Here is a 104816-nt window from a genome sequence, read left to right as displayed (position 1 = left end):
CATAAAATTCACTAAAACCCTCAGATCTTTTTCAGAGGAATTTTTAACTTAGTTATATCTCCTATGTTCTTTGCTTTCAAAGTTGTTTTTTGAACCAAGTAAGACTTTATAGGGTAGCTAGGTGGCACAGTGGTTAGAATGACAGGCCTGGAGTCAAGAAGACTCCTTATATTCTTGAATTCAAATATGGCCTCAGACATTTTTAGCTGTGTGACTCTGGGCAAGTCACTTAACCGTGTCTGCCACAGTTTCCTTATCTGTAGAATGAGCTGGAGAAGGAAATGGCAAACCACTCCAGTATCTTTGCCAAAAAAACCCAAAAGGGGGTCATGAAGAGTTGGACAGGACTGAAAATGAACAACAACAAAGACTTTATATGTACATATTGAGAAATGTCAAGGATCTGTCATTTTGTAGGAATTTCCAAGGTGAGAACTCCTTCCCCCAACTGAGGCAGACAGAACTGTTAAGTGTTAAGAGAGTTGTCTGAGGCTCAAAGTAACTTGTCCATGATTATACATCTAGTAAGTATCAGAGATAGAACTTGGAGCCAAGTCTTTCTGACTTTAAGGCCAGTTCTGTATATACTTGCCCACGCAGGCTCTCTGTGATATATAGATGCATTAATTCAGTATACCGATTTTAAATTCAAATCTATTACATTTCATCTTATTAGATTCAGCCCAACATTCTAGTCTGTTGAGGTAATTTTGGATTCTGGTATTAGCTATTTATTACTCCTGGCTTGGTATCATTTTCGATTCTGATAAGCATGCCATTGATTCCTTTATCCCAGCCATTGATAAAGGACCAAGGACAGATCCCTGGATTACTCCATCTTCTGGCTTGCCCCTAAGCCATTAATGACTTATTGTTCTGGAAGAGGACCATGACATTAGGGAGGTGATACCATGACATGCAAGTGAATTGGATTTAAGTGTGGGAAGGCTGTGCCAAGTTACCAGCCTCACTTTCTCCTCCGGAACCATCTGGGTCCAGTGGCAAGATATAGATCAGGACTACTCTTAAGGGCTGGTTATTCAGTCAGTTCCAAACCAGTTTGTCTAGCCAAATCTCTCCACATTTCCTGCTAAGACAACATGAAAGCATTGGTCAAATGCTTTGATGAAATCTGAGTATGGCCGTATCATTTCCCTGATTTACAAGTCTAGTAAACTTGTCAAAAAAGGAAATGAGATTAATATGACAAAACCAGGTCTTGATGAAGCCATTCTGTTTGTGATCACTTGCTTTTCAAGAGGCTCACTAATCCTTTATTAGCTTACCATGGAATTTTGCCAGGAATTAAAGTCAAAATCACTACCCTATAGTTCAAAGACTCCATGCTTTTCTCTCTTTCTGAAAAACATGATAAACTTTGCCCTTCTCCACCCTTCTAGCAGTTTTCTCATTCTTTATGACTTATCAAAGATCATATATTTGTGGTTCAACAGTCATATCTACTACCATATATGTAGGAAAGGCACTGTAAATGGACCATGAGTTAGGCCCACAATTGAAAGGGAGTTAACAGAGCAGGGGAATGGGGATGAAGGAAGAGATGCATTTGGAATATTGTGCTTTCTTACAATCCCCCGAAATTATCTCCACCAAAAAAATTTCCTACACAAATGTTTTCCTAGTAATGCAGCCTGGCATCACCTGTGGCATTGGAACATAATTTTCTTTGAAAAGTCAAATGACTCAAAGATTGAAGGAGAGATACATGATGGATGAAAGTGGTGTGTAGCATATTTCCAAGAATGATCTATGCAAGAGAAATGATGATAGGCAGAGATGTGTTAAACACATGGCCACAGTTTTCTCCTCTGTAAAATGAGCTGGAGAAGGAAATGGCAAACCACTTTGGTATTTCTGCCAAGAAAACCCCAAATGGGGTCGTGAAGAGTTGGAGACAACTGAAAATGATTGAACAACAAAGACTTTATATGTACACAATGAGAAATATCAAGGATCTGTGATACTCCTGAGTACCACCTGAACCAGATTGAACTGTAATTGGGAAATGTTTCACAAAATAAATGAAAATACAATAAAACATACATGGCCTACGGGGATCCTTATGTGTGGCTTAGTGGCCCCCATTTTTATTTGAGTTTGACACAACTGATGTAAGGAATATCATTTATGAAATACACAATTGGGAAAAGAAGTGGGATGATCATATAAAAAGGATAAAGTATAAAGGATGGAGAGCATGAGAGCTGCTTTGGTAACCAGTAAACATTTAAAAAAACATAGAGGAAGGCCTACATAGGACATTGGGGAAATTATCTATGGAGAATCCGTGAGAGAACAGGGATAAGAGTTGCATGGGGTGAAAAGACATGGATATTTTACTTTCTGTATTGGTGGAGGGAATATCTATATTGATGAGATCACAAATCCATTGAAGTACTGAACTTATATGTAGATTCCTTTATAGTGGAAAAGCCCAGTGTAGCCTATAGAACATGCTCAAAAAATTTTGGTAGATTGATTAACAAGCTATGACTGGGGTAGAATGGTGAGGATAAAGAAGAGACATTGGGGACATTTACAGATGAAAAGAATAGGAACTTGTGGTCATTTATTTATTTATTTTGGGGAAGGAGGTGCCAGGTATGGGTAGACACCTGTAATTCCTGCTGCCAGCTAATAATAATAATAATAATAGCTAACACTTACATAGTGCATGTTACATGCCAGGCTTTTGCTAAGTACCTTACAATTATTATCTCATTTGATCCTCACAACAACCCTGGGAGACAGGTGCTATTATTGTTCCTATTTTATACATGAGGGAATGGAGGCAAACAGAGTGACTTGCTAGGGTCACACAGCTAGTAAGTGTCTGAGACTCAGGTCTTCCTGACTCCAGGACCAGCAGTCTATCCATTGCTCCACTGTGAGATCTTTTGAGGCTTAGGAGCGCTTGGCTGCAGTGGGTTAAGCCCATTGGTTGTCCAAAGTAAGACTGGCAACAGTCTGGTGAGCTCCCAGGAGCGAGAGGCAGAGAGGGACTAGCTGCCTATGGAGAGGCAGGAGACCCAGGTCAGAAACAGTATTTCAAAGTGCTAATCAGTGATGGAACTGGGCCCATGAGTAGCTACTGCACCTGCAACCTGGATGAGTTAGACAGACCTACTCTTAAAAAAAAGGAAAAAGACATTAAAGGGAGGTGTAATTTTTTTTATTTAAACAATTTATTAATTTTTAGTTTTCAGCATTCACTTCCCTAAGATTTTGAGTTTTAAATTTTCTCCCCCTCTTTCCCTTCTTCACTCCCTAAGACAGTGTGCAATCTGATATAGGCTCTATTTATGCATTCATATTAAGCATATTTTCACATTAGTCATGTAAAGAAGAATTAGAATGAATGGGAGGAACCACTAGAAAGAAGAAACAAAGAGAGAGAGAGAGAGAGAGAGAGAGAGAGAGAGAGAGAGAGAGAGAGAGAGAGAGAGAGAGAGAGAGAACAAATAGTATGCTTCAATCTGCATTCAGACTCCATAGTTCTTTCTCTGGATGTGGATGGGGTTTTCCAACATGAGTCTTTTGGAGTTGTCTTAGATCCTTGCATTGCTGAGAAGAGCCAAGTCTATCAAAGTCAGTCATCACACAGTTGTGCTGTCACTGTGTGCGATGCTCTGGTTCTGCTCACTTTACTCAGCATCAGTTCATATAGGTCTTTCTAGGTTTTTCTGAAGTCTGCCTGTTCATCATTTCTTATAGCACAATAGTAGTCCATTACATTGACATACCACAACTTGTTCAGCCATTCCCTGATTGATGGGCATCCCCTCAATTTCCAATTCTTGGCCACCACAAAGAAAGCTGCTACAAATATTTTTGTACATGTGAGTTCTTTTCTCGTTTTTATGATCTCTTTGGGATATAGACCTAGAAGTGGTATTGCTGGGTCAAAGAAGGGAGGTGTAATCTTGGGGATAAATCCAAAGATCAAATATTAACATGGTGAGAGAAAGGAAATGTGAAATGGCACCCTTAAAACACAGTCAAGTGCCAGACTGAAAAGATAATTGGGCGCTATTGTTCTGAGTCAGTTTCCATATCCAGGGCCTATCATAGTGTCTATGTGTGTAATTCTCATCACAGATGAGCTGTTATGAGGGAGAGAATTTGCTCTGTCAAAAGGAACATGGACGAAGCTAGGGCTTTCTTATTTCTACCTAGCAACACGAATCCGCTGTATTACCTCAGGCAAGCCACATTCCTCTCTGAACCCTAGTTTTCTCATCTGTAGAGTGAGGGTAGTAATATGCTTCCTACCTTAAAGGACTGCCGTGAGGGAAAACACTTTATAAATCATTACAAGCTGCACAAATACGGGGACTATTATTATTTCCAAGGGAAAGGAGAAAAGGAAGGGAGGATTATTAACAGCCCTTCTCAGTTCCTTAGCTAGCTGTGTGACCTTAGGCAAGTCATTTTCCTCACTGGCCTTCAGTTTCCGTCTGTAAAATAAGGGGTTTAGCCCAGGTGGTCTCTTCCAACTCTGACATTCTGTGCTTTGGAGACCTAGTCTCCAGTTTGAGCCTTCCTCGGACCCCGTGGTTCTGAAGAAAAACGCAGAGAGAGCCCAGCTGAACTCCCCGGCTCTTCCACGATCTTGCAGCCCGGGGCTGGGGAAGCCAATCACGTGCATTAAAACGCTGAACGGTTGCCTAGTAGCAGAAGGCATGCGCGGAAGAGGATAAGGGGCGTGCCAAACCAAAAGAAAGCTTTCCGCGCACTCCAGGCCCCGCCTTTCCAGCGACCAATCGTGGACACTGGATTCGAGCAGCGGCTAGTTTTTGGAGGGAGTGTGTGTTGGGAGTAGGGGGACGGTTACCTAGCAACGACAAATCTCGCCCTGCAGTGAGGCGGGGGGAAAGGGGGTGGCGGGGCGGGAATAGAGCTTCTCTAGGCCCAATCAGGAGGGCGTCTCGCCATAGCCAATCAGCACTTTCGGGGGCTGCCTGCTTTGGCCGAACTACGCCTCCCGTGAGGCTGCGGCCGATGCCGTAAAGCTGTGCGCTGGGCACGACGCTCGCTTCAGCTTAGTACCCCCTCTGGGCCGTGGTCACTTGCCCGCCCCACCGCTAGGGTCTCGGCTGCCTGAGTCCTTGGGCCGGGCCTCCCTCCCTATCGCTCTCCGCTTCCGAGGGAGCCCATTCCCCGGCCGGACCTTAGGGCTGGGAGGGAGGAAGAGAGGGTCTTCGGGAGGGCTTTGGGGTAGGGGGTCCCGTGGAGGGGTCGGCGCAGCCCGTGGACAGCGGGGCCATGGAGTCCGGGGAGTCAGGGCAGGTAGGATGGGAAGGGGCACGGGGACCCCCCACTCCTCCTCCCGCAGCTCCCTTACATCAGAGTAGCACGCGCCGGGCTGGCGGGCTGGGTGAGCCTGCCTTGCAGGGAAGGAGGCGCCCGCACACACAGGCCCGATCTGATGTTGCTCTCTGCTGCCTCCTGGAACTGCAGCTGCTTTTCCCTTGATCTGCCGCAGCTTGCCCAGCTTCCTGACACTGAAGAGGGAGCAGGGTGGTGCTTGGCACTTTTACCCAAGCCTGCGCCCTACCTTCCTGCCTTTGATCTCCTCTAGCTTCTGGCTGAACTGGTCGGGCGAGTGACCCCCTGGGAGAGAAGGCGAGGTGATGGGAAGGAATTTCCTGTCCCACTTCCCCCAAGAGGGTTTGGAAGAACTGATCTGCTTCTCAGGGTGGTGGCAGTTAGCAGGTCAGGGTGTTATGTACATTTAACAGGATTTGTAATAAGAGGACCCTGGGTTTGAATCTAGGCAGTGTAAGTGGTTAGATTCAGCGAAGTTTAAGCACCTTGCTCTTCAGCTTTAAATCCTAGGATCATAGAGAAGAAGGCTTTTCCTGTTAGTTGTATGGTGTACTGATGGGGAGAAGGGATGATCAAGCATACTTTCCAGTATCCGAGGCTTACCTGGGTCCCACAGAAGGTAGAGACCTGTGTTCAATTTCTTCCTTCTGAACCCTTCCAAAGAAGGTCAACTTGGTCTTCCAGTGCTTTGGAGAGAGATTGTAAAGTTTGGGAAGAAAGGAGGGAGCTATTTTATTCTGGGAATGGGGATAAGGGGCAGGAGAGGATGCAATAACCTATTCATGGTCATATGGACAGACTAGGGCACAAGCAGTGAGGTTAAGTGACTTGCTCAGGGTCACACAGCTAGTATTATGCGTCTGAGGCCGGATTTGAACTCTGGCCTCCTGATTCCAGGGCTGGTGCTCTATCCACTGCGCCACCTAACTTCCCCCGAGAATATTTGTATTTTAAGGGACTCTTTCTCTCTTGAATTTCTCCCCTCCCCCCATTACTAGTATAGGTAGTTTGCTTGTATAATCCATGGTAGGGTGTTATTTGCCAAATTGTCATAGGATGTAACTTGATCAGCCTACAGGTATCATTATAATTTATTGAATAGCTAGTATGTGTTCAGCTTTTTATTAGAGATTATGAAGAAATGTTTAACACAGTTGTGTGATCCTGGCCGAATTTAACCCGTCTGGTCCTCAGTTTTTTCGTCTGTAAAATGAGGGAGTTAGATAGCCTCTGAGGCCCCTTACAGCTCTAGATTTATGGTTCTTTGAATTTAGAGATGCACAAAACAGCCCCTGCATTCAAGAAACTTGTAATTCCATCTCCGTAATTCATATCAATGACAGATTTTTAGTGCATATATGGGGGCCTGGGGTGGGGTGGAGAAGAAGATTAGAAAAAAAGTTCAATTGAGAGCTGTAAGTACTTCCTTTGTTACACTCAGACCTTCATCCGATGTCTAGCTGATTTCCGTTGCTCCAGTTCTTCAACAAATAGATCTGGAAGGAAAGAAATAAAAATGCCCTGGGTTTTAGATTGGATGTGCAGAGAATCCTTGGTTCCTTTATTAGGAACAGTTACAAATTCCAAGGGCTATAAATTTCATGTTTGATTCTAATCTTGACTCAAAGAATGACCTTGGACAAGACTCTCTTCTCAGTATCTTTTGATTTTTATCCCAGAGAATTAATTAGTGAAACTGATTGCAGAATAAAATGCCAGTGTAAGTTGCTCTGCAAATCAAGGACAGCTCCTGAGGCCCATTGGTGAATCCAATAGGTGTTCCATTCAGATGTTGAGATCTCTTAAGGATTTTCTTTCCATACACTGTTGGGGAGGCTTGCTTGAGATAATAGCTTTGTTGTTTTCAGAGTAAAAGATAATAGTTCTCCTTTGGTGTCATTTATTTATAAGCACCAGCTTTAGGGCCTGATGATGCACTAGCAGAATAGTGGAAATTGGTCAAAGATCTGGTCCTCTCTAGAAGTTGCTGTTCTCTGATAGTTGACATGAACACAGATCTTTCATCAGCATGGGCATGATGATATGAGGAAGGCTCAGATGAAAACAATTCACATCCTCTTCCTGCATATTAACTGTCAGCAGCAGCTGAGGCAACAACAGTCTTTATGTATCTTGGATGATAAGGCCTCATCCTGTACTCCATACATTGGCCTAGAAGCGGGAGTAGAAACAGAATCAGTAGTGGGTATCTAGATCCTAGGCATTGTAAAAGATACAAAAACGAGATAAGGGCCTGTTCTTTGAACAAAAAGTGGATATTTCATAGTATTTCATGTATATATTATAGGTGGTAATGTGCTTTTAACGTATTTTTATGCCATGTATAGATCAGTCAGTAGTGTGAGAAGCAATGTGGCCTAATTGGGAGAAAGCTAGTCTCAGAATCAGGAAGTCGTTGGTTTAAGTTCATACTCTGTTGATTTTGTGGCCCTAGGCAATTACTTACTCTCCAGGTTCCCCAGGAATCTCTTAAGTTGATAAGTTATAGAACAGTGGCTGATCTGCATTGGTAGGAATTTCCATACCAGGAGTCCCATGCCAGTAAAAATACAGGACTGGTTAAAAAGCAAAAGTCACGTAAGTGAGAGAGAAGATGTGGAGCCAGCTGGACTGACCCCCTAAAGGCAGCCGTGTAAGTCATGGATCAGTGTCAGCCAAAGAGCAATCTCTAGTGCAGTGCCTTAGGATTCTGCCCTGGCTTCTGGGGTTAAAATAGGTGACATAGTTATCAGATTTTTGGATGAAACAACACTGGGATCCAAAATGGTATGCACCGTGAAATGAATGAAATTTAATTGGTCTCATTGAAAGTTCCAGCCCTTGGATTCAAAATATAAATTAAGACTGAGGGAAATGTGTTTAGATGACAATTCATATGAAAAAGATGTGAGGTTTCTAATGGACTGCAAGGCCAATGGGAGGCAGCAGTGTGATGTAGCAGAAAAAATAATATGATCTTAATCTATACCAACAAAATTATAGTGATCAGAATAGAGAAGGTGATAGTTCCCCTGTACTTTACCTAGTCAGACTATAACTCGAGTATTGGATCTCATTCTGGCACCATGTTTTTAGGAAACACATTGACAAGCCAGAACAGGTCCAGAGGAGGGTGGCCAGGTGGCATGGGTACTAGAAACCATGGTTAAAGAAACCACAACTTTCATCATCATGGCTTTCAAATGTTTGAGCAATTGTCATGTGAAAAAGGGGATTATACTTATTCTTCTGGACTCAGGAACACAGCATTTGGGCTACAGGGAAGCAGGTATTGTTCAATATAAAGAAAATCTCCCTAACTAAAGTGATCCATAGTGAAATGAACTGTCACTGGAAAAGTTCCACATTACTGGAGGGCTTTACTCAGAGATTGGGTAACCAGTTGTTGGGGATATTGTCTGTTTTAGAATGCCCCTTCCAACTCTTGATATTCTGTGACTAGCTGACAGGTATTTTAAAAAAATAAATAAAATAAAATTCTACAGTAAATCCACCTTGTTATGGAGCTTTCTTGTCTTCTAGCTCTTTCTGTGACTGGGCATCAAAAAACTGAAGGTCTTGGAATGTATAAATTTCAAATGATTGTGATAGGTTGGAAGAAAATAGAGACCCAGACATAATCTGAGTTTTACTGCTCTTAGTTGACGTAATCTCACCCAAAGAGTTGAAATTAAAATATATACCAGGATTAAATAAGTTGTTTTTGTAGATGAATACATTCTAGCTTTCTGTGATTATAATGAACTACAAGATAAACTATACACATCTCTGTTGATCAGGAATGGCAAGTGGGAAGTGTTTATCCGTTTTTGAATTCATCACTACATTCATGTCTTTACCAATTGGCCATTGTTTGTTCCCCAGTGTTTTTGTAACCTTTCAAAAGTTTTAAATTTAATTATACATATGTGGTCCTGAACATAAACTGAACCTCCTGTTGTGTGTGTTTTTTTAAAGTCCAGACTTTAACAAAAACATAGCATATGGGGATCCTTTTTTAAGCCCTGGACATCGAATGGCTATGTTTTGATGCCCCTCTTGCTTTTGAGGTTGTTCAGTAATCAGTTGACACTGAAACTGTGTATAATTTAAGTGGAGCCCAAGAAAATGGCCTTCTATGTCATGTCATGTCATGACTATGATCATGTCAGGTTTTTCCTTAAGTATTTAGAGTTATGGAATTTTGTTCCTAAAAGAGAGCTTTAATGTGAAAGACACTCCCTCTTCCCCCCTCCCTCCCTTAATGGATCAGCTGGAATATTATGGGTTCTTAATATTTAAAATTCTTCTTCCTTTTTATGAGAAAATTTGGATATAGTGCCATTTTCATAATAATTATCAGTCATAAGGACCAGTTTTATGTAGTGTTTTATGATTTACCAAGTACTTTACATCCCTTTTGACAGTTGATCCTCTTAACAACCCCTCCCATGAGGTAGGTAGTTGGTACTATTATTATAATATCTATTTTAGAGTTGAGGAGACTGAGAATCTGGAAGATTGAGTGCCTTGTCTAAAATCATGTATGGGCATATAGCTTCTACTATGTGCCAAGCACTCAGTGCTTTTACAAATACTATCTCATTTGAACCCTGCTAAATAGATATTATCCCTATTTTACAGATGAGGAATCTGAGGCAAGCAGAGGTTAAGTGAATTGCCCAGGGTCCCAAAACTAGTAAAAGTCTAAGGCCAGATTTGAACTCAGGTCTTCCTAACTCCAGAGTCAGTGTTCCATCCACCATACTGCTGGCTGCCTCTGCAGTAAGGTACTGGTGAGTAGAAGAGTTTGAAGGTTTGAACTGAGGTCTCAGAACTCTATAAACCTCAACCTCTAAATAAGAATAAATTCTCCCACTCCTCCTGTTTTTCTGATGCTCTAGTATCCTACAATCCAATTTGTGGCAGTAGGGCCATCAATTCAAAGTCTTGGCAGAAAAATGTGGATAAATTCTTAATAATGGTGGAAATGTACAAAACAAGGCCTTACGCAGGAACCATGGCATAGGGTTATTACTTAAACACATAGATCAATTGCTTGCTGTTTCTTTTTTGCTGAGTTTAAAAAAGTCTTTTCTTCTTTTCTTTTCTCTGTGATAAGAATCTTGAATCCCCCCTAGCCCTTTTCAGCCTTAGATGTTTAAAAAAATTTTAATGACTTTTTCAATAGAATCAGTTTCCTTTGTGATCCTACATATTTTATCTTATGCATTTAAAAACATTACTTTGAAGAAAGGTCCACAGCTCAAAGGGATCTATGATGGACATGAAAAAGACAACCTCTCTCTGCGTGAGCATCTTTTGCAGGTAAATTTAACCTTTGTGTAATATTCACCAACAAGAGAAGACTGGGTGTCAGTTAGCTCTTGCCGATACTAGATCTTATAATCACAAGAACATACAAGTTAGAAGGAACCTTAGAGGTCAGCTAGGCTGACCTCATTTTACAGATGAGCAAACTTTGGACCAGTGAAGTAACTTACCCAGGTTTCCTGGCTAGTTAGTAGCAGAGCCAGGATTAGAATCTCCCAATTTCCAGTTAATTCATTTCCTACTATGCTTTCAGTTTCCTGCCTCATTTACCTGTCAGTCTTTTTTTTTTTTTTAAATGTTGCCAGTGGTCTGGAATGGTCTTCTGGTAGTTTAAGGGTGGTAGGGTGGAAATGGAATTGAATTAGGAATCAGAAGGCCGGGGTTTTTCTTCTGGTTGTGTTATTCCTTTGCTCTACGACCTTAGCTAAATTACTTTCTGTGACCATCAGTTTCCTCGCCTCTAAAATGAAGAGGATAGTAGTTGCCTTGCCTTTCACGCAGTGTCACCAGGATCGAATGAGATGAGATACTTTGTAAACTCGAAAGCACCATGCAGATATATTATACTGTAATTGTAGTAGCAGCAGCTGTACTTTGGTAGAAACAAGAGTGCTGAATTTGAAGTCATAGGCCCTGGGTTCAAATTTCAGCACTTGTATTTATTACCTGTGAGATTGGGGTAAGTCACTTCGCTGTGCTGGGCCTAAGTTTCTCCATCTCTAAAAATGAGTAGATGGATTGGATGACTTCTGAGATCCCCCCAAATCCCTTCTAAATCCTGTGAAATTGTGTTTTGTCTCTGATCTAGGAACCTTTCAGTAACGTCACATGGATGTGTTGTATGTGTATATGTGTATATGTGTATGCTATGTTAAGTTCATTAGGTTCTCCTGATGTGTATACACACACATATACATACACACACGTATATATGTATATATGTATGTATATACACACACACACACATACATACACATACATCATGCCCTCTGTGTGTATTTATTTACATTTATTAGGTTTTTCCTTTCTTTTGGTCATAAGATTGGTGCAAAGTAATAGGCTTTAGAGCGCAATGGACTTCAGAGATCATCTAGCTTAGAGGCAGCTGGGTGATGAAGTGGATAGAGCACCAGGCCTAGAGTCAGAAAGACCTGAGTTCAAATGCTGCCTCAGATACTAACTAGCTGGGTGAGCCTGGGCAAGTCACTCAACCTCTGTCTGCCTCAGTTTTATCACCTATAAAATGAGGATAATAATAGCACCTGCCCCACAAGGTTATTGTGAGGAGCAAATGAGGTAGCATATGGAAAGAACTTTGCTACCTCAAAGTGCTATCTAAATGCTTAACTGCTATTATTAATTTAATTTACAGATGAGGAAACTGAGGCCTTCAGAGGTCTAGGGTCCTATGGGTAGTATGCAGCAGGATTAGGTAGTTTGATATCAGATTTTCTGTGTTGTTTCCTAATGTCTGTTCCTCTGATCTTCAGAAACATGGAGAATTATTTCTTTGTTTGGCATCATCATTTTCCAACCTTAGCGTGAGATCTGTTTCTTTTTAAGCTGTCCGGTTTTCTCTCATAAATCACTGCTAGCCCCATAATGTTAATTGCTGTGGCATATACAACGCAGTTGTTTAGGCTACAAATTGGATTGTGTGGTTGCTGAAAATGTTTATGAAGAGGATTGTAAAGTCCTTGTGGCCATTAGTCCTCTTTTTTTTTTTTATGCTTCCATCCCTCACCACAATTAGCTCAGTGACTAGCACATAGTAGGAGTTCAACAAGTAGATGTTGAATAGGTCAGCATATTAGTTTGGTTGTCTTTTCTAAGTTATGCGAATTATCCCGTTACTTCACCTACAAACTCTGACATTTCAGTATTGCTGCTCTCCTGGAAGAGAATTTGCTTGCATTGGTTGCTTATATACAAATGGTGTTTTCTGCTAAACCCTTTTCCTTTCTCCACTGTTCTTTTTGTGGATTTGTCCATTTTGACTGCTTATTATAGTCCCACTTTCCATGTCCTAAGCTGTAGTTTCAGATTCTTACTGTAATCAGTGCTGTCATTCTTCCTTCCATTAAAGGTTCCTGAGCAGAAGAGCAACATGATGAAAGTGGGTACGAGATTTAGGGAGTTTGATCTGAAGATGTTATTCTGCAGGATAGAGTGGAGATGAGGAGACAATATTGCTCTTTCTGAAGACCCTGTTAAAGGGCTTGTTCTTGTGCTTTGTACATTAGTGTGGAGGGGATAGAATGGAAAAAAGACCAGTTTACTGGCCCCTGGGAGCTTGCAAAGCAAATAAACACATCTCTGATATAGCTGGATGCTCATATTCATGAAGTATGAAGTAAGCAAACTGATTTTTAATATACTTGAACTTATATATCCAAATAAATGTTACCTTCCATGATCATCCACTTGGGAAGCTATACACTTATCCTAATAATGCTTCCTTTGATCAAAATATTTTTGGAATTTCTTTTGTATATCCTTCAGAACCATATTTTATGGGCCACCCACACAAAATTGTTTTTTTCCCCTCTATAGTCACACCTTACTTATAAACAATAATGTCATTCATCAGCTTGAACACTTACTTTATTCAACAATTGTGGTACTGAATGACTGCAGACAGCTTCCAAAAATTATACCCATCCTCACAAGTCAATTTGCTGCCACTGAGAATATTTGAAAGGATGTGGCCCAGGCTAGGGCCAAGGGCAGGGGGCTAGATAGTAACTAATAGGGCATCATGGAGGGTAAGTGGGATAGAACAGAAGGGAAGGGCTTAGGGAGGTCAGAGATGCTGAAGTTCATGGTTTTTGTTCCTAGATGCTGGTGACGTTCGATGACATCACAGTGTATTTGCTTCAGGAGGAATGGATGCTATTGGGAGAGCAGCAGAGGGAGATCTGTGGTTCTGACAAGCTGGTGGCACCACTGGGTAGGAATTCGAATTTGCTTCCCTGTAGTCATATTAGGGTAACATTTCTTAACCTTTTCTCCACTATTACTAACATGGGAAGGTATAGGAATATGTGTGGGGCTGGAGATTGGGAGGGTAAGGAACGTTCCCTCCATCCCTTACTGGTCATGATGGCATCTACTGTTTTGACCATCTCTCTAGTCAACTTTACCCCTAACCCCACTGTACAAACATGGGATTTGGGAGCCAGAAGGGGCCTTAGAGACCATCTAGTCCAACTCTTCCCCCTTTTTCAGATAAGAAAAAAGAGATGCAGAAATGTTTTTCACTGTTAAAGTTTATTAGTTTATTTATTTTGACCTGTGATTTTTATCAGTATAAGGAACTCTTGGTGAGGAAACTCCCTCTCCCAATGCAGATTATCAGCTGTGTGGCAGTGTTTAGTCTTTGAGAGTTGCCTGGTTCACTAAGAGATGAAGTATCTGAACCAGGGCTGGGGAACCTGTGGCCTTGAGTACACATGTGGGCCTCTAGGTCCTCAAGTGCAGCCCTTTGACTGAATCCTATCCTCAGGGGATTTGTTCTGTGAAGTTTGGATTCAGTCCAAGAGCCACACTTGAGGACCTAGAGGGTCACTTGTGGCCTCGAGGCTGCAGCTTCCCCATCCCTGGCTCTGAGCTATGATCTCACTCAGGTCTTCCTGACTCTGAAGCCTTTTAGAACTCTGGCCACTTTGCAACAGCATTTCCTCTGGGAAGGGCACTGTACAAGGTGATGAAAATAGAAAGAGTTAGGAAGAGACATAGTCCCTGTCATCTGTCTCCTAAGGAACATTCAGTCCAGCTAAGGAGACAGGCCACCTATATGAAAAAATGTGTAACAAGCCAGCACACAATAAATCTGTACGTACAAGACATCACTGAATATATAGACATAGACACACCTACCAGCCTCTTCCACTGTGATTGCTTCTGTTTTCATTTCCTGGTAATAAATTGAAATCATATTGCACTTAAATCTCAGTAATACCTATTTTGGTCAAATTGAGCTCCTTGCACTAAGTTCTCTAGTTTACCTGGTTTATTGCCATTTCTATGTAGATGATCCTCAGATCTATACAACCAGTCCCAGTCTCTCTCCTGGCCTCCACACTCATGTATCCTTTTGCAGGGACGTCTTAGACTGGATGCCCCTTAGGTATCTCAGATTTAACATGTCAGACCTGAACTTATTATCTTTTTCTCCAAACCCTTCTGTCTTCCCATTTTCCTCTTACCATTCAGGATACCCCCATCTTTCCAGACACCTGGACTCACATACTCAGTGTGGTCCTTGACTGCTCTCTGGCACTCATCCCACATGTCCAGTCTGTTGTCACACCTTGTCATTTCTCCCTTCACTTTTCTTGTGTCTCCTTTTCTCCACTCACACAGCCGCTACCCTGGCACAAGCTCTCATCACCTCTCCACTGGAATATTGCTATTACCTTGTCGTTGGTCTCCCTGCCTCTAGGCTCTCTCCATTCCAATCTGTCCTTCACCTAGCTGCCCAAATAATTTTCCTAAGTGCAATTCTGATCATATCACCCTCCAACCGAATAAATTCCAGTGGCTCCTAGTTACTTCCAGGATCAAATATTCAACTCAATTCAATAAACATTAATTAAGCACTACTCTGTAGCAGGCACTGTGCTAAATGCCTCTGTTTGTCATCTAAAACACCCTTCACAACTTGGCCCCTTTCTTCCTTTTTTGGCTGCCTTGTACTGTGTTACCCTCACTTACTGTTCCTTGTATGAGACATTCCAGTTTGTGACTCTTTGCTTTTACACTGGCCATCCTCCGTGTCTAGAATACTCTTCCTCCTCTCCCCTGCCTCTTGGCTTCTCTGATTTCCTTTGACACAGCCACAACCTACCTTCTGATTTTCCAGTTGCTCTCTCTTCTTCCCCAGACCCCTCTGTCTTTCCTCTTGATATCTTATATCTATATAGTTATTTCTGTGTTAATTTCCCCCGTTAAAATGTGAATTCTTGGGGCAACTAGGTGATGTAGTAGATAGAGCACCGGCTGGAGTCAGGAGGACCTGAGTTCAAATCCGGCCTCAGACACTTGGCACTTATTAGCTATGTGACCCTGGGCAAATCACTTAACCCTGATTGCTTCCAAAATTTTTTTTTTTAAAGGTGAGCTGCTTGAGGGCAGGAATCATTTTTGCCTTTCTTTGTATCTTTAGTGCTTAGCACAGACTCTGGCACAAAGGAACTATATAATAAATGCTTATTATATGACAAGGGGTCCATTTGACCATCTGATTTATTTCTCATATTTGTGCATATTTCTGAGGATTTGAATTACTACTGCCTCTCTTTTTTTTTACTCTTTTAAATTATTGATCATTTCCTCTGCTGTTCTTCCTACTATGTTATATACTTCCTACTCTGTGTGGGATTTGCCTCAGTCATTGAAGAGGTCCATACATATATGCACAGTATCTTACACATAGAAGACGTTCAGCAAATCATAGAAAATTAGTGCTGTCAGGGACCTTTGAGACTCCCCCTGTGACCTTATTCCATACATATATGAGCAGGACTCTCCTTTATAACATCCCTGGCAAGAGGTAATTCATCTACCTTTTGAAGACTGTAAGTGATGGGGAACTCAGTATTTCATGAGACAGTCCATTCCGCTCTTGGATAGCTCAGCATGTATAGAAGCTTTTCTTTGTATCAGACTGAATTCTACCTTTGTATCTTCTATTTCCTTATCCTATTGAACATGAAGTCTATTAAATCTCCAATCTTTTTCACATGTCTAAGCATATGTCTCCCAAAATAGGCTTCAAAAAAAATCCCTTTTGTTTTTTTGTAGCATTCAGTGCAAACTTCATCTTGTTTTTGGGCTTTAGGCTTTCTGAGTTTATTCTTATAAGATCATGCCACACTTTACTGTTCATCCTCTATTACCTATCCCTGCTTCACTTTTCTATTTGCCTTTTAAAAATCTAAATTTGTGAATGAATTCCCTTTGTGGGCATGTTATTCATCTTAGATAATGCCTTTCCTTCCTCATTACTGTGTTTGCTTTATCAGGTTTTTTTTTTTTAATTCTCTAGAGAAGGCGTTCTTTATCTGGGATCTATAGACCCAAGGGGTCCATGAATAGATTTCAAGAGGTCTGTGAACTTGGGTGGAAAAAAATTATATCTTTATTGTCACTAAACTCCAATTCAACTTTAGCATATTATTTTATTATGAATTTTAAAAAAGATTCTGAGAAGGGGTCCATAGGTTACAGCAGATTGTCTGAGGGGTCCATGACACAAAATAAGTTAAGGATCCTTGCTCTAGTGCATCCCATAATTCTTGATTTAGTTCTCCTGTAGAATTTTAGGACATGGCATCCTACTGAGATTTTCTCAGAACTCTTGGAAAATCCCTGTTGATTCTACCTCCACAGGATCTCTCTAGTCAATTTTGCCTCGTCATTACTTATCTGGACACCACCCCAGGTCAGGACCTCATTACCTGTGTCCTGAACTATTTCAGTAGCCTCCTAATTGCTCTTCTTGCCTCGAGTCTTTCCTTTCTCCAATCCATCCTTCACACAGCTGCCAAAGTGATGTTCCTAAAATGCAATTCTGATCATATTACTCTTTTACTCAAGAAGTCCAGTGGTTTTCTGTTGTTTGTAGGATCACATGCAGATACCTTTGCTTGGCATTTAAAGCCCTTTGACGTCTAGCTCTAGGCCATTCTCTCCTCCCTTCTACCTCTTAGAATCCCTAACTTCCTTCAAAGCTCAGCTCTGGTGCCATCTCCTACATGAAGCCTTTTCTGTTCCCCTTCCTCCATGCCTCCCTTCCCCTGAAATGACCCTATATTTATATTGTTTATATTTTGTATTGACTTTTCTGTGGATATGTTGCTTCCCTTAGTAAAATGTAAATGACTTCATTTTTGTCATCGCATACCTAATGCTTGGTGTAATGCCTTATGCAAAGTAGGCACCTAATAAGTAGTTGTTCTTTGACTATTGTATATGTATATATTTGTCTGTTGTATATGTCAGATTATATCTGGCATTCTTCCTTCTTAACTATCAGGAATTTTTACGTATGAACACAGTTCTCATGTCCTTCCTGAGTAATGACAGTGCCATACTGATGATAAAGTCCAGTGCTTTATCTATATTATACCATACTATCTCAGCAATCTCTGATACTCTAGGATAGTTGACTGCCTTTATGTAAAGAGCTTCCAAATCTTCATATAATATGTGAATAAATGTGGATTGAATAGAACATCCTCTGGAGCCTCTGTTATGTGTCTTTGTGTCCACTAACTCTCATGATTCCTTACTCTTTGGAATGGTGAGTCTTCCTCCTCTTTCTCCCAACTAATCCAAAGCATCTGCTTCTTTTCTTGACCACTCACCCATGGAGAAAAGTCACTACTCATCTCCTACCTCTATTAAAAAATGGCTGTCAATTCCAAGAGGATGTCTCAAACTTCCAAGGATATTCTTTCTAGAAAACCTTCCTTTGGAACTTAGGACCTCACTGCAATTCTCTCTTCTCTGGAATAGGAACCCCCATCGCTAACCCGGAATTGTTCTGTAAGCTTGAAAGAGGGGTAGAGCCATGGCTGGGAGATGCCCCAGGTAGGAGGAAACTCTTGAGTCATCACCTAGGTAAGTTTGGACTTGCCTTTTGAAGAGGATAGTGAGCTTGAGGATTAGAAGAGGAAAGACGGGGGTCCTAGATTCCCCACTGGCCTCTAACTCTCCCTACTCCCCCTAGGGATTCTTATAGCCACCAGGTTGCATAGTCAGTCTAAAGCAGAGGCATATTCAGTATTCTTATAGCCCCTGTGTCATGTGTCAGTCTGAGGACTTGAGATACTGCCAAGTAATATAGAAAGAAGGGGCTATGCTTCTCTAGTTCTCTGATGACAGAATACTTTGTACACCACAAGTTTCGACAATTAGGACTAGCCAGAATAGTGGGGATGTGAGGAGCTGGAAGAATGGTAGAGTTAAATATGAGGAGGCAGCTCTTGACTCCTCAGACTTTAGCAACTGTACAATTCATATGTATAGATAGAGATATATAGTGTTATACGTATTAAATATCATATATATGAAAGTTCTAAAGTTGCTGAAGTCTGAGGCTGTAAAAATTGTCTATGTATGTTTGTGTATATATGTAAACACACACATACACATGTGGCTGTAGCAATGTGCTGTTTTACGTATGGTCTGGAAGAGAAGATTCATTTGGGATTTTAGGTATTATAGAGTTATCTAAAATCCATTTAATTGAGTTAAAACAGTAAATTAATTACATTAATTTTAAAGAAATGTATTTTTATAGTTAAACAATAATTAAAATGATAAAAATTCATTGTTAATGGCATTGAAACATTTAAAAATAAATGTTTTGCCTTATGAAAGTGAAACTTTAAAAAATTAATGTTTTGACATGCTTCTTTTAATTGTTTTAATTCTTGAATCAAAATTTTTATTTCCTTTGAGTCAGTTTACAAATAGAGCAACCCGTTTATAAGTCACCCCATTTCTTCATGTAAGCATCGGTAACTATATATTTTATAGATTGTAATGGGTTTGTGTGTCTGTTACTGACATCTGCTTTAATTTTTATTTTAGCTTACCGTGTCTCTACTGTTAGACTTTAAATTCCTGGAGGGCGAGGGATACATCTCTTCTATGTTTGGGACCTAGCCGTATGCTAGAATATAGTGGCTGCTTGGGAAATGATAGTGATATGGCTAAGCACGTAGGAGCAGTTGACTGCTCAGCTTCAGGGACTCTTCACTGTCTGCCTTGTTCCCTTTTGGTACCCTCCCCCTTCAGGTGCGTTTCCTGTTTAGAAATGGCACAAGGAATAGTGTTCCCCTGTATTGAGTGATTGGCCTCTGCCCTGAGAGAGAAAGGCGCTAAAGGGGAGAGCCCTAAGGAAACCCTACCAGAAGGGGTCATTATGCCGGAACCACTGTCCTCTTGGATCCCTCTCTCCAGCCCTTTTCATATCTGTCTGCAGTTGACCCAGAGAATCCTGGTACTTTTTGTTTAAGATTTAGCTTGTCTCAGGGACTAGTTTTTCCTCCTTGGCTGGACTCCCAGCTCTATTTTCATCAACTTTTCAGTAATGTCACTAGATTGTCAAGGGAGAGTATACAAGTTTGCAGACCCGTTGATGTGCTTATTGATGCATTAATAAACACTCCCTTTTCTCTCCCTCTCCTTTCCCAGTGCCAGTTAAATAATTCCTGGATGAGAGGAGGAGTGGGACTATCTAACACAGGCTTCAACAAAAGAGTAATTGAAAGAACTGGGGACATTTATTTTGGACAGGAGAAGACTAAGGAGACATACGATAGCTGTCTTCAAGAATTTCTTGTGCTGTCATATAGTGGAGAGAACAAATTTGATCTATGTTGTTCCAGAAGGCCCAATCCACCAGAAGGCTGGTGGATCAAAATTAAAAAGAAGCAGATTTGGGCTTAACATAAAGATAACTTTCTGATGAATCAAGTTGTGAAGCAATAGGATAGCCTTCCCTGGGACATGGGAAGTACCTATTTACTGAAAATAGTTAGACAGAGTTAGGATAGCCATCAGTGAGGGTTGCTGCAGAAGAGATTCACAAAGCGCATTACTTTTGTCTCTTTCTCTAAAGGAAACAAGAAGAGGAGATCCATGGGAGAAATAGACATACAGGGTCCCACTGGAGAAGTTGGGTTGTATCTGCCACCACGGAAAAAAGCCTGTGTTTCCCACCTCAGTCACTCAGAATGTGACAGCATAGAAGACGATTCCATAGGAAAAGCCAAAAAAATATTACGACCGCGTTCTATCCAGAAGTCTTGGTTTCAGCAGTTTCCGTGGTTGATCACGAATGAGGAGCAGACAGCCCTGTTTTGCTCTGCCTGCCGGGAGTACCCATCTGTTCGGGACAAGAGGTCTAGGTTAATAGAAGGTTACACGGGGCCTTTCAAGGTGGAGACGCTTAAGTATCATGCAAAGAGCAAAGCCCACAAGTTTTGTGTTAATGCTTTGGCCTCAAGGGACCCTATTTGGGCAGCCCGTTTTGAGAGCATCAGAGAAACGCCTGAGGATGTGCTGTCCAGTGCAGAGCATCTCTTCAGTGCAGATTATCCTGTGCTTTATCCACCAGGATCCCTGGGCGATTATGACAGTTTGGTTGAGCTTTTTCCAAACTCCAGATCTGAGCTTGGAGACACCACTGAAAATGGAGCAGCATCAGCTCTCTACTTGGATTGTATTTCAGATGTGAGGCAGAAGGATGCCATCAGTGACATCTGTAGCTCATCAAATGTTAATGTTTTATTTGATGACTCCACAGAGTTCTTTTGTCAGGTACTATGTTTGAATGATTTTTTTCATATCCTTAATTAGTCGACAAGCATTTATTAAACATTTACTGTGTGCCAGGCATTATCCTAAGTGCTAGGGATCAAAGAAAGGCAAAAATAATCCTTGTTCTCAAGGAACTTACATTCTAATGGAAAGAGAGTATGTGAAAAAGCATGCACGTACAAGATATATGCAGAGTAGAGGTAAGGAAATCTCAGAGAATCTCAGGCATTAGCAGCTAGAGGGACCATGGAAAACACTCTTTTAAGTCAGTCTGAACAGTAAGTGTTAGAACAGGAATAGAGGGAGTCTTTTATGGAAAGACATACCAGTGAAAAAAACTTTATTTTTGATAGGGAAATACAAAAGGTTGTACTCATTTGCTTTAAAATTAATAAATTCAATGGATAAATTTAAGAAAGATACTTTAATATTTTAATGTTGAGGTTGAGTAAGGAAAATAAGCAGAAGAATGAGTTAGGCACCCTAAGAAGCAAAATTCAGTTTAATTTGTAGCAATTTTCTTTTTCAAAACAAAACAGTGTAGGCCTCTGGTAAAAGGGCAAACACTGCCAGATTTTGTTATAAAGGTATCATATAATCCCTGCTTGGGGGTAGTAGGATGATTCTTGAAACTTTTCTCATTTTCAAAGTGAAGAATGCCATTAATTCCCAGAGTGAATCTCTTGTCTTTTTACCTTCTATAAAGTTGACATGGAGGCAGTATTATAGAAAAGTGTTTGACTCCCTTTGAAAGATTGTTCCAGTGTTCATATCGTCTAGTTCTCTTAGCTTCTTATCCTTGCTACTGTTTTAGGAAATAATGAGAAAGCCTAGCTCTTTGCATCCCCAGCTGCTTTAATGATGGATGATTCAGCCAGTGTAGAATCTGCGTTCAGTGTCTCAGCAGTGAGTGATATTACCAGGACCATTTCTTAGTCTTATCAAGTAGTGGTTGTCAGTGTGGACCAAAGTTTGCATGGAGCCTTACAGTGTGCTGGAAAGAGCACTGTCTTGGGAATCTGGAGACCTTCCTTCCCTTCTGGGGCTGATTTTGCTATGACTGGTTGTGGGACCTCAGGAAAATAATTTCCACTTCTGGGCCCAAGTCCCTTCAACTGTTTAGTTGAAGGTTTGTTGGACTCTAGTCAGAGAATTCTATGACTGTATGATCTTTTATACCTTCAGCTTTAGTTATCAATGAGCTTTCTTGGCTCAGAATTCCCACAGAAGCCATGAGGGTAGCACTGAAATGGGGAAAGGCTACTTCCAGGGGAGACATTAAAGGAAGAAGGGACCATCCCTATATTCTTCTCTGCCTTATTTTTGTGTCTAGCGTATAGTAAGATTTCTTTATGAAAAGAGAATATCTAGCACCAGGGCAGCTCTCCCTTTTCCTTCTTCCTCTGAAAGGACACCCAGAGGCTAGACAGAAGACTGGAGTTCCTAAGAGACGTTGGCCCCTGGTTAAGAACAGAGGTCATGGAGCTCTTCTGGCTGCCTCTGCTAGAGCCTTGCTCTCTTCATCCAGGCACCTGTATCTGTGCTATCCAGGTCTACCTGTTCTAAGATAGCTTTGGGGTCCATATTTCTAGTGTGCTGATTTCAAGAGAGTTGGGGAGAGGTTTAGGAAGTACTCCTGAGGGCAAGGGGAAAGTTTCATTCATAGCTAACCTTTGGAACCATTTGGTTGGGAAGGAACTTCTCAAGATTTTAGAAACAGGAGTATGTCACTGGAATGTGCTTCTATGAAGGCACACTCATGGCTGCCTTTCTTTTTTTCTGCCAAGGCTTACCTGAGGGGATTACTTTAATTATAGGCCTCAGAGTACTCTGAGGCTAAATAAACGTGTCCCTCAGGAACCCCGGGGTGTTTCTGGGACCTTGTTAGACTTTTAGGTGATGTCAGCAGATGGCTCTGAGAAGGGCTATCAGGGAGCCCTTCTGGATAAGTTCCTTCCTCTGGTTATGAAGGGTGTTTGAACGTCTAGGGGTACTGAGTACCAGATGCTCTTTGTTGCAGGATCCTTCTGAAGAGGGGCTGTTTCAGGAGGTGCCGGTGGTGTTTGAGGAGCTTCCAGTGGTGTTTGAGGACGTGGCGGTGTATTTCACCCGTGAGGAGTGGGCAATGCTAGACAAGCGGCAGAAGGAGCTATATAGAGATGTGATGCGCATGAATTACGAGCTGCTGGCTTCATTAGGTAAAGAATCCTCTGTGAGTTTTGTTCACTTCTGTTAGGCTCCAGTGGCCTAGCTCCCCCTCTCTGTTCCTGTTCTTCCATCAGCGGAGGCTCTGACTTAGCTACGCATCAGAAACTCTCAGTTTTGGGTTTCGGCATCATGTTCTTTTCCTTGTGGCTGGCTCTGAGTGGTTCAGGGCAAAAGTAGCATCTGGCTACCTGAGGACATTCTCACCACTGCTATTCAGTTATGGGAACCTGTGTCCTAAGTGTCACCAAGTTGGTCATTAGCAAATTTGTAAAGATGATGAAATGTGTCTGTGCTCTGCCTCCTCCTTTTCTTTGCTTTGGAGATCCTACTTTCATCTAATGCTCTTGGACCAGCTAGCCTCTCAGGAATATAAACAATCTTATTTATTAAAATCAACTTTAAAACTTTTCTTCCTCTCATGTGAACTAATAGAATTAGAGAACTAAAACACAGAGCAGAGATTGCTTTAATGCAGTATGTGCTGTGAACAGAGTGCTCTGCCAGGCTGTGGGAGCTAGTACGTATAAGTTGTATTGAATGTAGTCATAAGTGTCTATGAGTAAGGCTGTCTACCAGGGATAGTCTTTTTAATAGCTCATTTTATTTCATGTTGCCTTATTTACACTAATCTTTGTTGAGTTTGCGGGCTATATAGGTTACCTATCTAAAGATAGGGAGGATCATTGGATCTATATAATACATAGATATAGAGCTGAAGGGACCTTAAAATTGTTCCTCATCATTTTACAGATGAGGAAACTGAGACACAGAGAGGTTGATAAACTTACCTAGGGTCATGCAGCTAGTGCCTGAGGCGTGATTCAAATTCAAATCTTCCTCTCTAACCACTGTTCCACTTAGCTACCTCCCATGGACTAAAGTGCTTCAGGCAAAGTCAGCTCTGGAAAGATGGGAGATGCTCTGTAATGAAATTCTTAAGACACAAAGGGAAAGAATTCCAGTAAACAGGAAAAATGGGATTTGTCTGAAGAGGCTGATATAGATGCACGGAGAGTTTTAAAAAGAAATGTACAGAAGATGAAAGCAAGTCCCTGCACCAGTTGATTAATTAGTGTTAGAAGCATGATCTTGTAAAATAGTATCAAGCAGGCTCAGAAGGAATAGGACCTTTGCTTGTGGGGGCTAAGGTGGTAACAGAAGCAGAGAGAAGGGAGAGCTGCCCAGTTTTTCCTTTTGTTTCTGTTTCCTTATAAAGGAGAATGACGTCTGGACTGGAAATGGCAAAACAAAAGTGACTCAGGCAGTGGGTGCTCAAGATGCATAAGGAAAAAGTAAGAGAACACCTAGCTATTTCTTTATGAATTCAGGACAGTTGGCCCTGATGAGCTATATCCTTGGGTCCTGGAAAAAACTGGCAAATGTGATTCCTGTGGTACTGTCAGTGATGTTTGAAAGACTGGAAGATGGAAGAGATACCACAAGATTGGACAAAGGCAAGCATCCTTATTTTTAAAAAAAAAAGGGAAGGGAAAAAAAATCCTGCAAACTACAGGCTGCTGAATTTAATTTTGATTCCTGGGAAAATCCTGGAGTGGATTGTTAAAGAAATGGTTGGCACTGTTCTAGAAAGGGAAGTGGTGATTCCAAAAGGGCAGCATGGTTTCATTAGCAACAGGTCATGCCTGATTTACCTCATGCCATTTTTGGACACTAGTAGATGAGGAGGACACTGTGGATGTAGTTTGCCTCTATTTTTAGCAAAGCTTTTGATAAAGTATCTCATACTATTCTGGTGGAGAGACAGGTGGACACTAGATGATAAGACAGGTGGATTCAGAACGAGTTGGATTGCTAGACTGAAGGAATAGTTATTAATAGTTCAGCATCAGTGCAGGTCACCATGGTCACCAGTGGAAAACCCTAGATATCTATGTGCTTGACCCTGTTTAACTTTTTTGTCAGTGACTTGGATAAAGGTATAGATTGTATGCTCATCACATTTGCAGGTGACACAAAGCTAGGAAGAAGAACCAGTATGGTGGACCCAAAAGAATCTTGAGAAGCCAGAACATTAGGCTGAATCTATTTAGATGACCTTCAGTTAGGCAAAATATGAAGGCTTCCATTTAGGTACACATGAACTTTATAAGTATAAGATGGGTGAGGCAGGAAAGCTAGTGGTTCTAAAATATCTGGCAGTTTTAATAGGCTGAAAGTTTAATATGAGTCATCAGTATGATGTGGCAACCAAAAAAACTTCATGCAGTCTTGAATTGTATTAAGAAGGGCAGAGCTTCCTGATATAGGAAGGCAGTAGTCGCACTGCCTTCTGTTCTTATCACACCTCCTCTGCAGCATCATGTTTAGCTCTGGGTGCTTCAGATTGAGAAGGACATTGACAAATCGGAAAAGGCCCAGAGGAGGCCAACCAGGCTGGTAAAGGGCCTTGAGCTCATGACCTAGGAGGATTGGTTAAAGGAATTAGGCATGTTTAGCCTGGAGAAGGGAAGACTCAGGAAAGACATGATAGCTGTGGTTAGGTATGTGAAGGGCTGTCATATGGAGAAACAATCATTAGCTGTTTGGTCTGGAGGGCTGATCTGACACAGTGACCTCTTCAAAGAGGTCAGCTTGGACTGGATGTCAGAAAGTCCTCATAATGAGAGTGGGCTGCCTTGAAAGGTACTGGGCCCTTGTTCCTTACAGGTCTTAAGACAGGCTGGATGATGACTTGTTGGGGGTTTATAGTGGATATTCCTGTCATTGGTTTCATTAGCTGGATTCCATGGCTACTGAAGTTTCTTTCTGCCTCTCAAATTCTGTGATTCTATAGTCTTAGAGTATGTAGTTGGATTTTTTTTCCTCTTTCAAAATACAAAAAAAGTACTAATATTTTAAGAAATGATTATAGTATGTGAGGTGTAAAACTTTTTTTTTTAAATCTGTAGTGGCAATTTATCTTGTATCACAGCCTTCCATAATTTATCAAACTCCTTTGATTTGTAAAAATGCTTTTAATTCCATTATTTAACCATAAATAACTTTGCAGAGGTTAGGAGCAAAACAGTAAGCCTTTGCTGAACACATTTCTTAATATGTGGTAGTAGTTGAATATGTCAAGAGTTATCTGTAAATGTGAGGTTTGGAATAGATGATCTCCCTAATTGTTTTGATGTTTTAGTGATTCATTGATACTGACCCAGTGCAACTTTTAATGAAATGGATTTTCACATAGTGAAGTACTCTTTAACTAGACTTAATTATATTGGGGCCATAATCCTCCCTACCCCAACTGTTTGTGTGTGCGCGCGCACACACACACACACACCACATATATAGCCTCTTCACCAATTTGTTGAGAATTGAGGCTTATGTCAGAGAATCCATCAGATGTTTTGTACTACTGCGCAAGAGACTTAAATATGAATGCTTTAATATTCAGAGATTTGGGCCAATATGTCTAGTTTGTGATTCTTTGTGACCCTACTTGGAGTTTTCTTGGCAAAGGTACTGGAGTGGTTTGCCATTTCCTTCTCCAGCTCATTTTACAGATGAGAAAACTGAGGCAAATAGAGTGTCTGAGGCTGGATTTGAACTTGTGAAGATGAGTCTTCTTTATTCCAAGCTCAGTGTTCTATCCCTTGTGCCAGCTAGCTGCCTACCTGGATCACACTACTTTGGGAATATTGAAAATTTGTAGACCCCTAGATTGAGCTGTGAAAGCAGCAGAAGGATGTGAATGGATAGGAGCCTAGACTAGACATTCCTTTCCTCTCTGATCCCCTTCCCCCCCACAAAAAAAAGTACCCAGAGCCCAGTATTAATATCAAGTCCAAAATCAAGATGTAGGCTGGAAGAATGAGCGAACAAAGAACTCCACCATTAATAGCTACTGTGGTGACAGAAAAACTCAAGATGCCAATGCAGAAGAAGAGAATGTTTTGAAAATATCTATTAGCAAAGCCTAAAAGAAGAAATGCAGCTTGAATACAAACCCAAGAAGAATTCTCAGAAGTATTAGAGTAATTTTTAAAAGAAGAGCAGAAAATGATTTTTAAAATCAAGTGAGAGTGGTAGATGAAAAAATGAGAAAAGAAATGAGACCTATGCAAGTAAGATATAAAAAGAGAATTAACAATTTAAAGAGATATAAAACATTACTGAAGAAAATAAGAATAAACTTCTTGAAAATAGCCACATGGAATACTAGCCTTGAAAATGACCAAATGGAAGCTAAAGACTCCAAGAGACATCAAGAAATAATAAAAGTCAGAAGACTGAAAAATAAAAGAAAATGTGAACTATCGTAGGAAAAACAATGGACCTAGAAAATAGATTGAGGGGAGATAATTTGAGAATCATTGAGCTACCTTATCTGAAAATGAGCAAAAAAAAGACCCTAGACATCATATTTCAGGAAATCACAAAAGAAAACTTCTCACCTGTCTTCCAACCAGAGGGCAAAGTAGAAATGGAAAGAATCCACCAGTAACCTCCTTGAAAGAACTCCCAAAATGAAAACTCCCACGCATATTTCCAAATCCAGAACTCCCAGGTCAATGAATGTAATAGCATACTTTTTTGCTGTAAGAAATGATGTCAAATTCAAATAGAAATGATCCCTACTTCTGCATATTGACTTAGAAAACCACAAATTAACATTATCTGTGTTGTATTGGGTTTTTGTTTATTTTGTTAAACATTTCCCAGTTACATTTTAATCTGGTTGTGGCCACACTGGGGAATTTGCCAATGGCAGGAGTTTGACACCTTGATAAAAGCAGTGATTTCAGAGAAGCTTGGAAAGAGATGTATAAACTGATGCAGAGTAAAGTGAGCAGAACCAGAATAGTTTATACAATAACAGCATCTTAAGGACAGACTCTGATCAATACAATGTTCAAACGTGATTCTATTTGCTCCATTCTAATTTTTAAGGAAGTATTTTCTTCAGTGAGCTTTTGGACTTTTCCATTTGCCCAATTCTGCTTTTTAAGGCATTCTTCTCCTCATTGGCTTTTTGGACCTCTTTTGCCATTTGGGTTAGTCTATTTTTTAAGGTGTTATTTTCTTCAGTATTTTTTTGGGTCTCCTTTAGCAAGCCATTGACTTGTTTTTCATGGTTTTCATGCATCACTCTCATTTCTTTTCCCAGTTTTTCCTCTACTTTTCTTACTTGCTTCTCAGAATCCTTTTTGAGCCCTTCCATGGACTGGGACTGATTCATATTTTTCTTGGAAGCTTTGGATGTAGGAGCTTTGACTTTGTTGTCTTCTTCTGGTTGTATGTTTTGATCTTCTTTGTTACCAAAGAAAGATTCTATGGTCTGATTTTTTTGTGCAATTTGCTCATGTTCCCAGCCAATTACTTGAGTTGTAAACTCTTTGTTAAGGTAGGGGTCTGCTTCCAGTGTGGAGAATGTACTGTCCCAAGCTTCGGGGGTTTTGTGCAGCTATATTCAGAGATACTTCTAGGAACCTGTAAATTTTCAGTTCTTCCAAGGTGGTATGATCAAGGGCGAGATGTTTACTCCTTTCTTGGCCTGTGCTCTGTTCTGTGAGTGACCACAAGCACTCTTTTCTGCCTTGGAACCGTGAGGAGGGTTCTTTCTGCACCACCACTACAAGTGCCACCACACCAACGCTCCTCCTTGCCCCAGGATCACCACCTAGAACTCCATTAGAGATCTAAGCATGGGCACAGTAGCAGCAAAGAGATCCCTGCAATCCCCCTCTGATCAGCTACCCAATTCCCCCTCAGTCTGCGGGCTGAGAGCTCTGGAAGCAGCCGCTGCCCTGGGGCTGCACCAGGACTGAGGCTGGGACCGAGCTTCTCTCTCATCATAGTCACAGACCTTTCCTACTGACCTTCTGAGTTGTCTTTGGCATTTGTGGGTTGAGAAGTATGGAAACCACCACAGCTGCCTGTGATTCAGTCCCCTGAGGTCTGCTTCAGGTTCACTGAGGCCTGGTCTTTGCCTAAATACCCACACTGAGCTGCGCTCCAGTCAACCATCCAGGTTGTCTTGGGCTGGAAATTTGTTTCACTCTGTCTTTTTGTAGGTTCTGCTGCTCTAGAATTTATTTAGAGCCATTTTTTACAGGTATTTGGAGGGGTTTGGGGGAGAGCTCAAGCAAGTCACTGCTTTTACTCTGTCATCTTGGCTCCCTCAAACACTGTTCTAGATGACTTATCATGAAGTATGCTACCTCCCACCTGACAGGTGATGGACTCAGGTGCAGAGCAAAATATATATTTTTGAACATGGCCAGTTTAAGAATTTCTTTTGCTTGACTGTGAATGTTTTTTACAAGAATTTTCTTTTTCTTTTTTTCCAGTCAGGGAAGGTAGAAGCAAGGAGGTGGAAGAGAAGAAAAATTGATGTTTGATTAATATTCAGATCCTTAGGATTCAAACAGTCCTTTTACCAAAAACACATTCCAGTATTTCTTGGCAAAAGCAGTTTCAAAGAGAGTCAAAAGCAATTCAGAAGGATAAAAACAGATAAAAGTTGTTGGCAAGGTTAAAAGTAGTTAAGTTTCGAAGTGTCTTGTGAGCTCCTTTTTGAAGTCCTAAAATCTACTTTAATATTCTTTTTCCTCAAGGGACCCACCATTTGGTCTTAGATCAGTCTACTTGAGGGCAAAGTCTGGACCCCCATCTAGACACAAGATGTAGACCACAGCTTCCTTACACACATACTTGTCTTGGCTGGTGTTAATTCACACTATCCTAGTTCCACTATTAAGCATCCTGGCCCACAGCATAGATCTTTGAGTTAATCTTGCAGTTAAAATGTGAGCTCTCTGAGGGTAGAAATTTTCCCATTTCTTATATTTGTATCCCTAAGGGGCCTAACACAGTGCCTGGCATATAGTAAATAGGTGCTTACTAAATGCTCTATTGATTGTCCTCTGTCATTTTTTTAGTAATTGGATTGAGTAGTTTGTTGAATGCTCTGTCCCCATGTCCATCTTAGATTTGTGACATTGATGACATGGTTCTATTACTTTTGTTTTTTTTCTTCTTTTCTCCCTTCATCGTCTGCTTTTTCTTTTCTCTTCCTCCATTTTTTCCCTCTTCTCCTTTGTTATTGCCTTAACACGTATAGCCATGGTCTCCATGGCTAGATGAACTCATATCTGGCCTCACCACCTCATTTTTTAAAACAGAAAACTACTTAGGATCTTAGAGTGTGCAGTTTTCTTGCCCCTAGCTCCTATTCTCACCCAATTTTGTGGGTACTTAGAGGTGGAAACATGACTGTCATTGAGGTTGCTTTCAAGCCATGTTATTTCAGATATTTGGTGTGTGTGCAGAGGGTCTATAGATAGGCCACTGGATTAATCACTTGTGAGTATAATCTCGATGTGATTTTCTGTACTTGAAACAGGACCTGCTGCTGCCAAGCCAGAGCTGATCTCAAAGCTAGAGCGTAGGGCAGCCCCCTGGATCAAGGATCCCAATGGACCAAAGTGGGGGAAAGGTCGCCCCCCAGGTGAGTCTTTAACAAATGAGCCCAAAAAGGTGGTGCCTGGGGTGTCCACACCCAGGGCTTCTGTCACAACTCTTCAACTTTAGCATTACACACAGTACTGGATAAGGGGGGGCCTCAGAAACCTGTCCAGCAGAAGAGAGCAGGGAGAAATTAGGGTAGAAGACAAGGATCCTGAGGTCAGTGCACTTTTTATAAGGGGTCTTGTAGCTGATGAGAAGAGACAGGCAGGAAGCAACAAGAGGTTGTGAAAGGCCCATATGAGCTACCAGACTTTGTTAGGGCCCCCGTTCTCTATCTGCGGCAGTGTAAACCTTCTTCCCAGGATCACAAGAGAAATGATTATTTCATGGCACAATGGATACAGTGTTGGTCTTGGAGTCAGGAAGACTTCTGTTCCAATGCTTCCTTGGGCACTTAACTAACTGTGTGACCTTGGACAAGTCACTTACCCTCTCTTATCCTTAGTTTGCACATCTATAAAATAGAGAAAATAACAACCCCTACTTCATAGGGTTGTCATGAGGATCGGACAAGATAACACAGAAGAAGGGCTTTGTAAACTTTCAAGTGATCATTAAATGCTAGCTATTATTTATTATCAGTGAAGATATCTAGGCTCTGTGAGGAGGAAATGCAATCTATAGGCCTTTGTGTTCTGACAAGTACTGTCCTCCAGTGCATAAGATTCTGTGGAGGTCAAACTCCAGTTCATCTTCTCTTCTTGGTGTCCTCCCGCAGTGGGCAGTTGCTGCTAGTTCTGTTAAAGCATCCTCGGTGACTGTGATTTAGTTGCTTGTCCTTGGGTTTGGTGTCAGATGATCATTTGACCCCAGTGTAGCTGTGGGCTATGAGGGTGTCAGGCAGAAGTCTAAATGGACTGGAGAAATAACCTGTGGGGAGCTCAATGGATGTTTAGAGGTCATGGAAGGCTGATCAAAAAATCTGTGGCCATGGACATTCTTTAGGAAGGTGTCCATTTTTTCTTGGGTTCATCTTTTCTTCTCTGGCTTTGTGGCAGGTGGTACATTTCTTGGTTTGGGGTCTCTGAGCTAATAGGGGACCTTAGAGAAAAAAGGTGGGACCTCTCTGTCTTTGTACAGGTCAGGACAACAAAACTGACATTTTAATCTTTTTCTAAAGGGAAAAAGAAGACTGTTGTTTCCACCAAAGAAGTCGACATACCAGTCTCTGCTGAAGAGGCTGGATTTCCTTTGCTTCCTTTAGTAGAAGTTTGCGACTCCTACCCCAATCCTGGCAATAGTGAAACAGAAGGAGATGTGACTGGGAAAGTCAAGAAGACTTACCGACCCCGGTCAATCCAGAAATCTTGGTTTGGGCAGTTTTCTTGGTTGATAAGTGACCCTGAAGAGACCACGCTGTTTTGTTCAGCTTGCAAAGAACGCCCTTCCCTCCATGACAAATCTTCCAGATTAGTTAAAGGGTACACAGGGCCTTTCAAAGTGGAGACTTTAAAGTACCATGAGGTCAGCAAAGCCCATAAGCTTTGTGTCAGCACAGCAGAGGTCAAGGAAGATGCCCCCCGGGCTGCCCTTGTTCCAGTGGTGCCAGAAATCTCTAGTGACTTAATGGCAAATATGGAACACTTTTTTAATGCTGCCTACTCCATTGCTTACCATTCAAGGCCACTGAATGACTTTGAGAAGGTTCTGCAGCTTCTGCAGAGCACAGGGACCATGATCCTTGGCAAGTATCGAAACCGTACTGCCTGTACCCAGTTCATTAAGTACATCTCTGAGACACTGAAGAAGGATATCCTGGATGATGTCTGTCGTTCCCCTTGTGTGAGTGTGCTGTTGGACAGCTCCACAGACTCCTCAGACCAGTCTTGTGTGGGGATTTACATAAGATACTTCAAAGAGATGGAGGTGAAGGAGTCCTACATCACACTGGCCCCACTCTACAGTGAGACAGTGGATGGCTATTTTGAAACTATTATTTCTGCTCTGGATGAACTGGATATACCATTTCGGAAGCCTGGGTGGGTAGTAGGCCTGGGGACTGATGGTTCAGCCATGCTTAGCTGCAAGGGAGGTCTAGTAGAGAAGTTCCAAGAAATCATCCCTCAGCTGTTGCCTGTGCATTGTGTGGCCCACCGTCTCCACCTGGCAGTAGTAGATGCCTGTGGAAGCATTGACTTGGTAAAGAAGTGTGATCGGCACATCCGGACGGTGTTTAAGTTTTACCAGTCCTCAAACAAAAGGCTGAATGAATTACAGGTGGGTGCAGCTGCCCTTGAACAAGAAATTGTACGCCTAAAGGATTTGAATGCCATCAGGTGGGTAGCAAGCAAAAGACGGACGCTGAATGCCCTGATTGTGAGCTGGCCTGCCCTGGCCAGACACTTGCAGAGTGTGGCGGAAGCTGGGGGCCAGATCGGGCATAGGGCCAAGGGCATGCTGAAGCTGATGAAGAGCTTTCATTTCATTAAGTTCTGCCACTTCCTTCTAGACTTCCTAAGCATCTACCGGCCTGTATCTGAGGTGTGTCAGAAAGAGATTGTATTGATCACAGAGGTAAACTCCACACTAGAGAGGGCTTACGTTGCCTTGGAAACCCTTCTCCACCAGGCAGGGCCCAAAGAGGAAGAGTTCAACACCAATTTCAAGGAAGGTCGACTCCATGGCATTCCCTTAGACAGTGTGGAGATGGCTGAACAGCGGTTCCAGGCAGACAGAGAGAAGATGATTTTAACTGGGATTGGATACCTCCAAAGAAGGTTTGATGCTGACCGGTCACCCCAGCTCAAGAACATGGAGGTGTTTGACACTATGGCCTGGCCAGATGGCATCAAACTTGCTAACTTTGGGAACGATGAGATACTTAACCTAGCCAAACATTTTGAGCTATCCCTCCCACCAGGCTACAGTGAAGAAGGCCTCCTAGATGAATGGCTAGGCCTAAAGACCATTGCCAAGAACCTTCCCTTCTCCATGCTATGCAAGAATGCCCTTTCCCAGCACTCCCGCTTCCCTCTGCTGAGCAAGCTCATGGCCGTGGTGGTCTGTGTGCCCATCTCAACTTCTTGCTGTGAGCGTGGCTTCAGTGCCATGAATCGGATCAAGACAGATGAGAGGACCAAGCTCTCCAATGAGGTCATCAACATGCTAATGATGACAGCAGTGAATGGTGTGGCCGTCACTGAGTATGACCCGCAGCCTGCCATACAGCATTGGTACCTGACTTCGTCAGGCCGCCGATTCAGCCATGTCTACACTTGTGCCCAAGTGCCACCTCGCTCTGATGCAGGTAGGTAAGAGAGGATGGGGATAAGTGTGGTGGACTAGTGACAGTAGAAAAATAAAGGGATAGACAAGATCCCAGTATCGCAAACCTTCATTCTCTGAATAGTTTTGTGGGCCAACTAACCTTATCAATGGAATTCTTTCCCCATTGTTTCCAATCATCTTCTTTTTCCTCCAAGACTTTAACTGTTAGCTGTAGGACTGGGTCCCAGAGTTGATTTCTGTTCTGTAAGTAGCCTCAGAGCCCCAGCTAGAATAACTCCGAAGACTTTAGCTTGATGACCCTGGAAATGGGGAAGAAAAGCCCAGGAGTCAAAGTGTGAGGAGGAGGAATAGGAGAGACTGGATGAAGGTGGAGCTCTCTCAGAATAAGCAGGGGGAGAACTAGGCTTCAAGTAATTAGTCAATAAGCATGTATGAGTATCCACAATATATAGCCTGTATGCTTAGCTCCATGTTTAAGTGCTGTGGGAGTATGGAAGTAGAAGACACAATCTTGCCCTTCATGGAGCTTTCACTCTCAGGGGGAAACGATGTACACATGGGAAATGATGAGGAAGGAATATTGGGTGGCATGTAATAAAGATGCTAATGTTATGGGGACGACAGTAAGTGCAGCAGGAATTAGGACCTTCACAGGGTGGCCCTCCTTTTCTGGAGCAGTAAGTGGGTGTGCTTTATGTGTTCACCAGACCAGCCTTGGGGTTCCTGGGAGAAGGGGAAGGTAATTCTCTTCTTGACTTTCCCCTTCTGGCCAGTTACAGATTCTTCTTTGCCATCAGATGCTGAGCTCAGGAGTGACAACATGGGGACTCTCTCTATGGAGGAGATGGTGTCCCAGGAGCCAGCCACGCAGCCCTCTAGGAAGCCTGTCAAGATACCACAAGATTATGTCAGAGACTCAGCTAATGGACTTAGATGCCTAACAGCAGCCAAGAGACCCCAGAACTGTCCCAATGAAGAAAGGGTCTTCCAGGAGCGGGAAAGCCAGGGGCTACCTCAGAGAGCCGCCTAACGAACTTCTGGGGAAAAGGCAGGGATCATGGTGTCAGGATTTGTACAGAGAGATCATCTGAAAATTCCTTGTGGGCACTGATCAGCTGCATGCTGACCAGAGCCCTTCTCCGAGGAACTCAGGGAGATGCAGCCCTTGCAGGGCAACATCCTTCTCACTAGGCTTAGCAGTATGTCCATGGCGGGGCAAGTCTTTTGTGCATTAATGTGCAGGGAAATTTTTTATTTTAATTTCCTATTTTAAAAGCCCCAGGAACCCACCTTGTCAAGAAGGACTTGCCCTCATAACTGGTAGACCTTTAAGCACAGGAAAATCTGTCTGGGTAGAGACTGTTTGGGACCTGAGCACTTTATTCCCGGAAACCACTGGGAAATATGTCCAGGAGGCTGCCTGCTCCCTTGCATTATGGGTACTACCACATTGGTAAAGAAGGAGGGGAGAACTTGGCTCAGATGGAGGCCATAGTATGAGAGAGCAATGTCTGGTTTATGGGGCTTCCAATCTGAGTATTCTAGGCCAGGGGGCATCCTCAGTTCCAGGGTGAGCCTGAGCTTGGCCAAGGGAGAATTCTTCCCTGCTTCTGGAAGGGCTCCCTTTTAAAGGTCAATAACCCTTTAGACCTAAGCACTGGAGAAAGACCAGTCCCCTGCAGGGTGTGGGGCTAGAATGAGCTAACAGACTTGTGTAAAAGCTGCAAGTTTGAATGCAGTGGGGTCTCATCCTATCTGCTGGGTGTCCTGGCTCACCCAAGGTTATTCCCTTTCTCTCGTCTGTGCCTCAGAGCCCTCTTCTCTGTGCTATACCAGGCATAAGGCTGACTGGCCGGCTGCAGGAGATTATGGAACCATAGTCCTGTTTCTCATCTTTGACTGGTATTTCCTTCAGTTGGTAATGCTTCAAAATCCATTTTATTCCTCTCCAATCCAATTAAATTTGCCATGAACATACCCCCTGCAGTGATGTGGAAGGCCTCATGTCCTCTGAGCAAAATGAGCATTTGTATTATTCCTAGGAGCAGTTTCTTGCTTGGAAACTTAGGGTTAGAGTTGGGGTGTGGCTATTGCTGCATCTCATTTAACCCTTCCTTACCTGTGGATAGGGCCTCTCTACTTTCCCAAACTTTCCTTCCTGGGAAATAGGACTAGGGTGAAAGTGAGATGCATACATGGGCCCTGGACTCAGCTTATTTCAAATCAGGATCAGAAATAGTGCCATTTCTGATTATAAATACAGGCCAAGGGCAGAAGCCACTGGAAATATAAGAGCCTTCTGTCCACTACAACTTTTGCTGTTCATTGTAAAGTTCCTTTTACCCAGATTGACTGCCCTTTTCCTAATAGATTTATTCCATATTCCCAAAATATATGAAGTCTTTCTAAGAACATCTACCCCTTGGCACCTCGTGCCACTCGCTATGCAGACACAACTTTCATGACCTGACTGAGCCTTTTCTCAGCCATGATGGAACCTCCCGTCCCACATTTCTCTCTTGGAACCCAATCAAAATGCCTCAATCAACCAGAGGGTTTCAGGAATTTGAGATACATCTTGTCCTCCAAGCTTTGAGCTGCCTTTTCCAGTATAACTGGATTGGGAGCCCCATTCCTCCCATCTATCCATGTTGATTTAGTGAATCTGTCTTGGGAGCTTGGGAATTAGTCTCAGATGTATAAATGGGTTTCTGAGAACTGGGCATGGATTGGAGGAAGACAAAAGTGGCTGTCCCAGGTCTGTATCGTGAGTGATGGTAGTCAGAACGTGCCCAGCCCCTAGTGGCCATGAGCTAGCTCCAGGGTGACATTCCATAAAATTCCTTCCATCCTGGGGCTGGAGTCCCATTCCTGTCCTATTATCCTCTGCTCTTTTTTTCTTCACAAACACCTTGCCAACCTTGGTCTTCTGAGTGCCCTAATCAGGGCATGAGGTCAGTTTGAGCTTTAATACTGGACAAGGGGTTTCCTCTGTGAGATGAATTTGTGATCAGAGGTGGAAACCATGCTAGAGAAGCCTATGAGGGTCTTGTTGGGACCGATGTCATTGATGAATTCCTAGTTGGATGCACTTTGAAAGAGGCTGTCCATTGCTGGCTTTTTGAGCTGGTTGGCTTTCAGACAGTGGTGACTGAAAATGCTATTTATTTATAAAAAAGCAGTGATTGTAGGGGTACAATGTACAATTTATATAAGCTTCCTCTCTGTGGGGTGGGAATCACAGAAGGAAGGGGTACCTTGTCTGCTAGATATCTTATAACTCTGTAATTAACCAAGGGCAAAGGGACCTTTGATGAAGTTTTTGCTTGAATGGAAATTACAGAATAGAAAGTTCTCTGGCAGAAATGGCCCTAGGGAAAGCCTCAAGGCTAAAGTTTACTCTCAATATGACTTTCATCCTCCATATTGGAAATTGGGCCCAGGAAATTTAATTTAGTAGATATGGTTCCTCTTATGTCACAAATGGCCTGTATAGATGGGTAAGGAGGAGACCACATTTGCCCTGGGTAAGGGTTAAGGCTTGTAATCTCGTCCTTAAAGAGACCTCTGCTGTCAATATCTTTCCATGTGCATATCTCCTTCCCTATGACCGCTGTCATTCTGAGTAACCAGCATTCTAACTGGTTGCTCTAATCAACAGCCATAAGAATTGGGGCTGCGAAAGAGAGGACTTTCACCACTTCATTTCGTCTACCCATCCGTGTTCCATGAGGGGTGTGGCCACGATCTGGGTGCCAGCCATAATTCACTCTTGTCAGTCCTAGTGTGTCCTGGCAGAGAGTTCCTTGTTTTATGAGTACTTATCATCTGGATGATAGTAAGGACAGTCAAAACAACTCAACTTATGCCAGTGTCCACTCAGCCTGGAATCCACAAAATGGGGGCATTGGAGGAAGGTGACCTAGTGGTGTCTTTTCCAACTTATCCTTGTTTCAGATCTGTGCAGAATTTTGTTGTTTTTTTAAAAAACACATTTGATTCTTAATCTTTTGCTATCTGAATAAAGCAGAGTTTTATTTCAGTATCTGCTTCAGTCCTGTGTTTCACATGGGCAAAGACTCTGGGGGATATGGAAGCTGTTTGGAGTTAAAAACTATTTTTCTTCTTTTCAAGAGGTAGAAGGACCAAGAGAGAAATGGTGTGAGGATATGCATGCCTCTCAGGTCTAGCCTCATCTTTTAGGCCTTTCTCTGACTCTGTAAAGAGAGTTAATTGTTTTCTCAAGATGAGTGTAGTGGAAAGAGCCTGGGCTTGGCGTCTGGAAGCACAGGTTCCCAGTGGGGTTCCGCCACTTGGTAGTCATGTCACCCGTCTGAAGCTCAGTTTCCTCATTGTAAAATGTGAATGGTAATAATACTATCTCCCCTCTTCCCTCCCTCCCTCCCTCCCTCCCCTTGTCCCCCATACCAGGCTTGTGAGAGAAGGACTTTATAAAGAATAGAGCTCTATGGAAGCATGAACTATTATGATGAGAAGACAGAAACAGGTGTGTGCTTTAGGTTATGAGAATGCCAGTGATTAATCAGGGAGTGGTCTAGCTTCCCAGTAAAAACTCCATTTCCACCATTGATGAAGGCTGAAAAGCCAGCTTTCTACAGCCCAGGGCCCAGCCCGTTCAAGAAAAGAGTTCTTTGGTTTGCTGCACCTATGGAGGGAAAGAGCCTCCACTTATAAGGGGCAGGATTTTCTCTGGAGGAAAGAGCAAGGATCCCAAGAGGGGTGAGCTGTGGAGAGTTCTGTGGAGCTCGGTCTCTCTGTGGAGAGCAGGCCATACTGCTTGGGGCCAGCTTCTTGGTTTATATGCAGACAAAGTCTTGTTTCAGCATGTTTTCATTTTTGAGCTATGCTTTGGAGGGTTAGGGGACACACTGATTTTTCAGGATGCAGTGTCTTCATGGGCTAACTGATTTTTATAATTCACATGGCATACTTCGGTATGACGTTGCAGGTATGTGTTTTCTCAGGGTGAAATGTGACAGAAATAAAAGCCCTCCTTGGCCAACCCCCTCCTCCACTGAACTTTTAACAAGAAAGCAGAAAGGCTATACAATATACTTTAGTTAATAAAAAACCATTTCTTCTACTTCAGAGTCCCCCCAAATGGAAATTACAGTGGCCCCTAGTACATAATAAAGTAGCCCAGCTCCTTCACCAGGAGGGGCAAACCTGGCTAGTTCTGATAACCCTTTCTGTTCCTTCCTCCACCAGCCAAGGAAAGCGCTCACTGTAGGGGTGGGGAGGAGATAGAATGGAATCATAGGCAACAGAGGGTAGAGGGTAGTCAGGAGAGGCTTCTTCCTTGGGTGGCAGTGATGAGCTATGACAACGGCTAGATGCACACCCCTAACCAGAAAGAGGGTTGTTTTCTCATGAGAATACTACTTTGTGAGAACCAGGAGAATTCCCAGAAAGGGAGGCAGGAACAACTCTCCGTCCACAAGAAGGAAAAGATGGGGGTGAGTGAGATAATTCTACCACTCCCCTGACATTTCATGGGAGCAGGAGGAAGAAGAATGTTACATCAGTGCCTAGGCTGGAAGGGAGAGAGTCCTTAGAAAGAGAGTTGAAAACTTGAGTGATTCTAACATCAAAGATGTGATGAAAATGATCTGTTGAAAAACGGTTGAAAGTGGGCCCGTAGGTATGCTTGGGGTTGAAATAGGGGAAAGGAGTTCACTGAATTTCTCCCGGCCCCTCACTCCCCACCTCCATGATTCCAGTCTTTAATAAATGATTACTCCTTTCCCCACTCATATATCCACATCAGCCTCAGGGACTGTTTTGTGTACCATCTGAGTATGGCTGTATGTCTGATTTACAAAAGAGCTGAAAATACATGGATTAGCCTCAGGGACTGTAAAAATGAGGAGATTCGGTGGCAGAAGTAGAGGTCAGATGCAAGGAAAACCTTTGTGCAAAGGACTTGGCCAAAGAGGTTTGAGTGGGGTCCTACCTAGAAGAAGGGGTCAGGAATGGCTGGCCTTCCAGTTGTGGTTTATGGAATTAGAAAGCCCATCTATGGCCTCTGGTGCCCCATTATAGGTGAATTCAGCCTGGCATTGACTATAGTTCTTCCCTTTCCAGGCTCAAGAAGCTCCTCACCCAGAGTAGGTAATGGGACTTGCCTCGAGTCCCTTCTAAGGGAGTCAAAGTAACCTAGTTTGGGTCTGTCGGCAGTAGGATAGGAAGGACTGACACCTCTTTCTGTGGCACGCGGGCACTGTGATAAGCACTTTTACATCTCCCATTCGATTCCAGGCCTAGTTCGCTGGGCCACTGCAGTGTATATGCTGATGGATCAGTTCTATATGTCATACCGAAGAGCTGTTTCATTTTTATTTCCCAGTAGGAACAAGAGGATGGGAGGAGCTAGATCCTGAACTTCATTGACTGAGTACAAAGGTTACGTGTTGAGTAATGTCTGTGTTTGTTTCTGTCTATGTCTGTGGTGTGGGAGAGGGTTGAGGAGGAGGGAAAACCCAGTTTCTACCTCTTTTTAAAAATTTCGTTTTTCTATGAAGGTTTTCATTTTCTCTCCTGCCCCCAGTGTAAAAGAAAAAAGAAAACCTTGTAACAAGTATACATAGTTAAGTAAACAAATTCAGCTTTACCTTTAGTTAGAATTGATAGCCTCTTACGTGGTATGATTTGGGGGAAAATACCTCTCCAAATATTGCCAAAAAACCCCCAAAGTCATATTAGCTTGCTTCAGTGTCTGACGTTTTCTGTCTTGGAACTGTGAGGAGAATTTCCTGTCCCCAGCTACTACAAGCTCCACCACACCAGCGCTCCTCCTCACCCCAGGACCACTCCCCAGAACTGTGACCCAGATGCAAGCATGGGAAAAGCAAGAGATTCCTGCCTGAACACTGGCAAAGAGATCCCTGCAATCCCCCTCTGATCAGCCACTGGATTCCCTCTCAGTCTGTGGGCTGGAAGCTCAGGAGGCAGCCGCAGCCCCAAGCTTCTCAGGGAATGGGGCTGAGACCCTGAGCTTCTCTCACTGCAGAAACAGACTTTTCCCACTGACCTTCTAAGTTGTCTTTGGCGTTCCTGGGTTGACAACCCTAGAAACCACCACAGCTGCCTGTGATTCAGTCTTCTGAGGCCTGCTCCAGGTTCCCTGTGGCCTGCGTTCCCATGCCAAACTGCATTCCTCTCCCAGCCCGGCACGATGTACCTTTCTGATCAACCATCCAGGTTGTCTTGGGCTGGAAATTTGTTTCACTCTGTCTTTTTGTGGGTTCTGCTGCTTTAGAATTTGTTAGAGCCATTTTTTTTTTTTAACGGGTATTTGGAGGGGTTTGGTGGAGAGCTCAAGCAAGTCACTGCTTTCACTCTGCCATCTTGGCTCCTCCCCTGTGCCTGACATTTTACCATTAAAGTCAAGGACTGAAGTATTGAAAACTTTTTTTGAACTGCATCTCTTTCTTGGGAAGGTGACACATGTAGTAGACACTGTGGCAGATTTGAAAGAATTACAGTGTGGTCTAAGTAGAAAGAATGTTGGACTTGGATTCTACTTTGGCTCTCATTTTAGTTGTATGATTTTGGGCAAATCACTTAACTTCTCAGCCTCAGTTTGCTTATGTGTATAGCATGGCTTCTAAATAGCTCTGGAGCCTCCTTACTTACTCCAGGTTCATTGTGGGGTATGTTAGGTAATCATAGTTATACAAATGCTACTCAAGTCTCCTTCCATTGCATTCTTAACTGACTGATGGTAGGAATCATAAATCAAATGGCAAAATACCTAGAACAGAAGAGCAAATTAGAGAGCGAGGGAAGTTAAATAGTGAAATCATTCTCTGCCCTGGCCCCCATAAATGGAGGGATGCAATCTTCCACACATACCTATACTAGTTGGGTTTGTCAAGACAACTCATGATCTTAGGATCATGGCTTTCTACTCACTGTCTCCTAGCAACCAGTTATACCTTACTGCTGTTCCAGTATGCTTTAAAGCTACAGTTCACTGTCTCTCTTGAGTTACTGATAACTACTAATTCTTTGCTTGCAAGCTGCTGCTGCCATCTGCTGCAACTCTCAACTGTAGCTACTTCAAAGAAAGTGTTATTAATCTTCTGTGAGATGGCCCTGGGCTGAATTTTCTGGGGCTAATCCATGTATTTTCAGCTCTTTTGTAAATCAGACATACAGCCATACTCGGATGGTACACAAAATAGTCCTTGAGGCTGCTGTGGATACATGAGTGGGGAAAGGAGTAATCATTTATTTAGCACCTAATATGTGGCATGTGGGCACTTTTACATCTCCCGTTCAATTCTAGGCCTAGTTTGCTGGGACACTGCAGTATATGTGCTGATGGATCAGTTTTATATGTTGCCCATACAACTGTATTATAGTCTGGGAAACAGAAATTCTTTGTCTACTTGGTTTTTGCTAAGTGGATAGTTAAGTGAACTCATTTTGAGTGAATGTGGTTTCCTAAATCAGTTTGATAATTACTATAATGTTTGTTGACTTTTTTAAAAGGCATATGATTTAGTGCAGGGGTGGGGAAGCTGTGGCCTTTTAGGTCCTAGAGTATGGCCTTTTGACTGAGTCCAAATTTTACAGAACAAATCCTTTTATTAAGGGGATTTATTCTGTGAAGTTTGGATTCGGTCAAAGGGCCACACTTGAGGACCTAAAGGGCCACATGTGGTCTTGAGGCCAAAGGTTCCTCACCCCTGATTTAGTGGAACAAAGCCCTGCTCTGAAAAATATACACATGTTAAAAATTATACAAGAGTGACTTTGGCTTTCCCTGGAGCCCAGTTCCCTGGCCCTTCCTTTTGCTTCAGCCAGTCAACAGCTCAGGTTTCATAGAGGAACCTATGGGAAGAAAGACAGAAAGAGGTGGGAGGAGATGATGTTTACCTGGAACTCTGGCCTATCTAGAGACCACCCTACCTAGGGACTTTGGTCTACAAGGAGGTTGAGTACCTATACCTACCTTCTAGAGGCTAAATAACCTAGCTCTTTCATCAAGAGGGCAGACCTAGTTGGCTCTGGTCATCCTTTCTACACCTTTTCCCAAGAAAGGCTCCTGGCTAGGGGAGGAGACAGAATGGGAGAATGGACAACCCAGGGCAAAGGACAGTCAGATGAGTTATAGACAATGGTGTCTTAAGTGTGAGAGTAGTGCAAAAGTGTGGGGAGGTACTTTAGGCCCATAGTCCAGGGCTCTGGATGGTGCTTGTATGAGGGAACAGAATTAAGGTATTGGCCTACCAGAATGGGCATCCATGTTCCTCAGGGTCCAGGCAGATAGTTCTCTCTGCACACCTGCACTCCAAATGCTACCAGGACAGGGCTATATTTATCCAGATAGGCCAATGAGAATTTGGGCCTTAAGTATGAGGAGGGCATATTCTGGGGAGATAAGTATTGGGAGAACTGGGATTGGTACAAGCAAGAAACTGGGACATAAGTGGCCCTCTTCCTCTCTTACCAAGGGCAGGCTCCTCTCCTGCAGAGTTTACCAGCTCATTGTTCCCCCACCATGTCCAGGTAAAGCGTCTGGCCCTCATCCAGTGCTACGTATTCCACTGGGGACCTGAGTTGAAGTCTTGCCTTCAGCATTTTCTGATTGTGTAACTGTGGTTGTATAACCCTCCCTGAGCCTCACAGAATTAGAGCTGTGAGGAATCTTTGAGGCCATTTAATCTTACCACCTCATTTTGCTTTTGCGAAAACTTGGCATCAGAGGCGAGAGTTGAACCCACTTAGGTCATCTGACTCCAGAATCAATGCTCTTCAAACACTGCCTCCCCACTTTCCTCATCTGTAAAATGGAGATACTTATAGTTGAGAAAAATGTGTTGGAAACCTTAAAACCCCATGAATTAATCAATTATAGATTTAGTGTTTAAGGTGATCTGTTCCAACCCTCTCATTCTTTAGATTAGAAGTGTGAGCTGCCATTTCGCAAACCCTCAGTGAATATCCACCATGTGCATACAGGCACTGTTTAACCTGGTTCCACTCCCTTATCTCTAAACTAGATCCCTCTGGCTCTCCCATACCATCAGAAGATGATGAAGGTTACCGAGGAGCCCCCACCAACTCAAGGCAAACCAGGCTAGGGGTGACCCTGGAAGGTCATTTTGACCAGCCTCCTTCTGGGAAGAGTATTACTAGCTCACTCTTTGCAATACTGGCAGGGTCAGGTGGCCTTCAGTTACTAGAAATCTTATCCAAAATACTGTTTCCTTCTTGTGGGCTTGGCCTTTGTCCTCTCATTCTGTTCTCAGTGGGGACAAAGAGGACACTTCAGTCCTGTTTCCTTGCCTGTCCCAGATCGTGGATTCCAGGAGACCAACTGTAGAGTCATCTTGTTAACTGGGCTTAGCTTTTACACATCTCCCAGAGTTCCTCTTGCTTTTCCTGTCTTTGTATTCCTGACCCTGCCAATGGAGACAAGAGGAATTGGAGGAAGAGAATATGGATAGTTCAATGAAGCTTATCCTTGTGGTTAGATAAAAATCAAATCTTATACTTGATTAATATTTTAAAGTTTATGAAACATTTTCACAACAGTTACTTTATTTGTTCCCCACAACAATCTTAATTACCCCCTTTGAAAGATGAGAAAACTGAGACACAAACCTATGGAGTGATAGTGGATAGAATGTAAGGATAGAGGCAGGTAGGTGGTCCAGTAGTGGGCCTGGAGTCAGGAAGCCCTGAGTTCAAATGTGACTTCAGACATGTACTGTGTGACCCTGGGTGAGTCACTTAACCTCTGCCTGCTTCAGTTTTCTCAATGGTAAAATGGGGATAACAGCACTTACCTTGCAAGGCTGTTGTGAGAATCAAATAAGATTTTTGTAAAGTGCTTGGTACAGTGCCTGGCACATAGGAAATGTTATATAAATGCCTATATCCCTTCCCTGTGGTGTATACAACAGTGCATTTATTGAGAAACCAAATAAAAAATATAAAGGCATACCCCACAGAAACTCATGCTGACCAATGTAATTTTGTAGCAACATTGTTCAAATAACCAATTCCCACTGTACAAATCACAACGTAGCCATAACCTTTTTCGGCAGATCACACATTTAGAATACTGTTCCTTTGGAATGTACTACTCTATAACACTGGGTTGCATGATGGGTTTTCTCAAAACCGATTAACATGAGGTATACCTGAATGTTAGGGCTTTAAATATGTCATAGCTGCACTGTACTACGTTGCCTTTAGATGAATGAAACAGGATAGAAATAAACAATATATGAACGAAATTGGCTTCATCTGAAAGTAAAGGATGTGATGTGATTTGAGGGGTTGAGGTCCTCCCAAGCTCTAAATATTTCCTTCCCCACCTAGCTCAACACCCTAAATTCCACTAAAAGTAATCCATTTCTTTGGATTAGGTATTACTCTCTATAGGCTTCTCTTTAAAATGTAAATGTTCCTGGGAGAGAAATAAGGTTAATTTCTAATACCTTAGTATGAATACTAACAACCCCTTACTTGCTCTTTGCCATTTACAAAGTAATTTCATTTTCATATATGTTAAGTCATTTGCTGCTCACCACATATCTCCAGAAGCAGGCAGGGTTGGTGTTATTTGCATACTTCTGATAAAGAAACTTGTCTGAAAAGGCTGAAACTTGTCTAAGGTCAAACAGCTAATTAGTGGCAGATCCAGAACTGAAACTAGATGTCCTGACACCCAGTCCAGTACTTTTTTCACTGTATGAGTTTTGAGTTGATCACAGAAGGGAAGGCATCCAGATGGCATGAGAACACTGGGAGAAATAAAAAGCAAAGAAAGGGGAAATGGGGGCAGGACAGAGGGCTGGAATGGAGATCTCTGTTCCACAAAGATGCCAGCAAATGGGGCTCTTTCTCCAATACCCAGTATTGACTGTTGCTCTGCCCTCCAATGGTTGCAAATTGTGAAGGTTGGGGTTGACAGGAGAGGAGAAGAAACAAAAGGGATGGGAAGGGGAAGGATGGGAGAAGGGTGAAGAAATAGAGGGAATGAAAGAAGAGCAGAAGGGAAGAAAGAGATGGATAGAAGATCAAACGAGAAATAGGGAAAGAGGGATGGAAGACAGAAGAGAAGGACTGAGAGAAAAATGAAAGAGGGATAGGAGAAATGAATGAAAAAGCACCAACCTGCATGCTAAGTGCTAGGGATACAAAAACCAGAGACAAAAATAATCTCTATATTCAACAAACTTACATTTTAATGGGAGAGACAACACAGAAGGGAGTGGTGGCCAGGGAGGGGCACTTTGGTCCTGAAAGTGATGGGGAGGGGAAAAGATGGAGTAAAAAGGAAGAACAGGAGGGATGGAGGGAGAAAGAAGTAAAAAATAAGAAAGATGGAAGGAGGAAGTAAAGGAGGAAAGAAAGAGGGCATGAGGTGCAATTATGTAGTAGTCCCTTGAATTCCCTGGGCTAAATATTCAGCATTCAACATCAGTTTACCACCCTTTTGCTTAGCTTTTTCTAGCCAGTCCCTTCTTGGCCAACTCAAATTCGGACCCAGATGTCTGATAACAGCATGAAGTTAATTCAACTTTCCTGAATTCCACAAAAGTGTGGTATCTCAACAGCCAATCTGGCCTGGTCCATGCCCATCTGGCTTCTGGGACCACCTGTGGTTGTGAGGGCTTTGGACACCTTCTACTGACCAAAGGAGAGCAGTGAAGAGATCTAGGAGGGAGGAATCATCTAATAGAGAAGCAAAATAATTTACCCAAAGTTGTACAGCTAGTTTATGGAAGAGCTTGGATTGCACCCACCATGCCCTGTCCAAAAATCTCCTCCTTACCCTGGAAACAATATAGTAAATAGACACATCAGGGAGCTTGCAGTGAGCCCACATGGAATAGCAGACAGAGGTAGAAATGCAGGGATGGTAAAATATTATTATGGAAGAGTAAGGATCAGCCAATGTTGTGACCCTGCTTATATGTTCATAACACAGGGCTGGAATCAACCACACAAAAATCTAAGATCATAGGATCATGGATTTAAAGCTGGAAGGAGCCTGACAGGTCATCTAGTCCAGCTCCCTCATTTTACAGAAGAGGAAACTGAGGCCAAGAGTGATTAAGTGACTTGCTCCACTGGGAGCGGAGTAGACCTTAGGGCCCCTGATTCTAGATCATTAACAGTAATTTTTGCACCATACTGCTGCCCTGTAGGAAAAGAAAGATGGTGGATTTGGATTGTTAATGGTGACCAGGGAGGATCACCCTATTCCCTCCAAATGTAAGAATAAATCACAGTACTTTCAGCCTAGACCTCAGAGGACTTGGCAAGCTGAGAGCTATTTGGACCTCGTTTGAGCAGTTTTTCACGTGGTAGAGAAGAGAATGGGGGGATCTCTTTAACCTCCTTTCTAAAGGATCTTCAAGTGACAACTTCTCAAAGATGAGGAACTCATATTTCTGTTCTGTGGGTAGGGCCACATTAACGACTGCTAATCTTTGACCCAGGTGAAAGCCTTTAACACATTACCCATAAGGAGAATTTCTTCCTCTCTAGGATCCTGTCTGGTGGCCTGTGAGATAGCTAGCCATTCTCATCCTGTCTGTGAGAGAAAGTAAGAAGCTATAGGTGGTCTGGCCCCATGGTAATCTTCCCAAACGGCTCTTTGAAGCTGTCCCATTCTATGCTTCTTCCAGTGGCTGGCCATGGCAATCCATGAATAGTCGTGCTGTCGCCTCACAGAAGTGGTCCTTTCTTTCGGAATGTTACAATCCCCAATGCTGGGAAGTGTTTTGGCTCTTCATCATGGGTCTTCTGGTGGGTCAGCATAATCCTTTTGTCCCGGAAGGCCTTCCTGCACACCTTGCACTGGTAGGGTTTTTCTTCCGGGCATGATGGGAGCAGTCCTTGGCCCCCTGCCCGGTGTACCCGCAGGTGGCTTTTCAAATGCTGCTTCTGGCTACAGGCCTTCCCACATTCAGAGCACGTGTATGGCCGTTCACCTGTGTGCACCCTGCGGTGGATGGTCAGCGTCTTCTTGTCCTTAAAAGTCTTGCCACAGCTGATGCAGGTGAAGGGACGCTCACCTGTGTGGATGCGCTGGTGGCTGACCAGGTGGTGCTTCTGGCTGAAGCATCGGGAGCACAGGGGACAAGTGAAGGGCCTCTCGCCTGTGTGCACTCGGTGGTGGCTCCTGAGATGGTGCTTCTGGCTAAAGCACTTCCCACACTGCAGGCAGCTGTAGGGCCTCTCCCCGATGTGGGTCCGCTGGTGGGACACCAAGATCTGCTTGAGGCGGAAGCGCTGGCCACACTCCCCACAGACAAAGGGCCTCTCTGCCAGGTGATCATTTATGTGTTTCTTGAGGTTTCCGGCCCTTTTGAAGCCTTTCCCACACTGGAGGCAGACATGGGGCTTCCTGGGGGCAGGTCTTCTATGCTTGGGGAGGGTATGCTCTGAAGGAGCATCTTTGAGCATCTTTCCCATTCTATCATGCTTCTCTACGTGGATCTTTCCATGCCGCTTCAGGTCTCCTTTGGAAGGGAAACCTTTCCCACACTCGGGGCACTTAAAAGGCCTCTCGCCAGTATGGCTACGCTCATGGATGATCAAAGCTGTATTGCTTTTGAAGCTCTTATCACACTCAGCACAGGTTGGGGGCTTCTTTTTCCCCAGTGGCCTTTGGGGTACACTAGGCCTTCCTGAATAGGCCTGTTTTGTCCAGGACTTTTCTTTACTACTGTTTTTCAGCTTTAGGGGGACCTGAACAATACCCTCTGACTTCATCAAGAATGTAAATGTCTCTGGGTCTTCCATATTATCTCCAATATCTTTAACCTTCTCATTTCTGATCCCATTCCTAGAACCTAATGAGGAGAAAAAGAATCCAGATGTTAGCCTATGGAGAAGGCCACCATATTCCTGTCATTGAATATTAGTTCCCAGCCCCAGGGTAGTCCCCAAAAAAGGAATCCTATGCTAGTCTTCTTGCTCTGTATCTAGACAGGACCATTAATCGTGGAACACCAGCCAGGTTACAGCTGTCAGTCAGAAGGCTGGAACCTTAGGGAGCTGGGATGATAGAGCTGGGGATAATACACACATCTAGATTTGAATGAAAAGAAATATTTAAATAAAACCAAACAAACCCCAAACCCACCCTTCAGCAACATGGAACTGATATCTAGGGAAAATGAGGTTTCGGTGCCTTAAATACTGAGCCAAAGTTATCAGGCTTTGCTGCAGACTGACACATATAATAAAGACACGGACACAGGCTAGGTTGGTGGAGAATACTGACCTTACCTACTTAGTGTAGCTCTGGCTCAGATAAATTTGCAGCTAAGCCAGAGAAATTCTTGGGAGTATTAAAGAACTCTCTAACGTAGGTTAGATACTATCTGTAGAGTAAGGCCACTTAGATGTCCACTGAGGACACAGGGATCATGGAGGAAAGACCTAACTTTGGGGATACTCTGCTCAGGGTGTAAGTTTTGTTTTATTTTAGCTTATGACCAAAGAGCTGTCAGCCTGCCTTTACATCCTAGAATCACTGTATCCTAGGGCTGAGATGACTCCAGTGACCCCCCCCCCCAAGGGAGGAACCCAGAAGATGCAAAGCCCAATGTAGACCAGCAGCATCAAAACCGGGGTCACATGTTGACTTAGAAAACCACATACTAACATTATCTGTGTTATATTGTATTTTTATTTATTTTATTAATTATTTCCCAATGACATTTTAATTTGGTTCTGGCTGCCCAAGCCTCAGTGTTTACCACAACCCCAAAGCACCACTCAGCTAAGATAAGGATTAGAAGAACATTGCACAGAAACCACATCCATCCAGCTCAAGGAGTTGGGCCCGATGAGACCAGCAAAATGACGTTACCAGAAAGACAGTGGTTTGTCGTCAGAGGTGTGAGTTTTCCCTGCACACACACATTTCCCACATGTGGGCCCCTTGCGCTTTATCCTTCTTCCAGCTTTCCCTCCTTACTAATGGTATGTATGTTTGAGAAAGCATGTGCCCTAGGCTTATGAGATGGTTTTTTTTTGCAAATTTACTTCCTCCACTATTTCAATAAATGACTTTGTTTTGAGTTAATTATGTCCTTAGGCTGGCTATAAAGAAAAAGGAAACATCAGTTGGGGGTTGATGAAATATTTTGCGTGAATGTAGATGTCCAGAGTACTCTGAAACTTGAGTAGTTATTCTAGGAGTGCCCATTCCCATGGGGAAAAGGGGGAAGACATGACACCTTTCTGCCAGTACTCTGGCATTCTGGCCTACTTTTATACATTCTTTTGACTTCCTGGGCTGATACTGATAGAGGAGGGTAAAGTCGGACCCTGTACTGAGTTTTTAGACGATCAAAGAGAAGGAACAAATGGTGGCAGAGGTCTATATATACCCTGCCAAAGCCAGTGTTAAATTTGGAACCATCAGGTCCAGGACACTAAAACAATGGATGCCAGTACATCAGAAGTGCTGGCGCAGGGTGAGAATGCTCTTGTTAGAGATACACAGAAGTTATAGAAATGTTCACTTTAGATTTACACCCTAAGGAGGTTACTGGCAGTAAGAAAAGGCCTATTTGTACAAAGATCTTAGCAGCTATTAATAGCTTAGCACTATAACGGCAAAAACTGGAAACAAACCATGTGCCAAATGATAATGGAGTGTAAAAGAATATTGCATAAAAAATAATGGAAAAACTCATAACAAATGAAGCACAGTGAAGAAAACAGAGCCAGTAACTACAGTTACATGAAGACTTTATTAAATAAACAAACCAAAACCTCTGGTTAAGTATAGTAGAAGATGTTGGTACTGTCTTGTTAAAAGTTAAAGCTCACATCCTCTCTTTCTTTTAACAAAGTGTGTGGTTGAAGGCATTTTCCCCAAGTTTAGCATTGTACTCTGCACATGGTAGGAGCTTAATAAGTGTTTGTTGTAACTGCTAAAAGTAGAGCTTCCAGTACAAACTAGGAAGGCACAACTTGTGTGAAAGAAAATTTGTAGAGAAACAAATGCAGATAAGGAGAATGCAAACTGCTTAGATAGAGTTGGAAGGCTTAGAACCAGAGATCTGGGCAGCGATTGAAAGTTGGAAGACTGAAGCGAGACTTACCCCAGTGGCGATTCAGGTGTCTTCTGTGGTTCTGGGAATCCCTCATCCATGGTTCTTCCTCCTGTTCAATTTTACAAATAACCTCTGGTTTGGCAGCAGGATACCCTGGATTGAGAAAGCTGGTTGAAGGTGTGTCTCATAATTACATAGGTAGAAACAGAGAACTCAGATATTATTTATGAAATTTGACTCGAAATGCACATTTGTTATGTCTTGGGCTCACGACCTTTGCAGTGGTGTACTAAAAATGGAAAGATTTAGGTTGAGGGTTACAGCATGAGAAACATGATGTTGGACAGCAAAGAATGGGCAGTGGGAAAGGAGGCATCAAGTCAAGAGTGAAAGGCTGAGGTACTAGGGCATCAACAGGCATTTGAGGGGCTGCATAAAAGCCAGGGGGGTTACACTGACTCAGTATGCTTCCCCTTTTTATAGTGTCATAGGATTTAGAGCCGGAAGAGACCTTAGGAATCCTCCACCCCCTCACATTTTGTAGATAATGATATTGATTGAGGCCCAGAGATGTCATATGATTTGCCCATGGTTACAAAAGTAGTAAGTAGGAGAGCTTGGATTTGAACCCAGTCTTCTGAGTAGAAATCCAATGTTCTTTTCACTTTTACTCCAAATCCCACCCCACTCCCTGCCCCCAGGAGACCAACCAAGCAGAGGTCAAGGCCAGGCCCTGAACATTTTTTGAGCTGTTTGAGCCTTCAGGGATTCTGAGGAAATTTGTGGCTCTATGCTTCCTGACCCCACGCACCTGGGGATTCCTGATTGGACAGCTACCAAGCAAGTAATCAGCGCCCTCACCCAGCGAGGTCACCAACTCATAGGTCCCCCTCATCACGTCCTGGTAAAGCTCCTTCTGTTGTTGGTCCAGTATTGCCCACTCCTCCTGGGAGAAGTAGACGGCCACATCCTCAAATGTCACTGGCATCTGCAATGACAGTAATCACTCTACACTGCTGTCACACCGGACAGAATCCCTGGGGCTATAGAGAGGATAGTCAGGGACCTTCATGGGTCCAAAGCATAATCTCCAACCCCTTCATGGACCCTGGGGCTCCTATACCTTGGGAAGAATCAGGAAGATTCAGTTGAATTTTTAAGGTGGCTCTCTACAGAACTCAGCTCAGTAAACCTTTCCCCCCTTTTAACTTTCTTATTTTAAAGGCTTTCTACTTCCATAATTTTTTAGGAAATTGATGAATACAGATAACAAATAATGGTTATATCAGGTCACACTCATTGAGGACTATCACGGCAACTCTAGCAATGAACCAATCAGAAACATTCACTATGAAGGGTAATAGGTGCAACATTATCCAATGGACTTAGTGGCAATCCTATTAGTAATCGTTGCCCATCTGAAGGTGTCAAATAACAAAAGGTCCTTCACACTGAAACTGTAGCCAACAGCTTCTGCAAGCCAGGCTTCTTTTCTATCCGTCTGTCAGCTATTTTCCTCAGGCTCTTCCCAGAGCCCATTCCTCAGATCTCAGCCTCTGCTCAGGGACTACAATGGAATGATAATGATCAGATAAGCAATTTTATCAGCTGCCAACTCATTTTCCCTTCTAAGATCTTTTTCTAAGATCCCTATTCATTTAGATGGACAATTAGGCCAACAATGTGAGTTGAAGTACTATGAGAAGCTGCCCACATCACAAGCTCACTGAAGAAGGTTGTGCTCATGGGTCCTAGGAGATTAGGAACTTGGCTAGTTGATTCTGGCATTGACATTGTTCTTCCATGGATTATCTTTAGTTAGGATTTATACCTATCTTCCAAAAGAATGAGATAATATTAAAACATAATGCAAAATTAGGAAAAATGCAGCTAAAAACAGAACAGTGTCTATTTTAGTCTTTATTTTATTTGTTTTTAAGTCGCGTTTTTCCTAATTTTGCGTTCCCTAAAGGAAACAGAGGTACCATATATAATCAGGCATCTGTGATGAGCTGATTACTACAGTTAAGCAGTATATTTAATATCTCCTAAGTGTGAAGCTAAGGCAAAATGGGAAATACACAAAATGTTGGAAAAACCTACAGCTTTCATCTTCTGACATCACAGAGCATCCAAATTTACTTATAGGAACAAAGTTTCTCTTAGAACTAGAATCAGAAATTTATCCCATAGATTCTTAGCTCAGAATAATAAGATCCTAGATTTAGCTAGAAAAGAACTTGAGGGATCATCTCATCCAATCCCCTCAATTTATAGGTGAGGAAACTGAGGCCTAGAGATATGCTCAGGGTCTCAAGGGAGTAAGCAGCTTGGCTTCAGACTATCTCCTAACCCAAGCCAACTGTCCCATGAATGGATGCGGTTGGTCATAATCCTCTAGGGCCAGAATTTTGCCCTTGTCCATAAAGCCTTCCCAGAAAACTTAGGTACATGGCAGACTTTCTCTTTTCTGAACTTCTGATAAAAATAATAGAATGTATTTCCACAGCACATATTAAAATTTAAGTACTATCCTCATTCACAGCAATCTAAAACAATCTTGTGAAGTTTGGATTGAAACTATTATGATCTCCATTTTACAGATGAGGACAGAGAGCCTTAATAATACTATGAAGTCAGTAGTGTAAGCATTATTAACCCCATTTTACAGATTGGGAAACAGACTTAGAGAACCTTAATAACCTTGTGAGGTAGAATATACAATTTTGGCCTCTTTTTACGAATGAGGAAACCAAACATCAAAAAGTTTAAATGGTGTATTGTTACAACACCAAAAGTGGTTACCAACAAGTAGGTGGCAGACTCAGGCCTCAAACATCCTGGGTTCTTTCTACTATACCACGTCGCCTCTCTTTCTTACTTATTTGCTTTCATACTGATTATATGGCACTTACCTCATACTCTATAGAGTCAGAAAGAGTCTTGAACTTGAACTAGAGTTCCAGGTTTGGGACTAACTAGCTGTATAAATTCTTTTACCCCACCTAAGCCTGAATTTCCTCAAATGAAAATAGGATAATAATATTTACATCACCTGCCTCACAGAACTGTTTCAAGGAAAGCACATTGTAAAACCTACAGAAATATGCACCATTATTAACACGTCCCTGTCTGATTTCCCTTACTGGATAGTAAATTACATAAGAGTAGGTACTATGTCTTTGCATCCTTCATAGAGCTTTTCCTAACAAGAACTCTCAGTAAATATTTGTTTAATAAAGTGAATGATGGAGATCTTATAAGAGAACACAGATTGCAAAATGTGGTATAAAACATGATGGAATGTTCTTGTGGGTTAGGAAACCAGGAATGAGGAATTCAGTGAAACTCAGGAAGACTTATATGAACTGACAATATAAAGTAAGCAGAACCAGAACATGTAGTGACTACAATAATATAAATGGAAAGAGCAATAAAATGAAACTGAACATTAGATTGTTATATAAAAACTAAGCTTTGTCCAGGAAAAGAGATGGGAAAAATATACCTCCTTCCTTTTATGGACGATTTGGGGGACTACAAATATGGAATGTTTCATATACTTTCCATTCAATTCAGTAGCATTTGTTAAAAATGTAACAGATTCTGTTCTTAAGAAGCTTACATTCTACTGGTGGAGTGGGGTGGGCATGAATGAAAGATCTGTCTCTCAGAGAAATCAGTATATAGACTATAGATCTATATCTATCTATGTACTGAGAAGTAAAAACAATAAAATACAAAGTAATTGGGGGGGATGGATCACTGACAACTGAAGGAATGAGGAATTGGCATTTACTGGTTCCCCCCCACCTGGGCAGTTGGGGTTAAGTGACTTGCCCAGGGTCACACAGCTAGTAAGTGTCAAGTGTCTGAGGCTGCATTTGAACTCAGGTCCTCTTGACTCCAAGGCTGGAGCTCTATCTACTGTACCACCCAGCTGCCATGGAATTGGCACTTATGCTGAGCCTTGACAGGCATTAGGACTTCCACCGGGCAGAGGTAAAGAAGAAGAACAAGGCTGATATTGTGGTTGGTTCTGCTGAACTGTGTATTTTTCTTTTATTTTATGTCTTTGTTACAAGGGAAGACTTGATGGGTAGGGGAAAGGGATGAGCATAATGGAAAATGAATGTAATATAGAAGTGAAAGTCATCAGTAAAACTCATAAGAGCAAGACAAAATATGGATGGCTCATTTCAATCCAACCCTGTGGCTGGAAAAAAAGCTCCTAGTGCATATACTACGGGCAATGGTGTTTCTTTACTGTATGGACATTCACATTTTCCCACTGAGATTTGGAAGCAGATCCAACAACAGGAATGAGGCAATTCCTTCAGAGCTTTCTGTTACCAAGTGTTGCTGATCTCAAACCCTGGGAAGACAGCAGGCAGGTCAGTATCCTGCTTCTAAGACAATCTCCAGGGGCTCTTGAAGGGAAAGCTGCACCTACTGATTCTAACAATCTATCCTATGATTCCTAGAACACAGAGCTGGAAGAGACCTGGGAGCCATCTAATCTGACTTCCTCAGTGTATAGATTTGGGAACAGGCCCAGAGAGGGCAAAGTCATGCAGCCAGTTAATGGCAGAGACAGAACTAGAATCCAGGTCTTCTGACTCTTAGTGTAAATCCCTTCCAGCTCTAATTTTCAACTCTAACATATAATGGCAAGGGGCAGTACAGAGAAATAAATCCTTAGAGACTACTATATAAGATTGGGTCCAGCCCTAGAAAAGAGGGAATGCAATTCTCTTTAGACTCCAGACCAAGTTTTCCAGAATGTGAGCTCAGGATGTGAGGACAGCATCATTGCATGGATGTTCATCTACCCCACTGGCTTCTTATGATTTCTTGGAGTCACCTTGGGAGTAGGGTGGCCAGGAATGCCCTTTGCCCTGGTGTGGGTTACTGGTACATGCCAGAACTGTCAAGGAAACAGCCAGACCCCAAGATCCTATGAAGACAGTTCAGTGTTGCATTTCTTTCTCATCCCACAAACCCTTACTCCTTCTATTCATCCTTTCCATCATAGTCCAGTCTCGCCAGCCTGGTGCAAACTATTGAAGAGGAGGATGGATTCCAGTTCCCCGAGATCCAGAGGACAGAGCTTGTACTGTACTCCCTCCTCTTACCCTGCAGGCTCCCTGCGACCCGAATAGCGAAGAAGCCTCAACCTTAGTCCCAGGACAGGCCCCTCCCCCAAAGAGAACAGGGCCAGGCAGAGAGGTGAAGGGCTCAGTTCCCAGCTGGTCCCAGTGGCCTCTCTTTCCCAGCTGGACCTTCTCTTGGGCCCCGCACTGACCCGAGAGTTGGGCAGGAAGTCCTACCTGCAGAGAGAGCCCTTCGGACACCCGGGTTGCACTCTGGTCCCAGACCAGCCCTGGGCCCAGGCTCTCCTGCATGCGCTGCAGCTGAGGCATTGCAAGCTCCGCGTGTCAACGGAGGCAGGCTGCTAGTGCTGCAGTATGGACCCTGGCCTGTCCCGGCCCGCTGTCCCAGCTGGCTTGTGATGGTCCTGGGCCAAGCCGAGCTGGCTAGGAAACCTCCACGCACCTCAAGCACTCGGGGCGGGATGGGATGGTGATGTACAGGTTGAAGGACAAAGAAAATAGGAGGAGGGAGAGGATGAAGGAAAGAAGCCAGCAAGAGGGAAGGGTTTAGCCGGAGGAAGATAGCAGGATTGGGCCCAGGGTAGGGGTGGAGATCAAATCTGAGACCAGACTAGGAGATGCTGGAGGAGGCTGGATTTAAGAGCATCCTTGCAAGAGGTGAGGTTCATCTTCGTTATTCCTCTGGAGTGGACCAATAGGCGGTGCTTGTTGAGAGACCTGGGCGGCTCCCCTCTATTTCTACTCCCTCCTTTCAACCCCAGTGGCTTGTGGGACTTGTAGTACTTGGCCGCCACTCCTGGAGGCGCCCGCGCCCACACCCACTGGCGACCCTTCTTCGGCCTCACGGCACTCTGGGGGCCGGGGCCGGGAAAAGGGGCAGGCGTGGAATGGCTGAAAGAGGAACAAGGAGAAAATCTTTCTCTGCCTCCTCTAACTTTAGCCTAGATAAGAGGAAGGGATGTGAGGCACTGAAACCGGTGTCTCGAGCTCTGCAAAATCTGGTGGGGAGGGCTGCCGAAGGACTAGGGGAGAATCCCATGGACTACGGTGTGTTCCTGCAGCCAGGGCTGTCTAGGCACGTTGTGCCAAATAGAGAGGAGGGGGTTCGAGTGCTAGAAGCACTCATACTATCCCTCATTTTCCCCTTTGCAACACCTACCTCCCTTTTAAAGCTCAATTTAAATCTCACCTTTTCCAGAAAGCCTCCAGCCTGTTCTCCTCTCCACTCCTTGCCCCCCTCATTGGTAACAACAACAACAACAACAAAAAAAACCAAAACAACCAAAAACCAACCAAACAAACAAAAAACCAAAAACTTTCCCCCCTCCGAGCCTCCCAAGAAACTTTGTTTTGTAACTAATACTCTTATCAAACGATATTGTGAATTACAGTTAAGAGTGCTTAGGTCTTATTTCCCTCCCAGATCTGAAAGCGAGCTCTAGCGCTTTATCTAAATTCTATCTCCGCCAGAGTCTACCCTAGTACGGTGATGTGCACAAAGTAGGCGCTTAATAAATTTTTTATTCGTTTATTAATTTTGAAATGGCACCCGAATAGAGAAACTTAGCGCACTGGAGAGAGCACAAGACTGAATGGCAGAAGACCAGGCTTCAGTTGCCGAGTCTATCCCTTACCATAAAACCACGAGATCTAGTCCAACCCATTCATTCTATAAATGAAGAAACTGAAGGCCAGAGAGGTGAAATATCCTGCCCGAGATTACACAAAACAGCAGAACTGGGAGTCGAACCCAGGTTCTTCTGACTCCAAATCTGGCTCTCTTTCTACTTACGGATTGAACAACAGTAGGTAAGTCATTTTATCTCTCTGGCCTCAGTTTCCTCATCTGTAAAGTGAGGATGTCCGAGTTAATGTTTGAGGTAGCTTCCAGGTAACATTCCGTGATTTCTGTGAAGAGAAGGAAGAAAAAGTGCGATAATTTAATCATATCTGGAGAAGAAGAATCAGAATCCAGGCAGATACTCTCACTTCCTTAACACCTTGTTCCCTCCCATCCTACCCCACATTTCAAGCAATCTCCAACCCACGTTCTCCTTTGCTCCGCCCTTGCCAGGTATGCCTTGGGAAACCCGTGCATTTGCTGAAGAAGGGACCGACATCGCGAATCCCACCTGGGTCCTAAAAGCCTCCCGGTCTCTTCCCAGCCCGAGGCTGAGGGAGGCTACTGCGCATGCTTCCGCATGCTGCGCTCGCTGGTTCCTTAAATCTGTGTGCTTAATCAAAGGCAGAGAAATCGGACGCTGCGGTTGGGGTTCCTTTGCCCCGGCTCTGCGCTTGCCACCCCGGGCCCCTTCCTTCTGACCCGTCTCCGAACCTTGCATCTGGTGGTCCGAACGTTCCAGCCCGCTTCAGCCATGACAGCTCATTCCTTCGCTGTCCCCGTGATTATCTTCACTACCTTCTGGGGCCTTATCGGTATTGCCGGGCCCTGGTTCGTGCCCAAGGGGCCCAATCGCGGGTAAGAGTAGCGCCCCCCGAACCCTCGTGAGTCCCAACTTGGTACCTTGGTTCCCCTGCCTTGTCTCTGGCCCTGCAAAACGTGATTCCTGCTCTTACCCGCCAATCACCAGGTCATCTTTTCGCTTGCCCCTGGCCCTCTTCGCTGCCTTAAAGCCCACCCCCACCCACGCCTCTTTCCCCTTCATCTGCCCGCACCACTGCATTATGTCTTTACTCCAGCTACTGATTAATTCAGTCAGTAAATATTTGTTGAATTCGTGCTGTGCCTCTATCTGGCCCACGAACTGTGGGGATAGATACCAAAGAAAAAGCTGTTTTTTTTTCCCTGTAAGCTTACTGAAGGCAGGCACCATACCATCCCTTATCTAACGTTTGTAGTTAACTTCTTAGCTCCTGATATTGTGCTCTGCACCCAGTAAACGATTAATAACTGTGTATTGAGTTGAAAGACAGGATAACTTGCCCCAGAGGAGCTTATAGTTTAATTAGAAGATGCCAGACTCGGGAGAGAAAAATTTTGTTGTTGTGCTATTTCAGTCATGTCCAGACTCTTTATGACCCCGTTTCGAGTTTTCTTGGCAAAAGTATTGAAGAGGTTTGCCATTTCCTTCTCCTGCTTATTTTGCAGATGAGGAAACTGAGGCCGACAGGGTGAAGTGACGTGCCCAGGGTCACACAGCTAGTATGTTGGTTGCTAACTCCTTGATGGGGACTGTCACTACAGTAAGATTTAAGAGGGCAAGCAGTCAGGATGAGCCATGCATCTGTAAAATGACTGTTTCCTGCATAGGTGGGGATCTGGGTAAAGAGAATGACTCCAGGCTACCAGGCAAATCCACTTCTAACTTCTGGCTAGACAAGTGGAACTCTATTGAGACTCTCCTCTTAGGCAGCACAGTATAATGGAGAAGACCAAATGGCAATATATTTGCCATTTGTTTACTAGCAGTGTGACCTTGGATGAGTCATTTCAATTTGACAAACACCAATTAAATGACTGTGCAAGGCACCATATTAATCATTTGGGACAGAAAAAATGAAAAATTATATTGTGCCTTCCTTTGAAGAAGCTAACACCCTCTGGGCTTCACTTCCCTCATCTTTCACACCTACCCTCCTTTTTTTTTTCACAGGGTTGTTGGAAAAAAACTCTTTGTGAATTAATTTCCTATGAAGTGGATGATTCCCCAGTTCATTGTAACCTATGTCAGGGTCAAACTACCTCTGCCCTCTGGAATCTCTCAGTATGGTGCCTGGCACACAATAGTCACTTAATAAATGTTTATTGACTGACAGACCTGAAGTTTTTTCTCTGATGTGACTAAAATCTCTTTTGATGTGTTTTAAGAGCCTCTCTCTTCTGTTCCATGTGGACCTGAAAAGTAGCTAGTTGGGATTTTGATAAAAACAATTCATTGCATTTCATACATCTTTTCTGTTTTCACCATTTCCTTACATATCTTCTGGTCTCCTGTTGAGCCTCTTATTTCCATGACCCTTTTCCCTTTAAATTTTGAGCTCCAGAGCTGACTCTGACTTCTACAGATTTACAAATCCTATCAGCTTTAAGTCAGCAAAAAGGACATCTCTGTGCTGCTGTTTCCGGGCACCCCTCTGATTGGTGGGCTGCAGTGGGGGAAGAGGCTGGAGTCAAGGGACCCTAATGCTCTCTCCAAGTAGATCCTAGACCTGTCTGTCTTTGTGCAGCCTAACCTCTCCTCTCTCTCATTGCAGGGTAATTATCACCATGTTGGTCACCACTGCTGTCTGCTGCTATCTGTTGTAAGTAACTCTCCACAAAGTCCACACCCCCCCCCAACCAGATATTTTCCTGATCTTCCCTTCCCCACATCCCAAACTCTGCCAAACTTCCCTCTTGATTCTGTTGAGCATTTAAAACATCATATGCATTGCACTGGTACCCCTAAGGAGGTAAGGTTTGGATGACGATTTGCTAGTAGGGTGCAGGGAGTGATTCTTGCTCAGGAAAGGGTTGGACTAGGTGGCCACTGGGCTCTTCTGATACTGAAGTTCCATGGTTCTCTGAGATGAGGTGGAGTTTACAGGGGTTCCCTGCTCTGAGAAAATCCAATACATGACAATTTAACTTAAAAATAGATAAATGTGCATTATGGAAGTGTTCTTTTCATTTGTTTTGTGATACCTTTATTGTCTGTCGGTGATACATTGTAGGTATAGCATGAAACACAGGAGACATTGTACTAGTAGCAGTGACCCAAGCTGGCTGCCTTCCTTAAGTATACCGAAAGGCAGTGTGTTGCTACATTGATTATCCAACAAGGGAGTTCAATGTAAGTTATCTTTCTGGTGCTACTCTATTTGAGCCACCAGCCCAGAAAAACCAGTTGCCTTAATTCTTCTCTGACGTATGTGTACAGTCCAGCTTCCCAAAAGGCTACAGTATTTTTGCCAGCTACCATTGGGTGCTCAGCCTGCAAATGCCTAGACTGTTCCTCCTGTCCCTGTTCTCCTGCAATTACTTCTGCTACTCAGATCTGAAATTTAAACTAGGGGACATCGTGAGTTATTGCTCTAAAAGATTTAAAAGAGGAAATGTGTGAAGCTAGAGTCTCCAGCCTGTAGCTGTAATTTCTCTCTTGGTCAATGGTCCCCATGTTCACAGGGTGCAGGAACTTAACATGGTATGACGACAACAATAATAACTAATAACAACAAGGCTTAATAATAAAGGTTCTTTAAAACTTTCAAAGTGATTACATATATCATTTGGTTCTCATAACAACCTTGTGCTATTAGTATTCCCATGTTCCAGATGAAGGAACTGAGGCAAAGAGAAGCTAAGGGATTTTCCCAGGGTCATTTAGCTCGTAAATACTTGAGGCAAGATTTGAATTGTGGTCTTGTGGACTTCGAGTCTAGCACACTGCCCACTATGCCACCTGTGTGCCCATGACATGATAGATAACATTTATAAATAGCACTTTAGGATTTGCAGAGTGCTTCACATATATATATATATATGTATGTATATGTATATACATACATATATATATATATATATATACATACATATATATATATATACACACATACATATATATATGTATATATATATATACATACATATATATATATACACATACATATATATATATGTGTATATATATATATACACATACATATATATATATTTTATTTAATCCTCACAACAAATGTGTGGTATAGGTGCTGTTATTATCCCCATTTTACAGATGAGGAAACTGAGGCTGATGGAGGTTAAGTGACTTGCCTCGAGTAGAATAGCTGGTACAAGTCTGAGATAGGGTCCAACATGCTGTCGCCACTCAGGAAATCTCCTTTTCTTTGAAGAGCTCTGATGGGCTATGTGCCTCATGATGCGGTGAAAACAATAATGGACTAGTGATTAGGAAACCTGAGTTCTTGTCCAGACTTTGGCACTTCCCAGGAGCTGTGGATAAAGCATGATAATGGCTAGCATTTGTATAGCATCTACCATGTGCCAAGCTCTATGCCAAGCTCTTTACAAATATTATCTCATTGTATTCTCACAACAAACCTGGGAGGTATATGGTATTATTATTATCCCCATTTTACAGTTGAGGAAACTGAGGTAGACTTGCCCTAGTTTACATAGCTAGTTGGTGTCTGGGGTGGGATTTGAACTCAGGTCTTCTGACTCCAGGCCCAGCACTTTATCCACTTTGCCACCTAGCTTCAGTTTCCTCATCTGCAAAGTGGGGATAATAATAATAATAATATCATCTTCCTTCCCTCCCAGGGTTGATCAAAAGAAATAATAAATCTTAAAGTGTGATCTATATCCAGATGTTGTTATCGTTGTTGTTATTTTGTTATCTCAAGGAAAGCACCCTGAAATGTTGAGACAAAGGGAGGGAGTGCTGAATAGAAGTTTTTCTTGCTCTCAGTAAGGAGCAGTATGGAATGAAAAGTAAAGAGGCCTTGACATTAAAATGTAAGTGAGTGGGGAGGTGATCTGATTTACAGATATTCTGCTTTTTGAGGAAGTTTATCCGAGACGTAAGAGTTACATAAAGCAGATATGCCTATGAGAAGGAAGGAGGGTGAAGTACAGTTAATGGAGACTATTGATATCCTGTCTCATGAAGGAGATGGGAAGAAACCCATTCCTTTGTCTGATTGTTAAAGAAAACCCTGCCTTTGGGGACTGAGAGTTGATTTCACTGGGGGTAGAGGCTCTCCTGTCCATGGTTTCAAATAACCAAGCCGAGTCTGTCCATCTTACTTGGTTTTATTACCTCTCAAGCAAGGATAATTCTGACCTATTTCCTGTTAGGCAGGCATTTTGGCATAGTGGAAGAAACCTTGGACTCCAAGTCACAAGACCCATATGTATGTTTGTTCTATCCCTGCTATTTGTTAGCTATGTGACCTCGAGCAAGTCGATTGTTCTGAGGCAGGCAGGTGTTGACGTGTATAGAGCATGGGGCTTGGAGTCGAGGAAAATTTGAATTCATATCCAGCCTCAAACACTTACCAGTCATGTAACCCTAGGCAAGTCACTTAACCTCTTATAGCCTCAATGTCTCTGTCTGTAAAATGAAAATACTAATAGCCCCTACCTCCCAGGGTTGGTGTGTCAATAAAAATCAGGCAGCATTTGTAAAATACTTTGCAAACCTTAAGGCACTGTAAAAATGCTACCTATTACTATTATTATTATCATCATTATCACCTCTGAGCCTCAATTTTCCTCATTGTAAAATGGGGCTAGTAATATGCATACTACTCATCTCCTAGGGTTGTGAAGTAGTAAACTGCAAAGAGGTATTATTATTCCCTTCCTCTAGGAAGCCCAACCTGATTAAATAGGATAGGATGGAATAATGACCTCAAGCACAGATAGTGTCTCAGCCCTGATTGTGGAACTCTCCAGCACCAACCTTCTTTCTCCAAATGTACAAAAAAGAGAGAGCTATCTTTTCTCTGTCAGCTACTGATGTAGCTGACCCATCACCCCCCTGACTCAGCTGAATCCTCTATTTGTACGCCAGCTGAAGACTTATAATTACAGAGCTTTAAAGAGCATCTAGTCCAGTACCCTCATTTTACAGTTGAGGAAAGTGAGAGGTTTAACATAGGCTTCTTTCATTTTTGTCTTTGTATCTCCAGAGACTAGCATGGTGCATGGCACACAGAAGACACTTACTAAGTGTTTGGTGAATGACTGATTGTCCAGTGACGCGTGATCAGTTAGTGGCAGAGCTGAGCGTAGGGCCCGATTCAGTTAATAAGTTCAGTTTCCAGGGCTCTAGTCAGTAAATTCAGTTTTGTATTTAGATCCCAGAAGATCCTCAAGAAATATTAAGTCATTTGAGGTTATTAGGGTCATTTGGTTAATGTAAAGTCATGGGTTTGCTCTCTGTGGGCCAGCTAGCCATGCAAGGGGAACAATGATTTATGGGCATAGGTTGTCCCTATAACCCTGGCTAGCTATCACATAAGCACATGTGCTTAGTCAGAGGGCAATCGGGGGTACACAGTACTGGGTTCCATGTAATCTAGTCTCATTAGTGGAAAAAACAAAGCATAAGCCCTCATGATTGACAAGAGAGCAGCAGCATACTGTTTGCATGGAAAGATTATCATATTAAATAAACTCATTTGTCTGAGGTCCAGGGTGGGGTTCCTACTCCTTTCAAACTTATCTCTTGTCATTGCTTCTGGTAGCTGGCTGATTGCCATCCTGGCCCAGCTGAATCCTCTGTTTGGGCCCCAGCTGAAGAATGAGACCATCTGGTATGTCAGATTCCTGTGGGAGTGACCAACCGCCATCACCTGTTGCAGGTACCAGGGTAGGCAAAGGAAACCCTACAGATCCTCCCCTCAGGCAAAGGGGGACTGTTTTCCTTTTTCCACACCCCTAAAACACTGATCTTTTATGGTTGAGGAAGTCCCTTTTTTTCTCTCCCTCCCGTTTTTATTAATTTATTTTAATTTATTAACAATCACTTCCATAAGCTTTTGAGTTTTAAATTTTTGTCCCCCTCCCTCCCAAGACAGCTTGAAATCTGATATAGGCTATACATATGCATTCCTATTAAACATATTCTCACATTAGTGATGTTGTAAGGAAGAATTAGAACTAATAGGAGGAACCACCAGAAAAAGGAAACAAAACACAACAGAAGAAAAAAAATAGCAAATAGTATGCTTCATTCTGCATTCAAACTCCATAGTTTTTTCTTTGGATGTGGATAGCATTTTCCATTATGAGACAAGGAAGTCCTTTTTGCAGGAGATGCTCTAGGGCATTGACTCATTCTTTTTTGAGTATGGGAACCTTTTCTTTTCTAAACATCAAAAAATTTCTCAGATATCCTCCACATGATAGTAATTATATTCACACAGCATACTTTGTTGGAGCTAAAGAAAACTCAAAATGGCAATGCTTGGTGTGCATTGGGATTCATGGACCCCTTACAATAACTCTGTAGCTCAAGGGGAAATGTTATAGAAACATTTTGGTTTGGGTTGCTTAATTGCAAGGTTAGCAAAAACTTTAGCCCTAGTTGAGCTTAGTAGTAGATGCCTCTGGCAAGCTAGAAGTTATCAGTTTGGGAGATATAGGAGATAGAGGGTGGTATAAGTGGTGGGGAGTAGTAATCTTTCCCACATCAGCAGAGTTGGCCTCAGGTCATCCTTAATGGCCCACTCCAAAGGGTCCTTCCAGTATCTGCCTTGGCAGAGCTTACAAGTCTATACTGTCTAGAGTAGGTACGAGGCACCCAGGGATGTGTTGGCAAACTCTCTCTCTGGTAAGCAGGACACACGTCTAAGTTTAATCTTCTGTATTATTAACATTTTCTCCATCACTTTCTTAAGCTTAAACAACCAACAAAACAGATCAAGCTCAGGTTGGTTTCGTTTGCTGATTTATGAAGTGTGAATGCCCTCATTTATACTTGCTCTTGAAAGCCCGTGTGAGCTGGCTGCAGCACACCCCTGGATGAGCCCCTGCTTTCTGAGATTTTCAGAGACTCTGTTCTAGGTAGCTCAGTTCAACAAACTGTGCACAAGGTACAGTGTGATGAGGGTAGGAAGAAAAGGTATTCTTTTTCTGACCCTCTCCTTAAGTAGCTCACAGTCTAAAGGGGATACATGTGCATAGATTTTAGAGGTGTATACCAAGCATTCTGAGAACATTTGAGGAGAGGAGGGGTATTAGGGAAAGCTCGACAGAGTAGGTGGCTCCCAAGCTGGGAAATCTTTTGCACCCCCTTCTCTCCTCTCATGTTGCCATCCTATTTCAGGCCATCATGACTTCTGAAATAATGTTCAGCCTCCTAATTGGGCTTCCTGCCACCATTCTTTCCTTTCCAGTTTATCCTCTACATATTGGTCAAGTAGAAATTCTTAAAACCCAGATGTGATCACGTCACCTCCAACATAAAAGTCTTTGGTGGCTACCTATTGCATCAAGGATAAATATGCAAAATCCTCAGTCTGGCATTTAAACCATTTGCAACCTAGCTCCCACCTACCTTACCAGGATTGCTTCATATTACTTCCCCATAACACATTTTCTTTTCCAGTCAAACTGGTCTGCTACCTGTCTCCTGTACTTGACTTCCCATCTCTCACCTTCATGCCTTTCCCTAAATGTTCTGTGTCTGGGACGCACTTCCTCCTTACCTTCACAGAATCGTTGGCTTCTTCCCTATCATAGCTCAGGCACCATCTCTTTCATGAAATCTTTCCTCCACTTCCCCCACTCCTTCCCCTCCCCAGTTATTAGCAAAATTACTTTGCATTAATTTGAATAAACTTTGTACTTATTTATTAACATGTTGTATTCCCAGGGTATAATATAAGCATGAACTCTTTGGTCTTTGCCTTTGTACCTGTAGCATATGTTAGTTGATTAATAATGTTTGTTGTTTTGAATGAAAGGAAGAGAATGATTTGAATCCCCTGCTGGGTCAGGGGAGCAAGGAGGCATACTGGAAAGCAGAGGTGGCTCTATTCTAGGTCACTGTACTCTAAGTGTGCAGGGCCTCCCTTTTTTGTTTCCTCTTTCTGGGGTGGATGTCATGGAGAGTGGGAAAAAGAGACACAATATTTAAAACATGGGAAAGTGAGGCACTGGGGGAGGAGAAAGGGGTCTTGGGGAAGGGGTTCAATTGTGTTTGCTACCGTGGGAAACCCAACTAACACATATCTATATACCTGCTTTGTCTTTGTCTTTTCAGCTTCTCCAGTCCTCTTGCTCCTCTGTTGATTTCAGGTGCAGTCAACCCCCGATGTCTCCTCCACTTCTGCATCCCCGTGTTCTTGGTGTTGCTCTTTCCTGTCTTCAACTTGGTTACTCCTAGGCTTAGACCTTCCCATTGGAAGCCCATTCCAATTCTAGGAAATAACCTCTTCCATGGGAGATCTGGACCTCAAGGGAGAGGGGCTTATAATCAGGTCAGAGTGAAAGAAGTCTAAATTTTTAGCCCTCCCTCCCTTTTTCTCCCTCATTATCCTTTTATGATTCTGTGATATACTTTGTTATAAAATTTGTAGACATTGTGAGCCGTGGGGGGAGGAACTTCCTTTTCTTTCTTGGAAAAGCATAGAATTGGAGTAAAAACTAAAGTATATGAAATAATTGTTAATTCTCTTCAGAGCTGAAGTCACTTTGCTTAGGAAAGCACAAATATATTTATTATGTGTCACTTGGTCTTCGAATCACATGAACGTGCTCATTTTATGTAAAGAGTGAAGACCTAGAGTAAAACTGGAAAACAGAAATGGAAGGGACCCAGAACATTTTTATTAAATCCTAATTTAAAGAGAAAAAAAACCAAACAGCTAGATTTCCCTCAACAAATTTTTCTGCATATAGTTTTTTTTTAATCCCTAGCCATTGAGTTTCTTGAATACATTCAGCTCCATTTCATCCAATATCCTGTTGATTTGTCATCCCCGTTCCTCGAGGGGAGTGCCAAACCCCAAAACTGGCACCTTGGAGCCTATAGAAGACATGACCTTGGGTTCTTTGCTACTCCACAAACTGGTTGGACATACAAGATAGAAGAAGGGAAAGACTTGAGAATATTCCCATAACAACTTGTAAATAATTGCATGGTACAGTAGAAAGGAGCAGCTGGGTGTCGGAAGTGGTGCTGGATCTAGAGTCAGGAAGACTCATCTTGCTGAGTTCAAATCTGGCCTCAGACACTAGCTGTGTGACCCTGGGCAAGTCACTTAACCCTGTTTGTTTCCGTTTCCTCATCAGTATGATGAGCTAAAGAAGGAAATGGCAAGCCACTCCAGTGTCTGCCAGGAAAACCCCAAATTCATTCATGAAAAGTCAGGCATGCCTCAACGACAACAACAAAGAGCACTGAATGTAGAATCCCAGACCTGGCTGGATTCGAAGCCAACTGTGGGCTCTGCTGGTGACACCTGGAGGTGCTGGGGGCCAGTCACCTTGGCTTTTGGAGCTGCCGTGTCCTCCTTTCTAAAGTGAGAATCTTTTCTCTGGATCTTTGTTTCTTCAGGCTGAGTGCTGATGGGATGTATAGATGTAATGGAATGCCGGGAGTTGATATTTCCCTCCCTTTCACGTTAGAATCTTGGAGGAGCTCTTGGCTTACATCCCTGAGAAAGCATACACACCCCTCCAAGCAGGGGAAGTTTCTTCTTCTCTGCTGTAGGTAACTTCTGTTTCCTGTGGGTGAGCACACTGTCTTTTTAAGTTCTGACCAATAGCTACATAGGACAGCATCTAGCTTCCCAGAGACATAATTAATGTTAGAGAAGGTAGAGCTGAGAAGGCTGTTAGCCACTACCTAGTTCCACTTCCCTGTTTGAAGATGATGAAGCAAACCCTGACAGGTTAGGATTGTCCAAGGATGAACACCTGCTTTGTGGCGGTTCTAAGGCTAGGCTCCAGAGTACCCAGTGCACCTTCCCCTGAACCAGACTCACTCCTAAAGGAGCCTGGTTCTCTTATTTGTTTATTTATTTATTTAAAATTAATTATTTACCACTTAGAGGGCACTTATGAAATAGGTAAGAGAACTATTCTTTGTCTACATTTTCTGGTTCTGGTGTTGACCAGCTCCACCCCCGTTCTAACCTCCATCCCCACACTCCAGGAGCATTCTTCTCTCTCAGATTCCCTGCTCTTGGTTCCTGGGTCTGTGTTTTGTCCTATGGATGAATCACCTGCATTTGGCTCCTATTTTGTGTGGTGATCTAAGATTAGTGAACAAATCACGGTGTTTGCTGGCAGTTTCCTAATCTCTGTTGACTTTGCTCTTCTGACTCTTTCTCCCCAGCTTTCTGGTGTGAGCTGAGGAGAAAGGAAACATCCTGAGAGCTGGAAAGGAGGCTTAACACTGCAGCCTGGGGTGGGGGGGAGTTGGATGAGTGGGAAGAGCAGCAGCAGCAGCGGCTAGTATGGCAGCAGCATCCCAGGGGCTACACATATGGTCCCAAGGGGATGAACTTGACTCTTTCCTGTCCCTGGGAATGGTACGTATAGGCTCTGTTCTTCCTTCTTCTTCCCAGCTGCTCCAGGCAGAGGTCAGGAGCAGAGAGAGTTGGAAAGTTGTGTTCGGCAGAACTTCGATCCCCTGTGCCCCTCCCTGGCTCTTGTACTCAGTAGAGATCAGTGATTCTTATTGCAATGGATGTTATGAATGTTCAATAAATCTGGACACAAATCATGTTACTGATACCTTTTGTTTTTTATACATCAGAGTCGTTTCTGGATCTTCTCCTCTCCCCCACCAGGGAGCCCTCCCTTGTAACAAAGAAAAGAGTGAAACAAAACCAGTTGAAACTGTGACCTTGTCCAAAGCGTGCATCCTTTTGCCCTTGCCGTTTCTCTGCCAAGGGGAGGAATGTATTTGTTCACTGGGAAACATGACTGTATGTTGCAATTACTCAGAACTGTTTCCCTTTGGTCAAACCAAAAAGTCAACAAGCATTTGCTAAGTGCCTACTGTGTGCCAGGGACTGTGTTATGCCCTGAGGATACAAAGAAAAGTAAAACCATGCCCTGTTCTCAAAGAGCTCACATTCTACTTGAGGCTACAGTAGGTACATACATAATTAAATAGGAGGTAATTGGAGGAAGAAAGGCAGTGTGGTATGATAGAGATCATGGCTCAGCCAAGAAGACCTGGATTCAAGTCCTACTTCTGATACTAACTGACCTTGGGCAAGTTACCCTCCTATTAAATGCTCTAGGATACTTTTTCAATTCTTTTTTTTTAGATATTAACATTTTTAAAAATTAATTTTTAATTTTTAGTTTTAAATTCTTACCTTTTCTCCATTCCATATCCTACCCATTGAGAGGGCAAGCAATAGGATACCCATTATACCTGCAAAGTCAAAAACATATTTCCATATTAGCTCTGTTACAAACAAACAAAATAAAGTAGAAAAATATGCTTCGGTCTTTACTCAGAGTTCATCAGTTCTCTAGGGTTGGATATAATTTTTCATCATGAGTCCTTTGGAATTGTCATGGATTATTGTATTGATCAGAGTAGCTAAGTCTTTCACAGTTGATTTGTGTTATATTTCTGTGACTTGTGTATAATGTTCTGGTTCTGCTCACTTCACTTTGCATCAGTTTATATGTCTTCCCAGATTTTTATGAAACCATTCTCTTGTGAGTATTATTTATTGATCCTGTATTTTATATTTTATTTCACTCTGATTGTATTCTGCAACTGTATTCTGTATAACAGACCTAAGCCTCCTCTTTGTCTTGAAGTGAAGAAGCATGAGTTCAAAAGTTCAGTCTTACTCCCTCACAGATGTCAAAGTTTATTACTATTTATTTGTTACTTTTAGGGAAAGAAAAACTCTGAACTAAGTTTAGAAGTTCAGTACTCTTATAAAACCCTTTCTCTCTAAGGAAACTCTTTTCCTAGCAACACCTACAGGAGGTGCAAAGCTACCCAGGTCAGAAAAAAAGTGCAGGTTAAAACTTTGGTACTCTTCAGGTGAGTGGCTATTGCACTTTCATCCTGGGCAAGATTAAATGCCAAATGTAAAAACAAAACAAAACAAAAAAGAACCCAAAAAGATTCCTGGTTCCATTAAAATATAGAAATAATCTCAGCCTCCTATCAGTTGTTAAATCCCACAGATCACACCCCATTGGAGGCAGGAGGACAATTCCTTTGAGTCTGGCAATGTCTAAAATGCTTTAGTCCAAGGATTCCAGGAGAATAGAAACTCATGGGTCTGGCTTCACAAAGTTAATTAAACTATGAATTTGTTTTATGTTTTAGGAAATACTGAAAATATGTCTGGCTTCATAGAGGGCAGGAAAAAGTTTGAAAAATGAAACTAACCATTTTTGGTAACACCTTACTTCTTGGACAGAACTTTCCAACAATGCAAAGATATTTCCTGGTAAAAGGTAGCTGGTAGAACATCAGACACTAATTAATTACCTGTCACATGTAGTTTCTTAAGAAGAGACCACCACTCTGACAGCCTTAAAAATTTCAAGTATGAAAAGGATATGAAGGGTTTATTTAACATTTTTTAAAAATTTAATAAAATTTAAAATTTTATTAGAAAATTTATTTAAAATTTTTAATCCATCTGTTTATTTGGAACACTAACATCCTTTTTTCTGTGTGGCTAACATAGTGAAGACCACATGAAAACAACCATGTACAACAGGGTGACTTGGGGGTAATCTCTGCAGGAAGGCGCTAGAATTAAGGGGGAAGGGGAAAGGCTTCTAGTAGAAGGTGAGATTTTTAGCTAGGTCTCCCAGGGTGCCAGCCAGGAGGCAGAGGTGAGGAGGGAGAATGTTTCAGTCACGGAGGACAGCCAGGGAAAATGCAGTGTGTTGATGGAGAAACAGCAAGGTGTTCAGAGTCACTGAAGAGAAGTGGCATAGTGGATAAAAGTGCAGCAGCTAGAGTTGTGAAGACCTGAGTTTAAAATCAGCTTTAGTCACTTACAAACTGTGATCCTGGGCACATCTCTTCTATCTGTCTCAGTTTCTACGTTGGCAAAATGGGGTTAATAATAGCACTAACTTTCCAGGGTGATATTGAGGATAAAACGAGATAACATTAGTAAAAATGCTTTGTAAACCTTAATGCAGTATGTAATTGCTAGTTGTTATCATTCACTGGATTGTAGTGTAGGTGGGAGGAAGCCAGGTGTAAGAGATTGAAATGTTACCAGGTTATAAAGGGCTTAAAAGCCAAAGAATTGTATATTTGATCTCAACCTGGAGAACTTGCCTTTGATCCCAGAACTTTTTTGGGCTCTCCAATATTAAAGCTTTGCTGATCTCCAAATCCCAAGTGAAAGGAAACACCAGGCCTCCAGGCTTTTTTGGTTCTCCTTGGGTTATAGAACGATCAGCCTGTATCTCACATTGCCTTTTCTTTCTTTCTTTGCAAATTCAACCCTGTCTTGGTACTTGAATCTGTCGTCCTCCGCAGTTTCTCTTGCCCTAGTCCAGCCACCTCAGGTTTAAATGAGAATATTTATTTATGGGGGAAAAGAAAATGTAGATTCAGAAATAACACATAGTAGTATGGTAGATATGCATACCAAAGATTCTACTTTGTGCAATCTGGATGATACTAAAACATCTAAACTAGGATTTCTGATTACTCTCTACTCATACTAGATCCTCTGGGCTAATTTGGTTTTATGATTTCACGAATTGCAAAAGTTAAACTAGATAACTTTGAATACTTGATACTGAAAAGCTTCTGCAAAGACCACATTAATGCATCTAGGATAAGAAGGGAAGTGGTTAAATGGGGGGACAAAACTCTTTGGGTCAACTTTATCTGATAAGATTTTCTAACCATGATATATAAACAACTAACACACATATATGTAGGCATGTGTATGTATATGTAACATATATAACTAGTAGTCATTTCCCAATACACAAATGGTCAAAAGACGTGAACAAACAGCACTCTAAAGAATTGTAAAGAAGTCACAACTGTATTAAAAAAAAGTTTCAAATCACTAATAATAAGAGAAATGCAAATCAAAACATTGTGATAAAGTAGAGTAAGAAGCCCCAGTTTGCAATAATTCTGCCCTTGGCAGTATAGTACAGAAGTATAGTGCAGTAAAGACACTTGAGCAGAAACTAACCATAAACAACAAAAATGAAGAAGCCACAGTCTTATGACTTGCCTCTTTCCACTTTGGATTTCACCTCACCAGAGTCCCAGGGAAGAGCGCCAGCCTTGAAGAGGAGAACTGCTGATGTGGGAGGTGAGGGAAAGTTGTGGGGGAAAGGGCCAGGAGGCCCCATTGCCTCTCTTCTCTCTCTATGATTTTTTTTTCCCTTTCTCTGGATAGTTCTTTGAAACTTCCACTGTAGGGAAAAACCCTACCGTGCAGTCCTTATCTGGAGAAAAGGACAATTATTCCTAGGAAAAAATGGAAAGATTCTGGGGGAGTATTTCAGCTAGTAGGGCTAATCAGAATGAGAAGACATTTCTTATTGGAGGACAGGGGACAAGAGGTGTGACTACCTAGCTTTACCATTGTGAAATTGTGAAAGTCCTTTTAGACAAAACTGCAGGGTCTCTTATCCAGAGTTTGTGATGTTTGATTTCCCTCTCAAAGTAGATGGGGCCTTTCTAATGTTAAGTCACCATGTTATTGGAGGTTGAGGTGATGAAATGATTGTAGTTCCTATTTTCACCCTCCAAACGAATGTGATTTGTTTGCTGTCAGCAAGGCTTAGACAAGGGAAGTTGATGACCCGAAAGGCCCTATGATCTAATCAGGTACAATTGGACTTGGGAACCCATATGAAAATGAAACCACGGGACAAAATGGTCAAATCAAGAAACATTTATTTAACAGCGTACTTTGTGCCAGGCCCTGTGCTAAGCACTGAGGATATAAAGGAAGGCAAAAGACATTTTCTGCTCTCAAAGAACTCTCAGGCTAATGTGGGAGGCAACATGCAAACAGCTTTGTGCAGAAAAAACACGTCCAGGATAAAGTGGAGATAATCACTGAGGGAAGGCACTTTCAGTAAGGACAATGGGGAAAGGCTTCTTACAAAAGGTGCAATTTTAGCACCTTTGGAGTTTGGGGGAATTTGGAGGAAGCCAGGAAAGCCTGAAGGCCAAAATGGGCAAGGAGAGAGTGGAATGATAGCCAGTGAAAAAGCTAGGTACAGGAAGGTCAGGGTCACTGGACTGCTGAATACATGGAGTGGAATATGGTGGAGGAATCCTGGAAAGATAGGAAGGGGCCATGCTATGAAAGGCTTTAACAACCGAACAGAAGATTTTATAGTGGATCCTGGAGGCCATAAAGAGCCACTGACCTGTATTCTATGGGGGCAAGGGAGAGTGTGTCTAAGAAAATAAAAATATAAACACCTTCTTTAGATTTCATCCACGAATGAGATAACCCCTTTTATTTATCCCTTTATGTATAAACATGAAGGTTAGGGGAGAAAAATATTAAAAGTTTCATGGGGAGGTATAGAAAAGAAAAAAGAAGGGGGAAGAAAGGAGGGTCTTCCTTTTTTTTCTTAATGGGGACAAGGCAAATTATTTGGTCTCCTAAATTTTTCTCCGTTTTTTTAGTCCTTCACTTTTCCAAGTATATCAAACATAATTGTTCAGGCAACAAACTGATTTAAACACAACACATTTGTATGTTGCCAAACTAACGGAGACTCTAGATACATTAAGGATGCTTTCAAGATAAGGACTAGCTTATATTTGAAACTTTTCCACATTTCTATTAAAAACCCCTAATGTCTGCATATCTTATTTTTCATCTCTCTGCTCCTTCTAAATAACCTTAATTTCTCAGTTCTTTTATTTATTTCTTTTTTTCTCCCTCAAACTACTTGGTTGAGGTTGGGTTAATGATGGAGTAATCCTAGAGGAGACTTGGAATCAGATTAGAAAAGTAATGGTTAGTAATAAATGATTTGTGAAGGCTTCCTGCCACTGTATGTCTTTATGAATGCAGCCAAAAATCGTAACTGATAGAAAGAATTCTGGTTGTCAGAAGAAGTTTAAATATTTTGGGTAACATGCCTTTAGTCAGCTACTTAATTGAGGACAAAAAAACCTCTGTGTGAGAGAGGTCACTGGATCGCTCTTGTCACTGCTGTCACTGGTCAAGCCACCATCATACATGGCAGAAACTCAGAACTTGTGCACAGTCTCAGGTCTCAGTCCATGAGTGTCACAGTATGTCTCATTATTCCCTGTTCTGTGCTCATGCCATTCTGCTTCCCCCTCCTCACTCATAGCCTCAGCCTCATCTCTGTACTCTATTCTATAGTCCTTGATCTTGAGCCCTGCTGCATCCATACTTGGACCCAGCCAGCGCAGGGTTACAGACTGTGGTCCTACTATAAGAACTTATGGCTTCTCAGGAGGGCAGTGTCCTCACAGCCAGGCTCACATCACTGTTCTCAAAGCTCATCAAAGATGCTGCCTGCTGACGGTGGGCCCTTCCTCAGAGCCCTGCACAGCCTCAGCCACTTAACTGTCCTATGGGGCTCCCGATTGTGGAAGCTGCAGCTGCTCCTAAATTGAGCTGGGTAATGGTCTTTGTGCTTCTCCGCTTCGATGTCTCCTCTGCAGAGCTTCCCCGCTCCCAGCAGCAGCAGCAGCAGCAGCAGCAGCAGCAGCAGTCCTTCCTGCAATTCTCTGGCCTCCTTGCTCTTCCTTTGTTTCTTTGTAGTATCCAGTAGGTAGTAAAGCTATTCATTTTCCCCCCTCTCACCTCTTGTGGGTGGTCCCTCTGCACCTAAACAGACAATTTTAGAGTTTCCTTGTTGCATGAGACACTGGTTTCCCCTCTATGTTACAGTTCAAACACCAGGTACATAAGTCAGACCTGGATACCTTTGTTCTAAAGCCTCTCCCTTGCATTGGTTCCTATAATCTGCGCCCTTCTGACACCTCTCCTCCCTCCCTGCCCCTCAACTCTGGAATCAGGATATGTCCTGCACTTCGAATTCCAGAGCTGTATTCTATTCTAACTGGTGTCCAGATGGGACATGGACTCTTGCCCATTTCCCCTTAGGCATTCAATCTCATGTTCCCCACCTTCCCCAGCACTTTCTTGCCTTGAGAAGCTCGTTTATTTATTTATTTAGTTTTAAATAGGATTTTATTTTTTCCAATTAAACATTCATTTTTTAAATAAAATTTTGAGTTCCAAATTTTCTCCCTCTCTCTCCTCCCCTGTCCCTAAAATGATAAGCAATTTTATATAGGTTATTTGTGTGCAATCATATAAAATATATTTCCATATAAGTCATGTTGTGAAGGAAGAAAGAGAACAAAAGGGAAAAATATGGAAAAAAACACAGAATGTGAAAAATAGTATATTTTGATTTGAATTTAGACTCTTTTAATTCTTTCTGTCGATATTGATAACAGTTTCCATCGTGAGTCTTTTGGAATTATCTTGGGTCATTGTATTGCTGAGAAGGGCTAAGTCAATCATAGGTGATCATTACACAATACTTCTGTAACTGTGTACAATGGTTTCCTGGTTCTGCTCACTTTACTTTGCATCAGTTCATGTAAATCCTTCCAGGTTTTTCTGAAATCACCCCCTCATTATTTTTTGTAGCACGATAGTGTTCCAGTACATTCATATACCACAACTTGTTCATCCATTTCCCCCAATTGATGGGGATCCCCTCTGTTTCCAATTCTTTGCCACCACAACAAAAGGCTGTTTAAATATTTTCGTATATGTATGTCCTTCCCCTAGTAGTGGTATTGCTGGATCAAAGTTTTATAGACTTTTAGGCATAGTTCCAGATTGCTCTTCAGAATGGTTGGATAAGTTCACAACTCCACCAATGTGCCAATTTTCCCCGGATCTTCTCTCACATTTATCATTTTCCTTTTCTGTCATTTTAACCAATCTGATAGATATGAGAGATAGTACCTCAGAGTTTTTTTAAATTTGCAATTCTCTAATCAACAGTGATTTAAAGTATTTTTTCATATGACTATAGATAGCTTTGGTTTCTTCATCTGAAAACCGCCTGTTCATATCTTTGACCATTTATCAATTGAGGAATGACTTGTATTTTCATAAATTTCAGTCATTTCTCTCTATATTTGAGCAATGAGGCTTTTATCAGAGACACTTGCTATAAAAATTGTTTCCCAGCCTTCTATTTTCTTTCTAATCTTGGTTGCATTGGTTTTGTTTGTGCAAACCCTTTTAAACTTAACATAATCAAAATCATCCATTTTACCTTTCATAATGTTCTCTATCTCTTGTTTGGTCATACATTCTCCCCCTCCATAGTTCTGACAGGTAACCTATTCCTTGCTCTCCTGATTTGCTTACAGTATCACCATTTATGTCTAAATCATGTACTCATTTTGATCTTACCTTATCTTTGTATATGGGGTAAGATGTTGGTCTATATCTAGTTTCTGCCATACTGTTTTCCAGTTTTCCCAGCAGTTTTTGTCAAAGAGTGAATTCTTATCCCAGAAGTTGGAGTCTTTGTGTTTCTCAAACAGTAGATTACTGTAGTCATTTACTACTACGTCTTGTGTACCTAATCTATTCCACTGATTCACCACTCTGTTTCTCCACAGTACCAGATAGTTTTGATAATTGACACTTTATAATGTAGTTTGAAATCTGATATAGGTAGGCCACCTTTATTTGCATTTTTGTCATAAATTCCCTTGAAATTCTTGACCTTCTGTTTTCCCAGATGAATTTTTGTCATGATTTTTTCTAGCTTCCTAAAATAATTTTTGGTAGTTTGATTGATATGGTACTGAATAAATAAATTAATTTAGGTAGGATTGTCATTTTTATTCTATTGTCTCAGTCTAACCATGAACAATTGATGTTTTCCCAGTGGTTTAGATCTGATTTTATTTGTGTAAAAAATATTTTGTAATTGTGTTCATATAACTCCTGGGACTGTCCTGACAGGCTGACTTCCAAGTATTTTACATTGTCTACAGTTATTTTAAATGGAATTTTTCTTTCAATCTCTTGCTGCTGATGCTTTATGTGGTTTATTTTATATCCTGCAACTTTGCTAAAGTTTTTTAGTTGATTCCCTAGGACACAGTTGGGGAACCAGTGGCCTTGAAGCCATATGTGGCCCTTTAACTGAATCCAAGCTTCACAGAACAAATCCTTTTATTAAGGGAATTTGTTCTGTGAAACTTAGACTCAGTCAAAAGTCCACACCCAAGGACCCAGAACTCCATGTGGCCACTCAAGACCACAGGTTCCCAATCCCTGCTTTAGGATTTTCTAAGTAGACCATTATATCATCTGCAAAGAGTGATACTTTTGTTTCTTCATTGCCTATTCTAATTCCTTCACTTTCTTTTTCTTCTCTTATTAGTAAAGCTAACATTTCTTGTACAATATTGAATAATCGTGGTAATAATGGGCATCCTTGTTTCACCCCTGATATTACTGGGAAGGCTTCTAGCTTATCCTCATTTCAAATAATGCTTCCCGATGGCCTCTCGCCTGGGAATGGCTGGAGCCTAACAGAGAAGGCTGGAACAGTTGATTGGTGGTGGTGGTGGTGGGGCACAGGGCTGTGAAGCATGCAGGAAAAAAAAAAACCAACCAGAGTCACATAGCATCAAATTTATAGAGGCCGGTAGAGAACAGAGGTGTATCCTTTTCAGAACTGGGTCAAGGAAGGGGCCCTTGAGTTTTCTTCATAAAGAAAGGTGAGCTGTGTGGGTAGGCTGAGCTAATATAATAAAAATTATAATTCTACCTAAATTAATTTGCTTATTCAGTGCCATACCAATCAAACTACCAAAAATTATTTTATAAAAGGGGCAGCTAGGTGATACAGTGGATAGAGTACCTGGAGTCAGGAGGACCTGAGTTCAAATCCGGCCTCAGACCAAACACTTGACACTTAATAGCTGTGTGACCCTGGGCAAATCACTTAACCCCAATTGCCTAAAAAAAAAATTATTTAATAGAGCTAGAAAAAATAATAACAAAATTCATCTGAAAGAACAAAAGGTCCAGAATATCAAGGGAATTAATGAAAACAAATTCTAGGGCAGGTGGCCTAGCCATACCAGATCTTAAATTGTATTATAAAGTGGCGATCATCAAAACTACTTAGTACTGGTTAAGAAATAAAGTGTGGATCAGTGGAATAGGTTAGGTAGACAAGAGACAGTAGTCAATGACCATAGTAAGCTACTGTTTGATAAACCCAAAGACCCCAGCTTCTGGGATAAGAACTCACTATTTGACAAAAACTGCTGGGAAAACTGGAAAATAGGATGGCAGAAACTGGGCAGAGACCAACATCTTACACCCTATACTAAGATAAAGTCAAAATGGGTACGTGATTTAGATATAAAGGCTGATACTGTAAGCAAATGGGGAGAGCAAGGAATAGTTTACCTGTCAGATTTATGGAGAATGGAAGAATTTGTGACCAAACAAGAAATAGATAACATTATGAAATGCAAAATGAATAACTTTGATTACACTAAATTGAAAAGTTTTTGCACAAAGACAATGCAACCAAGATTAGGAGGGAAGCAGAAAATTGGGAAAGAATTTTACAACCAGTGTCTCTGATAAAGGCCTCATATCTAAAATACATAGAGAACTGAACCACATTTATAAGAATGCAAGTCATTCCCCAATTGATAAATGGTCAAAGGCTATGAATAAACAGTTTTCAGATGAAAGAATTGAAGCTATCTATAATCATATAGAAAAAATGCTCTAAATCACTATTGATCAGAGAAATGCAAATCAAAACAACTCTTAGGTACCACATCACACCTATCAGATTAACTCACTTGACAAAACAGGAAAATTATAAATGCTGGAGAAGATGTGGGAAAGTTGGAACACTAATGCATTGTTGGTGGAGTTGTGAATAACCCAACCATTCTGGAGAACAATTTGGAACTATGCCCAAAGGGTTATAAAAATGTGCCTACCCTTTGACCTAGCAATACCACTTCTAGGGCTATATCCCAAAGAGGTCATAAAATTGAGAAAAAGACCTACATGTACAAAAACATTTATAGCAGCTCTTTTTTGTGGTGGCCAAGAATTGGAAATTGAGGAGATGCCTATCAATTGGGGAATGGCTGAACGTGATGGGATATGTGAATGTAATGGAATACTATTATGCTATAAGAAATGATGAGGAGGCAGACTTCAGAAAAACCTAGAAGGACTTATATGAACTGATGCTGAGTGAAATGAGCAGAAGCAGAGAAAGTTGTACACAATAACAGCCACATTGTGAGATGACTAATATTGATAGGCTTAACCCTTCTCAGCAATACAAGGATCTAAGACATCTGCAAAGGCCTCATGATGGAAAATGCTATCCACAAAGAAGAAAGAACTGTGGAATCTGAATGCAAACCAAAGCATACTATTTGTTCTCTCTCTCTGTTTTCTTTTTTTGTTTCTTCTTTCTCGTGGTTCCTCCCATTCATTCTAATTCTTCCTTACTACATGACTAATGTTTAAATATGTTAAATAAGAATGTATATATAGCACCTATATCAGATTGCATGCTGTCTTGGGGAGAGGAGATGGGAGGGAGGTGGAGAAAATTTAAAACTCAAAAGCTTATGGAAGTGAATGTTGAAAGCTAAAAATGAATAAATTAATTTTAAAAAAATTAAAAAAGAAAGGTGAGCTCAGTCAAGGATGAGTTCAGGAGATTGGAGCAGGAAGAAAGGGAAGAGGACTCACCAGACTAGGGGGAAGGTTGGACTCTGGAGAAATCTCTAGTGTCATCTAGTCCACTTCCCATTGGTACTGGAGAGTCCAGTGACCCAGTTCCATGTCCAATCCCACTTTTGACACCAATTAATGTTAACTGGACTAGAACCAGCCTCTAACCTGTGGCTGGTGGGAACCACACAAAGCAGGCCAGAGTCAGGAGAGTCAGCACAGAAACAGCAGTTTAATTTCAAAGTGAGGAAACCCTTACAAGAAGAAATCTTCCTGAGGAGAAAGAGCTTAACATGCTGGGGCAAAGGCAGCACTTATAAACACAAAGCCCACAAGGAGGAGCTTGGATTACAACACAATCATTTTTAGGTCTGGAGTAGCAGTTCTCAATGCAGCTGTTCCTGGGTCCAACGGGAACAGTGTCCAGGTTGGTAATTTCACAGCATGGTACAGATCCAGTTAGTGTAGCCTTAACAGGAGCGTAGTCTTTGGTTTGGTTTACTTAGCATTTATAAGAAACGGGGATTGTGAGCATCTCAAGAGGTTGTAATGGATGGCTTTAGACTGCAGCATGTCGGCTCTCTGGTCCCTAGGGGGCAGTAAACGCCTGGTGCTGTTCAGTACAGTACACTTTGCCAGAGGGTGAGATAATCCAGAAAACAAAGGATTGTTGTTATTCCAAGCTCAGGGCACCCACCTGCTTGCTGGGCCTTAGCTCTGTGAAACAGGGGGTCTCCAAATATCTTAAGAGGTTAAATTTTGTGCATGACCATAACAGAATGCTGTTATAAGGGATAATAATTTGTGTTGAACCACAAGGTTGGAAAATAGAAAAAGGAGGCAATAAGGTTGTTGATAAAACTGCGGGATTGTTGGTATAGGAGACCTCAGGTTGTTCTTAAAACAGAATTTCTTCAGGATAAAAAAAGGACTTGCATCAGTATTGTGTCAAATGGGGAACTATGCTTGGTAAAGAGAAGAAACCAGAGTTTGATCAAGAGTATGAAAACTGGGGCAATTTAGGGGAATTTTGTAGTCTCTCTCTTGGGCCACCTGCAGGTATGTATTCAGCCTGTACATGTATGCCTTCTGGCTACTGCATGTGACAGTCAGTAAACTTCTCACTAACTTGAGATTGTTTCTGCCCCCTGGTTTTTACAGCCCAACAAGAGTAAATAAAAAGTATGGGGGTGTGGGGAGAGCTTCTTAGAAGGGCTGACAATTCAAGCTTCAGCCTCCAGTACCCCAAGAGCTTAGAGTGTGTTTATGAAAAAAAATATACTAGTGAGCCCAAATGGTGACAGTGACAAGGTAACCTATGCCCCACAATCTGGTAAAACCTCTCTAGGAAGTGCTGTAGAAGGTAGAGAACAGGCATCATCAGAGTTGAAAAGAACAGGAGGTAGGGAAGGTTTGGCCATGTCTTGTAGCTGGTTCTTAAAGGATAAGTAGGATGGGAGTGATGGCCAAGAAAAGAGCCAAGGCTTCCTGGGGAGAAAAAAAGCACACAATGGAGCTTGGCCAATTAATTCCTAATTGTACACAATAAGTTTTGAATTCTGGCCTTCTGCTGTCTGTTCCTGGCTGTCTGTTCCCATAGCCTGAACATAAGAAATTAGGAAGTTATATCTGCTAATGCAAAATATCAGGATACATTCTTCTGAAAGGCATTGTTCTTTAGCAAGCAGTGTGATGGACCAGGAAGAACATTAGACTTGTAGTCAGGAGACTTGGGTTCAGCTAATGTCTGTCTCCCTTATTAACCATGTGAGCTCCATTACTTAAGTTCACTTTCTATCACTAGCTAACGTGAAATTATTCAAGTTGTCAGAAAGCTTTCTTGAGAAATACATGTATGCCAACTGATAGAACACAGGACAAAATAAACCCTGCAATTTGAAAAAGTGTATTCCAATTATTCTCAGCCTCACCTCGGGCACGTTTATAATTTTTCTTGTAAATCAGATTTAATTCTTCTAACTCGGCCTTCTTCTTATTCTCAAAGATTTTCTTTTTCTTCTCAAGTTCTTCCTTTTGCTTCTCATATTGTTCATTTTCTTTTCCCAACTTTTTCATTTTCTTCTTCAGTCCTTCCGTTAGCTTCTCATACTTCTTTCTGATTTCTTCTCTCTCCTTCTCAAATTGCTTCTTGTAGCGCTGCTGACGAGCCTCCGTGTCTTCCTGGAGAAGTGCTTCCACAGATTCATATATATTGTTGGTGTAGTGGGTGCCCCCATTATCTTGCACCATTTTCTCAACCATGGCCATCAGCTCTGAAACCTGGGCATGTGTCAGGGCTCCACTAGCATTATTGTCAAATGCACAGCATCGATGTTCACACTTCTCCAACAACTCCTTGAAATATGAGTCATCAATGGTTTCCAAGAAATCCCCTATGCTTTCTTCTCCCAGTTTGTCTTTCCCAGTGAATACAATGATCAAAAACTTCACTGCTTCAGCTCCTAGAATATTACAAAGCCTTTCCACGGCTGCCTTCTCCTCCTTGGTGAAACGACCCACTTGCAACACCAGGAGTAGAGCATGAGGTCCTGGGGAGGATAGTGTCATGAAGTGAGCTATTTCCTCCAAGTTTTCTTTCTCAGCAGTATCGGTGTCAAAAATGCCCGGAGTATCAACCACAGAAATGTCCCTCCCATTCCATCTGCCCCTGGCTTTCCTGCAGACCTTGGTGAGTGACTTTCCTGAACACTTGGATTTAAACTCTTTCCTGCTCAGGATTGTGTTTCCTGTTGCACTTTTCCCAACCCCTGTTTTCCCCACAAGGACAATTCTGAGTTCTGGCTCCCTTGAGTCTCCTCCACTGTTGTCTGGTTCTGTAGGAAACAAGAAAGAAGAATGAATGACTGGGTTTTGTAGATGATTGTAATAAAGTATTGCTCAGAAATCCTATCATGACATGGAATGACCCTTAGGTTCTTGAGGGCTATGCCCATGGAGTACAAGCTGAGATGGGTCCTCTGGACCTATCTGGAGGAGCTTTGAATATGGCCAGCTCTCTATTGTCCTAGTGAAATTCTCAGATCCTTGTCAGCAAAAGGGAGGCCACCAGGAGACTGTTCTTTGAGGGGTGTGAGGAGATGGCATTTCTTAAATTTATATCACTTTAAATTCTACCCTTCCTCTGGAGCACATAATGAATGAATGAATCATTGTTGCTTGTTAGAAAACACATTGCATGTGTGTGTACACATTTATACATAGCTACATTAAACCCAGCTATATTAATAATTGAGGCCTTTTCCCACGTGTGGATCTTTGTGTGATGTGGAAATTTATTCCTCAGATCTCTAAAGAATCTGAATGACTATTTCCTAGTGAAAATCCCCAAAGAGCAAAGCTATAATCACCTCTGAACTCTGCGTGCAGATAGAAGTACGTATTTTTTTCAGTTTATTTATCTTGCTTTTTTTTTGCAACAGGGATAATATGGATATATGATTTGTATGACTTCAGATAAATAATGTGTGTCATGTTACTTGTCTTTTCAATGGATTTGGGTAAGGGATGGATAGAAGGAGAGTATTTGGAACTCAAGATAAAAAATGAATTTAAAAAAAGATAAAATTATAATTAGGAAATACTTAACAAAATAAATACAATATAAAGAAATTTATTTCCCATTCCTTCTAGACTCTGAATTAGCATTTCACCCATAGCATCCCAGAAAAAAATACAAACAAATGTGGGCACCTCCATAAATCTCTGATTCGTCACTTATGAGAACAACCCAAAGGCCATTTTCCTATCACTTGATAGATAATTGGCAGGTTTCCTTTAAGGATTGTCTATAGTTTTTGCTATTGCCTCTAAAATCAGTCAAGAAGGGTCTCTCTATCTTGCCCAATTAACTTCATTGATGAGTGCCCATCTTGGCTTAGATGGTCCATATCAGCTGACATCACAGATAACTTTCTTATAGCTCCCTTGTCAGCCACTTTTGAATAAATCAGGGAATTTTTCAGTTCCCTATTGCTCTTTCCCTAAAATAATTATTCTACTCCTAGACTCCAAGACCCTAACCTGGAAACTGAGGTAGCAAATAACACCTTGGTCCTCACCTATCAACATCCTGGAATCTCCAACCCCTCCCCCCCCCACCCCAGCCCAAGTTAGGGATCTCTAGCAGAGATCAGAGAAGGGACTTTTCATATACAGTAAAGGGAAACTGAGCAGTCATTTTTGGAAACTCCATACTACCCCAATTCAGCTGCAGATTTGGAGCATTACAGCTTCTCACTCCTATCTACAATCCTCCTGGGCCCTGGGAAGCTACATAGGCGTAATTTTTTTTTTTGAGTGAAGAATCGTTTATTTTAAGGTTCATGGGAGAACTGGGCACACCTCTCAGAAGATATTGCGTGGATTACAGAAGTGAGAAAAAGTTTTATACTGTTAGAACGCTTCGACTCCTCCCTTCCAGGCCTGGATTGATCCATTCCTTTCCAGGTTACAATCTTACACAGCCACCCATCCCATGTCCCCTTGACATGCCACCCCCACCCCATCCCTCATCATCCAAAAGCCTGTGCCCTTTGTCCTACTTAGAGCTGGGTTAAAATGGGTTCTGCCCTCTAGAACTTTGGGGTCTATTAAAAGATTAGGGCCCTTAGCAGTAACTTTTAATAAATCATTTTCGAACATATAAATCTTGTTGCTGGATTTCCTTTTTCCCCTTCCTAGTGAAGATACTTGAGTTATCACATAATCATTCACTGGGAGGAACACTTACCATCAAATGAAGGAAACAAAATAGGTAGGGTGCCTTGAATAAGTCTTCTTCCTTAAAAACAAAACAAAACTTCCTCAAATTCAGGAATCTCTTCTTCTAATTGTTGCCAGTGAGGAGCCCTAGTTGAGATCTGCCTCCCTCTGTTTCCCCAATAAGAATTTGTATAGATAGGTGTCCACCTGAGTCCAAACAACTACGTCGCACCTGGATGTGAATAAATGTGAAATTCCACTTCTGGTTTCTTAGCTGACCTCAACTAGGTGGAGGCACCATTCCAGTCCTATAATGTACACCTCCCCCACTCTCTGTCCTCCCCATCTATGACAGCTTCAAAGATCTCAGCATACAGACCTGGAAGCAAAAGTAGCAGACAGCACCTTTTCACCCATCAATCACCATCCTGTAACATTCTCACCTCCCCCCCACCTCAAAAAGAGAGCACATCCCTTACATCCATCAGAAGAGGGATTTTCTTGTGCAAAAGGGGAAAGCTGGGAAGAAAATTTAGGAGGAACTGCCATACCACCACCCCATTCTGGAAGCCAATTCCTTCATTAGAATATAAATTTTTCTCAATAGAACGTGAGCTCCTTGCAAGCAGGAATTGCTTCTTTCTTTGTATTTGTATCACGCAGTACCAAGCACAGTGTTAGACACTTAGTAAATACTTAATAAATGCTTCATGTTGATTGTGTTAATTAACTGCAAATCTCCTTCCCATCTCTAGCCAGCTGTAAAGATATCCTTTAATGGATCTCTTTTGTACACCTAAGTCTCCCATGGGTTTTTCTTCCTTTCTCTTCCTAGTATGGATGCTACATTATCACACAATCACTGATTTGGAAAGGCCTTTTCCTCCTGGTGTAATAATTGACATGTTTTTGAGGAATTGACCAAGAATCCTCACTTCTAAGCCCCCTGAACTCAAAAAGAGAGCCTTCATTCGACCTTCTTTGGAGTGGTCTGAATTGAAGGTCATGGTAAGTTTCATGGTAAGTTTAGGGTAGGGCAAGAGTGTCACTCAGGGGTTGTTGGGGGTGGGAGTGGAGCCATGAACATGGAAGAACAGGGGTGTATATGTTTCTGTGAAAATAATGGGATTCAGGTGGCAGTAGATGTCATTCTCCTAGGTTCATGGTATCCTCTTTCCAGAACACAGCTCCCCTTCCTCTGTTAAAATGTTGAGCCACTAGCTAGAAAGAGCCTTGGGCCGAGTCTGAAGGCCCAGGGTGGTGGTGGAGAAGTGGGGGTGGGGGGTGGGGCTAGGGAAACAGGACTTCAACAAACAGGACACATAGAGAGGTTCCCAAAAATCTTAATGCAGTTTTTAAGGTTTTGGCCTAGAGAGCTCAGGGTGGTGGTTGAAGAGTCAGGGATGGGGTGGGGGGAAAGTGAGGGGTGGAATAGGATTCTGTAGCACAGAAAAAAAAAACCCAAACCCAAACAATATCAGAACAAATTTAATTCATGAAAATTGATCAAGTACCAGGCTTAAAAGAGAAACAGAAACAAAAACTAAAGTCTCTGTCCTGAGGCTGAATTCTACCAGATGAAAATATGGGATTAACCAGTTAATACCAGAAAACTGTCCACAGTCTTAGTGGGCTGCCCAACATGAGCCTGAATGAGGCATCAAGGTGACACAGCAGCTGAAAACACTCATGGAATATTAGATTACTTAAATAGAATCATTATGGCCTAGGTTTGTTACCCAAGATGTCAATTCTGTGTCATACAGCGTCTCTAGTGATGTGAGGTATTAGGTAAGACTTGGTGCTTAAAAACTGTCTAGAAGCTTGAAGGAAGCGGCAGTGTGGGATAATGGGTAGCAGGCTGGCTTTGGAGTCAGGAAGACCTGGGTTCATGTCCTATGTGAAGATGGGTAAAGTCCTTTAAACCTCAGTGCCCTTCCAACAAATCCCTAAATTATAGGCATCTTTACCTTGGTATCCATGAACTTGTAGGGTTGTTTTAAAATATACATATTTTAATAATTGCATTTGAATATAATTGGTTTCTTTTGTGATCCCCTACTTTATTTCATTTTTTTTCTTTTCTTTTTTTTTTTGGCTAGGCAGTGGGGTTAAATGACTTGCCCATGGTCACACAGCTAGTAAGTATTATGTGTTGGAGTCCGGATTTGAATTCAGGTCCTCCTGAGTTCAGGGCCGGTGCTCTATCCACTGTGCCACCTAGCTGCTTCCTGTATTTCATTCTTTTCAAAACATTGTTCTGCCAAGGGGGTTGATAGGCTTCACCATACTGCTAAGGGATGCAAGATAGAAAAAACAGCAAGGACTGCTGCTGTTAAGTCACAAATTACTGTGAGCTCCTGCTCTGGACAGAAGGAGTTTCCATTGTTGGATTTTTCCATGAAATTGTGATCATAGTACAGGTCTAGATTTAAAAAAAAAAAAGCTCAATGTGAGGTCACCTGTCAAAAAAAGGTGCCTTGACCCACCCCCTCCCACACTAAATGGACTCCTACAAACAGCAAATAAGTTCCTCAGGTTCTGACCCATGGTAATTTCATTGAGTGGACTTTGGAATCAATGAGAGTCTCCTAATCAACCCCTGCAACACTTCAAATATTCCAGTGATGAGAAACATCCTGATGGAATGTAATTGCTAAAAGCCCCTTACCAGAGACTGTAGCTTCTTCTGTGGTAGGGAGGGTCCTCACTGGGTCACTCTTGTCACTGCTGTCACTGGTCCGGCCACCATCACACACGGCAGAAACTCGGAACCTGTACACAGTCTGAGGGGTCAGTCCATCGACATCACAGTATGTCCCCTCATTTCCTGTTCTCTGTTCGTGCCATTCTCCTTCCCCCTCCTCACCCACAGCCTCACTCTCTTCTCTGTACTCTATTCTATAGTCCTTGATCTTGACTCCTGCTCCAACAACCCTTGGACCGTCCCAGTGCAGGGTCACAGACTGTGGTCCCACCACAACAGCTTCTGGCTTCCCAGGAGGCCAGGTCAGGGGAAGTGTCCTCACAACGAGGCTCACGTCACTGCTCTCACTCAGCCCTGGCTCACACACCTCAGCAAACCGGAAGAGATACTCTGTGCTAGGCTGTAGGCCCCTCACTTTGAATACCTCTGGCTTTCCAGACACAGGGATGGCGGTCCAGTCCTCTTGCCCTACAACTTGGTACTCAACCTGATAGCCAGTGATCCTCTCCTCCTGCCTAGATGCTGAGGTCACAGTGAGCTCTACACAGTCATGTGTGACCTCACCAATCTGGGGAGGGGGAGGTTTGACTGGTAGCTCAAAGTTGGTGCTGACCTGCAGTCCCTTTTCATAGAGGTAAATGGAGACCCCCTTGTTCTCCTGTTCTGGGACAGATGCCACAATGAAGTGAGTCTTCTCAGTGGAATGATTGGCCTTGGCAAAGGTTGAAAAGGATTCTGCCAATTGTCTTGCTTTTCTCCTTGTCTCTCTGTCCTTGACCCATGAGGAATATGTCTTTTGCTCACAGTCAGGACTGAATGATGCTGGATTCCGCAGCCACTGTTTCCAGTCTGCTAAGTAGGGCTCCTCTTGCAAAGAGGTGAGTGCAAACACCAGGACAAATCTATGGGGAGAGCCTATTACCACATCGTCCACCTCATTCTGGTTGGCTATCACTGGCACCTCCTTCAGAAGGGTGAGGTAGGACTTTAGCACCTTCATCTCCTGGAGCTTCTGATCCAGGAACTGTGAGAGCCTGTTAGTGCTGAATGGGGACTGGCTCTCCCTAATTAAAATACTGGTCAGCTCATCCTCCTCTGCTCTGCCTGTCCTGATCAGGGGTAAGGCCTTGGCTATTTCCTTCTGTAAAAGCTGTCTGTGCTGCTTATTTAGCTCTTGGAATAAGCTGACCTTTTCCATGATTGCAGGAAAGACTGAGAGCTCTGGTGCCTCCAGCATGTCATTACACCTCTTGTCACACTCAGATAACTTCTCCAGAGTGTCCTGGGCATTGCATACCAAGCTAATGCTGATTCCTCTAGCCAGCCTGGCAGCCTTGGAGCTCAGCTTCTCCAGAGGGTACAGCCAGACTTGGAGGGGCACCCCTCGGCCCCTAAGCAGCTTAGGAAGGGAGGCATACGCTTCTACTGCATCTTTATAAGTCATCAGATTGGTCTGAAGAACAAAATCCCCATAAAACTTACACCTAAATTCCTTGGTTGATTTTTTCTTACTGTGCTCCATTTTCATCTTTCCCCCTGCTTTTCCTGATACTTGGGGAATCTTCTTTACTTTATTCTTCAAGGTGCCTTCTATATCCTTAACGTTTTCATTGGTGGAAACTTTCTGATCAAACACAAAGAAAGCCTGGGCCCCATAGAGCACAGCTGTGACCACGTGGGTGGCTGTCCCTTTATCAAACACATCATGGTAAGCAATATTCTGATACCCCAGGTGGTTCATGGTGAGGTGGGAATACTGGGTAGTCATACTGTACTTGAGAGTGACCCGAGCTTGCCGTTGGGATGTCTTGGTGTCACATAAATATTTGGCAGAACCTCCTATTTTAACCAGGCCCCCCAAGACACTTGCTTTCAGCTCTGCAGAGATATTCATGGCCTTGGTCTTTTCATCAATAGAATCAGAGGTGAGGATGTCAAAGTCAGTCTTGCATTGCTCTTCTGTGGTCACATTTCTCTCAAGGGTCTCCTTGTCCCATAAAGTGATGCCTAGAATGGGACAGAGACATTAGGGAGTAAATGGCAGATTGCAGAGGGACCACAGCCTGTCACTTTAGGGTGTCCTTTCCAGCAGGGACAGCTGGGCCTGGGAGCAGCTTGTGGAAGGAGGGTAAGTAGGGCAAGAGGCACAGATGGCAGAGGTGGAGAAAATCCTACTCCTGACCTGGCAAGAACTTCTCTAGGCCTCTGCAACTTCCTTGCTCCCCTGAGCCTTCTATGACTGAAGGGGGAACCCTTACAAAGCCTCTCCCTACTCTGAACCCCTGAATCTGGATCCTCCTTCTTCCCACCCCTGGGCCCCAGTACACACCTCCCTACTCTGAGTCCTTCTGTTCCTTCCCCAAATAGGGAAGCCTCTCCTCCTCCCAGCCTGGGGACTGCTGCTTAAAGAAATGCCTATGTGATATAGGGGTCACAAGGTTTACAAAGCACTTTGCTCCCAACAGTTCTATGAAGTAAGTAGTGCTATCATCATTAGCCCCATCTTCCAGACAAATAAACTGAGATTCAGAGAGGTGTTGGTTAACTTTTTGGAGAACATAGAGCTAGCAAGTATCAAAGCAGAGCCCTGGTCTTCTGACTATAGGAGTAGCCTAACACATTGTCTGAACTAGATAGAGAACAGGAGGTCATCCAGAGTGACATCAGTTCTTGATGGGTGTAGGAGATATATTGCATGTACAAAGCAGGTTTGGCAGTGTTAGCTGAGGGTATGATCTCTGGAACATTCTCTGAGACAGAAAAGGAGTAGTTATGCCTCTGAGGAAGTACAGCTCCTTCTGGGTTGTCTTGGCCAGGCCCCTTGTGGTGAGACATTCTATGCTGCTAGCTAACGATAATCTTACTCCCTAGCATTAATATAGTACCTTAATATTTGCAGAGTATTGAGGAATGGCTGAGCAAGTCGTAAGATATGATTGTGCTGGAAAACTACTGTGCTATAAGAAATAAGGAGCAGGATGCTTTCAGAAATACCTGGAAAGACTTACATGAACTGGCCCAAAGTGAAGGGAGCAGAACCAGGAGAACAGCGTACACAATTAACGGCAATATTGTAAGATGATCAACTGTGAATGACTTAGCTATTCTCAGCAGTGCAATGATCTAAGGCAATTCTGAAGGACTTTTGGTGAAGCATGCTATCAACCTCCAGTGAAAGGACTGATGGAGTATGAATGAAGAGAGTTTTTTTAAACTTTTTTTGCATATGTGTGTTTTGTATATTTTCTTTTACAGCATGACTACAGAAATACCTTTTGCATGACTGCCCATGTTTAACCTAGGTAAAATTTCTTGCCTTTCCAATGAAGTGAGAGGGGAGAGAGGAAGAGAATTTGGCATGAAAAATTTTTGAAAGTGAACGTTAAAGTTTGTTTCAAAAATTGCATGTTTTTATATGTGATTGGAAAAAATTAAATTAAAAATTATAAATATTTTCAAAGCACTTTGCAAATATCATCTCATTTGATCCTCAGAACAACCCTAGGAGGCAGGTACTTTTATTATCATCCTTATTTGGTAGATGAGGAAACTAAAGCAAACAGAGTTAAGTGACTTGCTTAGGGTTTCGTAGCTAGCGTGTGCCTAAGCCTGGATTTGGATTGAAGTCTTTCTGATTTCAGGGCCAGTCTGTTCAGGTCCATCCACTGAACCACCCAGCTGCATACTACTAACTGGCTCCTGGGATGTGACTCAGGAAGGCAATGAGTGGGATACAATTAAGTGGCTCTTCTAGATAGTTCTTGTTGTTCAGGAGTTTCTGACTCTTCCTGACCCTGTGGACCATGGCTATGGATGGAGTTTTCTGGGCAAACATACTGGAGTGATTGACTTTTCCTTTTCCATATGATCCTTTTGTCAGGCAATCAGAGGTTAAGTGACTTGCCCAGGGTCACTCAGCTAGGAAGTGTCTGAAGCTGAATTTGAACTCTGGTCTTGCTGACTCCAGGCCCTTGTGCTCAATTGACTGAGGCACCAGCTGCCTCTCTTCTAGCTATTGGTAAAGATCAAAAGTCAATGTATATTCAAACAACCTGTAACTCTCACCCTTCTCAAGGGAAGGTGATGGGATTGCCTGTCCTTCCACCTTCTGCCAACCCCTCATTCTGAACCATCAGGTCTTATTTCTCCTTCAAGGCTGCCCTTCAACTTTATTTTAACCAGATTGGTTCACATGCACAAACACCTTGGATGTAGGGTGTGTGTGTGTATGTGTGTGTGTGTGTGTGTGTGTGTGTGTCCTCTCCACCTCCCAACACTGTGTCTGCTTGAATTAAGGCTCTGACTCTCTCTCTGGCTAAAAGTGTTTTTAAAAAACTTGGTCTTCTTTTTATTAGAGCTTTCAAAGATTACTTCTCTTTTTGACCTCCACCCTTCCAGGATGAATGAGCCCCTCCTTACCCTGCCCTCTTCAGACTTCACTCCTCACTCCTGGCTGGGATTTGCCATCATCTAGCATCTCCCATCAGAAGTAAGTGATCTTGGTGGGTTCTAACTGGGAGAAAAGAGAAGGTGACACATTCTAGTCCCTGAGACTTTCTCTGAATCTGACTTGCTTACACTGATCATTTTTCACCTAGAAAGAACTCTTTTCTAACACTGCCCTCTCCTGACATCTGGAACAACGCCTTGCATTCCACAGAGTGATTACCAGGGATGAAGGTATCTGAGCGGCAGTCATACAGTGTCCCCAGATGTAAGGGTCGACCAAGAGCTGGGATCTCCATTGCAGTCTCCAAGGTCACGCTGCTTGGAAGTTCTTTCCCTGCCATTTCCCTAAGGAAAGAAAATTGAGGTCTAGAGCAGTAATCAGAGAACTCACTTTCTAGCAGACTCCAATCTTAAGTGCCCCATTCTTCAGGGACCAAGGTCCCCCAGTCTCTGTTAGCCAGGAACCCCGCAGAAGGTAGTGACTGTTCTGAGATGGAAAGACACCATTCTTTTATGGAGGCAACAAAGGAACCAGGCTTCAGGGAGTGAGTTGTTCTGCTTAGAGAGAATCTTAGGAACAAGCTAGGTCAGAGGGCAGAGGCAGAGCTAGAGAGTAATCAGGACCAGTGTGGTTGAGGGGAATAAGTATTCATGTGCCACTAGCAGGTTTGCAAAGCACTTTACAAATATCATCTCACTTGGTTCTCACAACTACCCTGGTAGGTAGGTGCTATTATTATCCCCATTTGACAGTTGAGAGAATTGAGGCAACCAGAGGGCCAGTGACTTGGCTGGTGTCACACAGCTAGGTAGTGTCTGAGGCTGAATTAGAACTCAGGTCTTCCTGACTCCAGGCTCAGCCACTGTACCACTTAGTTGCTTCTAGTGTGAGGGGAGATACAAAGGCTGAGTTGAGTTGACTTGAAAGGGCAAGGAGGCTGTCTTTGGTGGAATCAGCCTTGAACCCTGGCCTTGGCTTAGTGCTTGATGCATTAAGACCCCAGCCTATGGGGAGCTGGCAGAGAGAGTCCTAGCATTGCCTGATCAGGTGTTCCTTGGCTCTGACTAATGGTTTCTGAGAAGCTGGCCATCACTTTAAGCAAAATGAAAGTAGCCTCCAAAAGAACTTGGTTGTTCCAAACCACCCCAGTCTCTGCATCCAGACTCCGGAGCCATGGAATTCTGAGGTGAGCTGCTCTGGGCTGAGAGCCAGGATTCCCTGCAGGCTCAGGCTGTTCCAACTGCTGCCCTGAAGGCCCATCCGCATGAGTCATGGTGTTTGATGGAGGGGAATGGAGGACTCAGTAGATGAGGGGCTGCTAGGCATCTGAACTGGAGCAGCTCTGCCTTTGAAAGATGAGTATGACATGATTCCAGGAGATTGTCAACCTGCCTCTGACTAGCCAGGTGATGACCTTGGTCTTCTTCCCCTACCTCAAAGCCTGAGATTTACCCTGGCAGCAAGGGATTCTTCTTTGGGATGTGGCTTTGTGATGTCAACAATGAGCCCCACTGGGACAGCCACCATCTAAGCCCTGACCGAGTATGACATGATTCCAGGAGATTGTCAACCTGCCTCTGACTAGCCAGGTGATGACCTTGGTCTTCTTCCCCTACCTCAAAGCCTGAGATTTACCCTGGCAGCAAGGGATTCTTCTTTGGGATGTGGCTTTGTGATGTCAACAATGAGCCCCACTGGGACAGCCACCATCTAAGCCCTGACCGGAGAGTCTTCTTCCTTATGGGCCCTGCTGCACCATTGCTTCTGAGCCAGCCACTCATTTGATTGCACAGCAGGTTGGAGCCTGGGCCCACTCTCATCATATTCCCTGGGCTCTGCCCCTGCTGTCCTACCCTTGGGCAGCTGGCATTGATGAAGGCCTTTTAAAGCACCCCTTCCACCATCATACCCATGACAATCAGAATTATGTGTCCCAGCTCTGAGAAGCTGCATCTTTGATAATCAGCAGTGCACTGAGTAGGGGGAGGGCTCTCTCTCAGAACTAGCCTCCATGAACTCTCCCTGCCCTAGACAGATGGACAATTTTTAGAGTTAGGCCAAATTGACCTTCTGCAGCCCTCCTTTATTCCATACCCTGTAGACAGTTTCCTAGGCCTTTGAGGTTTCTGCTCCCTGAAAAGGCTCTAGACAGCCCAGGAAAGTGGTTCAGTTCCCTCCTAAATGTTAGGATTCCTTTCTCAAGGATAACTGAGCCAGCTGCTTCTTAGAAAGGGTTTGAGGGACAAAGGTATAGCCATTTTCGAGATGTTGCTTTTTAAAGCTATGGGAGAGGGAAAACTCTTTTTATTCAGTTATGGCCAAAGTCAATTTACCTGAAATACAGGAGCTCCCTTGGCTAATATAGTGGCAGTACTGCATCCCTGGATGCAGGTAAGAGGGGGTTTCATCAATGCTGCAGAAAAGAAGGGGGCAGACCCTCAGTATAGCCTTCTATACCCCTATACCACAAAAATGTGGTATCATTGCTCTGTTGGGGCTTCTTGGAGACAGGAATTTTGGATCATTGGCCAGGAATCACTGAGGGAGTGATGTTAGAAGGTGAGGCTGGACAAAGCCTAAACAGGCCAACTCCTACTTGAATGTCCTTCCTCTCCTCCCCTTACGTTGTTATTGTTCAATGGCATCTAAGTCTTCATGGCCTCATCTGGGGTTTTCTTGGCAAAGATACTGGAGTGGTTTGCCATTTCCTTCTCCAGCTCATTTTACAGATGAGGAAGCTGAGGGCAATGGGGTGAAGTGGCTAGCCCAGGGTGTCACAGCTAATAAGTGCCAGATTAGAATTCAAGAAAGTCAGTTTTCCTGCTTCCACTGAATCCACTGCACCACCTACCCACTGTGCCTTTCTTTATAGAGCCCTGCAGACATTTTATCCTGGGTTCAGCATCTCTGCTGGACTGATTCCTCACTTGGCCTCGTGGAGTCTCCCCTTCCTCACCATCCCACTCTTGACAGTCATCTTGACTTGCTAGCTGGTTCTTGTTTTAGCTGTCAAAGATCCCACTCCCTGAATCTGTTTTGGCTCCGGGTCTATGGCTTCACTCTCTCTATGTCTCCCTGAAGAGACTGTGTCTCTGCTCCCTCAAATGTCTCTGGAATTCTCTTGAACTGACTCTCCAGCTGCTGGATAGAGTGTCTGCTGCTCTACAACAGAAAGCTTGGCCCCGAGTGAGGAGGAGGAGGAGGAGGGAATAGGGGTTGTGAATTATAGGGATTAATCTTTCATCCCTTCATGAGGCATACTCCATGAAGTGATCTCAGACAGGCCTGGCTTCTGCTGCCAAACTGTTGGCAGTCTTAAGCAGTTGACACTGGAAGGACCGGGTGTGTCTCCTGATTGACACAAGAATTTTCTAAGAATTTTCATCATTTTACTAAATTCCTTCTACATGTCCAAAAGTACTTAAAATATTGACAAGCAGATAGTATAACTTTACTGGGAAACGTCTACCCTCCTATCTCTTTTATTTGCTTTAGAGGTAAAAATAAATGTCCTCGATTGAGGACTCTGAGTCCTTCTTTACCGTAACTCGGTAATGTCAGCAAAAAAGGTGTTTACACTTCTTCAACAAATAATCTCAAAGGGCATAATATGTTAAGTAATTTATAACACAGTGAAACCTAGATATCTGTGATTACATCCAATGATTACTTCCACTGAGCTGAGGGTGGAGGAACGGAAGCCTCCCTCTCTTACATGTACAAAACCCCATCTGGAGAGGCAGCTTGGTGAGGCAGAGAACTGGCTGAGCAGGCAGCTGTGGCTGGCTTCAAGTGTTGCCGCCACCTGACATTTAGCCACCTCCTCCAGGCCGCGTCCTGGTCCCATTCCCTTCTCTCAGTCTCCCTGCTCCAGGGTCAGGCTTTGCCTACCAAGAGCTGCTGCTGAGCCTCTGGCCAGCCCTGAGTGCCCTGCCTCTGGTTCCCCTCCCCCAATCTAGAAGAAGGGGCAGCCTGAGGTTTTAAAGCCCTCAGAACTTTAACTCTTTGTTCTGTCTCCATCATGGGAAAGACTTCTGGCTTTGTTGTTGTTCATCCTGCTTTCTCAAAGAGGACCAAGGACATCACGGGGGGATGTTTTGACACTGGCTGGCGCTTGCCACCTTCCCCTTGTATTTTTTAACTGGATCAGTGGTTTCCACTGGGGTTAGAGATTTGCTGGTGAGGAAATTCCTTCTGTCAGTGCAAGTCAGCACCTGCTCTGCAGTTTATAGCTTTAGCACATTTCCTGGGGCACTGAGAAGTGAAGTGACTTGCCCAGGGTCATATAGTCAGTCTATGGCAGAGATGGGTCTGGTGTCCTTCTGCCAGAATTCCTTGTCTCCTTGTTCCCTTGTGCCCTTTCTCTGAGGCCACTGTTCCACACTGCCTTTCATTTCCCCCTTTTGGGTGAGGCTAAATATAAAATGACCCTCATTGCTTACACATAGTGCAGCATTCTAAGACCAAAACACACAGATTTGTGACAAGTAGCTAAGTTTGTTCAACTTTTTTAACATTGAAGGAAGTATGAGATTAGCAATCTATGTTCTCTTTGAATTTCATGGCCTAAGAGCAAATGTACCAGATTGCAAAATGAAACAGAATTCTTTTTCTGACAGTCTGAGATAATTTTGGCTATAAGAAGCATTATTAGAGTCCTAATCGAGGTTCAGGAGTTCTTTGAGGCCGGAATCTATGCTTGTGTATAGTAATAAAACTTAGGTTTTTGACCTCTGTAATATCTGCCTTGTGGTAAATATGTATTTGATAGCAATTACCCACAACAGGAACTCCGAGAGGGGATATTTCTCTCATAACTCATCACATTCCTATGAAGACTTTAGTAATTTCAGAGCAGATTTGCAATACAATGTTTAAACATTTGCTTGACTTCCAGGTACATGTGCAAGTAGCCTACTGGAAATGGCGATCTGGAAATGAGTCTTGCTCACGCATACTGTTAACTTGTACAAAAAATCAGACCAGCCAGGTGATCAGTAATAAAATGAAGCATTTTATCCAGGGTGGAGGAAGGCAACCAAGCAAACCTCTTCTCCTCACATCTCCCTTCCTCTTCGTGAAATTCTCTGTGTGGTAGGGCATTCCTTTGAGTTAAGCATTGCCTCCTCCCTGAGATCCTCTTTTAGAGGAGAAATGGTTTATAGGCAGGATGATAATACACTATAAAGATAACACTTTTGTAGCAGTTATGTGTGAGTTTTTTAGATGACTTTACTCTCTGACAGGAGAAATGGAGCAGCATTGGGTCCCTGGGTTCCTAGTGAAGAAGGGATGCTTTCCTGGCCAAAGTTCACGGAGAAAAGTCCAGAAAGGGGAGGTAGGGAGTACCAAAGATAAATTTCTTAGACATCAGTTTCATTGGGATGGTAACCCCGCTGGGGAGATGACAATACAGTCACAGAATTCCCAGAGAGAAGACCTAAAAGTCATCTTCACCCAATAGAGGAGGGGGAGAGTAAGAAAGGAGGCCTTCAAGTTCAGTGTAAGAAGAGCCAGCTCTGGCTCCCTATCCTTTCCCAGACCTTCCTGATGGCTGCCCAGAGCCTTCTTCTCCAAGTCTTTCCCCTCTCTACACACACACACGCACACACGCGTACACACACACACACACACACACACACACACACGCACGCACACTTCTTATGTTGGAGAAATGGAGCCATCCAGCCCCACATAGCTGCTTCTGCAGGGCCCTTCCAGCTCCATGACATGGCCCTCCCCTATCATTTCAGGGGTTCTTTGTGAGTATCACAGCAGTCATGGTTGGCTACTCTTAGCTGGCTCACTGTGGAGTGCAACAAGATTATGAAATGAGCTCAGTCTGTCTTTGATGCGTGATTGCCTCCTCCCCACCCCTCTCTTCTTTTGTTCAGGGCTATGTTGGGAACAGCCAGTGCCCTAAAGCTCTCCATGACTGCAGAGAACTTTCCCCAGTGGAAAGCTATGCCATTTTGTCCAGACTTCAGAATTATTCTTTCTTATTTTTTTTAAAATTTCATTTATGGAATAAAACAAGCATTTCCATAGCATAGTATAATAAAATAGATGACTGCACATGGAAATGTAAATCTATTGTGTACAACTTGCTATTCCTTTTAAATATATAATGATGTTATCATGTACATTTCTTTTTTTCCCTTTTCTTTCTTTCTTCTCCCAATCCCCACTTCCCCAGAGATGGCTAATATTAGACAGAAATGAATAAAAATATACACGTAAATACACACACACGCAAACACACATATATTTAAGTATATAAAGTTATTCTATACAGATGGGGCTTTTGGAGGGAGTGGGGACTCAGTCATCACACATATACTTCACCCTGACTCAACAGGCGTCAAAGCAAAGCTTTTAAGCATGCAGAAAAACAAAGCAGACTGCCTCAGAGGGGCAGGTCAGCCCCTGGACAGAGCACAGAGCCCACTGTCCAGAAGAGGTGCTGCCAACCCCTCACCTGGCCAATCCGGGCACTGTGGCTTTACCAAAATATACCGGCTTCTATCTCCCTCCTCATCACAGAGCTGAGCTTTGGGGTCATTACTGGTGTGGGGTGTGCCTGGAGCCTGGTTATATTTGAGGAGCAGAAGGCAGATTGGAAAACAAAAAAACTGCTGGAAAATGAAAGTTATCTGACCTAGGGCTAGCCCATTTCCTGAAAATGGGGAGATTTAAAGGAGACGTCCAAGGTCACTGACTGGGGGTGCTCCTGCCTTGCTGAGCTCTTTTGAGCCAATAGGGTCCTTAAGCAGAGGAACCAGGAAAAAGAGATCTTAACTGGGCATAAATCACTCCTCTGGACTAACATGTAACCAGCTCTTAATGATTAGATCTGTGGATTAATTAGACCTTTGCTCACTTCCCATCTCTCTCTCTCTCTCTGTCTCCCTTGGTACCTACCTCCCTACCTCTTATTTTCCTGCTTGCTCACTTGGCCATTATTTTCTTTTTTTTTAACCTTTTAAAAATGTTTTACTTATTTTTAATTTATAGAATAAAACAAGCATTTCCATAACAGAGTAAAATTTAAAAATTGCACATGAAACTGCAAATCTATTATGTACAACTTGCTATTCCTTTTAAATACATAATAAATTTATCATATAAGTTATTTTTCTTTTTGTTCTTAACCTCCCCCCCCCATCCTAGAGATAGCTGTCATTATGTAGAAATATGTATATATGTATGTAAATCATTCTATACAGGCTTCTATTTATCAGTTCTTTCCCTGGATGCAGATAGCATCTTTTTTCATCTGATCTTTGTAGTTCATTTGAGCATTTATAATAGTCACAATGACTTATTTGTTCAAAGTTGTTCTTAAAACAATATTGTTATCACTGTATATGATGTTCTCTTGGTTCTGCTTATCTCACTCTCCATTATTTCACACAAGTCTTTCCAGGTTTTTCTGAGAGCATCCTGCTCATCATTTCTTACAGCACAGTAGTATCCCATTCTAATCATATGCCACAACTTGTTCAGCCGTTCCCCAATTGATGGGCATCCCTGCAATTTCTAGTTCTTTGTCATCAGCAAGGGAGCTGCTAGAAACATTTTAAAACATATAGGTCTCTTTCTTTTTTCCATAATTTTCTTTGGAAATAGACCCAGTAGTGATATTGCTAGGTCAAAAGGTATAAGTAGTTTCAGAACTCTTTAGGCATAATTCCAGATTACTCTCCAGAATGTTTGGATTAGCTCACAATTCCACCAACAATCAATCAGTGTCCCTATTTTTTCACATTCCTTCCAACATTTGTCACTTTCCCCTTCAATCATTTTAGCCAATCTAATAACTGTAAAATGATATCCCAAGGTTGTTTAAATTTACATTTCTCTAATTAATAATGATTTAGAGCATTTTTTCTTATGACTATAGATTGTTTTGCTTTCTTTATTGGAAAACTACCTATTCATATCCTTTGACCATTTGTCAGTTGGGGAATGACTCATATTCTGTCTCACCTGCCCATTATTTTCAAGCTCCTTTTTCACTAAAAAGGATTGGTAAACCTGTGGCCTTGAGGCCACATCTGGCCTTCTAGGTCCTTAGGTTCGGTCTTTTGACTGAGTCCAAGTTTTATAGTCAAAAGGCCGAACCCAAGGACCGAGAAGGCCACCTATGGCCTTAAGACTACAGGTTCCCCACCTCTGTTCTAAAACCTTCTGATAAGTGAGCCTTCCTCTTTCTCTTACCCTGTAAGCTACATCGACCCTTAAAGGCCCTTTTCACATGGAGCAGTTTTGTGATGAAAAAGAAAATAAAGGGATTTTTGTGTAAAAGAAAAGATTCAACTATTAAGGAATGTAAGATATAGCAACTGTTAACAGATGAAACTGTAGATGCCCAAAAGGAATAGGAGAAGAACTTTGCTTAAAAAAAATGCTTATAAAGAAACAGCTTTCATATGGGATTTGAGCAGTTTCAGGCAGAAAGTTAACTGTGGCATCAATATAAAACAGTCCAAACCCTCACTCGAATCCTGTCATCCCAACTGGCACTCTTCTACTTGGTGGCTGAAATTCTTGAAAAAGTTGTCTCCAATTGTTGTGGTTTAGGGGTACTGGGAACCCTGAAATTCAAGGGCAAAAGGCCAGGCTTCTGCCTCAAAAGAATTCAACTCAACCCTTCTTCTAGTCAGAGACAAGGTTTACTAAAACACTTGTTGAGGTGGGCAAGATTCCTAATGAGTCTGTGCTTTGGCCAGATTTTAAGAATCTGAGCAATTTAATGGCAGCAAGATGGACCTTTTATACAGGAAGACTGTGGGAAGATTTGGATGTGATCTAGGAGTGGCCAAGTAGTCTGGGGTGGGGCCAGGTGCAGACTATGAGGGCCACAATGAAAAGGCAGTTAAAAGCATTTTACTGGGATGGGCTGGGAGCCTCAGGCAAATGCAGAGGCTTGGTTCAGGAACTTGGGGTTCTTGCTGGGGTCCAGTGCAAATCCCATCCACATCATAATCAGCAGTTCTCTTTCCTTTTTTCCTACTCCATTCTTTTTCTTAACATATAAATTTTATTTTTTATCTTGGATGAGATACCTCACATTGTCTTCTATTTTTTCAAACTTTTGACTTTAATATGGAAAATGTGGGGCAGCTAGGTGGCCCAGTGGATAGAGTGCTGGACCTGGAACCAGAAAGACCTGAGTTCAAATCCAGCCTTAGACTCTTACTTGCTATGTGACCCTAAGCAAGTCACTTAATCTGTGTTTGGCTCAATTTCCTCATCTGTCCAATGAACTAGAGAAGGAAATGGCAAACCATATCAGTATCTTTGCCAAGAAAACACCAAATGGAATCATGAAAAGCTGGACATGATGGAAATGACTGCACAACAACAAGAAAAAGGAAACTCTATTATGCCAAAAAGAACCACAGAAAACAACCCAACATCAGTCAAAGAAAAAAATGTATTCTCCATTTGCCTTAGCATCCATATTCATAAAGCAAACATTATCTGATCTACAAAAAGACATAGGCAGTGACACATATGTGACAGGAGAATTCAGTATCCCTCTGTCAGTTTTGTATAAACCTAACTGAAAGATAAAGAAAAGTCAAAATACAGAATTGAACAAATTTCTGGAGAGACTAGATTTAAGAGACTTATGGCATCTTCTGAATGGAACAGCAAAAGAATATACATATTCTTTGTACTCTGTGAATCTTTCATAAAGTAGGGGAAAAGATATTGGAAACAAATGTCAAAAGGCATAAATAGTTAATACATCATTTGCAGACCATGATGCAAATAAAAATTTAAAAAACGATTCAGGGACCACAATCAGAAGATACCAGAAGATCCACATGGAGACTTAACAATGATGTCTGAAATCAAAGGTTGGTCAAAGAACATAGCATAGAGGGGCAGCTAGGTGGCGGAGTGGATACAGCATGGGCCCTGAAGTGAGGAGGACCTGAGTTCATACCCAGCCTCAGACCAAACACTTGACACTTACTAGCTGTGTGACCCTGGGCAAGTCCCTTAACTCCAATTGCCTACGGGGAAAAAAAAAAAAGAACATAATAATTACTAACTATGTGAAAGAAAATTATAATGATAAAATACCTATGACAATTTCTAGAATGCAACTAAAGCATTCCTTGGTGTGGAAAAGCATCCTAAAAACCTTACTTAACCAAAATAGAAAAAGAGAAGATTACAAAATAGAATATAGATTTTTTTACAATTAGAAAATCAACAAATAAATGAAGCTAAAATAAGTACAAAAGTACAAAAGAAGAGATATTAAATCAGATGGGGTACATATAAATTGGAAAGAAAAAATCCCTACACATGATAAAACTGAAATCTGGGCTCTTTGAAAAGATTAATAAAATGGATAAACCTTTAGTGAATCTGATAAAAAAGGAAGAGAGCAGAATGTCAAATGAACCAAATAGCAAATGAACAAGGTGAAATCATAGCAAAACCAGAAGAAATAAAAAAAAAATCAGAACATATTACATTTAGTTATATACTAGAAAAACTGAGAACACAAAAGACATAGAGAAAAACTTTCAGAAATATAAAATACCCAAAGAAGTAGGTCAGAAGAATAAGTAGAAATTGTAAGTAGCTCAAAGAAGAGGGTGTCTATCTTTTCTAATGAGGACAAGGCAAGTTATTCAGTCTCTTCAATTTTTCTACTTTTTATCAAATGCAATAGTTTGAGTACATTTTACAGTTCTTAAACTAACAGAGACAGTAAATTGTAAAGGATGCTTCAAAAATAAGGAATGGCTTATATTGGAAAGTTTTCCAAAATTCTATTAAAAAATCCCAACGTCTGCATAGCTTATCTTTCATCTCTCTGCTTCTTCTAGGCAGCCTTAAATTCTCAGGTCTTATATATTATTTCATTTTTTCCCCACTCAAACTTCTTGGTTAGGATGGTATTAATGATGCAGTAACACTAGGTCAGACTTGGGATCCAGGTAGAAAAATGAGGATCAGGAATAAATGGTTTGTAGTGGCTTCTTGCCACTGGGCTCTGCATTCTTTATGAATTCTATGTCTTTATGAATACAGCCTAGAGTGGAAGCTAGATATGAAAGAATTCTGGTTGTCAGAAAATCTTGAGAAACCCAGGCAAAGTAATTGATGTAACACTGGCCAAAATCAACTGCAGAGCTTCCCGAAGTATACTCTGACCATTTGTGTCCTCTCTCCAGGCACCATGGTAATATATCCAGGATCTCGCCTCTTCTTACTCTTTTTTCTTCTTATCATCATAGTTCTGCTATAGCTTCTTATATGCTTCCTTTTGCTTCTCATGTTCTCCCTTTTGCTCCTTATGTGGTTTATTTTCTCTCTCCAACTCTTGCTTTGACTTCTCAGACTTCTGATGATTTCTTCTCTCTGTCTCTCTGTCTCTCTCTGTCTCTGTCTCCTTCCAGTGTTGCTGATATGCCTCCATGTCCTTCTGAAACAGCACTTCCACAGGTTCATATATATTGTTGATGTAGTGGGTGCCATCATTATCTTGCCCACGTTCCCAAACATGGTCATTAGCTCTGAAACCTGTTTCCTAAGTAATTCCCTCTACTTTTTTCTCCTAGTCTGTCTTTCCCAGTGAATATAATGATAAAAAACTTCACTGCTTTAGCTCTTAGAATATTAAAAACAAAACATTCAATGGTTGCCTTCTCCTTGTGAATAAAATGAGCCACTTACAACACCAGGAAAAGAGCATGTGATCCTGGAGAGTGTCGTGATTGAAATGAACAATTTCTTTCAAATTTTCTGGCTCTGCGCTATTAGTGCCAAAAATGCCTGGAGTATCAACAAAAGAAATATCTCTCCCATTCCACCTGGTGCTGGATTTCCTGCAGACTTTAGTGACTGACCTTCCTGAAAACATGGGCTCAAATTCTGTGCTAGCCAGAAAGGTGTTTCCTGTTGCATTTTTCCCAGCCTCTGTTTTCCCCATGAGGACAATTTTGAGTTCTGACTCCTTTAAGTCTGCTCCACTGCTATCTGGGTCTATAGGAAATGAGCAAGAAAGAAGAACGAATCACCAGATTTTGTAATATAGCCTTGCAAAGAGCCCTGCAAATAATATCTGAACAAATTCAATTCAATGAAAGTTGATTAGCAACCAGGCTTATAGGGAATACAGAGACAAAAAGGAAAATCTCTGTCCTCAGGGAGAATTCTACCAGATGCAAACACAGGATATTTTTTAAAAATAAATTTGGTATTTATGTTTTTTACATTTAAAACAAAATTTTGAGTTCCAAATTTTTTCTGTTCTCTCCTTTCCCTCCCCCACCCATTGAGAAGGCAAAACATTTCTATATTAACCATACTTACTGATGGTTTTACATAGATACTACTTATCATTTTAAGAGAAGCTTCATTTATTTCTGTGCTTTCTAGTGTTTCTAATATGAATGGGTGTTGTATTTTGTCAAAAGCCTTTTCTGCATCTATTGAGATAATTGTACGATTTCTGTTTTTTATCTTAATTGATATGGTCAATTATGCTGATAGCTTTCCTGATATTGAACCAGCCCTGCATTCCTAGTATAAATCCCACCTGGTCATAGTGTGATTTTTGTGATATATTCCTGTAATCTCCT

General features: G+C 42.4%; 4 protein-coding genes across 15 annotated transcripts; 2 read left to right on the top strand and 2 right to left on the bottom strand.

The window, feature by feature from the left end:
* The first annotated feature begins 4980 nt into the window (after nucleotides 1–4980).
* Nucleotides 4981–37975, top strand: ZNF862 (zinc finger protein 862). Of its 3 annotated transcripts, none has more exons than XM_020977893.2 (8): nucleotides 4981–5310; nucleotides 13522–13633; nucleotides 18205–18309; nucleotides 20318–21018; nucleotides 23039–23216; nucleotides 30581–30685; nucleotides 31826–33952; nucleotides 34731–37975. In XM_020977893.2, the coding sequence occupies exons 1-8, from the start codon at nucleotides 5287–5289 to the stop codon at nucleotides 34961–34963; spliced, it is 3585 nt and encodes a 1194-aa protein (XP_020833552.1). In that variant the 5' UTR covers nucleotides 4981–5286; the 3' UTR covers nucleotides 34964–37975. The 3 variants fall into 3 exon arrangements, with proteins under 3 accessions (XP_020833552.1, XP_078009017.1, XP_020833554.1); XM_078152891.1 differs by lacking the exon at nucleotides 4981–5310 and adding an exon at nucleotides 5343–10677; XM_020977895.2 differs by lacking the exons at nucleotides 4981–5310; nucleotides 13522–13633; nucleotides 18205–18309 and adding an exon at nucleotides 19044–19696.
* Nucleotides 37976–44937: 6962 nt separating this feature from the next.
* LOC110201967 (uncharacterized) lies at nucleotides 44938–58247 on the bottom strand. 4 transcript variants are annotated; one of them, XM_020977899.2, is made up of 4 exons: nucleotides 56330–58247; nucleotides 51861–51987; nucleotides 51048–51152; nucleotides 44938–48779 (listed from the first exon to the last, which is right to left on the bottom strand). In XM_020977899.2, exons 1-4 carry the CDS (start codon nucleotides 56420–56422, stop codon nucleotides 47650–47652), a joined length of 1455 nt encoding a protein of 484 aa, XP_020833558.1. In that variant the 5' UTR covers nucleotides 56423–58247; the 3' UTR covers nucleotides 44938–47649. The 4 variants fall into 4 exon arrangements, with proteins under 4 accessions (XP_020833558.1, XP_078009061.1, XP_078009062.1 ...); XM_078152935.1 differs by having other exon boundaries at nucleotides 57906–58244; XM_078152936.1 differs by lacking the exon at nucleotides 51861–51987 and having other exon boundaries at nucleotides 57906–58242.
* Nucleotides 58248–58250: 3 nt separating this feature from the next.
* On the top strand, nucleotides 58251–91212 carry ATP6V0E2 (ATPase H+ transporting V0 subunit e2). 6 transcript variants are annotated; one of them, XR_013486072.1, is made up of 5 exons: nucleotides 58251–58592; nucleotides 60329–60376; nucleotides 64307–64423; nucleotides 85881–86053; nucleotides 90652–91212. XR_013486072.1 is itself a non-coding variant. In XM_078152979.1 (4 exons), exons 1-3 carry the CDS (start codon nucleotides 58489–58491, stop codon nucleotides 64398–64400), a joined length of 246 nt encoding a protein of 81 aa, XP_078009105.1. In that variant the 5' UTR covers nucleotides 58251–58488; the 3' UTR covers nucleotides 64401–64423; nucleotides 90652–91212. The 6 variants fall into 6 exon arrangements, 5 of the variants coding, with proteins under 5 accessions (XP_078009105.1, XP_078009102.1, XP_078009100.1 ...); XM_078152979.1 differs by lacking the exon at nucleotides 85881–86053; XM_078152976.1 differs by lacking the exon at nucleotides 85881–86053 and having other exon boundaries at nucleotides 64307–64431.
* LOC110201946 (uncharacterized) lies at nucleotides 80537–93695 on the bottom strand. 2 transcript variants are annotated; one of them, XM_020977849.2, is made up of 4 exons: nucleotides 92422–93693; nucleotides 87717–89759; nucleotides 85074–85124; nucleotides 80537–83157 (listed from the first exon to the last, which is right to left on the bottom strand). In XM_020977849.2, the coding sequence occupies exons 1-4, from the start codon at nucleotides 92540–92542 to the stop codon at nucleotides 82151–82153; spliced, it is 3222 nt and encodes a 1073-aa protein (XP_020833508.1). In that variant the 5' UTR covers nucleotides 92543–93693; the 3' UTR covers nucleotides 80537–82150. The 2 variants fall into 2 exon arrangements, with proteins under 2 accessions (XP_020833508.1, XP_020833509.1); XM_020977850.2 differs by lacking the exon at nucleotides 85074–85124 and having other exon boundaries at nucleotides 92422–93695.
* Nucleotides 93696–104816: the final 11121 nt, after the last annotated feature.

The sequence above is a fragment of the Phascolarctos cinereus genome, unplaced genomic scaffold (assembly GCF_003287225.1).
Source record: "Phascolarctos cinereus isolate Bilbo 61053 unplaced genomic scaffold, phaCin_HiC Scaffold_1;HRSCAF=81, whole genome shotgun sequence".
Lineage (NCBI taxonomy): Eukaryota > Metazoa > Chordata > Mammalia > Diprotodontia > Phascolarctidae > Phascolarctos > Phascolarctos cinereus.
The sequence above is the reverse complement of the archived record's forward strand: the minus strand, read 5'-3'. Positions and strand labels throughout refer to the sequence as shown.

Excerpts from the sequence above, each read along its gene's own strand:
- ZNF862 (XM_078152891.1), top strand. The coding sequence starts at position 10,507 with ATGTTTAAAAAAATTTTAATGACTTTTTCAATAGAATCAGTTTCCTTT. Across the intron at positions 10,678-13,521 it reads TGCGTGAGCATCTTTTGCAG|ATGCTGGTGACGTTCGATGA; the intron begins GTAAATTTAACC and ends TTTTGTTCCTAG. Across the intron at positions 23,217-30,580 it reads CGAGCTGCTGGCTTCATTAG|GACCTGCTGCTGCCAAGCCA; the intron begins GTAAAGAATCCT and ends TACTTGAAACAG.
- LOC110201967 (XM_020977899.2), bottom strand. The coding sequence starts at position 56,422 with ATGCCTCAGCTGCAGCGCATGCAGGAGAGCCTGGGCCCAGGGCTGGTC. Across the intron at positions 51,153-51,860 it reads TGAGTTGGTGACCTCGCTGG|GGTATCCTGCTGCCAAACCA; the intron begins GTGAGGGCGCTG and ends TTCTCAATCCAG. Across the intron at positions 48,780-51,047 it reads ACACCTGAATCGCCACTGGG|GTTCTAGGAATGGGATCAGA; the intron begins GTAAGTCTCGCT and ends TCTCCTCATTAG.
- ATP6V0E2 (XM_078152979.1), top strand. The coding sequence starts at position 58,489 with ATGACAGCTCATTCCTTCGCTGTCCCCGTGATTATCTTCACTACCTTC. Across the intron at positions 58,593-60,328 it reads CCCAAGGGGCCCAATCGCGG|GGTAATTATCACCATGTTGG; the intron begins GTAAGAGTAGCG and ends CTCTCATTGCAG. Across the intron at positions 60,377-64,306 it reads GCTGTCTGCTGCTATCTGTT|CTGGCTGATTGCCATCCTGG; the intron begins GTAAGTAACTCT and ends TGCTTCTGGTAG.
- LOC110201946 (XM_020977849.2), bottom strand. The coding sequence starts at position 92,542 with ATGGCAGGGAAAGAACTTCCAAGCAGCGTGACCTTGGAGACTGCAATG. Across the intron at positions 89,760-92,421 it reads CTCAGATACCTTCATCCCTG|GCATCACTTTATGGGACAAG; the intron begins GTAATCACTCTG and ends GTCCCATTCTAG. Across the intron at positions 85,125-87,716 it reads AGAAGAAGCTACAGTCTCTG|GAAGAAGACTTATTCAAGGC; the intron begins GTAAGGGGCTTT and ends TTTGTTTTTAAG.